The sequence below is a fragment of the Vanellus vanellus genome, assembly GCF_965231255.1.
Source record: "Vanellus vanellus genome assembly, chromosome: 3".
Taxonomy (NCBI): Eukaryota; Metazoa; Chordata; class Aves; order Charadriiformes; family Charadriidae; genus Vanellus; species Vanellus vanellus.
In genome coordinates this window covers 55,371,633-55,515,811 of record NC_138907.1, presented here as the reverse complement: position 1 = coordinate 55,515,811, position 144,179 = coordinate 55,371,633, and the positions used below count along the sequence as shown (strand labels likewise).

At 38.0% G+C, this 144,179-nt stretch overlaps 1 protein-coding gene across 1 annotated transcript; it reads right to left on the bottom strand.

Annotated features, from left to right (window-relative positions):
- Window positions 1-24,654: 24,654 nt before the first annotated feature.
- ADGB (androglobin) lies at window positions 24,655-141,677 on the bottom strand (the record flags this gene model as incomplete). Its single annotated transcript, XM_082481754.1, has 35 exons — window positions 24,655-24,898; window positions 26,546-26,729; window positions 28,104-28,206; window positions 30,264-30,372; window positions 32,880-33,035; window positions 34,933-35,120; window positions 42,240-42,351; window positions 43,524-43,723; window positions 49,452-49,636; window positions 51,107-51,294; window positions 57,108-57,261; window positions 57,455-57,589; window positions 60,227-60,320; window positions 62,587-62,721; window positions 69,449-69,587; window positions 71,514-71,681; window positions 73,148-73,262; window positions 75,408-75,549; window positions 76,563-76,665; window positions 78,831-78,894; window positions 80,805-80,973; window positions 85,797-85,842; window positions 95,066-95,210; window positions 98,005-98,095; window positions 98,877-99,051; window positions 101,545-101,639; window positions 107,598-107,726; window positions 109,282-109,484; window positions 111,009-111,095; window positions 112,359-112,498; window positions 118,529-118,717; window positions 119,929-120,000; window positions 122,282-122,374; window positions 123,956-124,106; window positions 141,487-141,677. The coding sequence occupies 35 exons, from the start codon at window positions 141,675-141,677 to the stop codon at window positions 24,707-24,709; spliced, it is 4,842 nt and encodes a 1,613-aa protein (XP_082337880.1). The 3' UTR covers window positions 24,655-24,706.
- Window positions 141,678-144,179: the final 2,502 nt, after the last annotated feature.

Sequence of the window (144,179 nt, the reverse complement as noted above, 5' to 3'; positions counted from 1 at the left end):
GAGAGGACTGATTCTGAGTTATGCCCCTGTACTGCTAACTGGAGTTGTCAATATTTTAACAGAATATTGCAGCGGAGAGAATACAAAAGACAAGGAAACAGTCAGTATGCTGCAGAGGTGCTATTGTTTTGGCACAAGTTTTTGGTTTATTTTTGGCTGTTCTCTGAATTCAGATTACACAACATAGAAAGAATCAGCAAATTGACATTCTTCTCCTCTAATACCTGTGTGTGATTTTAATCCCCAAACTTCTATTTATAAAACTGAACACACTTTAATCAGTAAGAAGAGACTGCATCTGTAAAGATTAATAAATTGTGAAAAGCTATTTCAGCTACTTTGACTAAGAAACTACTCAAGCTAGGAACTACTCAGCACTTAAAGCTGAATCCAATGTATTTACTGCATGCACAAAATCCATTCAAGACTACAAAAACTAACTGCTTATTCTGGAGATTTAAAAAAAAAAAACATAAAGTGAGTCAGAAATATTTGCAAGCCTCTGTTGGCTCATTGCAACCCACGAGCTTGTGATTTTTTAATTGTTGGTTCTTGTTTCTTCATGGCATCTTCTGTAGCAGAGCTTGGCTGCACTGGAGGCAGCACTCGTGCTTTGCAACACCTCCCCCAAGTACAGGGTACCACGTCCCCACATCCCTGGTGGCTCCATCCATTTGGCATGGTAGCAAACACCCATGGAACCAGTACTGCTCCTTTATAAGTCAGCCCTCCTAATTGGGAACTGTGGGGCAAAGTAGAAGACCGTGGTGGGAAGACGTGGAGGCAATGCCCATAGCTACCAAACTGACCCTGTTCTCTCAGTGCTCTTCCTGCACGGAAAGTCCGCAGCATTGTCCATGCGGGGACATTGTCCAGCTACTTATGTCCGGCAGTGTATGCAGAAGGGCTCACCCTCAGAACGGGGCCGCATCTGAAGTCGTCTGCACTGTGGAGCTTGCTGGCTCCTCGCTGCAGACGACTTCAGATGTGGCCCTGCTCTGAGGCAGCTTGGGCCTCTATTTTTGTCCCTTTTCATTTGCTAGCGAAGTCATGAACACAAGATTGTTTCTTCATATGTCAGCAATACCCAGTGATTATTCCCCTGCTCACTTAAAACTGTTTAGTAGCTGAATCACTTCCCAGCCAGCAATTGTGAGCTCAGCGATGGAGGCATCTGTTCACACAAACTGAGATGTGGGAACAAATTAACTCTAGGTTTGGAAAGGGGCGAGGGAGAAGGGGGAGACTCATTTTAAATACAAATATCTGAAGTCCTAAGGCAGGCAAGACAGTCCAGGCAAATGCCCCACACTGCCCTGAAGTGCTATTTGAAATGGACTTCCAGAATCACACAGAAGCAGTTTTTTGAATTTGCTAATGAAAAAGTCACGAACAGCAGTAAAGCTGCGGGGTTGCACCTTATTATTGTCTGTCGCCAGTGCGGTTCAGATCTTCATTTTGTAGCTTGGCCTAAATAGTTTATCAGATTCTGTCACTATGCATGGCAATATGATTTGGTATTTGTTCTGGTGCAGAAAAGCTTTCACTGGTGTGAGATGATTAAGGACTCATCAGTCTGGAATTGCTGGGTTCTGCTGGCTGAGGTGCCCCTAAGCCTTTGAGCCACTAAACAGAGAGCCCTGTTGTTTTTTTCCATTTCTTCTGCTCTCCTATAAGGCTGTTTGCTGTACTTCCTAAATGCAACAGACTGCCTCCCAGCATCCGAGCTGGCTTCCCACCCCTCCTTCTCTGATGGAAGCCTATTCAAGAGCAGTCCTCACAAGCTTTCCCCAAAGCTCTTATGTGGTCTGATAAAAGCTTCATGGACAAGCACACAATCAGCCACTTAAAAGCATCTTTTCCAGGGGAATACTCTGCATTCCTGATGGCAATTTTCCCGAGGTTAATTAGAATATGTCCAATTTTCATTGTATTTCCACCATCACAGCTTCCCTGCAAGCTGCTATAAAGCAGCACAGACCTTTACAGCTCTTACCTCTCACAGTGACAGCTTTAGGCTTGGCAAAGGATGAGCAGGGAGGGGAAAGGAGGAGGGAAGAGGAGAGAGGAACATGGTCAAGCCTGAGGCAGAAGCAACAGTGAGAGTTTGTAACCTTGCAGAATCCACCCCAGAGCCTTACCCCCGCAGCCTTTCACACAAAATCCTTCCCCTTTAGACTAACGCACGCTCCCTTGTGCACCCTGCAGCCAGTGTTAGATAACAAAAAAGACCAAACTCCCCAAACAAAGAAAAACCCTGAGGTCTGGCATAACTTCAAAATAAAAGAATGGGGCCTCAAAACCAGATTTTGCAACCCGTTTCTTGCAACATGCCTGATCTGGACAGCTTCAGGCTCTTTTTGAAATAATGGCCACATATATGTCTTCAGTGCGTAATCGCCCTCACCAGTGAATGTGTCAGCATTCCTGCAATCTTTTATATCTGTGTGCATTAGCGTCAGGAGCTCTGAGGGATGGATAATGATTTCTTGCCTCCAAATCCACAGGAACAATAAACACAGACATTTTGCATTGCGGTTTGGGCTTAGGTTTGTACACGTGGTACTTTGGGTCCGTGTTTGGTTAGGTTTGCTGGCCCCTGGACACCAAGAGTCAGAGCAAACTGTTGTGCTCTCTGGCACACACACGCTGGGATGCAATTAACGGTTACCACCTTTTTCCTTCGAGGTTAAGAAGCAGAAGCAGCAAATTAAATGTTGCTCCACTGCTGCCGTTTCTAAAACCACAGGAAGACTTGCACACGCAGCTGACTCTGAACCAATTTTCAGAGCAGCTCCTGAAAAAGGGGAAGAGCTGAGGGCTCTGTTTATCCTGATAAGGGCTCAGAAAACAGGAGACTTAAGGAAAGGCACAGGCCATACTGCTGCACTTCATGGGGACGAGAATGGGGCCTGGGGCCGCTTGGATCCAAAGGAACCACCTAATGGTGGTGTTGAGAACCTTCTCACAGAGAAACCTCTGCAGGTGCCTCATTTTCAGCCCATGCTTCACAGCAAGAGGGCACAGCTATAGGATTTGACTTTGGAGCAGCACCCCTGTGAACGACAGGCATTTGGCATGCAGGGGATCTTATCAATTTGGTAGGGGGGACCTTATCGACACTTATAAATCATAGAATCATAGAGTCATGGAATTGCTGAGGTTGGAAGGGACCTTTAAGATCATCAAGTCCAACCCTTAACCTATCCTGACAAAAAACACTTCAAAACCATGTCCCTAAGTACCACATCCACCCTTTTTTTAAATACCTCCAGGGATGGCGAATCCACCACCTCCCTGCACAGCCTATTCCAATGTTTAATAACCCTTTCAGTGAAAAAATGCTTCCTAATATCCAATCTAAACCTGCCCTGACATAGCTTGAACCCATTTCCTCTTGTCCTATCACTTGTCACCAGGGAGAAGAGGTCAGCCCCCACCTCTCTAAAACCTCCTTTCAGGTAGTTGTAGAGGGTGATACGGTCTCCCCTCAGCCTCCTCTTCTCCAGGCTAAACAACCCCAGTTCCCTCAGTCGTTCCTCATAAGATTTGTCCTCCAGACCCCTCACCAGCTTTGTAGCCCTTCTCTGGACACGTCCAACACCTCAATGTCCTTCTTGTAGTGAGGGGCCCAAAACTAAACACAGTACTTGAGGTGGGGCCTCAGCAGCACCGAGTACAGGAGGATGATCACTTCCCTAGTCCTGCTCACCACACTATTCCTGATGCAGGCCAGGATGGTGTTGACCTTCTTGGCCACCTGTGCACGCTGCTGGCTCATATTCAGCCGGCTGTCCACCAACACGCTCAGGTCCTTTTCTGCCAGGCAGAGTTTTGTGAACTAGATGGGCTTGAAAGGACATCCTACAGAAGAGGACTTTGAAAACAGGCAGCTCTGAATTCCCATCAGCTGTTGCATGTCTGCTCAAAGGTCAGACACCAGGGCAAAGTCAAGGGAGAGACACAAAACTCGTAAGAGGCTTTTCTTCACAGTCAAAAATGTAAGGTAGGGATTCATAGAGGATTGGCATTATTATAAGAAAAAAATATTATTTTACTGGCACCTAGATACTTAGGTGTTTATTCATCTTTCACTCTCGATAAAGTTAATTAACAGATCCCAGGATAAATCGTTTAGTTATTTACTGGAGAGCTGGTGATTTATGTGATAATCACCCTCACTGTTCGTACTCATTGGATTAAAGTCTAGAATAAGCTGCGGCCCTGTGTGAATTGATAGCAGCAGGTCCCCACGCTGGGTGGGGTACTCCTCAGCCCAAAATGTCAGCCGCTTTCCAACACGCCAGCAATCACCAGGTGAAAAACAGAAAGAAGTGTTTAGCGAATGAGAAAGTCAACGCCTTGGCAGACCTCACAAATCTTTTTCATCAGGAAAAGAAAAACTACTGTCTCCCCTCGTTATCTTTGGAAAGGTTAGCAGTTAATGAAGGCGAGCGAATTTGTGCTGATAAGCTGAGCTGGAACAGTACAGCACTACTACAGTCAAAAGAGCAAGAAAATCTTTATCAGTTCTCAGGAAGCCTGTTGTTTGTGAGATTGCTTTAAAACAAAATGGTATCAGAAAAGTGAATAGGAGAATTAGGGAGTTAATGCCAAAACAGAATATAAGACAACTTCCTGGTGCTTGCCTGCTCTGCAAAAATGCTGTGGTTTCCTCTGTCCAGACATAGCACAACTGTTTCAGATGCGCCTCAACCAACAACGACAGCAACAACCATAAAAAAAAGGAACACAGAAGAAAGCCGTTCTGAAATGTTCTGACATCTTGAGTGCGCAGTTGGAGTTGCAAGAGATGATCACTGGACATTTCCAGCTGTTGTGGAGGAGCCGTTTAAAGATCATTCCTCATCCAGCATCTTAGCTGTGCAGAGTTGGGCTGCAAAGTTTAATGCTGAAATAACCCATGATGAGGAAAAGTCTCAGATGATAATAAGCTGGCAATTAAATCTGTATTGATGAAATTTATATTGGATCACACATACATTACATATTGGTCTTCAGAGAACAATAGAGATGAAGGGATTTAAGTCAAATTTCTCAATGTATTTTATTTCTGCATTTAACAACATTGTATATTTCAATACATTGAACAAAAATTTAAGTGCATACCAGGAAAAATCGTCAGTTAAGGATTTAGTTTAGTTGTTTCCCGCTCTCTTCCATTAGTCCTTTCAGGGCAACAAAGGCCCTCTGGGAACTGTACAACTGAACAGAGCAGTGACCATGCCAGCAAACTTTGCTAGAACAAGGAGTTCCACCAGTGTGGACCTAGGAAAGCCTAGGTTCCCATAGATCAGTGTCAGATAACCCCTGATTGCTCTGGCCGTAATAATTCTTGCTTTCTGTATCTTCCCAGTATTCCCATCATGGACCACAAATATTTCCCAGGGCCATAGATATTTTCCCACGCCTTCCATGCTTGGAGGTAGTTGTTTGCATCTGCCCATAAGACATTCCTCTCTGCTAACTTGGCATTAGATGTCACTAGCTCTCAAAATTGCCCAAGCAGCTAAGAGGAAACAATACTCTCCTACTCTCGCTAGGTCAAAAACACAAGTTGCATAGTAGCTGCTGCAAGTCCACCTCATCATAGAATCACCACAGAGCGCAAAGCATCTCTTAACTGAGCCTGAGATCACCTTTGATTATTATAAACAAAGAAAATTATGCCAACTAGTCAAGTGTGTTTTATCAAAGCAAATGGTTAAGTAGTTGAATAAAGAATTGGAAATAAAGAACATTTTAAATGTAGATACTTATCCTTCCTTGGTTTTGACACTCAGATTTTTCTCTCTTCCCTCTTGTTTCTCTTAAAATATATTTCCATTGCATTCCTTAGAAACAATTTGTTAGGGGAAACATAAATTGTGAAACATCTCATTTGACTCATTGCTTTTAATTCACTCTGAGTTCTGCACAGAAAATAGACAAGATGAGTTAATATTACAGGCAGACTTTTGTTCTCTGGATTCCCTCTTCTCCTCCTCACTAACTTTAGGGGCCCTGCGCTCAGGTGCACTGCAATATCCTCAGTCCTATCTGCAGCGCTTCCGTCTCCCCAGCTCCACTTCTACCCCTGCTGCAGATTTCTGTCATCTCCTGCACCCAGGACCCCTGCAATCCCTCCGTGCCCTCCCTGTATCCCCCTCCATCCCACTGCCATGCCTAGCCTGATCCCATCCCACCGCCTCACCTGGGTTTGGAAACCAGACTACCACTCCCAGTCGACACTGTATCCTGAAAACACTGTATCCTCAGATGCTGAGCTGTGTCCGGTTTGTCTTCTGCCCCACAGTGTTACTGACAGTGAATAACCAGAGGAGAGGCAGTTTAATTAGCCACACGGAAGGATGGGAAGAGAAGCCGCTCTGAAGCAGAATGTAGGTAAGCTCCTCCATTCACCCAACATCCATCCTTGCGGTATTTGAATGAGATGCAACGACTGGACCTTAAAATATTGTTCGTACATCCAAATCATCACAGCCTGATTCCATTCACCACACAAGTGTTTTATAATTTGAAAACAAGCTCTTTGGTGGCATGACAAATACAAGATGTCAGATTCCGGTGGCACAGATATTCATTTTTCCGTTGCCATTAATACTCCTAATCAATGCCAGTGGAAATGATGCCCGTGCATTAACAACACGTGAACCAGGCAACTGAAAGGATTACTTCTAGCAAGGCACCCGCTCCCTCCTCCCCCAGAGACTGCCTGTTCTCCTGGCAAAGAAGTGGTCCCAGAAATGTCCTTCAAGTGTGCATGGAGGAGCTCTGACTGCGGTGTGATCTGAGGCAGAGTAGAGAGAGTGCTTGGAAGCATGAACTATCCCAGCATTTAACCACGTTGCTCTGGGTTTTTTCATTACAGGGAGGGTTAGGTAAAGATGCAGGAAGCCAGCTAAGTTCTTCACAGGGACATGAGAAGGGAAGGCCCTCATTGCTCTGCCCAGTTGTTGCTCGGAGGGCAACGGGCACTGCAGCATGTGCAAAGCAGTTCTGTGCGGCTTTCCTCTCCTGTTACGGCTGGTTTTCTGTGCTTGTCCTCCAAACTTCCTCCTGTCACCCCTGGTCTGGTTCTTGCTGAGATGAATCACACACTTTTTGCATACTGCACATCCCCAGGCAAAATATCTCATGGAAATGCAACCACAGTTTAGTCACAGTTTGAATTAAATCCACTCAGGCACACACTATAGGGGGGGTTTGTTGATTTGTTTGTTGCATATATACTGGCTGTTAATTTTTATTGCTTGTAAACTTTCTCTCTATAAAATCTGTGTGAAAGCTGGACTGCCATGTTAAAGGAAAGTTACCAGATGGGGAAAATATGTTTGATTAAAGTGGCTGTTTCCATGTTTGCTCAGTGTTGTGACACATCTTCACATTGGGTAAGGTGATTGGCAGAGAAACAACAGCAGCGAGCACTGATGAGTGTATGCGTCATGTATAAATGCCTGGAGCTGAGTAGGACTAGGTTTTTGCAAACTTTACGGAGCTCCTGAGTCTGATTTATTGTAGGTTTTGCTGCAAAAATGAAGACGTTATAAAAAAAATAATTAAAATTAAGTGTCGCAGCTCCTGCTTTAGATTACTGAATGCAAAATGAAGGAAAAGCAGGGAGGCTGTCTCAGGCAGGGTATTAAGGTTATTTTAATACAAATATTCTACAGCAGGCACAATCCTATTTAGTCCTGTATGCATTAGCTTCCTTCTTTCTATTCCAGGAAGAAGGGATTGTTTTCCTGTTAATCCTGGAGGTTTAGGCTGAGTTTCCAGATCTATCACAGATGTTGAGTATGATCACGTCATTTCCTGTTCCTTCAGCACCCCGTCTATAAAAAGCGGATAACACTTCTCCCACCTTAGTCTTGAACCTTGCATGTTTAGAGTGTAGTTTATTCTATATACGTGTGAGAGTGTGTGTGTGTGTAGATATATACTGAGATATAGACAGAAATATACAGGCTTTTGAATTTCCCAAACAAAAAACACAGCGAAATAAGGACAAACAAGGCAGAGTTTTCATAATGCAAAACTGCCATGATTATTTGTAGACCTCACCGTATAATATGAGAGACTTTTGCTTTTCAGGAAGACGGTTATCCTGGCGGCTGGGTGACAGTGCCCTGCTCCCAGGCCCCAAACAGCCAGAGACCAAAAGTGGGCACTGGGGCTGGCACTAGTGCAAGGGATGTTTCTGATGAACACAACTTTCTTTCCATTTCTGTCACCAATGGTTTTGTTCCCCCAATCCTGCTTGAGACCCAAATGGCTACACTGCCTGGTGAAAGGCTTTGCAGTGCATAATTATTTACAGAGAACCAACCAACAACGTGCAAACCGTAGTAATGAATTTTATAGTAAATATTCTCATAAATGGAAGAATGATCAGACTTGCTTTGAGTTGATAATTTATGATCTAGCTGACAGGTGATAGCTTATGATCTTCCCTTAGAGGGCATGAAGTTCTTTCTGACAAAATTTTCTGTCCTTCAGACATTTTTTAACTTGTGGCAGCCAGGCTTTTCCTCTTGGGCTTGTTAGCAAATGATGCCTGCCTACTCCAGGCACATTCCAAAAGGAAAAACAGGGTATGGGATACTTTCTGTGCAAGAATATGAAATGCAATTTAACTTGGCAGCATGATGTCAGGCAAAATAATTTATTTCAAGGGAGGCTTTGCCATCACAGCAGTTGAATATTCAAATGTAGCCACTGGCCAAGAATTCAATCACCCAGGTGCCCCTTTTTGCACTTACCTTTCAGGGCCTGATATGCAGAGGACAGACACCTTTCTCTTGACAATTCTCACTGAGTCACTATGAAAATCTTAGCTAAAGCTTTTATTTTCAGCTCCACCCTAATGAGGCTTCTTCTGTTGGTGGCCAGCTAACAACAAGAAAAAGAAGGGGGGGGGGAGCAATTTTTTTTGATTGTTAAATAATCTTTTGCTGCTGAGCTTTGCAGAAAATTTGGAGTTATGGAAAATGTATATCCAAAATGAAATGTATGTCCAAAGAAGCAAAACACAAGTTATTACAGTGTTTGGTTCTACATGTGGAGATGTGACACAACAACCTTAAAATGAAAAAAAGTTCGTTCTGCACTGTCATACTTCTTCCTTCCCTGGCTTCCATGAAAGGCAGCTTTCTATGCTGACACTTCTGGTCTGTGGCTCTGTGGTAAGCCCAGCGCTGGCACTCTGGACACATGACTTTCCTCCAGGGGTCACTTTGTGGTATTTGGGAGAGCCCAGCTGCTCCGTGGTGCACACCACTGGACAACCCAGGCACCGTGCCTCTGGATGCCATGTAGCTGGAGGTCAGTGCAGGATACACAGATGGACAGTCAGCCTGATTGTGCTCCCATAACTGCTGGGGATGAGTTATTTCACCTTTTTCCCCAAGTTCAGAGCACAATCTGTCCTGTCACCAGGTGCATTTAGGCTACACAGATAAAGATTTTTCAAAACATCCTTGACCTTGCCACAGTGTTTTCCCAATGTTTGCTGAATTTCAGTGAAAAGAGACACATTCTGCTGGGGAATGACTGGGAGAAAGAGAATAATATCACTCTAACACTGGACGACAGTGGATAAAACAGTGAAGCAGACTAAAAAAATTCAAATTAAATTTGAGTTTTACAGCGCCACAGGAATTGATTAAACATACGCCTTCTTTTGATACAGTACTCTTTTTGCTCACGCTGCTGACAAGGGAGGTACCAGGGACCAGACTCCGGTCGGCTGCTGCACGGCGAGCAACACCGCTCACATCGCCAGGAGCTCCTGGGGTTTCAATCAGACCATGTGTGGCACGGCCTCTCCTCACTGGCACTGTCCTCATGGGGAAGGAGTGTTTCAAATCTCAGCCGAAAGGTGTGTGACTGAGCAGCCATGACAAGCAAAGCTTCGCACGTTCGCTCAGAAGAGGGAACTCCTGCACAGTGCCCACGCAGACCCCACAGCGTCTGCAGGCCCTCCCCTGCCTCTTGCCACATCTCACCTGTGGACAAGGGGACCACCCAGCTTCTCAGCCCACCCATGTAGCTTTTCTGCAGCACAGCTGAATACCGATTGCCTCGTGGCAACTCGCTCACTGCAGCCTTGAGCTAAACCCTGCTGAAATCCTGGGGAGACCTGCTGCTGATCCCATGGCTCCCCACCGCTGGGATTGAAACATCCCCATCCTTCTAAAAATACACTCCCTTCTAGCCTGAGAATACCCCATTTGAGGGTTTGTTGTTTTTTTTCTTTTTCCTGATCTCATTTATTTCCCATCACTGTGCCTGTGATTACTCTCCCTCAAACCCTCTCTCTCCCTCTTACCAGCATGCCTTGCCTAATTCCTCCCGAGACGCTATCAGCCGGGATGATGAGCAGCTGAGCTCCCCGTATTACTGCTGACGCAGGCGGGCTGACAAATGAAAGAGCGAGCGCGAGCCCCGCCGGGTCGGCTTTCGCGGGGAACGGGAGAGGGAGGCAGAGGGGCTGGCAAACAGCAAGAGCCGGTGGCTCTTCGTCACCCATCCCTTTGTGGCTCCGGGCACAGAGCGACGCAGGGGAAAGACCCATATGCTCCGCTGCCCTCGGCTTGCCAAGAGCCCCTGACTACCTGGCTGATCTGAGTCCTGCCCAGTGCACCGGCAGGCAGCCAGCTGGCAGCTTTGCAAAGGGATTCGGTGCTTTTTATTAGGCTGGTTTGGGGTTTTTTTTCCCTTTGCATGCACCCCTAGGATAAAGAAACACACCTGGCGTGCCCGCCCGAGGCCTGCTCTACCAGAAAATGCTGCGAAGCAGTGGGAGGTAAAGCTTGATTTGAAGGATGATGAAGCATGCCCTTAGTTTTTCTTCCTAGAAGAGGGATGGGATTCTCAAATTTTCGCAACGTTGTCCCTGTGACCACAGGGCCTTTGGAGTCAGGAGCAAACCATCGAGCAGCCACGGGCACAGTTTGATTCTGCTGGTTCAAAAGCCTCACCACAAACTGGTGTGCCCTGTATTGCTGATACAATAGAGGATGCACTGGTGAACAGAGCAAATCTAGGATTAGCGGTGTTCATCTTTGCGCAGCACACAGAGAGAGTGGCATAGTTCAGGAGGAGGAGGGTGATGACAGGGGAGTGCAGGCTTTCAGGTTCATGCGCTTTTTTCAGTTCCGTACCGGCCGCTGGCAGCAGCAACAGCGGCACTACCGTAGCTCACAGGGTGAGCAACCAGGCAGGAGGCGGCAGGTCAGCCCCTGACAGACGCAGAGCCATGCAGGGGTATCTAGTTAACAGGAAAAGACCCAACATCTAAGAAAGGAAATAGCACAGAGCCAGGAGACGGCCTGGGGACAATTGTAAGAAGGGGTGAAAGGGTGGGAAAGGAGAACTGCTGCTGCGGGAAGGGAATGACAGCATCCTTTGCTCTGTGCTGCTAGAGCATCCTTTGCCAACAGAGCATCCATTGCTCACAACTTCAGGGGCAGAGCTAGTAATGTGCCTTTACTTAAACGCAGGAGCGCTTCTTTGGCACGGAACTGGCGATGAGACCCATGTGGAACAACACGGTCCCAGGGATGGGCAAGACCAGCCACACTTCTTCCCTTGGCAGTTCCAAAGGGCCATCGGGCACTTGTTATATAGCTGTGTAATTCTTCTTCAGAGAAACAGTCGAGTTAAAAGGGGGAGCAGAGGACCGAGTCTTTTCTCCATTGGCATGGCCCACAGACCTTGTTCCAGCAGGAGGGAAAGGTGATAAGATGCTGTGGTCTCTGTTCACACTGCCCATGGTGGGATCAGGGCTACAAGGCCATGTAGCTCTCCTCCCTCCATCCACCAGCCCTTACTCAACTCTCTTGATTTTAACACTTGGGATTTTCCTTAAGCTTCAGTCCTTGGCATCAGCTGAAAGTATGGGAAGTTCACCTCTGTCCTAAAAAAGGTGGCTTTCCAATTCTGCACTTGAAAATGCGCACTGAGTACAATCAAGCGGATCCCAACTGTGGGAGCAATTTTACAACATGATGATCTCCTGGTGACTTGAGAGTGTTCAAAGTCTGCTTGTCCTTAGAGGACCAGCACAACACCTTGAGCTAGGCTTGTTGCATTGCAATTACTGTGATGAACTGCCAGAAAGTCAAATTGGGAAAATTATACCTAACCAGTTAGTATTTCCCCACTCTGTTTTGTTACCAGCTCAGCTACTTTTCCCTGTGTGTTCCTCTGCTAGTGATGCTCCTGGTGAGATGGTGCTTTTTCTTTTGTATTTGAGTGATTAAAAGAGAATTACTATGTTTACGCTCTGCTTCACTAATAAATCTGGATTTGTGTGTGAAAAGTGGCAAAAGAGTTTGGGAGAAAATGTACTCTAAAATGCAAAGATCTTGAATGTCCATGCCCGCAATGGACACCTTACACAACATAACAAGTAAATAAAGCTTTAAACAGCCCTTTATCCTGTAAAATTCTCAATTCCTGGGGAGCGAGGCTGATGCTGGTGGTTGTTGTACCCAGACAGACATTCCCTTTCTGTATCTCATCGCAGGGACAGAAAAACCTCAGGCAGAGAGCCGTTAGTGTCTGCGGCTTGCTTAACTGGGGTTGGTTCCTATTATTTCCCATTAGCCTGGGTAAAATAAATCCCACAAGGACAAAAGCTAAAATAAGCATTACTACATACATTCTGCATTAGGCTGTTAAAGTGCAGCAGAAACAAAAATGTGTCGCCCAACACCCGGTTTGGAAACCAGTGGGCAGATGGTGGCCCTTGGGGTGTGATCGAGTGGGTTTGTTTCACCACTAGATGACACTCGTGTCTCTCAAAAAGGATCCTACCGCCCCCACAGCTGGCTGCAGGTAGCAGAAGTGTTGACATTTGATTAACCTGGCGTCGCCTCTCCAGGTGGGAGCTCCCTGAGCATCTCTCAGACACAGTCACTGCCTGGTTAATGCAAGCGATTGCACGTTAGGAAGCCTTACTTTTTTTTATTTTGCAAAAGTAAGGTGAGAAAAAAGGATGAGTTGACTTGTCAAATTTTGGGTTCCCTCTCAACAGAAGGAAGGTAACGTGCGCATAGCAAGAGGGTTTCTCCTACTGAGTTGTGCGGCATGGCTGTGGGTTAATGATAGAAGGCATTGATTAGGTTGCCAAAAGTATGGTGTGCCCAGAGCCCCGGTCCTGCAAGACCCCAGACTCGCTACGAAACCATGGCCATGCCGTGCCTCCCGTCTAACACCACTTTCAAAAGGCCACAACGCTTATGTGGTATTACTGCTAAGACCCAAATTACTCTCTGCAAAACTAGGACAACTCCTTGCTGTCCAGTGCTTGAAGGAGAGAGAAACCGTTCCTCTATGCAAGTACTCAAAATACCACAGGGCAACACACTGCAACCAGGACTGCAATGGAAAACTTTTTGAGTGATACTCTCCCTTCTGGTTCAATGCTTGATTATAAGTGTCTGATACTGCAAATTTTGGAAAGAGGAGTCAGTAAAAAAAAGCCTGGCAATAAAACACTGATACGGCTTTAGGTTAACATGGCGATCATGCAGCAGAGAACTATAAAGGCCACAGGAAAGTGTAGAACATGGTGTGTAAGGGCGGTTGTAATTATATTTCTGAAAACTCTCCGTGAAGAAATGTCCATATGCTCCTGATTGTGGATATATGTGCTCATTGATGCTCAGGCAAATACGGAAGGGGTGAAGACCCCAATTCTCCCAGAAATAAGACAACAACATTCAAACACAGCCTGAGGTGGCAGCCCTAACCCCGTCCTTTGATCAACTTGAACAGGCTGGTAGGGCCATGCAGAATCCCACAGGACTGTACTTCCACAGATCTGCTGGCAAGAGGAGAGATTTATGTTTTTTACAGCTTAGCAAGTGATTATAGAGATAATGGGGGCAATTTGTCAGCAAGCTAACCTTTACAGAAACTTCGTAATATGAAGATCTTCCTCTTGCATTGTGCATCTTAACATGAGTAATGATAGCCTCACAAATTCTGCTATTTCAGGTTTTCCCTGGCTTATGGTCTTTGTTTCCTCTTTTCTACAAAAATGGAAAGCTGCTTCCCAAACATGTTTCCTCAGTTGCAGTGCCGGCCAGGCAATTAACAACTTCACCTACAATCAATACGCAGAGTTTTCCTGAGTATATAATGCAGTAGGTAAGGAGATGAGGAGAGATTTTTCCCATGTAAGCATTCCACAATAAACCCGAGTATTTGCTTCTCTTGCAGTAAATCTACTTACCTTCTTTTAATCGCGACGATGAAATCAATTAAAGATATTTTACTTGTCTATCCAAAAACTAATGAGGAGAAGATTTACAGGCAAGCAGGGTATTCTTGATAGTGAATTATTGGATAGAGACTCAAGAGACTCGAGCTAGCCCCTAAATCTGCCAGCCTGAAAAGTCTAGTTAAGACTTTTACAGTGCCGGACAAGTCTGAAAATACTCCAGACCTTAGGCCTTACTTTGCTCCCATGGCAGAACAAAGCGAAAGCTGTATGTTTGATTAGAGCTATTACCATACAGAGGGGAAACCAGTCCATATTAGGGAGCCAATTTACAGGAACAGCTTGTTTACTTTTGGACAAACAGTACTGCCTATGAGAGCCCCGTCTTAAGCACAGCTCCTGCTGACTTCAGTGGGAATCTGCTGTGAGTCAAAAGTGGAGGCTCAGTAGTGCTCTACAGAGAAGCATAATCATCATTGTAGTAAGGATTATAATTGGACACGTTCAAAGTCAATCAGACTGCTTCTGTTAATATCAATAGCTCTGGTGGCTAAATTGCCTAGACTAATTCTTTTTTAACACCTCAGCCATAAGACTCATCATTAGACAAATGCCATATCCTAATATATACTGCAGCTTAAACACAATGAGAGCTTCAATCTGTTTTTTAATCTCTGTGATATTCTGTCTTGTTGCCCACATACTGGGAAAAAAAAACACTTTATTGTAGGCAGAAGGCTGCACGGACTGTTCCCCATCAGAAGGTTCTTGCAGTCTTCTTGTCCCTGAGAAGTGATGGGCTCCTGCAGACCTTTGGTGCATGCTAACATTTGAAAAATAAGGAATAAGCAAAACTTAAAACAAATTTAAGTGGTTTGCCGCAGCTCTCAATGCCGCAACTCAAAAATTTGCTGAAAGAAAATAGCATACCAATATGTATCAGGTTCATAAGTGGAAGGAAAAGGTTGACCAGCTGTTCAAAACCCTTAGCAGGCCCTGGTATGATTCAACTTACTTGTACAGTTTGCTACTCAATCTGTGGAAGAGAACTTGGAGGGGAGAGCATAGACCCTCACTAATCCCAATCTCCCATTTTCCTCTTGTACAACATGCAGAGTGTGGATGTGGTGTCCCAGCTGAAGAACCCATCCAGGGTCAAGCAAACTCACATCCAGCGGAGATGGCACTTGTACTGTGTCTTCATTCAAGGCGGGGGCCTGTGGGTCATGCTCCTCATTGGTGCAACCAGGCAACCCTAAAGTTGTCTGGAATATTTTTATGCTTGTTCATTCCCTGGACCTGTTTTAAGAGGCAAGCCTAGTATTCAGGGATGGCAGCCCATGTTTTCAGAGCTAGACTCCACCAGCAGTTAATTCAAACTGCCCTGATTTTCAGTGCCCCAATTTGAAGCAAGTTCCTCACCTCCTCACAAAATCAAGTCATTTTTAGCTAGAGACCTACCTTTTGGTAACCGATTGGGAACATTATGACCTGCCTTTAAAGTGTAATGTGTTACAAAATTAGAGGGACAATTTATGGGACAGCAGATACTTCCCTTTGCAAGTTACTGACTCCCCAGTGCATTATATCCTTATAATGAGTCAATAAAACAAGTCACAGCTGCAGCACAATGAATGCCAAGAGGCACAATGGACAGCAGATATTTTTAATGATTTACTCTATCAGCCTCCTGAACAAGCACTTGTACTTTTTGGAAGTTCACTGTACTACGCTGTGAAAGGTGAGTGACTGTCGGTATTTCGGCTGCACCTCTTGTGCTGCAGTGAGATCGATACCGTGCGCCGGTGTCAACCTTTGCTGGCGGAGAAAGGTCAGCTGAGCGGTTATCTGGCCGCAGGACAAGCACTGAAAACAGAAAGTAGAAAAGTCTTCTGGGACTCAAAGGCTTAAGGCAACTAAAGAGAGACACGGGCAGCGCCTGTGTTCATGGGGGTTTGCAGCAGTGGAGATTCAGCTGCTGGTCAGCTGAGCTGTGGTTGAGATTTGCCGTGGAAGAGTTACACATACGGTCTTTGAATGGACAAAGGGCTTGAAAGCCACACAAAATCTTTCCAGTTCACACGGATCCATCCTCCTTCAAAAGCAGAACAGGGCAAGACGGGGCAGAGCTTTGAAGGGCCTGGCTGAAAGCACTAAGCTTTTGTTGTTTTGCAGACCTGTGCTTTTCAGTTATTATTTTTTACTTTGTTTATTTATAGCGCTGCTCAAAACTGAGTACATATTTTGCTGTGGGGTAAATAAAAGACTAAAAAGCTATCCTTGCCGGCAGTCTCTCAGAAATAAGCCCAGGTCAGAGAGAAATCCGGCATTTCTCTTTCGTAGCTGTGAATTGCTCCGAGACCGGTTTTGGCAGAGCCCGGCCAGGACACAGCTCTGAGCGGGGACTCCCCTGGGCTCCCCCTGCCTGTCCCGTGTCCCCCCCCTCCCCGTCCTCCCCCTCCGTTTGCATCGCGGCGGCTGGACAAGTGTGGAAGCGGCCTGGGGGGGGGGATGAAGGAGGAGGGGGGGCAGCACCGCCCGCGCTGCCGCCGGGCCGGGGCCGGGGCCGGGGCCGGGAGGCGGCGGGTACCGAAACACCTCCCTCTAGTGAGCCGACCGGGCAAGCGCTGCCGGAGCTGCCACGGCTGGATCAGCCGTTTCACGTTATTCCTTTCCTCCTCCGAGCGTGGCCTTCGGGCCGGTTGAGGCTCGGGCCGGGGAAGGGGCTTTGCCCGGTGCCGGCGGAGCCTGAGCGATGTGAGCTCTGCGGGGAGAAGCGGCCCGTAAGGGCGAAGGGTCTTAATAATGAGCACGTTGGGGAGAAGAGACCAGCGCATCTGGCCCGGGATCTTTGGGGAACTTAGGTTCGTGCTGGGATTGAAGGTGGTGGTGGGAAGATAGTTCTTTTTGCAGCCGCTCTGGAAAGAATTGTGTCTTCGGTTCGGCAAAGCAGCACTGGGAGCGCACGCAGGTGTTTGACTGGGTTGTGTTTTTATGAGACTAGGAAACACCTGATAGGGGTAGAAAGTGTTAGACTCCTCAGAATGACTGTAAAGCTGTCATACTTTGTTTTATTAAGTAAAATATTTTAGATTTTTACATGAGGAAACAGCAGCATCAGGACTACACAAAAAATTACAAGCCATTTAGTAAGCTAAATACTCTCTTAATTACCTTATTCAGTGTATATTACCTGTTGGCACTGACACAATTCACATCTCATTTTAGAAATTCCTCCAGGCAACAATCATTATGAATTTTTAAAAGTGGCTGAATGACTCAGCCTCCAGATTTAGTTGGCCAGAGTTCTGCATTGCTGCTATACTATCTGTACTATCTTTGATTAAAAAATCACTGTGGCACAACCTTTCTGTAGGTTTCTACTTTATTTCCACTTGATCTGTATTACTTCCCCATCTAGCCACATTGCTACCAGGGTGACAATATGAAAGCAGCAATGAAACCAGTAGAACCTGTAGAAAAGGATTGAACAAGGAGGCTTTGGGCCCTGTAGTATCTGAAAGTCAAGTACTTAACTGGACCGTCAAGGGTGATGTCTCACAATGTCCTATCCTGTGCATCCCACTGGTGAAGTCCTGGCCTCTCGCAAAACTCCAGCTGAATTCCACTGGGCAGGGACTTTTTATCTCATAAAATGTCTCACACCTGATTTGCAATTGTTCTGCACTGCACGTCGGCACTGTTGTACTAGTGCTGACTGTGTGTTAAATTATATAGATGATATACTCAGCATACGTGTGCTGATAGATATGTGGGAGAAAATAATAGACCTCCAGCTCTTGCTAAGGTCAGTGAGAAGACTAGAAATAGAATGACACCTCATCTTGACTTGCTTTTCTGTGCATCCCATTTGTGGTATGACAGGGGAGTACATTCTTCTCATGTTAGCCAGGTTCCCAGATATTTTTTTTTGTTTTGCGCTGAATAAATCAGAGTCTTTAAGAGAAAGCAGATATGGATATAGATGGACAAACACCCTAAACAGCTTTTGAATATCTCAGTCTACGCATAAGTGATATTTCAGAATATCATTTATCAAAACAGTTTCCATCTGCAACATTGCAGCTGCAATGTGTTAAGCCAGTAATATATATGGGAGAAAAAAGAGAAAACACTCAAACAAGCTGAGCTGCCAATGAAGTCTTTGAAACTGTTAAGTGAATAGTTTAAGTGAAAGCCACTTACACAAGTTTGAGACAAGTGCTTTCGGGAAACCCACCATTTGCGCTGGAACAATAGAAAAGCAAGGGAAGATGCTGTCCATGACAAGGAAGTGCTGTGAAACTCATTCTATCAAGAGTAAGTACAAGGTGAGAGGAAGCAGCTTCTGATTCCTTCTTTAGGTGAATCTTGCATCCCCTCATGCCCCGTTTCTGTGATAGGAGAGAGAAAAGTATAAGCATTGCTTTAGGCACTTGTGACTAATTTCTGGTCTCATCGTTCTCCAGTTCCCAAGAGTCATATTTTTACAGGATCTGTAAAACCCTGTGACATGTAAGATTTCATCCCCTTGTCTACCCAGATGGCTGAGAGCAGAGCAGCTTTAGTCTTCCCTGCATTTCTAGCTCTACAATTCTGTCTCCAGAGCCAACTCAAGGTTTCTCTGTACTGCAAAAATAAAAAAAAAATAATTGTGGCCTTAAAGCTGAAGGGGTGGAGTTGCATTGTGGTCTCTGGCATGGGCAGAGTAAGGAGAAGAAGAAGATGTAGAAAAGATGGATTTTCCACTGGCCCTTTGTGTCCCTTTAGGCACTTTCTGTTTTCTGCACGCCTGAAGTAGTTCTGGTTGCTCCTGGCCATGCCACAGTGGTTTGAGTGCCTCTGTACCATCTGTAGCTGATAGTCTTTTTTTTGCCACCTGTAGAAAGTCCGGCCATGGGATGGAAACTAGACCTAGGACACCCTAGGCCACAAAACAGTGGTCTCTTTTTGCAAGACACTTCATTTATTTGACTTGTTAGCAAGTTAAACCTTACCAACATCCCTGAACATGCAGCTGTTATATCCCTTCTTCTCAAATGTTCCATCTTTGCAACAAGTTGGTTTATACACAGAACCAGGCTCTCTCTTGCTGTGCCCTGTACCTGGTCTTGTGAGCATTGCAGGGTGGTCCCAGCTCAAGCGTAGCTGGGAAAGATGTCTGCGATGCCCTGCTGAGTGGGGCACCCCCCCACCGAGCCCACTTCAGCTTTCAGGCTGAGGGTACAGAAGCCTGGCTAACGCTTTCCACGGACTGTGCTGCACCCACTGGGCTACCGCGTGCAAGGCAAACACCTCTCGTGTGTCCCTGACAGAGTGAGCGTTTTGGTGCTTGCCCTTAGGGAGAAGTCCAGGTGTTGGGCAGAGGAGCCCGGGTGTCAGAGGGGAGTGTGCACCCAGACCTGACCCAAAGTGACACGTCCTGGCTACGCTTGGCTGTGTACATCGTCTCATTCTCAGGTTAGCCTGCCGGTCCCTGAACCACTGTCCCTACCACATTCTTACTCCCACAGAAATCGAAGTTCCCGAGTTCCACCCGACCGCCCCCTATCTCTTTTCTCTTATTTTAGCTAGCAACGTCTTCAACGCGCCTTTCTTTTGTGTTATTGTCTCACTTCATACGACGCGGACCGTTTCCTCTCCTTCCCTGACTTTCTACTTCTTTCCCGACTTTGTCCTCTTTTGAGATGGAGGACAACAGCATCTTGTTTCTCTGCAAATGACAAGAATATTTACATCATTGAAACGTTACCTGGACTGTGAATCTATTAGGGCTGATTCAAGAAATGAATGAGAGGAAAAAAGTGCTCTGCAAGTGAGATTTCTTTCATTCTGCGAACTGCGGTGTGATTATGCAAAGCTGTTCTCTTATGTTTTCTGCCAGACAAAATATGTAGACACTTCTCTTGCCTTTTGGAGGGGAAGTGCTGTGCATGTGCATAAATGCTGTGTCTCTTCCTTGAATTAAAATGAGACCTTACATAGCTGGTAAATTGCACGTTGCCGGGGTGAGCAGACCGGCAGCTCAGAACTGAGCCTGATTTCACAGCACATTGCTTGTCTCAGCAGCGAGGCATCCCGGAACGGGCTTGGTCTGGTTTTCGGTCTGTAACTCATTGTGTAAATGCCAGCCAAATTAAAGCAAAGCAGATGGGACAAGTCATTTGAAGATTAATGAAGCTACTTGCGTTAAAAAGTAACTTTAGATACGTATTTTAATGAAAAAGATCCTCTCTAGTTCAGAATAGCTGGTCAAAAGAAAAGGATCAAGCAGTGAGAACCGCTAAAGCTTAGCAGAACACACCTACAAAGAATTACTAGAAGCGATTAACTCTGTAAAGAGTTAATCCCCATTAAACTGAATTACCAAGTCAGAGACTTAATTTCTTTCTCAGGTACCTGCCTCCCTTTGTGCGTGCTGCCTTTTTTCCTAAAATGCAGAAGTAAAGCAAGCGAGCTCTAAGGAATTCTTTGGGGATTATTCACAATGCAGTCTAACGTGTTGAAAAGTTTCATTCTCCTGTGGCATTTGCAGTTTCCATCAAAACTTTTCAAAACTTCTGCTGAACTGTGACATTTTCCTTTTTTATAACTGGCTATACTGTGTATGAAAGAGAAATGAATACCAGGAACCAGTACAGTAAACAAAGTCTTTTTTACCACTATAAAAACGCAGCTAAACCTTAAAGATGCTCTGAAAGATGTCCCCCTGCTCTAAAAAAATCTCTAAACCTTTAATCAAAATTCCAGCCAATCACAAAGTATAACTGTAAAATATTTCCAGTATTGCCCTGAGCTCTGAGCTCCTCATGTCCCTCAGACTGCCTAGTTAGAACACAGGAGGAAGGCCAGGCTTGTCCCTCACATGCCACCGTGCCGATTCCTGAAACTGCTGCTCCTAATGCAAGTCCTCAGCAATGACCGGATACTGAGACTGTCCTACTGCATTTTAAACACAGAGATTGGAATTAGCTCTGTACTTGGCTCACGAGTTGGAAGCATTTAAGGTGCGGGAGAATCATACAAACACAAAAGGAAAATCTTACCAGAATATTGGAGACCGGCTCTGTAGGAATCACACAATCTTCTGCCAGAGACAGATCGGGATTTTTGAACTGTTGGAGTACCCCATCCTCTTCATTTATGTACAGAGATGGCTCTTGCCATACTCTTCTTCAGGAGTAAGATTTGGCTTTTCAGGGGCGAAGTATGTAACTGTCCAAGTCATAAGACAACTAAACTCCAACAATTAGAGATGTTCTTCATATATAGTCTTCCGCAAACAAAAATTAGAGGCTGTGTAAGTGACAAACTGTGTGAACTTTCTCAGGGATGATTTTCTACAAGGAATGTTAGAAGGCAACTATTTGACTCCTGCTCCCGCTACCACAAACCCAAACCCTCTCTTCTGTGACTTGAAGCCACCAGATACCCAGTAAAGTACACTTTGATGCACCCGTTCCTCTATTGCACCTCCAAAATGACTGTCACCTTAAAAGATCCAGCAATCCCGTCTTGATTCAGAAAAGCTTTCCCTATTTATTCTGTTCTGCAAAGGGCTTGAGCTCAGGCCTTTGCCCAAGTCCTTTTCTGAATAGGAAAGCACATAATTTAAAGCTTGTCCTTGCGCCCCTACTGAACCTGGCCCTGAATGGCCGAGTATAAGCAGGAATGACGGCTATCCAAATTCCAGAGCTTTTATTACCAGAAACCTTAGAAAATATGAATGCTTGATGCAACATGGCATGCTTCTGAAACATACAATCTGTAAATATGGAATTTGAGCAATTTCTTTTCCTGAATACAGGCAGTAAATCCCTTTGATGTAAAGGCTGGTTAAATTTCATAAAATTATGGTTGCTTCAAAGCTGTCTTACTCCTAAAGGGCAAAAGTGCTTTTATGTATGTGCACACACAATTTGACTTTTGGGCAAACTCGGTCTACAAACTGGAGGAAACAATCACATCCATTAAAACACAACGTCTAGTTTTACTTATTTGTTTTTCTTACAGTAAAGTGCTAAACATGATGGCTCCTTAGATTACTGCAAAATGCTGTTTTGAAATACAGTTACATTTTGTTTTAGTTTTTGTACATCTTTCCCCACTGACTTAGCCTGTAATATAGCTCACCATGTAAAAAGTTGTTGTGTTGGTGTAAAACTGCTGCATATGAAATTTCATCAGTCATCTTTTCTGGGTCCAATGTATGTAAATTCTTTGGCACAAACAAGGCCTTTTCTCTCCCAGGCTCCATTACAATGTCAGTGGATATTTTGCTTTTCTGGAGTATGCACAGGGATTTCATAAAACTGCTACTCTGTGTCTCTTAAAACATTACATACTCCAAAGTACATGCAATTAAACAGTGTGACAGTAATTCATTCCCTCATCATATCTGCATTGATGAAATGATAAATGAGCCAATAGAGACATTCACAAACCACACAGCAGATTCTGACGATGCCACATTACTCTTTAAAATGAGGAAATTGTGAAACTTAGAATTGTGTAGAACACCAGAACTAGATTTGATCATGTAGATCTGAGTACACTGTGTCTGAGTTTAAGTCTGTTTATAGCTGATTACACGCAGGGATGGGTTCTGATCATGCAGGTTATTAGCTGAATTTTTGACATTTAGATGTCGATTATGCTGGCTTTTGGAATTGGATTGATTTTTACAACAGAATGTCATTATAGCGCTTGCAGTGACATCAAGAACAGAACTTCAGCTTGATCTTCCTCTACAGAAGCTCATTAGAGATTCACATAAGAAGACAACCAACACGTGCTATTGCCATGGAAACAAGATGGGATATTATGAAGCAGTATAGCCCGTATTCCAAAATAGAGAGGACAAAGTCAGAGCAATTATAGCACAAGACCGACAGGCTTTTTATTTGCAGCCTGCACGGGTCAAAGCAAAACTTAGCTCCTGCTCTTTGAAATAAAAATCACCTGTGCGGTTTTAGGACTCTGGTTTCAATTCCTCCTTTTCAAACATGAAAACTCAAGCCAGTTAGTTTAGTTTATGTTGTATGGGAGGAAGGAGGCCGAACGGAGGCAGAGGCATCACAGCAGGTGTGTAGGTGTGATGATCTACAAAGAACAGACATCACAGAACTGATAGAGGAGTGAGTCAAGTTCAAGCCAGGCAGTGAGGTACTGACAGAGCAGAGGTGAGCAAAACCAGCAGAAGCTGAACATCTGGTACGTCATTAAGATGCAGAAGAAAGGCTGGTTTCAGATGCAATGGCTAGCCAGTGCCAGCGGCCAGAATGCAAAGGATAATATTTCTTGTGATTTGCATTAAATAGGTGAGTCTCATGGTTTCTCATGTTGCCTAGATAATGAAATGATTTTGGACATGTGGACATATTGTATGTGTATATTATGTAGGCAGTCCAACTTCCCAAGCTTCTGCGTGTGACTACATACACAAAAAGTTCTTTTGGCCATTTAAAACAGCTCTGTCTGGTATACGGAGAGTTGTCAGTATCGTAAGGGTTTTGATCGTTGTCTCTGACTACCGAGTGCCAGCTAGTGAGTATGAGTGCATGTATTTTTTTGTGTTTGATGGCAATAGCAAAAAACAAAGGAGTTCTATGCTAATGCTAATAACGCTATATTTTATCCTTCATGTAGAAAGCCTGTGATTGCCATTTTACTCACACACTGGTTCTACCTTAAAGAAATATTTTTAAATTCCAGCCAAAGGTCTAGGTCCCAGCGGGCTGTTGTAATCACTTTGAGCAAAGCCACTGTGGGCAAAACATAGCTTAGGAAAGATAAAGAGAGTTATAGGGTTTTAAGGAGCATTCAACAACCTTTGGAAGGTCATAGCAGGACTTTGCCATTACAGAAAGGCCCTGCGAGATTCAAAAACACATAAGAGAATGAGGAAAGGGGAAAATACTACAGCACACAGAAAGCCTGTGAGCGTCTACTGAACTAGGCTTTGGGAAGCCTTCCAATGCCTGCATATGAAATGTGCGGTATGCCACTATTTAATTATTATAAATTCCACAAATTGTCATCCACTTAAGGAGCTCACGTTTCTGCCAAGTTAAGTGACTTCAAAACTGACAGGTTACATTCACTGTTTCAACGCTGGTTCATTCTCAGCTCTTTCTGTTTTGATTGGAAAAAGAGGATGAAAGACACCTTTATTTTGGGAGAAGAATCTGAATGGAACTTTTGTTGCAAAACTTTATTCCAGTAAAACACACAGACTTTAATAGTAGTGAGTACCTTTATGAGAAGCGAAATACCAAACGCTTTTTGTTAAAAAGAAGAATACTGGATCAATTTCTTTTCACTAGCACCAGGCAAAGAGATAAAATGAGATATAGTTGACAAAAATGATGGAAAATAATAAACATTCTTTCTCATCTTTGCATGTAAACTTTCTTTCCCAAACTGTTAAATACAATTCAGCAGTGCTAGCAATTATTTTTTTTTCCCTAAACCTTTTCCGTGCTTCTTTTGGTGTGCATTTGGGCTTTTCTTCTCTTGCTCCGCTTGCAGGGCTGCTTCATGAGCTGCCAGCTCTTCTTGTTTTCTGCGCTCAGCCTCTAGCAGCTTACTTCTGTATGCTTCCCGAATGCTGTGAACTCTGCCTCGTGCTTCATCTAAGGATGCCTAGCCAAAACCAAACAGCAATACCCCCCAGCACATTAGCTGATTTCATCACAAGCAACCGCATCCTTCCTGGTATGTTTCTCTTTGTGACTCTGTAAGTACAGGGAGGGCATCTCTCCTTTTCTTTTTACAGGTATTTTTATTGATTTGTCACAGTGACACAGCTATATGTCAATCTTTTCACCAGGGAGTAGAAGAGAAAGTTCTTGAAAATCCTTTTAAAATGCTGGCATAATAAGCTAATTGTTTGAAAGCAGGATAGGGCAACAGACTAGTTACCCATTTGGGTCTAGTCCCTCTTCACTTATTGCCTTGCTTTGTTATCTTAAACAAGTCCCTTAAAACCTAGTTTCCAGCAACGCCAAAATGGCTTAGGAGCTCTAGTCTTTTAAGAGACTAAAGGAGCCTAAATCACATTGACCTTCCACAAGACTTAGGGCAAGTGGGACTTGAACACTTCTGAAAACGTTTTCCTTTACATTTCCATCCTGGAAAATGGGTATATCTGGATACCTTTATATAGTTCTCTGCGGTCTACAGGTGAGAAAACTGTAAAAGTGCTGATCAGCACAGTATGAATATTCACAAGTACCTCTTATTTTAAATTACTACTGTGAAACATCTTTTATGGACATACTTTTTGGAAAGAGTCGAGGAACTACTCTTAATAAAAATTTGCACTTCTAATATATGATACGTTGGGCATCCAAAATCATAGCAACATCTGAAAACCTGGACATGCATTCTTATTAGGATCAATCAGTCACTGGTAGAGGACTATGGCTCCTTGCAGACTTGTAGTTAAGCAATATAAAACTGGCTGCCTGGGGACTCGTTAAGGAGATGTTTTCAAGTGATTGCTGTAAATATGTTGGTTTAAAGTAAAATTTTTTTTACTGTCTCTTATCCAGTTTTAGGAGCTCTAAATAGTCACCAGCTGATCGCTCGTACTGTGTAATAAAACATTTTGCTCCTGTTGACAGTCAAGGGTTAAGCCAATTTTGTTAAGATATTTGTACCAATTTCACGTGCAATGCATTGGCTGAGTTAATCCTAACAATGGATCACACAGGAATGCTACCAAATTTATTATTTATAGACATGATTTTTTAAAGATTAATAATTCCATTTTTTTTTTGTTGGCATTATGCATATTCCATGAAAACTCTGTTCTCTAACTTTGCTGTAAGACACATTAGGAGCAACTCACCCTCCTATGTAAATTATCTTGTTCTTTATTAATTGCCAAAAAGCCCTATACAATTCCATAACCCCCCAAAATAGCCAAATCAGAGATGTTTTATCTAATATACACCTGGCCATAGATATCAAATGCTCAGTTTATTCTCACTTTTAACCATCCTCTTATGCTGATTTTCTTAAAATAGTGTTTTTGAAAAGGGCTGTATCAAGAAAGTACTAAGAATATCATATTAAGGATGTTGTGTAGTAATGTTTTTTTTTCCCTAGAAAACTTTAACCTTTTAACCTGTATTTTAACCTTTGCCCAAGCAAAATTTCAAGCTTGTTCACTGTTTCTAGTTATTGATACTGAATACAAAAGTCTTGAGAATAGTTGATCAAGACGTTCATACTAGTGGTGGATATCACCGTAGTAGTTACTGGAAAGTAATCTTGAAAACCTACCTGCAGATTCTCATACATTTCAAGTATATTGTGCTTCAATAAAACTCTGGCATTTTGTTCTTTTTCTCTTTGTTCCAAAGTCAGCTCTCGAAGTTCCCTAAAATGGTTGATTTTTTCCACTTTACGCATCTCTTGCTGTTGAATGACAGACTCATTTCTTAGCACACACTCAGACATTGTTTTTCTGAAGGAAATACAGAAATATTTGTCTCATTTCAAATGCAGTTTTTGGTGGTGTATATTTTGCTTAACACCTATATGTGCACATTTGGCTTATATACTGCAATGTCACCATCGTATGGTTAGATATGGTTAAGGAGTCACTTTTCCTCTGCTTATATATAACCCCAATGAGAAAGTACATTCCTGAGGCCAGGTCCTCTTATACTCGAGTGTCTATTTTAAAATATTTGTAAAATCATGCTCATCTCTGAGCATATGAAAAACTCCTACATGTGACACTTATTTTTAATTTGCAAGAAATATCATCTTTCCAGACATTTTTGATATGATAATTCATCACTGAGACAAATGTATTTTTTTTTTTCCGTTGGCATAATGGCAGCTAAGTGCATAATATATTTTTATAATTTGACTTAAATGACTAGTGTAAAAGTCAAGGAGTTGAAGACAAATGAAATGCTAAGAAGACTCAAGCCTGTGGAAGGTATTTTGCCATATTTTCTACCGTTTTAATGTTATTCACTTTAATACAACACCAGTTCCCCTTCCAATTTAAAATTAAATTTGGGGATTTTTTCAGCATGTTCTAAGGCCTTCTGAAAATCAATGAGCTGCATAAATGCCACATTGAATACAAATGGACTTAAGCATGAACTGGGTTCTAGCTGCGGCACAGCAAACGTGCAGGTGCATGTGTATTAGCTAGATAGGTTCATACCAACACATGCAATAAAGAATATAGCTCTTTTGAATAAAGAACGTAATTAATATAATTAATTCATCTATTAACTATTATTATTATTAACTGAACTGCAATTGTTAATTATATTGTTTGAATCTAGCACCACATCCTGACAAACTTCACAGGTGCTTCTTTCAAGACGACCACTGAAATAAACATATTTGCCTGCACGTGCATTTTCTGCAGGTTTTTATGTCACATTCTCGTTACATGCAGTGCAGTGATTCAGCTCCTTTGACATGTATTATGTTAAGGACATAAATTGTAAAAGGATGTAGGAAAGCACAGATTTGCACATGCCAGGAAAATCAAAGCTGAAAACTGTATCTTGATGCCATCTACACTTCTGCGTTCACTACTGAGTGATTTTGTGTACACAACATAAATGACAGATAGAACACGGGCCAGGATTTTCACAGCAACTTTGACAAGCATGTGACAGAATTGTAGTTTACTTCAACGACATGAGAAGGATGAAGTATAAATTCACATCAATTATACTGCATCCAATTACAGATTGGATACAAGTGCATAAAAATAGATTGCATTTACTGTTTCCTGTATATGAAAATCCTTAGCCAGTCTTCTATTTTGGTGTTTCACTGGGACTTAATAGTTCTTGCTGCAGTTTACCTCATGTAAGGACTAAGGTCTATAGGCTCCCATTTCTTTTGCTGCGTTTGTAAGCTTGAGTCAATAGCTGTTTGTGATGCTTTCTTTCCTGTGCTAAGAGAATCTACAACAGAACAGATTGAAGTGGTTATTCAGTTATGCTAGGAGGCTCCATCTAAACACTTACATAGCTTTTTCCTCTTTCGGCTCAGCAAAATACAATATTAAATGAGAATATCGGTTGGAGAGGATATAATATTTCTGCCTTTTTATTTTCAACACTTGTGATAGAATCGAAGATGCTGCAAAAGCCCCACATATGCTAGAGAGAAATTTATATATATGTATTTTGGCCAAATCCATGGTACTTAAGAAGGTACCGAAGCAAGAACATTCAACTTAAAGTGCCTAAAGAATTTAAGAACAACTTCTAATCAGCAAGGAATCATATTCTTTTATTAAAAAAAAAAAAAATCAATAAAAACTTGATTGTTCAGTCCTGGCTGTAGTTTAAAAAAATGACATTCACTTTTGGGCAGAGCTTTAGTTTGGGAAATGCCAGTCTAAAGAAAAAGGGTCTCATGACAACTTAAAAATGTCATTCTGCAATCTTAGATTATTTTGCCACATGGATAGTAACCATGTTATGCTTTAATGTAGCATTCTCACAATATAATGACACATCTGATATTAAACACGCCACTGGGCTTAACTGCATTGCGATTAGTCCAACCCTTCATTCTTTCAGTTGGTGTGGAAAATGCATGTGAAATTTGATGAGACTTAATGATGACTGCAGTAGTTTGTGTCCATAAAAACTCTCTTATTACTCTACTCATTGTAGTAATCAATTGAAACTCTAAAAAAGCTATTACTGGAATTTTCTCACCTGAAAAAGAAAAGAGGTTTCTGAGCATTAAAAAAAAATTACTGTCTATACGTAGAGAAAGATACCAGCTTTCTCTGTTGGTCTAGAAGGGTGACGTGGACTTTGGAAGTGCCTTAGGCACTGCCCATCAGAAAAGTATTCTCCAGAACATGACAATTCTCATTAAGATACCAAACATTACAGATATGTTCAAGCACATTATTGCGTATTGCTGCACTCTATGGAACTGAACCATAACAATTTAGAGTCGTTGACATATCATCTCTTTACTTCATGAGACATTGTATGAGACTCCAAATGCTTCATTTACGATAAAGCTCTTGGTAGACAACCATTAATTTTGAAGTCCTTATCCAATAGCTTAAAGGAAATAATATTTTTTTGAGTTCCTTTGGAATGCAAGAAGTAACTAATGATGTGTTTGTTTATGGCATAAGGTGAGGACTACTTCTGCTGTAAGTTCTGAAACATTCCCAGGAGGATTACTTACCTGACTGGGAAAATACTAATCTTAACAAGTTATGTACTAGTTGCAGGTTCTAGCTGCGTGTACATGAGCCATGACCGGATATCGTCAGAAGAAGACTGGGTATTATACTTTCTGTTTTGTGATGGCCTGATCTTAGCAGTATTCTCAGAAGGAAAAAAAAAAACAAACAGCCTTGCAGCCTTGCACCCAGTTTGTATTTTCATCAGATTTTGGTAATTGCCAAGGAATACAAATGCGTCGAAGTTGTAATTGCTATGTAAAATTAGACAACACTTACGGAAGCTGCCAGGAAGCTGATGCTACTCAGTATGCACTTTTTGACACCTCACTTCCACACCACTGTCCATGAACTGTTTCCATGAACATTATCATAACGAAAACGTACTTTAGAAGTATTGGTATCTTACTGACATGCTATTTCAGTTGCTAAATTTTTTTTAATGTTTCTACATTAATGACCCAACTTGGAATCAAGGGACTAAGCCTTTTCTACTGAACTTCCAAAAATTTCAGGTTAATTTAAGGTTAGAATTCTAGTACAGGAGGACTGTTTAAAGTTTGCTTAAGGGTAACTTGGTAGCCTCCCAGAGCGCTGAGGCTGTATCTGTGTCTGAAAATAAAGCAATGCAATAGCTAAACCAAAAAGGGGATATAGAGGATAGGGACTAAACATGCCACATGCATGTGGATACCTTTATCGGGGCTGTTCTATCCATTTACTACTAGTATTTAATGCAGAAGTCTTTTCTAAGGAGCTGAACATGATGGACAGATGACATGCTTGGCAGAATTATACCCTTACCTCTTTCTCCTGAACTAGGTGTTACACTGGCAGTCTCAGTCCCAGCTATGGGCTCCTCTGTATCTCTCACAGCATACTTATTAATAAACCGCATGCGTTCCTGAAAAGCCTAGAGATCAAAGTTTTAATCCAGGTAAGAAAACTTCTAATGCATACTTTAAATCCCAAAGAACTTTCAAAACTAGGAAGCTATAAGTGGTCAATAAGACAGTAAATCTTCAGATCCAGTGCACGTGAGATATGATGCTACTTCATATTACTGAGGAGTATATTTCACTGGTTTAATCTATGAAAACATCACCTCTAACAACAGGAATACCATAAGTGAGTCACTGGGCAGAAAAAAATATAAACACAAGAGCACCGCATTTCATGTCAGAGTCATATTCAAGCCATCTCTCCAACAGATTTTTTTTCTTAAATTATAAACTGTCAACATTAAACATCCGATTTTTTCTAGTAACATTTTGGAACCTTTATTTGTTTAGTTTTCATGTGTTGTGCAGAGAAGAAAATTAGCAGTAGTACTTAAACTTCATCTTTAATTTCTATCAAGTGTGTCTTGAGTGTACGAATAAGAACCCTGAAGTAAACCTTTGTGAGATGGTAGTTGAGTGAAATGAAAAGCAAGCAGTACACTTTCAGTGGTTTCACTTCTCTCCACTGAATGCGTCCTGGCTATATTTAGTACGTATCCCAAACAAGAAAACAACGTTGTCAGTAACAATCTTAACACCAGAGTGCAGTATGCAACTCTGCCCGGGGCTGGAATCGGAAGCAACGGGGCTGGAATCGGAAGCAATGCTAGGGCTCCCATTCAATCAGTCCTGAGATATTGAATACTTACACTAAAGATCATCATGCAATGAAATACTGGAAAATCACTGATCTCTGGGTAGTTTAAAATAATATTCCGATTTAAAAAAAAAAAAAAAAACAACAACAAAAAAAGCCCCACACCCCCTAAAACCAAACCTGAAAAGCAAGGTCTGTTCCCTCATAACTGAATGTACGATCATAATACTCAGCTACTGCACCTCCTTAGGGAAATATCTCTTCCTCCTAGGAGCTCCTATAGCCTGGTGATTTAGACTGCTTCCTGAGAAATGGGAGCTATGGGTGCAAACTCTTTCAGACTTTAATAAACCTTTAATGCCAAAACCAGGTATCACCACTTCTGCCTGTCTTTTCAGAAGGTGACTTCGGCTCACTAGACTTTCTCTTCAGGGCACAAATTGCCAGAAAGGATGGAGAAGGCAAAAGTCACGCCTGGAGTCAGGAACCCAGTTCCCAGGGTCATAGGGCATGTGACCCGTGGAACGGGCAGATGTTGGGGCAGGATGATCAGGAAGAAAGGAGAAGGGAAGCTATTTAGTCTGGATATCAGACCCCCAAGTTAGACCTTCTTTTTTTTAGCGTATTACATGTAGTTGCTGCAATGTTCTTAACAATGGCTGTTTTAGAAAAAAAGGTCATGGACCAAAGGGGCTTTTAAAATGGAACCCTTTAGCTGTAATTCAATTGATTTTCTGATCAAAAAAGACAATGGTGATAGAACTAGCATTCTGAAGACACTCTTTACACATCAAAGGGGGTTCATTTCCAGCTAATCTTTAGGACACTGTACTTGCATTTTCAGTCTCAGCACAGCCAATCAAAGCTGCAGAGTACTGCATCTCTCCTTAGATCAGAATTTAATAAAGTAGCGTCAGAAAAATTTTGGAGTTTTGGATACATTGAACAGAACTGACAAAATCTGAAAGTGTACCTATGAAGACCCATGTCTGAGGTTCATTTCTGAAAGGTAATACAAAAAGGGCAAAATGCTTCTGAGCTGGAGTTTCTGGACGAATACCCCTCAAACGTCATCGGTGGTGGTGGTGATAGGGGATGACTGTTAGGTAAGTTTTAAGACTGCATTGTGTTCCTTTATTTTCCTTTTTTTTTTTTTTTTTTTTTTGGTAGTGATGCTTCCAATTCTGAATCAGCAGTTTAACTTTTTGCTTTGCTAGGAAGAACCTGTATTATTTTTCTATCTTAAGCATACGTCATGCCAAAATAGCCCAGCTGCAGCTGACATCTGAATTAGTCTTGCTCCTCCAAAACAGTGAATTCATACAGAGCAGCACGTACAGGCTGATGGGTAACCTGCAACCCAGAATGAAGTTGGGAATCCTGGCTGCAGGGGACAATTTGAGTGATGATATGGCCAGGTGCCAGTTCTTCAAGAGAAATCTTTTTGGCATGTTTGTAGCAGTGTATTTCTCACTTGTATTTTCTCATACTAAACACTGAACTTGTCACAAGTAGCAGCTTTGCAATTGGGTAGAGGCAGTGGGCTTTCTAAGGAGAAACTTTCCCCTGTTTTGTAAAGTCAAATCTAAAGTTTGAGTAATCTACAGAAGTCTACCAGAGATGATCTGGGTTCCTGCCCAGAATTCATGCACATAATCACTTTTGATTCTTTAAGCTGTGTAAAATTTCCAGTCTTCCACAGGGTGGTGAAGAGGACAGCCATATGAAGCCAAGTCTCTGTTCTGGCAACTTCTCTACCATCACAGCAGCTCCTGGAACTTGTGAAGAAACATTACTGCAAAGATTGCAGTCTGATATTACCTTGATAGCTCGTCCTGGCTCTGCAGACTCCCATGCTTGTTTCATGGCTCTGATCTCATCTGCTCGCTGGGTGTCTTTCTTCACCTCCAGGATGTCTGCCTCTCTCTGTTCGCTAACTAGACGTAAAGTCCAGTACGGTTTGTTTGAAGCAGCTTGCTGAAAGTGAAGTATCGTGAACATAATGTATTCATTGGTATACATCTACTACCAATATTTAGAATAATGTTATGTTTCTGTATCCTGGTAATTTCCAGACTGATACACATTACACACTGACAGACTTTGACACGCATCACTACACAGTGGCTGCCAAAGGAAAGGAAAATTACCGTGCAATGTCTAGAGGTATTTTGTCTCTTTGAGGTATTTTGTTTACGTGCTTCCCCCCACTCCCATACAGCATGCTCCACCCTCCAGTTCTTCTCAACTCTGTCTGAACAAGAGTTTTTGTAGGAATTACTGCCTTATCTTCTTTCCTTTCCTTTCCTTTCCTTTCCTTTCCTTTCCTTTCCTTTTCCTTTCCTTTCCTTTCCTTTCCTTTCCTTTCCTTTCCTTTCCTTTCCTTTCCTTTCTTTCCTTTCCTTTCCTTTCCTTTCCTTTCCTTTCCTTTCCTTTCCTTTCCTTTCCTTTCCTTTCCTTTCCTTTCCTTTCCTTTCCTTTCCTTTCCTTTCCTTTCTCCTTTCCTTTCCTTTCCTTTCCTTTCCTTTCCTTTCCTCCACAAGCTGTTTTGCTGGAAGTCTTATTAGATATAACTAGGCTTTTGTATAGAAATACATCTTGCTGTGTCTTATGAGGCATCTGATTCTTCCAATCACTTCCCAAACTCTCTAAACCACCTTAATGCATGGCTTCTCCAGAACTGTAGGGGTGCAAGTAGTGCCTCAAGTGTAGGAGACTCTTCTGCTGTCTGACCCATGAATAAGATACTGTGTGGCGTATATTTCTGGAAACTGTACCATCTGCAGAAGCTTTAAGCCCAGGATTTAGAAGTAGAGATAGGAGTTCAGCTTTAATTTGAGACTAAAGGTGGGTATCTTCTTTACCTACAAGCAGTTCCATCTTGAAACTTGCATCTGTTTTAGGGGCAGACTGCAGAACTCCCAAGAGCTATCATCCCAGCACTCCTAGCATACCCCATCGTTGGAGCTGAAGGCAGAAATCTGACACAGGCTGAAGCTGCATTGCATTTCTGTGGCCCACAATCTCAACTGCAGCCACTCGGACTGCTCTGAAGGAAGGGTCAAGGCACTGTTCCGGAACTCTACAGGCGTGGATGTGAATCATAGGAAAGTTTGCTGTGCAGCAGGTTTAGTCAACAAAACAATTCGGTACAGATTTCTTCATGCAAATCTCTATGGAGATGCCCTCCCCTTGAACTACCTGCCATGAGGCAGCAAAATTCCCAGCAAAAGCGATACTATTAAAGGAGGAGCTGTCAGTTTCTTCTTTGCCTTCCATTAATCTGTTTGCAATCCATAAAGTCAATTATTCCTTTTGAGGCATACAGGCTGGCAGTAGCCTTTTGGTCAACCACAGAACACTCACATTATCCCACCACAGAGAAAGAAGAATTTGCAAGTAGGCAAGTACGTACCAATTTTTCTGCTGTTGTACGTCCGCAAACTAATGACAATTGTCACATACGAGACAGGAACTGACTATAGCGGAAAGACCTATTTCATTTCCCTGGGAACCCATGAAAACCACTACAATGAGGGACTAATGGGACATGTATATGGTGAATTCACGGAATTTAATAAACCCTCAGCAGAGACAGAAACTAGACCAACAAAAGGAACAACCAGTAGCCGTTTTACTCATAAACAAGAAAAAAGAGCACATTACATCTCTAAATGCAGGATGCATATCTGTTACGTTTGTAATTCAGTCTCTCTCAACTGTAAAGCTAAAAAGGTGGCAAAGCAGGGCATAGGGAAACGCAAAGGATACACTAAAAGCGCTAGTAATACTGATCTGCAGACCTGAAAATATCTTTACACTCGGTACAATGACGGCACATTCAACAAACCCAGTTTCTTGGATTTGTTCTCACCTGAGACTCAGGACCAGATGCAAGAGCTACAAGTGATCCTCTTTCTTTATTGGACTTATCTTTTTCTGTCTTCTCAGATGCTTTATCTTTTGATTTTTTAGTTGGTTTAGGAATACTTGCAGACTTTTGTCCTTCAAAAAAATTAAGCATTAGGGGAAAGCTGTGCTCCTCATGCTTTTCCCCATGCACTATTCAGGTGTAGTTATGATGCACGATGAATTACAGGATACCATTGTCATCCATAAATATAGTTCCCCATATAATATCCAGGGTGGAATAACAGCACAGAACAGCCATACAGAAAGACAAAGAAAAGTCAGTTAATTAGTTGACGCTTTCAAGTACAACACTAACATTTATTGTTGGACTAAGAAAGAATGTGGGGACAAAACAACTTTTAAAAACAGACCTACATGGTGGACATATTCTGACAGCCTTATCTGTCCTAAATAGCACCCAGGGCTTAACTGTGAGTTTGCCATGGCCCCTGCACATCAGTCACTGCTTTGTTGCCTTGGGTATGGGTCAGTCCAAAGACTGCAATGTACAGAATCACAGTCTGACTCTTATCTCTTACATGGTCTGATACACTCTCTGTCAGCGTTATGCACCAGGCAGGTGAGAAGCTCGAAGTAGGGAAAGTCAATGTTTTCACTGTTTCCTATCCTTGTATGCCTGCAAGCGTGAAGAGCAGAAGGGAAGATACGCCCCACCAAAAGTGCAAAGAAGTTAAGGGAAAGGAACATATTTGAGATCTGATGCAAATTTAAGAAATTCAAAATTATCATTCTCAGAACTACTGGAGAACATTTTGGAGTAATGATTTTATCAGTACATGTGTATGCTGTATGTTTGAATTAAAGATGCTGAGAATTGGCATATGTAACACTTACTCTGCACTGTCTTAGCTGGTGGGAGCTGTTAACAAGACTTTTTGTATGTCATATTCTTGTTAAAACAAACAAGCAAACAAACAAATAAATAAATAAATCCTGTAATAGCATACAGCCTTAGTAGTATAAGGAACATGTCAATTGAAACAATTTGGAATGGACCCACAACACTATGAGAAAGATTAAAAATCTGAGTCTGAAATCTCCATTTCCCTCCACCTACATACTGCTTGAAACATTAAAACAAAAGCTGAAAACCTAGGTTTAGTCAATACAATAAACCACGGGATTTCTCTTAGAAAAAAAGAGGAAATGACTGACTGTTTTACAATCTGACAATAATAACAAGGTACCTTTCACTTAATGCTATGCTTTTCTAATCTCTTTCCACTAAGGAAAAATCACTGTGCTGCATGATTTGATCTGAAGTTTGCTAAGATACTGCGCTGGCTTTAATGAGCTTTGGATCAGATCTGCAATGTCATGGCCGAGGTTACATGGATATATAAAATTGTAATTATTAAATAGATAGAAACATATTTATAATACACACAACTTACACATATAAATATATATTATATGATATATATGTGTATTACACCATATATTATAGATGTGTTTATGTATAAATTGTATTATTCTTATCTTCTCATGCTACTTAAATAATGTACAATGGCACCAAAGTGCTAAGCTTAAATTGATTGAATGCTACCAAAGCATACATTAAAGCATTAAAGCAAAAATTAAAGCAGTCTCCGCAAATATTGAAGATACTAAAGCAACTCCAGAGGAAATGCAAATATAAAATAAATAGTGATGACATTATTTGAAGTTATAATATTCTTACATAAATGGCTTTCCATTTAATTTCACATTATCATAACATATTAGCACCATAAATCAGGCTGGTGTACATGCATTATTCAGTGATTTATTAATTTTTAAAGATAAATTATTTATTGTTTACACAAACACTCAAGAGACATTCAGTGTCATTAGCTAAATGATATCAAAGACTTTCTGTGTCATGGGATACCACAAGCTTTGTCTGGCTTCTATAAATCACGGAATCACGGACTTTTCAGAGTTGGGAGGGACTTCTAGAGATCATCTAGTCCAACTCCCCTGCCAAAGCAGGATTGCCCAGAGCACATTACTCAGGACTGCATCCAGGCGGGTCTTGAAAATCTCCAGGGAAGGGGACTCCACACCCTCCCTGGGCAGCCTGTTCCAGTGCTCTGTCACCCTCACCGTAAAGAAGTGTTTCCGTGTATTTGAACGGAACTTCCTGTGTTCTAACTTGTGCCCATTGCCCCTCGTCCTGTCACTGGGAACCATTGAAAAGAGCCTGGCTCCAATATTTTACAACTCTGAATTTTAACGTTTTGATGCTCTAGATTTATTGCATAAACTGAGACATTAGTAAATAACGAAAAAGCTTATTAAATGACCGGGCTAAAATGAGGTACCCTGCTTTAACTCCAGATATGAAGGCTTAGGGCTTGATTCAGTTGAGCTGTCTTAGCTAACAGTATGCTGCACTGTTCGGGTTCCCCCAGCCCTCCTCCCTCCCCCCAGCAGAGCTGGTGGTCTCCCTGGTTTTGGGATCATCCTCCAGATATTCCCTGTGGGGGCACTGGCTTCAGTTTGGCACTACAGCATGCAGCCCACTGTGACTCTAAGGGAGATGTGAGTAGTTCCTCTTCCAAGGACAAAGCCAGGCAAATGCTTTTATGGGATGTGATAAGAAAGGCAGGGAGATGATACAGAAAGTAAAAGGCCATCCCAGTTCACAGCTTATGCATCAATCATCACACACTCTCAGAGGCCGTTATTGTATAACACCAATAAAAGCTCGGGCAGTGAGGACAAATAGCTGATAGAAACTTAAAATTAGCTTCTCTACCACATTTCAATTACTTACTCAGAGATTCATTTAGCCTAATGCCAGAAGGGCCCACAGCGATCATCCAGTCTGATTTCCTGTCTATGACAAGCTAAATAACTACACCAAATGATTCCTATCTGAAACTTGTAACTTCAGATTGAGATATAACAATTATCTTTTTTAGGCAAGATAGACAGCTACTCTTGATTTATGAAATTCAAATTACAGAGACTGTATCTTATTCATAGGTAAAATACAGAGGAGTCTTTTGAAGTTTTCTTTGAGAAGAAATCACGCTCCCACTATCTGAAATAGGCTCTGAGCATTTAGTGGGATTACCCAGTAGTCGGAAGAAATGACTATTACTTGCCCCATGAGGGATGTTCAGGTTTGGTTTGGAAATGACCAAGCAGTTCAGATGTTGATTTTCCTGTCTCTGACTGGACCCTCAGAAGGATTCTCAACAGATAGCGACGTCAAAAATCTTTCCAAAGTTGGGCTCATCCAGACACTAGAGTTGCAGTAAAATGTACCAGGATAGAAGCAAACCACCAATATGGTTGCAGTAGTAGGGTGAAGTTAGAGCACGTCTTAAAGGTCTACAGGTCTTTAAACTCCAGCACCATCATGTATCCTCAGTGACCTATTTTTTCTCTGAACACCGGGCAAGTGATTAATCACTACAAACAGGCAAGGTGGGAAAGAGATAAAGACAGGGAGAACTGAACATCCTTTTAAACCTCTCATGAAATCCTGCCCTTGCCATGAGCCAGCAAGTTCTCCTGCCAGAAGAGAAAACCTGTGGGAGAAACTTTCCCAGCTCTGGAGAAAAAAAAAAAAAAAAAGGAGTATTCCAAATGATACTGCCTCTCCTGCCTTTTCAAGCCAACCTCTACTACCTGGGTTGGGCGCCCTATCTCCCCCTGCTCTCCCAGTCGGACAATCAGCCTTCTCTCATCAGCAGCCAATACTCTTGAGTTATCTTAAGGCAATATATAAAATACACGCTGCAGTCAGCATTCAGTGCACACTGATGATTCAACTCTGGGTTGTGAGAGCTGCACAATAAAACTTCTGATCTTACTACAAGAAAAATCAAACCAAAGAACCCCAAAAGGCAATAGCTGAAAATCATATATACAAAACGAATCTTAAAATAATTTTGTTCGCGCAGTCAAGCAACTTAACATGGTATTAGCAGTTACAAGATCGCCTGCTAATTTCTCCCCTTTTACACAAGAATTATGATCCAGACCTTCCTTTTTTTTACTGTTTTTCCATTGAAGCCTTGCCCCATTAACAGTTCCCAATGGAAGGATAAAAGGAAAAATAGAAGAGAGAAAAGAATGAAGACTGTATAAATTATACACTATCTGGCACTTTCTAATTTCTGTGTACTTGGGCTTTCCTAGTTAATGCCTTTTTAATGTTCTGTTTGTGCAATGTGCTCTTTAATAAAACATTTAATGAGATTTTGTATATAATAAATATAACTAAATATTAGTCATGAAATAACTTTTGCTAACACAGTTCTTTTTACAAGTACTGCCAAACTGCAATATTAAGGATTTTGAAGAAAGAAAAGAATAACAAACATCAACAAATACAAAATACAAAATTGTCACAGCATCTGTATGTTGAACTTACTTTCTTCAAAAATGTTCCTAATAAATATTTATAATATCATTGAATATCGATAGTATAATAGTATGGGCCTTTATTTAAAGGTAGACTAGTTTAAAAGACTTTAGTAAATGCTGATACAAAGCTGAAATATGCTTTTGCCATGGTAAATTAGCTTTAATACAAAACTAACTCCAGATGGCACTGTTGCCTTACATGAAAAAGCGACACCTGATACGGTGAAAATTTGCAGCAGGAATTTTCCACCTGCCTCATTGCAGCTTTCTTAAAAATCACAGTGTGAGAGGATGCCTTTTTGGTTACACACCAACATTGCTGTTACAGGAATGGTGTGTTTGACAACTGGTGCTGGCAGCTTTAAATATTAAAGCTCATTTTTCAAATTGCTTAAAGACTTGTTCACGATCAGAGAAAGATTCAAAGATTAAATGTGGGTTTTTTTTCCAAAATACTTACCTACAGTAAGCATTTCAGGTAAATATTGCTGTTAATAGTGGTACATAAAATAAATGCTAAGTATTAAACACAGTAAGTCTTGCTGTTTAAACTTTATGATATATGTTGGTTTTAAACTCTGTTGGTGGCCTGGGCAATCTGTTGGTGTCCTTGTATAAACAAAACCGCCCAGTTAGTATAAACTGTGAAATGGATTTGGGTTACTTTGAAAGGCAGCAAATATGACAGGACACAGAAATCACAACACTTAAAAAGAATCCTAAACAGAGAGTGCTCGTTATCACTGACTGTGGCTTGAGACTGGTTGACTGGAAATGAGCCACAGCATCGGTTAACACGGAGAAGGGAAGCTATGAAGTGGAATACTGCTACCTTGAACTAAACATGAGAATACTCATGACATTGACAAGCTTCAGTAATAACAGCTGAGAGCTACTGAAGAAACTTAGAGATCAAGTGACCCCCTTTGACCTGCAGTTTTGCTGACCACGGTGATAGCTGTATGAAAGGATACGCACCAGTAGCACGACTGGTGTGTTAAGTGCAAGGTGTTACTACGTAGCTGAACTCAGAAGGATAAGGTGATGTAATAGCATGTCTGTTATAAGAAGCAGTCTATTATTAAAGGAAAACCGAGGAGAATAAATGGAGTCATCTAGGAAGAAAAGACAATTTTGTGAAGAACACAACAAGCTAAAAGCAGGTGAAATCACCACTAAAAATGCTGGTTTTGTACAGGCCTGTAAGGCTACGTGACATAGCTCCTCAAATAGTACTAAAACTGACCAGATTTATCTTTGTAAAGTTCTGTAACATTAGCTGCAAAAGGACTCAAAATATCTAAAATGGTGCACTCAAATACAAGAAAAGAAATAATACATGTCAGCAATTACTGCTGATGAATCTAATTTCAGTCCATGGTAATAGAAATTTTTTAAAAAACCCCAATGGCTAGACATTGAAAAAAAATATGTAACCAAAGCAAAAAGTGAGAAATAGCACTAATAAATAAAGATCAAACTTTCATAAGAAAATTTAAGGGTATTAGCAAGTGTATATGTATGAGGAAGGATAATGAAAATAATTTCTCCTTATCTCATATTTTTAATATTAAAATTCTATAACACAATTTTTATGATGCAGGAAACTTGCTGAGTGATAGAATTGGGGTGGAATTTTAGGTTCTGCAGGAATGTAGGGGTGAGAGCACAGGGGAATCAGCTACAGGGACCTCGGAAGTCCCGGTCAGTGGTATGTGTGTGTGTGATGGTCTGCACCAGCAGCTGGAGTAGGGCTGCAGCCTCAGCAGCTCCTATGAGATCCAGGGGCCAGCTACTGGGCAGACTAGGTGTCTAAGCCCAGTTGCTGGAAGGATCCACCTTATATATATGCATACACATACATATATATAGTCTCACTACTGGACTTCCATTCTGTCCCACCGAGCATGATAAGGCCACTAGTGCTGTCTGTGTTTATGTCAGTGCTCTGAGTGCCTGATTTGTGTCGCTGGCAATGTATATATGTATATACATAGTGTGTATGTGTGTTCTGGGTGAGTGTGCCTGCTGGGACTACATCTTCAGCCTTCCTACTGGTTGGACCTGGACGTGGAGTGGCAGCAGCCTCACGTCTCTTGCGCTGTTGGACCCAGCATGATAAATTTTCCTCTAACATATTCAAGATCTAAATGATGCTGTGTCAGCCCCAGCAGTAAAAGGAGAAGCAAAGATGAGACGTTTACCTAATTTCTAAGATACAGACTAGTATTCTAACTGCTTTTAATATGTGGTGTTCTTTTTCTTTTGTCATTTAACAGGAAATGCTAAGAGAATCTGGAAAAAAAAGTTTCTGAAATCTCTCTGTCCCCTTCCTGGCTTGAATGCACAGCCTGTCCTTGGGACCTTTTCTAGTCTTGCTGTCTACCTACATTCTTCTCCCCACAGTACAGAAGTAATACATATCCCCAAACAGGCCTTTTTTCCCCTCCTGTCAGTGTATGTTCTTCAATTATCAGCAGGCGTGTTTCTCTAGTTTCAGTAGAAACTTCTATGTTTGGATGTACTCTGGATGTCAGGGCACTCTGCCTTTATATTACACTTCATCAGACTCTCTGACTGTAGAAGCAGTCGTACTTCTACAATTGTTCCACATCCCTACCTAAAGTTAAGCCCTAACAAGCTCAGGTGAGTTTTGCAGAGTATTCTTTGCTTTCTTTATAATTTGTGAGCTAAAGGTACAGAATCATGCAATCAGACTTCATTTCTATGATTCACAGAACAAAGAGCTTTGTTGCTTAATTATTTCACTCAAACAACGAACAAAAGAAAAAATATCATATGGTCTTGCCTTGTAGTGATACAACATTTTTTTTTAAACCAGTAACACGATGCATTTGATTAAATACATACTTAGATTGAACCAACCTTTGATTTCATTTTTCTCCGTTTCTTTCAGTGCCTGAACAAACAGAGACTGACTCTCTGTAAGTGGCCAACTATTATACAGCACCAATGCTTGTATGATGTACTTGTGAGCCTGTGAAAGAAAATGCAATATGTTAACATACTGAAGCCGTAACAATTATGGTAAGCATTCAAAAGCCTTGTAGGTGATTAAACTGCCAGCTACTGAACTCAGCAAATAAAACACATAATTAATTTACAAGCTTGCACATTACAGTATTCACAAGAAGCTTAAAAAATTAGTGTTAATTCCACAGGTTTTATTTTAATTCCTGTGAAATTAAACAATTACTCATGTGTTTATCAAGTGAAACTAAACTGGGCTATACAATAAGGAGCTACATTCCTTTAAGATTTCCATGTAACTTTCCTATGTATGCCATGTGCTAAAACAAAGGCTTTTGTCTTTGGTTTTAAGATCTACTACAGAACTTTGAGCCCTAACTCAATAATGTCTTAATTTGAGGTAGAGGTGAAAGGCTCCATAGGTTATTTTAAACATTATCTACATTAAACAGGAAATATTTCTCTTTAGAAATTGTTTTCCAAATTCTAAAGCCAGTTCTGAGTCAAAGGAACAACCCTAACATTTATTTCTCAATAATCTTCTTTTTTTTTTTAATATTTTGTTGCAATTGAGCTCAATTGTCAGGAAAAAATCACAGCAGAGAAACACTTGGAGACAGAGAAACAAGAACTGTTTTAGAAATAAAATGTTATTTTTCTAAGACAGACAAATAATACTAGGTGAAGTCAAGAACAACCACATTTTTGACATCCCTCTGAGAAACTCAGCTCAAGTAGCAGCTAGTGTGTGTGTGTTACTAAAGCTTTCGGCTGACTGGCAATGGGGGTTTCTCCATTAAAACTACTAAAGATGGCCTTCTCTTGCATCCTGTTTCAAAGAAAACTCACATTGTAGCATTTCTTACAGTTTTTGGCTCTTAGCTGAAAGTTATACTATACTTAAATTCGACTTGGCAAACGAAGAACAATTAAAGATTGTACATATCACCTTGATTTGAAAACAAAAATGACCTCTTGTTATTTGCTTATTCATATATATACATTATCCTTTCTCCATAGTCTCATTCAGAAACTACCAACAATCTTAATTTTGTATTCCTTGTTCTTGCCCCAGGATATCTGATGTGCCAAAAGAATTATCGATACCCCTTCATTGTTTGGTTTTGTTTTGTTTGTTTGTTTGATTTTTTTCCAAATCCCAGTGATTTGGAATCTTACTTGTTGTGGACTTCCATCATTGTTTTGAAAGTTTTCCAAGAGGATAGATTCATCTTCTAATACAGGTGGACCTTCCCGTACAAGTCCTGGCTTGAAAGAAGTTTTGGTGTCCTTTGAAGATGAAACTTGACCTTTTTTTTTGGATCCTCCAGTTTCTGATTCCTTCTTTGTACTACTTTGAATAATCTGTGTTTTGCTTGCTGCGCGATGATGAAAAATGTCAGTGTTAACTTCAAGAAATTCCACGAATTATTGGCATGAGATAAACAGATGCATCCAGAAAACTCTAATAAGAATTACCATAGTCAATTTCCTCATGCTGTATTATGCTCACAAGGTTCCAATTAAAATTATGCTTACTCCAAATACTATCCTGATTTCATTCTGTGTGCAAATCACAAATCTTTTCAAAGTAAATAATGAGAAATTTGAAAGACTGTATATATAATTATTGTTACTGTTTATAAAGCATATAATTCTTCCCCCCAAACCCCACACTTCTTTCCTGCGCTAACCACTACAGCACCAGGCTATATAGGACATAATACAGATTGCGCTGTACTCCGTATGATAGGGAAGGAGAGGAGAGGTGCATTGGCCACAGCTCTGGCAACTCTTACGCTTAGAGAAATCTCTTGTGTCAACCTGACACAAAGATCATAGCTGACTGAATTTTAGAAAAAAACAATCTGTAAAAAAAAAAAAAAAAACAATTTGTAAAGTTATATCATTGTCTCCTAAGGAAGGAATTAATATGGAAAAACTGTGAAACCAGGAATGTGCGAAAGAAGGGCTGTAACAGAAGTATTAATCCAGAAAATGGAAACTTGTGTTCATTTCTAATGCCATTGAAATCTATGATACTATCGTGCTTGAATGTCTACAGAGACAGGAAAAGGGAACATCTCATAGAAAACTGAATAAGGGCAATAATAACACCTCTACGGAAGCAGCTTCACCTGTGTTACACTAATGATAGTTGGACCATTAACCGAGAAAGAGATATCTTTTTGACTTCACTGAGGACAGAAGGCTTTACTCTCCCCAAGGTTTACTGTAGAAGCAAAGGATGATACTGTATCATTGCAACACTTCAACAGAAAAACGTAGAGAGTTTCATGTGCGTTGACAAAACATCTAGGCAAGTTCACAGGAGTTGACAGGACTATTAGACCAGATTCAGCAAAATTTACCGGTGGTGTGTCAGTGTATAAATGCCAAATAAAAGTTTAAGTGTGCCGCTAGAAACTCAAAGGGAGCCAGGAAATATTGTTTCTTATGGAAGTCAAATGCCGCGGATTACTTGCTATTGCATCTTTCCTCTGCATAAGGCAGTGCTTCCTTTTTCCTAAGAAAATCAGTAGCAGTCAGGAAATGAAAGCAAGACCTTGCAGAGATGCTTTCTTCAAGATGTCTCAAACTCCTAATCACAAGATATGAGTTGCTCTTCCGCATGACATTCACAATCTTTAGCACCTGAGCTTTTCCCCTTGCTGTCCCCAAGGTAAGGAAGCCTGTGAGAGAAACCTGAAGGAAGACAATATTTGGTTTCTTCTAACCCGTTTTTTAGATTGATGCAATTCCGTAGGTGTTGTTTTGTAAAAGATGCCTAAGCAAGCCTGTATCTGTGGAAGAGTTTCTCACTTAAATAGAGCCTGCTGAGCTTTCCAGGTATCGGTTAGCTTCCCATGCTGTGATGGTGAGAGGAGACATCACTCACAGTGGTTAGATTATCAAGTCTTTCATCAGAGGGAATCTAAATCATGAGGCTCTCACTCAACAGAAGTGCATTTGGATGAAGAAGACACATTATCCAGAGACCAGAATCTTGCATGTTCTTTTACATCTTTGTGAAAACCTGCTGCAAAGAAAGAATTTGGATTCCAAACAGAAGAATAACTCTACATACAGACATTTTCCAATTGACTAACTTGCCTTTAGGGTACCATTTGCAATATTTCTGTGAAAGTTCGCAGTCAGGAAGGATATTCAATGCCTGCCTGACCACTGTTATCAAGGGACAGTGCAAATAATTTACACAAAGGTATTTTTGAGTCAGTGACACCAAATAAATGTACTCCCTTTTGTAGTCAACAGAGAGGTGAGCTCCTCTCCAGGTCTGGTGTCTCAGCTTTAGGAGCTGTGCACTACACTCTGAAGGAACCTATCTCTGTCTATCAAGGGTTTCATGGGAGGTTGTATTCCTTAGGCTATAATGAGCTTTCATGAATGCCTCACTATCCTCCTCTTCTCTCTCTCCTAAACCTGAGGAGCTCAAGTATGGAAAAATTCTATAATAATTTTCCCAGAGGATGATCCTGCCATGAAGATAACTCAGCTCAGAGTGGTGGAAACCCCCGTAAGACTCATTCTGCTTTCCTTGCTGGAAAGATGACTTGGAAAAGTTCCCAAAAATGCAGTCACGTCCAAAATAATAGTTCTAGCAATTGTCACCAGGTGGTGCTGTGACCCCAGATTACCTACTACATACATACTGTCTTGTTTTCCAAAGAAAACTGACTAGGGTCTGACTGGAAGGAACTCCTACTTACCTTGATTTCAGATTCAAACAAATATCCGAACGAGATTTTGATACTTTGAGACTGGCTTGTATCAGGCTGCTACTATGAAAAATAAAGGAATTGCGAGCATTCACTTGCCCATCTGTGCTTACAGAACTGCTGTGCTTGTATCAACAAAACAAGTTGTGCTTGCAACGTGTCAATATGTAACTCCGTTATTGGCAAGAGAATGTTCAAGGTCCAAGTCATCTGCTGCATCTCAATGAGGTAAATCAATTGTTTGAATGTAGTTTTTGAGCTATAAGACATTTCTAAAACTGCTGTGACTGGAGAGGAATTAACAGGTTGTGGGTGGGAAAGGAGTATAATGTTTTATCGGTGATGCTGGCACAATAATGTCACTTAAGAGTACAGGCAACACAGTGATCAATTCTATGAGAGGCAGAATGTGTGTGATACTGAATAGGTCTCAAATGTGAGGATTGTGTCTTGCTTAACTAACAAGTTTGGTGCTGATGATATAGCAGTGGTTTCTGTTATTCCTCTTGTGTGAAAACAAGCTTTTTTAGAGAACAACTAGATACTGACAGTATGAATCTTGTTGTATTCAGTGTCAATTGTACAAATCCCCACCTGAACTTGGCATCAGTACTTATGGAGGTTCCTATGTAGTACAGGCCAATTTGAGGGCAGATTCCGACTAGATATGAGGAAGAAATTTTTACACTGAGGGTGGCGAAACACTGGAACAGGATGCCCAGAGAGGTTGTAGATGCACCATCCCTGGAAACATCCAAGGTCAGGTTGGATGGGGCTCTGAGCAACCTGATCTAGTTGAAGATGTCCCTGCTCATTGCAGGGGGGTGGGACTAGATGATCTTTAAAAGTTCCTTCCAACCCAAACTATTCCACGATTCTATAATTTCCTAACACTTTTGACAGTAGCAAAGAAACATGCTTTTACAATGCCATAAATTGCACCTACAGATGATCAGCAGGTTGGGTAATATGATACTGCTATATTGGTTATACTGACTACATTTCATAATCTTTTCTTTTAATTTGGATGCTCTGAAGGATTTGAAACACACAAAATGTCGTCTTTGTGATATACAAGGTGCATACATATAGGAAAAGAACTTCAACTTTAAGGCCACTTGGTCTAGTATTGTAAAAATAATAGTAATAGTAAAACCCCAACAAACAGCGACAGCTTCACAGTCATTCCTTCCAAATGACAGATCTCTATACACTCTCTATTACATATAAGAAGCGTAGCAGAAACAGGTAGATGGTACCTCATTTTTGTTAAAAATTACTTGAGCACTACAGGGACAATTGTTGAAAATATGCCTAAGAATTATGTACCTCATTCAGCTGTATTTATTGTTTCTGAACAGTAAAATTAAAAAGCACTTCAAAATCAAACGTCAATCAACTGGCCAAGAGTACTTTCAGATTACAAAATTTTCATTCCAGTTTTGTCTTAGCTTCTTTAGTTGCCCAGCCCCAATTTTATCAAACAATAAAGATGCCAGTAGCAAACAGCTAATATTGTCTGATGTACTCTGGAGTACTGAGTTTGGCATAACTCCTGAAAGCCTGGAAGTGACGCATGAAAGAGGACGTCTGGATAACCTAACTCTGCCCTCTACAGTGTGCAGGAAGTTATCGCACTACATCAAGGGGGAAAGATGGCAGAGCATCACCATGATCTCAGGCTGAAGGCTCTCTCTATTAAGTCCGGTTGTAAATGAATACCTATTTAGTTGGACAGCACATCCAAAGAAACTGGATTATTTGTGTATCATTAAGAAAAAAACCCAACCATACCGTAAGCCTTAACTACCAACTGATAGCACAGATCGCACGAGGCTGAGTGGTCCTAGCAGAGGCTGGAAGACACCTCTGGAGATCATTTAGTTCAACCCCATTGCAAAAAGCAGGGTCAGCTTGGGCAGGTTGCTCACGGCCACGTCTAGTTGGGTTTTAATTATCTCCAAGGATGAAAACCCCTAAACCTCTCTGGGCAACCTCTTCCAATGTTTGACACCCTGAGAGCAAAAATGAAACAAACCAAAACCCAGAAACAAAACGCCTCCTCCAAATCACCCTTTCTAATGCTTAAATTCTATTTTCTGTATTTCAGTTTTTGCCCATCGCCTCTTCTCTTGTTACTGGGCACCACTGAAAAGGGTTTGTCTTCATTTTCTTTACCTCCCTGCCCCTTCCCGTAGTATTTATATGCTTGAGCATACAGTAGATTCAGCGTAGTAGTTTGCCGGGCTACAGAGAGTCAGATTTAACTGATGCCAGCTGGACTTTTGTTAGCTGCAACCACTAGTTTCAAAGTACTTTCAGAAAATATATGAATTTTAGCATACTTATGAAAGGTGACCTTTGAACACGTACACCGGTTCTCACCTTTAACAAGAGCTGAGCTGACAAGACTGCAATGTAATGAATGGCAATATTTTATTTTTTTTTAAAGGAAGATTAATTTTGAGTGAGTAAATTTCTCAGATTCAACTGCTCAGCCAAAAAATGAGTGAGGTGTTTGCTGAGACTTTCAAATAAATTTGTCTCAAAAGAAATTTTGTTTAAATTCACGTATTCCCTTAAGGGATGTTTTTTCTCTGTATTTCAGTTACTGTCATAAAGAATTGACAATAGCATAATGGGCATTTATGAGCTTTGCAAGTCTGGGGCAAGTAGCGCTTCCCTCAGTGTCTTCTATTTCCATTAATATCATTCTGAAGCTGTAGGAGAGGCAGAGTCAAAAATGGAGTTTTTCTTAAGGATAAATACCGTGTCATTTATTCAAGGGTCTTTTGCCTTGTACTTTGGAGCTCATATGATTGATAAGAAGCCACTAAAACATGCGTTTTTGCTAAAAGGAGCGATGCTTAATATGATGCCTTTAAACCATAAGGCTCAGTGTAATCTGTAAATTATCTACCATGTCCCATGTTCTGGGCATCAGTTTCCTAACAGCCAAAATTTTTTGAACTTTAATATCAAACAAATAGAGACAAGATCTTGAAAATAAAACATATTTCAATTCTCAAGGACAAGACAAGCATTTATATAAAATTTTCAGAACTGAGAAGCTACTTTAGGTATCCACAAAAATCTTTACTCAGTTAGAAAACAAGACCAAAAGGCAGAGGAAGAAAATAAGGCTGGACATCTTATTTCAATCAATCCTTTTGGTACCTTTCCTCATTGCTGAGGACCAAAAAGTCCTGTTCATTGCTTAAAAATGTAGCTGATTTCGCTCAATCACAAAGCAATTATGGATTCATGGAAAAAGTGGGAAAAATAGTATTTTCTGTGATTATCTAAAGTTACGGTAAGAATGTAACTCTCAGTGAATAAAATCATCAAATATAGATACAATACTTACACTGGGAACTCAAAAGTGTTTCATTACTCAAGAAATGAAAAGCAGGGATGACTGCATGACCCTTTCCAGTGACACTCACAATTTCTTCCTCATTATCTAGGACTTGTAGTTTAATGAACACATCTGATTTAGAGGTTTGTGCCTGCACTGTAGCAATATGTGACGCTGTGACTTTTACTGAATACCTAAAGAGGAAGAAAAAAATTATAGCAATATAACCAACTATGCCAGATCATTCTTTTTTAGGAAAGTACCTAAATGCTGTGCTGACTTGGAAGCGAACACTTAAAATTGAGTTTGTAGTCAATGGTCTTCCTGCAAACTAATGGGCTAAGATTCCTGTAGTGAAATTTAGTGCAGTGAATCTATGATCAAAGTAACTGCTTCAGCAAAAAAAGCTGTAGTCTTACCATTTCTTTTTTTTCACTGCCTTATCAAATGTCCAGATGTACATTTTCTCTCCTGCTATACTAGTATTTGTTGAAAAACGTGGATAGCCAGCTGAGGGAACTGTTTCAATTAAAAAGTAACCAAGCAAAATTAAAAAAAGAAAGATTTGCTTTCAAAAGCATTATCTCATCTGATAGCAGCTGCTACTCTGGAACTTAAAAGACTGTGGAATTAAAAGACTGTAGAATTAGAGTCTTAGGATGAAATTTAAATAATATTTTTTGTGCAACTCATAACATTATATGTTATTTGCTTTTTGTCCATAAATTAATTGTTTTTAAAAGACTGGCAACATCAGAGAGGGAAAAAAAAAAAAAAAAAACACCACAACAAACTCATCAAGAGAGAGTTTACAGAATTTGAGTGCATTTTGTATATTTCCATTACATGCTTTCTTCAGTTATATTGAATGTGATTTCTCTTGATACAAATTGCCAGGAATCAAGGCAAAATTTTCTGGAATTAACCTTTAAAATATATACATGTAATCAGCTCTAAGCACTGGGCCTCTTTTAGTGCAGTGTGTAGTCCTTTGTGTAAAATCTTAAGCATAGTGATTTAGGCAGGGTCAGTTCTGAACTCAAACTTTACTAGAATAAACTGATTTTAATAAACTTTAATCAATTAAAAAGGATTAATAAAAATTAAATAATCACTTTTTTATTAAATATGTTCTCCTAAAAGAATCAGCATGCTAAAATGAAATGAATATAATTGTTTCTGCCAACTCTGCAAGATGGAAATTGGTCTGATTTAACAGAAAAGGAAGTGTTGTATTTCTGGAGTTTATTTAAAGCTTTATCTGAATAGCTGAAAAAACTATCAAACTTTATGTCTCCCCCCCACCTGCAAAATCCCAATTTTAATACATATTTAATCCCAAAAAGTATTATGGAATTTCAGTAATTGACATAGGAATAAGATTTCAAGACCAAGCCTACAGAAATGCAAAATACTGTTATTATAATTTTAAAGTCATAGTCTGTGTACTTCACACCTGTTCTTCATTAAGCAGTGGTGATATTTCAGAAAATAACACTTTCATAAATGGAATGTTAAATTTGGTATTGCACATTGATGGTCCATAAAATTCAGATATTTGCTTTAATACCTTCCCCTTCTAAGAAAGAGGAAATAACATACTTTTCTGCCAGGGGTGGTCCATATGAAAGCCAGAATTTAATAATTCTTCTCTCAATATTTACCTGAACATTACGTGCTTGTCATTGGGTATGTAATACTCTTTAATTTCTTTAGTAGAATACACATTATTTACAGCCTCACGAGAGAGAAATGGGAGTGGACTATGAGAACCAATGAGCCGGAGCCTCCATCTTCCACCTGCCAGAGGTAGGTCACCAGTACATGCTTCAGCCATAAATGTATATCCTTTCTGAAAGAAGAAAACAAGTAATTTTCACTTGGAAATTACACTACTCAAAATGAACTCTATAACTACATGCAACACACTTTTTGTCCATGTTAGACACGTAATGAGATGTCCTTCATAAGCAAGAAGGACTATATAGTCCTATTACTATAGAACTACATAGTTCAATTATAGTCTAACTTATGAAGCATCTCATATTACAGGAATTTATATTTGGCAAAAATTTACATAGTAAGTCAAATCCAATCTCATCTAACGTCAAAGTTGACCTTATTTTTAAGGGCAGATACAAACTCCTGAAGTCATCTTCTAATCAAATTATTTTATGATTCTAAGTTGTTTAATAAAGTCTAATATAACAAATATATATTAATGATTTCTTACTCTTATTTAAGCATATGCAGTACTCTAGTCTGAAAAGTCTTCTTATAACAGGACTAAAGTTTAGTAAAACATATTTATTCAGTGTATTTCCTTGCTTTGTACATCATACTACCATGCAAATAGCTCCCTGATAAAACACATCTACACATCTCCAGGTTCCATAATATTACCATTCTTTTTCCTGTAACATCATTAGCAATAGTATCAATCAAAGTCTTTTGATTTGGTACAAAATATTTTTTCCCTCTTGATATCTCACCAAAACTATATGTGCTGCTGGTGGTGATAGTAGTAGTATTAGATGACATAATAAAGAGAGAGTTAAAGACTGCATAAGCCAAGAACTTTCACTCCAAGCTCTGAGACAATCACATCAAACCTCTACTCTTGCTGGGAAACATCTGGCCTCTATGCCAGATGTAAGAAAGATGTGTATATTAAAGAGTTGATGTATTTGAAAACTGCACAACAATTTTGAGATTATAGGTACTTTTAACTCCAAAGGTGACCACAGCTGAAGATAAGGAAACTAATATTTTGGCAATTCGTGCACAAGACATTTAGCAAAAGCTAGCAGTCCTCATACATATGAAAGCAAAATTAGATACAGATAAAATGTAAACATGAAAATAACTGCATTCACCGACAAACCAGAGATTTAAAAATGTCCCTTCATGCTGAAAGCACTGAGAAACTATGGGTGAATGCAATTTGCTGCACGGAAATTTAGAGATCAGATTCATTATGTCTTCAAACCTGAGGTTAAATTCATATTGTCCCTAATTCTAATAACGTCATTGCAAGTATAGCATTAAAAGTCAGGGTATTAATCTTATTTTTATGAAGATGTTGATTTACAGAAAAATATTTCTAGTATTAGAAAAATCAATTAAAAAATAATTAAAAATGCAACACAATTAATAAGCCTGATGCAGATTTATCTGCTCTTTATGAATCCTGAGAAGAGTAATATGGGAAACCAGACTATAATTTACAAGGTTTCAAAAATTTAATTTTGCTTTTGAAAAAAGAAGGCAATATGAATGTGATTACTTCAAAGGCAGGGGGAGGAAAAAAGGATATAATGAGTGCAGTGGCTAATTGCAACGTAACAGGGGAACTCAGGATTAAGTACTTTCTTCAGATTCTCTGAACTAGCCCTACCAACTTGCTATTTCAAACATTAAAATTTCACGTTCTACCCAAGAAATAGTCCAGATGAAAATTCTTTGAATGCTTTTCTCTCTTCACAGTCTTCTGCTAAATTTCATTTAAAAGAAATTAGTATTTACCAGTAAAAAAACTTTGTTAAAAAATTCCTGTAATAAATAGGGTTGTGATTTTAAGACTATCCAATAATGCAGGGTTGTGACTTCAGGACTACTGAATATTTAGAATGAAAGTAAAAGAAATGATTCATGATTCCAATTTGTGCAATGGTAACTGTAAGGCACTTTACACTCTTTAATCACGACAAAGTAATAGCAACCATTCAAAGCTATGATTCAGGAGAACTCACTTATTTAAATATCTATTTAAGCATATAGTTAAAGTCCTCCCTGTTCTTAACAAGTACACTTAGAAAGTGAGAGGATTTTAGTCAGATATTCAAGCTTTCTGACACCATGGTACGCACGAGAAAAACATTCCGTTGTATACCTGTTTATAAAGATAAGATTATACAATCTTAATGTTCACTATAAATATGCAGAAAATGTACTTAAGCTCTGGTATCTGGTAGGAACACACAGTAATCATCAGTCAGTAAAATAAATAGATCTGGAAAACCCCATCAGATTTATGTCTCTCTTAAAAACCTTTGAGAGGTTTCATTACCTACTTAGATATCTTGTTACAATTAACAATCTCTAGAATCAGAAAGGGTTGTTTTCTAATATACCACCTAAGCTAACTTTTTGGTAAAGTAAGATGATTTCCTTATGTCCTTCTATGACTAGTCAAGAAAATAACTGATCGGTGCCCTTGCTCATATAGGCTTCTATTTTCTAGACTAAATATGTTTTTAATGATGATTTCTTAATCTCTTATCTTTGTTGGTCAGCTGAAGCTTGTGGAATGCTTATCTCTATCCTTTTCTACAGTGTGTTCAAAAAACTCATGAATAATAGATTAGAATTAAAAAAAAACAAACCAAACCAAAACCAAACCAATTGTATCCAGCAGTACCATGGAAGAAGAAAATTTAATGCAAAAAAAATCTAAACAATGCAAATCAAGTAGCTAGTTTCTATCTAGATTGTAATGTCTGCAGAGACATTATTACGTTATTGCTTGTGTGCAGATTTTGTCCTTATTGTCAATCATTCCAAAATGAACTACAATATATGCCAGGAGTGTCTCTGAAGCAGAATAACAGTCTGTTGATAGGATTTCTTTTTAGCTCTGTTGTAAATTGCCGGTAGTTTTGAAGCAGAACAGCTAACTAGTAGGTTTATTAAAAAAAAAAAAAAAAGACAGGGCTTTTTCTGTATTAATATTGACATTTAGGAATTCAGGCATACTGTATAATTTCTTGCTTGATGTATTACATCATTGACTACTTTTTACAAAATACTGTTAAAAAGAAAGGTAATAGATTAAAATGATACCACTGTATTCTGTGTTGCATAATAATTGCATAATGTCTTGTCAAAACATCAGTAGAGCTTCCAATAGCTTTTACACGTCCACTGAAACATTAACGAGACAGTTACAAATAGGAAGAAAACAAGCTCAATTGTACAGTATAAGGTTATATTTTTACTGAGAAACTCAGTAGCAGTGATTAAGAAATGTGATAAGAAGTAGAAAAATACAGCAATGCTACACAATTCTGTTTTAATACTTTTAAACCAAAATTACTCTTTAGTAACATTAACCACGTTTAATATTTTAAAATGTAAGTCATGAGTTTAGAAAATAATAATAAATAAGTCTGCTTTAAGTGAGGACTTCTTCAATAAGGAAGGACAGGAATAAAATAAAAGGGGCCATTTTTATTAGTTAATAACAGAATCACTGAGACTATTGTGCTGTACCCATGAAAAAAAAAGTTACCATAGAACGTACCAGGTGGGTTATCACCTAGCAAAACAAGCATTTTCAATATTAAAACCACTGCACTGCACGGAGTGTTGGTAAGATCTTATCTGGAATACTGTGTAAAATTTTGGACATCTTTATTCAAGAAAGATATGTTAAACGGGAGGAGGTCTGAGAAAGAATTAGTAAAATCAAGGAAATGGAAAACCTGCCTTAAAGGCAGAACTAGACAGCTGTATCCTGGTAAGCAGGACAAATGCTGAGAAGAGATCTGAAATAAATCTGAAGTTGTGACTGTTCTTTCCACAACCCATCACCTTACTGAAAAGCAGTTAAGTAGTATTCACCACTGAGATTTCTTTTTGCATCCTGCCACTTGCCGCTGTTGGATTCCAAACTGAATTTTGTTGTCTGGTGGAATCCACAGCCGATTTCTGAGGATCCCAAATTAGTTTTGAGCGCTTGAAGAGCTTATCTGCAACCCTTCTTTTTGAAGCATATTCCTCCAGCAGTAGCAGTCCTTATCTGTCACATTCAGCTAATTTTCACTATAAACACTAGATAAGGCAAGTTCATTCTAGTGCAAAAATAAAGTCTCATGAAATTGGAAGTTACAGAAGAAAGACAAGAAAACTACTCCTACAGTGTTAGACTGTCACGGACATCAATTCCTCGTTAATGACAGATGAGACTGAGAAGGCTAAACTGTGAACCTAAGAGATCAACTGTGAACACATGGCTAGGATAGTTAATATTAAGGGTAATATTAAAGAGGTAAGAGGCATAGGAAAAGAAGTAGTAAATTATTATATAGATAATTTAAAGTTTTGGATTAGTTAGGTCTGATGAGCTTCTGAACTGTTTGAAGGATAATTCAGTAACAAGTTAAAACAATCACAAAACTTTTAAATTATGTTTGATAACTGATGGAGGGCACGCGAGGTACTGGAAAACTACAGAACTGCAATGTTCTATTTTTTTTTTTAGATGGACAAAGTTATCTAGGAAATTATCAGTCAGCATAACTCCAGTGGCTGAAAACATAATGAAATACCTAATAAAATAAACTCCTTGCAACTCTCCCTACATAGCAAAGAGACTACAAACCAAACTCCTATCAAACCAATCAAGCTTCCTTGTATAGGAAAGCACACTATGGGAATGAAAGATACCCCACACTGTCTCTCTGACCATTCTTCTAAACCTAAGGAAATGCTGTCATAATGAAGAAGCTAGGGTCCTGGCTGCTGGACAATCACATCCAGAAAGCACATATTCATGGCTCTTTTTGGAAGAGTAGGATGCAATCAGTGAGATTTCAAAGACCTAACCTGAACCTGATTCCATTCAATATTTTTATTAGTAATGTGGATGGTGGAACGGAGAACATATATGTTTAATTAGCTGATCCCACAAAGAAGGATTGTAACTTTAGAGGAAGAGAAAAAAAAAATTCAAAATTATTTTAAGCTAGGGAAATGGTCTGAAAACATAGCATTACAATTGGTAGTGAAATACACTCTATTTAGTCAAGACTAATACACTACAGGATTCAGTTCTTCAGGATAGCACCGAGGGTTACAGAAGTACGAGTCAACAATGCTGTTGCAAAATAGGGCAAACATCACAGTTGGCTGTATAAGCAGAAGTAAAGCCCAGAAGACAGGTAAACTAATTGGTCCTTACTCATCATTTGTATGGCCACAAGTTAATCCTTGGTGCAAAATTTACTGCGCTCAGTGTTGTGCGTGATAAACAAGAAAAACCCTACAGCAGTTGGAAAGAGTCCAGAGGAGAGAGTAATCAAGAGACTGAGCAAACTGTCTTCCTTAGCCTAAAGGTGAAAAGGCAGGAGGAGGGGAAGCCGTGATAATTGTTTAATAATATAGGGTTTTTTTATAAGCAATTTACAGTAATGCTTCTGAGGTAACATATAGGCTTTGAGGGGGAGCATATCTAAAGCTGTATCTGGCATCAATGCTGCAATTAGCACCTGAAAACACATGTTAATTTAACTATTGTAAGCCCGACTTATAAAAGGCTATTTAAACGTCATTCTTAGTCTGGCCTCTGACTCTTGAAGGTCGTTCTGTCAGATAGATAGCACCAACAGCAACCATATTGCCATTGATCAGCCCAGCACAGGGAAGCTGGATAATATTCCTCCATTTAAAGATAGTAAAAAAATATCAAAGAAAATTAAGGCTAGGCCTTCACTGTTAAAGGTTTAGCACAGAAGTAGATTAGTGACAGTCTCTGTTCAAACTTGCTAATAAATAAGGGGGCACTTCTAAGCAGAACATTATGACATAGCTGAAAATGTCCACAGAATATAGGCAATTGTTATTATTTTTAAAATTATACTTTTCATAACCACTCTTTGGATTTACCTTATTCTTCACATAAACACGAGGTGTCACTTTGAAAAAGACATGTGGCATTTCCTCCAGTGTGTCATTATCAACGACGTGAAGTCTACAGGAAGGGATAGTGGTATACACCTTTGGCACTATAAGCATGTCTTCTGGAACAAGAAATATTTCTCTAGGAAAAAAAAAAGTTCCAATTATATTAAAATTATTTTCACAAATAAAATTATTTGTGTAATATGAAGTTAAAGTATACATTAGAATTTAAGGAAAGCAGACATATGTAAAATTATGTTTTTAAAGCAGGGTAATGAAAAACCGCAGTGTATCGATACTACTTCCCCATAAGAGGGCTGTACGAAACTCACCTAAAAACCACAAACCACACATTTGGTGGCTGATCAGCATATGTCACAGCATAGTCAGCGAAAGACATCTTGCACCATTCATCTTCATAGCAAGGAAACTTTTCAATTGACTTACAGTTTCTTTTAAACATTTCTCTAGAAAGCAAAAAACAAGGTAAATATTTAAATCTAATCACGAGGGCACGTATATCTTGACTTTATGCTTATCATGAAGAACACTGCTTCATGCACGAGTGTAAAACAATGATATAAAATGTCTTACTCGTGTTCCTCTAGTAGCTGTTCACTCTCAAAAAATAATCAATCATGTAGGGGTCAGCTCTTTTAGAGCTAATGGCCGGTAACGACCAATACTCACATACAAATATTTGTATTAGTCTATCCATGAGAACAACCGCTTCTAATAGCCCAAAATGTTACGGCTTCTACAAAACCTTACTCTTTTTTTTTTTTTTTTTAAATAAATAACAGTTAGCATAACTTCCATTTCTTTATATTAAGCTGTCATCTTAAAGCTGTGGCATCATTAGGAGATTAAAAAGCCTTTTAAAACTTTTTGGAACAAGAAAGGAATAAAAGCAAAACCACATAAATTTAAAATGGAATTAAAGACATACCTCTCACACAGGAAGGAACCCAAGACTGTAAATTCAAAAGTTATTTGTAAGGCAAACAAGCTCTCAAGTGTTATGAAGTTCTACAAGATTAGAGCTAACCTCACTAGCACCTAATTGACACCATGAATTTTTATTTATTATATGCAGCATCAAAAATTAATGTTCCTCTGGACATAGCAATGTGAAGACCAGCATACAAAATTCACTGTTATGTGAAAAGGTAATCTGGTAAAGGCCAGAAGAAAGATAATAGGTCTCATTCCATCTTTTGTCTCCTTCCAGTGGTTTTCTCTGGAGACTACGAGTGAGAATATGCGTGCATAGAGTGAAGGGTATCTTTCTCCCCACCACTCCCTCTGTTTTGCATTATTCTTTAACTATCTGCTTTCTGCAGTAAGTAAACAATATATCTTTTTTGCTATCTTTTAATTACTCTAATTCAAAGTTTGGTTTATATGGCTTACATAAAGGGGGTAGCATAAGGGAACCTCACAACGTGCTTTTTTGGTGATACCTGTCTTTTCTGTGTTAAATATGATCGTGTTCAAGTTGTTCAATGGCAAAAGTTTTATCCATAAAATCTGGACAATGCTACGCTAATGTTCTGTTATTCCTAGATAGTAACTGGAATTACAAAAACAATCTCCAAATTCATGGTTTTAGCAATGATAACAGTTGATCTTAACAATCGTGAGTCACAGAGTGGATGCAAATATTGCCAAAAGTAATTTAAAGCAGAACAGTTTGAGATCTTAGTCCACGAAGCTTTGCAAAGGTTCCTTCGACCACTGATAGACAGCACCCAAACAGATAGAAAAAGCCCCTCAGAAACCTCAAGTTTTTAATTCATTGACAATTATAGTAGGGACAAACATAGATAAGATTACATGGGATGTATAATGGGATACAGTGGCAACCCTAGCACAAACTGAGAGGTTTTAGGGCATTTTAAACTGGTGCTTGTGTTGAAAAATGCTACTGCTTCTGGCCTCCTGTTAGTCTGGGGTTAGAGAATGGGAAAACTTCTACCCTCACGCAGAACTTTCAAAATTCCTGCATGTTACTTTATTGGTCAAGGTGCTGGTTTGTTATAAAAAATGCAAGTCTGTCAGCTGTTAAAAAAAATTAAACAAAATCACGTTAGTATGATTTCAACATTCAAATGTATCCCCTGGGACACTGTCTAAGAATCAGTCCCATAAGTTTTAAAAGTCTGAATGTAGACTGAAAATTGCATCTGATCTTTGCTGATTTAGAGACACTGCAAATCTAAACCCGAGGTCTAACATTTGGTACAAGGCCGTGGTTGCAAAGTCCTGACCCCACCGACATATGAATCTTTTACAAGATTAGAAACACTAAAAAGTGAAATAAAATTATACCCCACATGAGCGTTCCTCGAACTGCTGGTTATAAGGAGTGAGGATTTATACGCACAGCCAGTAATTATTGCCAGTTCTCACTCCTCACCCCTGGCAGAACGGATCCACTGCTAGATCAGTTATGTGGACACTTACAGAGAGATTTTTGAAGGACTTGATGAAACTACATGATCCCCAAAGAGCGTCATGCTTACAAATGACTTAAAGAACACTATTGAAATTAGAATAGCTATCTTTGCAAAAGCTGTAATTAAATACCAGGGAAAGCATCTACCTAGAAATACATCTACTTTCCTTCAAGCAAGTACTACAAACAAATCCTTTGATGATATAAACTGTGGTACAATTAAATAATATAGCTATCTCCTTCCTAATGTCAACCAGGATTCCTTAACAGATAGCATGAATCAACACGCTGCTTTAAATCAACTGGTTAGTTGTTTAACTGAGGAATCAATATCAGATTTATACTTGCGAACAGCCTACAAGATATTAAAAAATAAATACAGGAGACAGGTAATATTCTAGCTCAAGCTGTAGGAAAAAACCTGTAACACATTCCTAAAAATTAGATTAGATATAGTTTTACTTGTGTAGGGTATGTAGAATAAAGCATAGCATATCTTCACTAAAAACAAGTCATCCCTGCCCAAGACAGTTTTGTAGTTTTAAAACTAGTAATGCTCTTAGCATATTTATTTTATGAACCAGCAATTTATAGCAATTCTATGGTATTGGCTGCAATAAAATAGTTTAGTTTACTACATTATTACCTTAACAGCATTACTGCACACTGTTCAAAATTTAACTCAATCGCACTCCACAATTTTTGCAAGGTTTCTTTGACATTAGTGTTTTCTTTAGTACCTGGAAATAATAAAGTAAGTTAGAAAACATAACATCTAACTTTTGCATTGTTCCAAATATACACCTGTCAATTACTTCTGAAAAAAGCCACTTGCACATGTAAATTGTCTTATGAATCATTAGGCTTTATTTGGAATTTTACAGAAGTCTCGCTGAGCTGAAAACTAATTTCTCCTTTGACAGAGGAAATTCCCTTCATCATCACCTTTGTACTTTTCAGCACTCACGCAACTGCAAAAATGATGTGATCAATATTTTCTCTGATTTACAGTTTTTTCACAGTAACATGTTGCAGTGATACAAGGTGATCTCTGTCCTTGGAGAATACGCTGTTTAGTCCCCAGCAGCTTTTATTTGCAGATACTATGAAGGGGTAGGTATGTACCTACGCAATCTGTGCAGTTAAAAAGAAAAGAATCCAGCAGTTCTAGTGGGTTACCCTACCCATGTTCGATACCTCTCGGATGACATGACGTGTTGCCATATCAAGGTGTCTACATCTATCCACAGAATACAGATGAAGACGAGGCAACTAGTTTAGACCTGTTGTCTTACTTTTCAAAACTAAAGTTTAGGTGAAATCCTTCTTTATTGCATAAGCAATTAGTGACAGAAATTGAGGGGGAAAACTGAAAAAAAGAGAGGGGGGAGTAATAACACTTTACTGTAATGACAAGCAAGAGAGAAAAAATTACAGCTAATGGGGGAAAGGAGAAGAAGAAGAGTGAGACTGGGAAAAAAAAACAAAAAACAAAAAAAACACAGTACTGTAAAGAAAATACCAGAATTAAAAATAACAGAGTATTGATAAATCACAATAAGTTAAGAAACCCATTATAGACAATGGAAGAAAAGTGTTGGGATAGTCCTGTAGTGGTCAAATGACAAAAATGTAAAGTCTAAGCTTCAAAAGAACAGCTTCTGGGCTTTGGGATTTGTAGGAATTAATAATACCCATGAAAGTTTACAGAAATTCCTAATTTACATGGCACTTCATAAACAAAAATAGAAGGGCACGAGAGTACTTAGTAGGAAAGCTTAAGCAAGATGGGGCTACAGGTGAGAGAGGCAGCACCAGATTTACTGATGAGGAGATGAAGGTACAAAAGATAGCTTGAAGATACCATCTGGTGCAGGTAAATATATAGGTGAAAGAACCTCAGCAATTCAAGCAGGAGCTTCCAGCAGAATGGAGGTGACTTACTAAAGAGGGAATGTATATCTCACAATGGAGCAGTTTTCTTTGTCACGATCCTCAGGCACTCATATACTGTGAGGTTAGAAGGAATCATTGTGATCTAACTTCCTGTGTAACAGTCCTGTTAACTTATTAATTGCTATTTCATCAAATATCATTGACCACTAATCTCTTTTGAATTTGATTAGTATCTGTTTGATTTTGAAGTTTTCAGCAGTATAACACAAATCTTCATTTATTCCAATAAATACCTTATCCTTTTAAAAATAAATGCCACTTTTTCTAGTTTTAATGTGTCTGGATTCAACTCAAAATCTTTGAATCGGAGACTAAAGACGTTCTTGTTAACCCTTTACATCTCAGACTAAAGACCCTGCTGCGATCAAATTCCTTTTCTGATATGGGTACTTACAGATTATAGTGAAGCAATTCTTAATCTTCCCTTTCTTAAATTACAAACTAACAGCCTGCAAGTGCAAGGCCCTCCTTTAATCTTGATCTTTACAACTCTACCCAGAATTTCTCAGTTGTTACCTATATTTCTTCTTGGACTGTGGACACTGCACTTGGAAACAATATTCCAGCTGAGATAATAGAATTGCTGAATAAGAAGTGTAACACAAGTCTTTAACTGCTAAGAGAGAGTCCTCTATATAAATAAGATAGAGGGATGGTATTAGCACAGCATCTTTTGAGCACAGTATGAGCCTTTAATGCTGTGTTCTGCTGATTATCCATTATGATACTTATATGGACTTCCCTTACCTTTTGAGAAAAAAAAAAACAACCCAAAGCACTTAGCCCAGCTCTGAGCTAAATATACATTAATGTAAATTATGGTTTAATACCTGTGAAAATCAAGGGGTGTGTGTCTTTCCTCTACTTTTTAGTACCGTATGTGCTAATTGAGTGGTTAGGTTGAGCGTTATTCTTGGAGATTCAACTATCACGTTCTATTGCATTTCAGTTCATTTTAATTAATATCAATTAGTAATAAAATCTTTACAGTAAATATTTGAATAAGGTGAAGTACGAAACATTTTTAAAAGGCATTTTTAAAGGACACACCCGGTTTTCTGCTGTTCAGTACTTTCCTAACATAGGTCCCTCTCCAGATGGCTTGAAGTTTGAGAGCTGCTGCTTCTTCTTCAGAAGTGGGAGATCGGTTCTGCCAGCTACTAAGGGAATTCTTCTCGCAATTCTCTGAAAGAAGGGAAGGAGAATGAGCAACATCAATAATGCTGGAAGTTCTGTAGCTGCTTGCAATGCAGTGGAAAACAAAACAAAACTAAACAGAAAAGGATGAGAGCTATATTCCAGAAACAGAGTAGTTTCTGCATAAAACTTCCTTTTATGACAAAAACATCAGTCTTAAAATTAGACAAAATATACAGTGTAATTACACAAAGTCAGAATGTAACTACTATGCTAATTCCAAATATCAAATCATTGAATTCTTATTTCTCTTTATGGACAGCTATTGCAGTGCAGTTTTTAAAATCAAGTCTCCTAGTGTAATTTCAAAATATCCTTCCAAACATGAACAAACAGGACTTGATACATTAAAGCCTGACTCTGAATACAGCTTAAAAGAGCTTCACAAGATTTTAAGTGCTTCTGTCTCTCAATCTGATCATTTTATTAAGTAATAATATAAGCACCAATGTTATTCAAAACATTGTATTCAATCTTTGCCAAGAAGCCATGCAATAAGGCTAAGATCTATGATAAAGTGAGAGTTCATATATCTGACTGTGACTTTCTGTTACAAAGGAGTTTTGGTGGAGGAGAGAGGTTAGTAATGAGCTCTTCGAAGGCATCCTTGCCTAGAATTAGAATCGTGAGAGCCATCAGCACCAGGGTTTAGGGCAAGGGTGTGGGGAGCAGCACTACAAGAAGGCAGTGCCAGGGGCCCAGTTCTGATCTGTGCAGATAAAGAACCAGGGCAGTGAGACAGCGTGAGAGGAACAGTGGAAACAGCACTCCAGAAGGAAGTACCGAGAAACAAAAAGGAGGAGAAAAGAGAGAAATCTGCTTGAAAAATGCAGACAAAATTGCAGACAAACCAACTAGCTTAAGAAGAGATATTGCTGGAGATCACATGTTTCAATCTAATCTCTTTTATCAAACGTTAAGTGTGGCTGTTTCCAGCCATCATTTCTCTTTATTGTCTCATTTCCAAATCCCAGAAAGCCTCTTTAATACTTAGTGACTCTGAAAGGTTACACAAGCCCACTTCAACAGACGACAGGTTAGAACTCAACAATATGAATGGCACAACCACTTTTATAAAACAGAAGTATATAATCACAGAATAATATAGGCTGGAGGGGATCACTGCAGGTCATCTGGTCCAAATCCCACATCTAAACTAGGTTCAACTTAGAGCAGATTGCTCATGGTCTTGAGCAAATGTCCAGTCCATTTTTAGTATCCCCAGGGACACAGACTCCACAACCTCACTGGGTAATTTTTTACTAGCCTCATGGTGAAAAATGTTTTCCTAATATCTAACTGGAATTTAACATGTTCTAAGATGTGTCCTGTCACTGGGCATCTCTGAGAATGGTCTAGCTCTTTTCTTCTCCCATTTATTCATCAAAGTAACCCATATTTAAAAATTAATTTTTCCCACCTAGAAGCTTGTCTATTTTATAATTAAATAATCCAGTGGCAAAATGCCTTTTGACCCCACTAATAATTGTTTTCAAGGAAAGGAAAGAGTTCTATTTTTAGCAGGTGTTTTAGCTCAGAATAACAGCCTCTGCTGCAGAGCTTACATTCCCCATATAAGGCAAAATAATGTATTACAAAGTAAATAAATGTTGTATACTTTTTATATGAACACACAGTTACACAGAGTGACCTAACAAGTAAGGAGACCCTAAAACTGAACCTGAATTAATAATACATAAAAATGTGACTACAGCCAATGTTACTCCTGGTTCATCTAAGCATCTCTTCTTCCCGTTGCTTCTAAATCAATAATCAAGTAATGGACAACTTCCCCAAGAAAGTTCCCAACTGGTGCAAGACGGTGCCACCTGCACTTGGTTTCAGACAGGTAAGCAAGCAGTTTAGTAGTGTCAGGTTGTATATCACTGCCAATAGGGTCTCCTCTTAAGTCATATGAGAACCTTGTTAACAGGTGCAAAAAAATGAATACTGTTCAAAGAGATCACATGGTGGCACGGTGAGTCAGATTAGCTTGCTGAATGAACATTTTTTTAATGTTTTTTTCCCCCTGACTTAGCTTCCTGTGAAATCAGCAAGCTGATGTGATTTCCCAGCATCTGTGTAACTGCTTATGGTGGGAGTACATGTTCTGGGATGGGAAGGACATGACTTTAGTAGTAGCATGCAGCGAAGCTGCACTTTAAGGTCTAAAAAGATCAGAACGTGATCTGCATTTAATCAATGGCTTATATTATATTTCAGTATTTGTATTATCAGCAGTAACATTAGTAATAACCAGAGAACTGTGAATTGCCTATAAGCAGGCTCCAGAAGTGGCTAAAATTGACTTAGGTATCATAAGTCTTTTTTTTTTTTTTATTACTGAATTATGTTTGCCAGCTTGGCAGGCTAAATCAGCCCAGCACAAGGTTTGCTGAGTGCTGGAGCAGCAGGAAGGTGTGGGGATAGGACGGCAACAGCCTGCACTTGTACTGGTTTAAGCTGCTGTGGAACTTCAGCTGCAGCTTCACTTGGGAGGCACAGTAAGTATTTATAGCTGTGGTCAGCAATGGCAGCTGAGTCTTGCTCTTCTACTGTAGAGGAATTTATTCAAAGACAGAGGAGCTGAAAGGGCTTGCATTTTCCAAAAGGTGAAAATCATAGTGCCATAAGCACTTGTAACAGCACTTATGTTTTCGTATACTGCTATTGATTACAGAACCGTTCACCTGTACCAGTTCAGATCTAGCCAAATAGATGTTTCTCATCTGCATGGCCTTTACCTGAGACCAAGCTGACGAGTTCAAATTCCAGCTCATCCGTCACTGAACCAAGACCTCATTATCCCCATTACTCCCTCAGAACAGGACTGTGAAATGTGGATAGGGGAATACACACGGAGCATTGGCTTGGTGTTACCCTATGAACTAACTGAAAAGTTTATCCACTGGGGATGTCAAGTGGACTCTATAACTAGAAATAAATACCTCTGTCACTAGAAATAATACATTTCATTTGTGAAGCTAAAGAATCTATAGATATATAGTCGATTAAATGTTAAATTATACAAATATAGTAAGTCAGATGCAGTGTCACACACAGAAATGAATTCTGTTCATATAAACTATCAAAAGTTACCCCAGAACAGGTTGAAAACTGGTAATGCTGAATGTTTTGTGAAATTATATATTCCTAAAGATTCAATTTCTTTTTGTTCTAACTTTTTAAATACAATGTCATAAGAAGAAAAATATTTTTATTTATAACATACAAGTCAAAATAATGAAGACAAAATTAAATATTCTGATCTTCAAAGGTTTTTTTGACTTAATGCTTCTTAGCATTTTGTCTTATAAACAGAGAAGTATCTTACTGTGAAACGCTTTAAATCAACCAAGTTTAACTAGTGGATGCTTCAAATTTGACATTAAGATTGAAAACTGATCCGTCAAAAATTTCTGACATGCTTTACTTGTTAATTAGAAGAGACCCTGCTAATAATAAAATCAAAGTTCTCAAAGCAGCTTAGCAAGACTTTGTTCACCATAAAAGCAACTGCTTTTTTCTCATAACAGTGTGGATGCATCTACTGTAGACAATTAACATAACACTTTTTTTGAAAAAGGTCCATTTTGCATGTACTGGAGAGACACTTTACATATTCAATCAAATAATGGCAAACTTTCCCTCACCCCTTACTGGAACTCAAGTTCAAACCGAAACAAAGTGCAAGAAGACACAAATGTCTAGAATCATCTCTCTAGTCACAGAGCAAAACTGTACGATCACTGCTCTTAACCTATATTTCTGGAGGAAAGAGAAGCTTGTTCTGGAAGAGAACAGGGCAGAAACAGGACTTCTCAAATACAGTTTACACAAATAAGATTATAGCTAGCAGCTTGACTTTTAGATAAGATTAAATTTCACACCAGAGGGTTTTACAAAAAGCAGTAGTTCCAACTTCAAAGTTGGAATTTATCCATGAGAAAGAAATGTACCTTTCGCATTGTGCCTAAATGACCGTCAAGTGTCTGAGTCTCTAGGCTTTGAAATCAGTGCCACAGACCTCCGGTGAATTCATGCACTGAGTGGGCTCACTATTGGGACCAATGAAACCAGGACAAGGTAAACAGAGGGCATGTGCAACACAGAGCAGGCAAGCAGTATTGAGCTGTCAAGACCGTCTCACCTCTTCTCCTCTAACATCATTCCTTTCCCAGGAAGCATCACATATCTCTATAAATTCAGCATCTCATGACAGCCCAAAGTTCTGCAGGGTCCCTTTATCTACTCAGAAGACCATAGAAGAGTCATGCCAAGGAAGAGCATTCTGCTTCAGAAACTTCCATCTCCTTGTCATATATTCATATGGCATGGTCTTCCACTTGTTTCTTGTGGCTCCTGTGCTAATCGCTCCATGGGGACGGATGGTATTTGGCAGACAAATAAATGTCACTAGATCATTTTCAGGATGGCTTCTCAGAAACCTTAACAGGCGTGCCTATTAACTGTGGTATATCATAATATCCTTGCCCTCAGTGAATCTTGAGATTAATTCAGCCGACAGTGCAAAATATATATGCGAATATAAAATGCAGGTGGCACTTCAAAAAAAAGCTCAAATTTGACCTGATCTACTCTCAGACACAAACAACAGAAATATTTAATTTATCTGTTATGGTAGTTTACACTGGTGATGGTTAGGTTGCAAAGGGTTATAACTCAAGTCTTGACAAGACCTGAGCAACTAGCCTGACAATGCAACAGTGCTAACATGGGCCAGGCAAATCAGGTCATGCCAGTCTTCTAGACTTTCCTACAATGCATTTCTCACCTGTTTTTTTCCTGCTATCTACCTATTTTTTCTTGAAACTTCACTTGATTTATGCTTTTCTGAATGCAGCTCTCTCAATTTCTTTAGAGTTCTGGAATTATTCCAATGCAACCTTTATTAGGCAGGGCAAAACATATATCCAAGGTCAATAAAGCCAAAGGGAAACAATTCACTTCCCAGTCCAATAGGAATCTTTTGTAATTTAAGTCTGGAAAAGCAACTCAATTAAAAAGATATATTGGACACTGGAGGAAATCAAACTGAAGCAGAACTTTTCTCCTCCATACATTTACTTCACTTTTTCGATTCACTCCCCAAATCCTAAAAAATATTCTGCCACATTGGATCTCATAGTTCAGTAATAGATATGAAGTTTTTGCTACAACCTGTCAACTGTGCTAATTATTCAAGTCTAATTAAAAAATATCTTCTTTTCTATTGCTGACAAGTATTTATTTTTTTGGGGGGGGAATACAGAAATTAGTAGCACAGTCATCTTGAAAAATGTGACAAGTATTGTTGACTTCAAATGGTATTACAAACGTCAATATGCTGACCCTTATAACTTACACTTTTGCCATAGGATATAATTCTGTGAAAGATACAATGAGTTATTATTAAGTTGTGCTGGCTGATCCTTTCTCTGATGTCTCACAGAAGAATAACCTTCAGAAGAGAGGAGATTTGGAGGAAAGTCCCCATCAAAAAGTGAGACAAGTATATGTGCTTTCTTAATTAAAGAGAGTATTACATCATTTTGTCAGTAAAGATATCAGCATAAATTTTAATTAAGTTTTTTAATATGGATTTTCCAAAATAAACTGACTAATGAAAGGAAGTTAATATCATTTTGTTGACCAAGGAGAATGACTTTATACTGTAAGTTCATAATAGCAGAAGGAAAAGCTAAGTCACCCTGAATGGTGACTTTCACTTGGTGATGGTGATCAAACGGCGATGACGTATCTTCCTGCCAATTTTTCAGATAAATTCTTTTTCTGTCATAAGATGAAACCATGTAAATAAAGCATCCATGAATAAATTAAATATTAACATTAATGGATTTAAAAGTTAAATAGAGTGCAAAATAAGTCCCTTAAAATGGAACAGAGACATATATTTGGTTGCCAGGCAAACTTAATTCTAACTGCTTATGCCTCCAGCCTTCGTGCAAAATGAGGTAAAGAACCTGCGGGAAGAGAATTATTCCTGCTTGTAATAAATCCATTTGCTTTCCAATGGCTCCTCCCACAGTACCTTCGGGTGTGCAGTATACACTAATCACAGGCTGGAGAAGAGGTGGATGGTCCTGTAGCTAGTTCCCCACTACATGCGTGTGACTAGCCAGCTAACTAGCCAGCCAACATGACAATATGCCAAATAATAGGCTTGAAAAACAAGCAAGCAAGCAAACAAACAAAAACCAGAATACCCACCCCACCAAACAGACAAACAAAACCCCTCAACCCATCACCAGGAAACAGCTGGTTGAAAGTTGAACTTTCAATGAAGGTAATAAATTGAGTCTTCCTTCACTCTCAATTCATGAACAATATACATTTAAGGTCTTTTCAGCTGGTAATTTGAACAAGAGCCATCATTTGCAGTACATGGGGTAAAAAAAGCATCTGTAAATGCTTGTTAATGCTTGTCAATATTGACAAATGCAAGTCAAGGAAGACAAAGGACAATTTTATAAATTAATAGAACACAAACAGACTTTCTGGAAAAAAGAAAAGAATCATTTCTATTCTGAGCCAAGTCTCAGACGTGCTGTCAACACTAGAAGGCTTAGGCATCTTGTAAGAAATGAACCATGCTTACTTAGGGAAGAAACCACAAGATTAGTGAAGAGCTGGCGTCCTTGAAAATAAGAATGGGCAGATATATTTGAAGTGATTAGCAATACCAGTACGGTACCTGAAGACACAGTGTCATCCTCAGAAATCTCAGTGTCTTTAAAATCCAAAGTGAAGGACCTGAAGGCAAATTTACAGCTGTAAGAAGCCTTCTTGCCTAATACATATTTGATCAAATACCAAAACGCACTATTGAAAACCTAAAAACAGAAAGAGGACAAGTATTCAGAGTGATTAATTTTTAAAAGCTGATTTATATTGCTTCTCATTATTGTTTCAAAAAATGTTTAGCTCTTTTCTTTTTTCATGTAAAAAAAGTCTTTAACTTCCTCTAACAAATACAGTATCTGAAAATTAGTTCCAACTGTAGGACTACAGTGCTTCAAGCCAACAATCAAGAGAAAACCCGCTTCATGCCTGGCTTATTAAATATAGGACTAAGTCTACAGCATAAGGTTTATCACCCAAAACCATCTTAGTTTATGAAGTGAGTTGATGGTCTTATACCAGAGGACAGAAGACCACATTATAATCACCATTATGACAATTGGCATTCTAATCAGAGGTTTCAACCAAATGGGCATGCATGAATTAGGCAGTGGCACAACAAGGAAAAGTAGGACTACATTGATGGGACAGGGGAAGATCTGGTGTCCTACTTATATGACTAACTGATGGCTTTGCTTTTATTCTTGACATATTGACGGTCTTTAAAGAATAGAAATCCAGTCTCTTTTTCTTTCTTCCCATAGATGGAAATTTTAGAGTGTGTTTTTCAGAGCTTATTTCATAATTTGAATTGAAGAACATAATAAGTTATTAGTAAGTTATGTATTTTAATATTAATAAACACTTCCTTTATTTTGAAATATTTGACTGGTGAAGAAATAATCTACTACATTCTTATGTTAAGAATAATTTTTCACTGTTCATATTAAACATAGATAATTTCCATATTTTCATTCTTGAATCACTGTCAGCTAGGTGCCTCTCATTTATCTCATTTCTGGGTTTTTTTATCCCTTACAACTATACATTGGTCTTCTTAGAGAGGAAAAGATCTGTATGTTCATGCCTACCGAATCTTTCTGAAGGTCATAAGTTCTACACATATTTCATACAAGTATATATATTTAAAGTTTGTATTTTCCATTCCAGAGAGGTCAAACTGATTTTTTCTGTTGGACTTGGCATGAAAATTACCTCTGCCATGAGTGGTTCTTTCTTAATTCCGTTGTTTTGCTGAATTTGAGCCTACTGTCAAGCCCATGTATAAAAGCACTGGCTTAGGTGTTCTACCTTTTAATATTGGTGATTATACAAATATTAAACTATTCTTCTATTCAGTCTTCTAAAATATACGGTTTAAGCTGCATGAGTTTTCTAGTACTTTGATGAATGTAAGTGAATCTGAAATATACAAAGTACTGACTGTAGAAAAATCGAGTTCAGAATCAGTATTACCAACATTTGCATATACATAAAAATTAGCATATCTTTTACATAACTTTTTTTGCAATCTTTTTATAATATTGATAAACTACAGTGTAGAGATCTATAGAAAAGCGTAATGTTTTCATCATGTATCTGAAGGCCCTTTAATTTATGACACACACAAAGAAAAGTTGAGTGAGAATGTTGCAGTTTCAAAAAACAAAGAAAAAAGACTCAAATACTGTGAGTGAAAAAAACTCTAACTGTCTCCAGTAATATAACCTGTAATAGTGTTTTCCTGTGACATCAACATTAGGTACAGAAAGAAACCAGTCTGACTTTTCTGCATTTCAGGCGGTGTCTTTTAAATCCAAAATTACATCATAAAATAAAAAAAAGCTGATACTTTCTGCCTCAAAGTATGCTAAACTAAACTGATAAAATTAGAGACTTAAATTTAGAATGTGCTACTCTTCACATTTTTTTTTTCATACTAAAAGAAGATGACTATTGTACACAGTTGCAAGTTACGTCATTTGGGCTTACACTTAATAATGAATGCAACATTTCGAGCACTCAGGATGTCCTTTTAAAAAGCACAGTCATTGGTTTGAAGAGGGTAATTACAATGTTAAGCTGTTATCCATCTTCTGTAGCCTTTAGATACGTGGTTATTAAAATTGTTTGTTCACCTTGAAGTGTTCTTTAGCCATTCCAGTACCATGGAGGCCAGGAGGACAGTGAGTTAGTTCCAACTCCTTCAAGGCTTTAGAAAGTTCAGGTTTACTGCTGAAATTATTTATCACGTTTCCAACAGCTTTCAGGATAGCTGTAGCCTGTCCTATAAACCGGTAGCTCTCCTGGAGAGAGAGAATAAAAACAACCATTGGTAGAATGATTAAGACTTTCTTTTGTTTTCTTTCTAGGTTGTGACAGCATACAAGTGTCTTTTCTCTGATGAAGTACAAAACTTTTCTTAGCCTCAAGCATCTGTTATTGATTTTATAAACTGTCAAATCAATTAGGTCTCTGGTATTCAAAAGCATACAAAATTTTCACTGATTTTAGTTATTGAAATAAAAATGTTACAACACTGTAACAGGCACCAAAACATATATCTGTTAAAGATTTTATTTTTCCTGGATCATTAGTCCTAGGACATTTAATAAAAAATAAGATGCATATGGAGACTTTCTACTGCAGTAAGACTCTTGTTAGCTGAAACGCTCAGCATCTCTTCTATTATAAAAGGACAGATGAGTATTTGTATCCTGCTGAAAACCACATCCAAATACACGTTGCCTAAAGCATCATTAATCTTCATTAGGATTTGTGTGCAAGAATGTGGACACTTTCCTGCAAATGATACTCTGCAGAGAAATTGCTGTCTTCAAAAAGAAGTGCAAAGACCCCAGGATATAATTCTGCTTTATTTTCTTGATGCAGCTAAAGAAAATAGCTTTTCATCCACCACCTGAAGACAAGGGGATAGTACAGCCACAAGATATTTCTAATGGCCTAACTTCTATATTTAAACTGCTTTGCTACAATAAATGTAATAAATTTGCACAAGCTGCTTTAATGTCCTATTATTAGGACCCTGAATCTACACTGCTATGTCAATTTGCTGTTACACTCACCTTTCAAAATATTTTTGCACAACTGTGCTCTAGAAGCTATACTCCCTTCCCTCAGTGCCCATGACAAATATTTAGGCCTACTGTTGGCCAAAGAAATCTTGAAAATACGGTTGACAGTGATATCTGTCTGGAAAAGCTGTAGTAATTACTCCGCTGGGCCTGTTATCTCAGCTATGAAAAGTTGTTTGAATCGATTGTTCATTTTAGATATAACAGCTGCTCTGGGACCCAGTGAGTAATACTTGATCTAATGGGACAAAACAAACTTTACTGATGTGAGTTTATTTTACTAGGTGGGTATTTTTTAATATTAATTAATATCAGTACATGTATTTTATCACTTTTATCCCATGCCTCACAAAGAGAGCTTATACGCTATCTCTGACACATGTATTCCAAGAAGAGATTTTTAACATTCCATTTTATGCTGCTGTTCTATGTAAACCACAACACTAACCCAATGCTTACTTACATATTTATTTAATACAACTGTTGCAATAAGCATCTCAGTGCCTGCTGTGCTGTAAAACGCATTTCATTTATGCACTCATCCATTTCATATTGAAATTAATATTATACCATTAAATATAACTCTAAATGAAGATCCAACAGTATTTCACTTTAAAACCAAGTAATAGTCAGAAACAATGTTATCACAATGCTTAACTAGTTCTGGTTATGCATACCTTTTCAAGACCTGGCATCACAGTATCCTCTTCTCCAAAGACACATGGCACCATGCTACACAGATGAATATGGTGCCCTATGGGAGAACTTACTGTGAAGAGCAATATGTGTCGCCTACATTCCAGAAAAAAAAAAATTTAAAAGCGCTTTTTGGATTAAATCACAACAATTCTTAAGCTTTTTCCTTTCATACATTTGGTAAAAATGAAAGTCTTCCCTAGATGTCCTGGATCTTCAAATCCTGCGTTTCTAAATGCTTGCTTCTCAAGAACCTCGAAATATAGGCAGTAGGTGAAATCAGAGAAGTTACTATTATTTTACTTTTACTGTAATTATTTAGGCTTTATTTTTATTTTCTTTAGCAAAATAGGCAGTTTCACTATTTCAGATGGGTACAACACCAAAGTTTTAATCAGGTTTATAGTTAGCTACACTTAAGAACATATTTGCTCTAGAAAGCTTAGAGAAGAAGTCAAAAGTTCAGGTCATACATTACTTTTAGATCATAATTTCCATGTTTGCATTGACAAAACCAGGAAAAAACAATGCATAATCGTGTCAAGCTACAGAGTGGCCATTTTATGGAGCACCTGTGGGCCAAACCACTCAACCATAACCTCCTAAGGTGGCAAACAACAGAAATCCAGTATGTCTTACTGGGATACACTCAGATCATTCTTGTTTGCCTGATCGTATCCTATAACAGATCCCGAACATAAAAGAAACCATTCCTAATTACAGTTCTACAACACAGGGGACTCATGATCTTCTCTCCAGTCAACAATGTCCTGCAGTCCCACTGCAATACTTGAAGAGCTTGCTAATACCACATGGTGAAACTTCATGTTCTTATATCATTGTCAGAATGGCATTTAGCTGGAGAAGTTCATCCAGGCCACAGCTTTGAAGTGTGAACCACAGACCCAGCAGTGAGAGTAAGAAAAGAGAGTTATCCCCACACACACACACTCACACTTTTTTAATTGCATCTTCTTGCGAGTGAAATTTGAAATACCCCCTGGCCACCAACAGACAGAAGAAAGCAAGCACCTTCCTGGCTTAGCAAGTCCTTTCTCATTTGGAATGAAATGGGGAAGCAGTCAATAAGCCCATTTGTCTCCCACACCTGCTATAAATTAAATCTTCCTGAAAGCCTGCTGGCACTGCCTGGAGTAGAGAGAATCAAGGGTGAGAAGCTTATCAGTTTGAGCTGCCCGTATCTCTGGTAGCTTTGAAATTTGCAGGTGCGAAAAGATATATGGTTCTGGCTTCCCTATGGGACAGAGATGTGCAACTTTTGGAAACTACACTAAGAAAATACATGTGGTGGCAGAACTAACCTATAAACATAATCATAACTTTTCCATTTTTAGTCTGAATCAAAACAAAGAGAGAGCACTATTAAAGATCTTTGATTTGATATCAATGCACCAGTATTCTGCTATTTTCTTTCTATGCCTATTTATTTGATACCTTACTTGATTTTTTAAAAAGTACATTTCGTCTCATCTCTCTGAGATTAAACTGGTGATTCTCTATTTTTTGAAAAGTAGAGGGCCTCAATGAATTAGTGAGAAACTTTATGCTTATAGCAAGATATGAAGACATCATCTTCCTTGTTTCACTGGAAGCATTTTCAGAAACTAACAAATATCAAAGGCTATTCCCTTTCATCTATTTCTTTATTTAAACAATCAGTCAATGCTCTGCTCTGAATATCCACAGATACATGCAAAGAGAAATAAATCATATTAAGCACTGTGAATGTGAAGTAAGTTATGCAAGCTTTCGTGGATAACCTCAGAATTTCTCCTGTCATGTTTCATAAATCCTTTTTCAAGAAAAGTTATGAAACCTCCTATGGTATCATCATGCTTTTACAGTTCCACTAAAAATCCTAATTCTTTAATTTTTGTTGGTATTCCAGGAAGCGTCTCAAATTCATTCTAGTTAGAAACACTTTTAAGTAGGAATTTCTATTTTAGTTTATTGTTTAGCAAGTCATTGGTCATTGTGATTTTTCTTGCTAAATGCTCTTAATTAAATAAGAGTAAAGAATTCAAAATCTTTATAAAGGTTTTGGTCATTATTTTAAATTCATAGCAATATTGCAGTCTTACCAAATCCTAGCTATCAACCAGTTTGATAGTCCAAAATTTTACGTTTTAGGAAATAAACTCTGAGTTACTGTGTAAAGTAAAAGATTGTCTTAGTCCTAAAGACTAAAGTGTTAGGACAGAAATGAAGCCTCATACATACCCAACAGGAAGATTTAACAGAGTAGCTTTGGTTGCAGATGTATGCATCTTTAACAGAAGTTCTCCAGGACTCACACATTTCCAAGAGAAATGTTCAACCATCAGCACACCCTTTGAAATACTAGAACATTCTCGTTTAGTACCTAGATTAAGAAAAAAAAAAACAAACCAAAACCCCACAACACACAATTGCAGGGGGGAATAACAATAAATTTAAGACAAATACACTTACGCAGAATCTGCAGCTCCTTCATAGTCATTAAGTCTTCATTTAGGCTTTGATAACTCAGAGAAAAGAGCCAGTGATTTAAAATGCATAAGTTGTACAGAATATGGCTTATTTGTACTATTTACTAGAAAATAATGGTTAAAAGAATGCGTTGGGAGGATGTGTACATCAGACATCTTCCAAGTCACCTAATTCTGCTCTAGAACACCATAAAAATTCATTCTGTCCACATGCAAAGGAAGCAAACAGCCATACAAAGCTTAGATTTATAATTATTTTAACGGGATGGTCAGTTTGGGTTTTTTAAGCTTTCTTTTGGTTCTATCTACTCTAGATGCACTAAAATTATCTCCTTAGCCAATATTTAAATGTCTGATTAACTTAAGACGACTGTCATAACATACATTAGCTTTTCTGAATACCATTCTATGACTTTCATAAAATACAAGTGATTTTTATTTCAATCATCCAAGCTGTTGGATCTTGAAATAACCCAGCTGTAAATATAATTAAGAGCTTACTCTGTACCAGTTTAAAAATCACGTGAAAAATAAACTTTGGTGATATTGCTGATTTTACTGCATTTTGATGAGCTAAGGCATAAAGTAGCTTGCAAAAATTGAATTTGTAGAAAAAGAAACCCTAACAAACACAAGGAAATCCATACCAGAAATATACTGATGAAAAGCTTGCATCAAATCATAATAAACAGTAAAGGGAGGGATCCTTTAAAAAAAAAATTAATTATCAATATGAAATAACAAGAAAGTATGGCTTGAATATTAGTGTGTTTCCCAGAATCAATCTGACTATTTAATGCTAAAGTCTCGAACTGTGTCAAAATACACCACAGACAAACACAACAGCACAGACATTCAAGAATGGAAAAACATAACATTAACACACACTTTTCTATGTTGGCCTTACCTCCAGTATCATCCCAGCGTACTAAAGCAGAAAAGCTAACCAGGATTTCAATGGGCATCAGACTGTCCACAAGTAAGTAATAGAAGACTCGGTCATCAGTAGACTGCGTGGATAAATAGACATTTGTTCATCTTTCATTTTCATTGAATGCTGTCACCTGGACTTATACATAGTATGACTAAGATTTCGGATATTGTGACTCTAGATATGGTGCGGGAAGTAAATAATTAACTGTCACTGCTTCTTCCAAATTTCAGACATGTCATTTAAGCCCACAGCCTCAGGCTGCATGTATAAACCATAATGTTCACTTAAGAGATAAAAGGAAACACAAAAGCTTCTTAAATGAGAAAGCATCTACCTCTATATGATATTCTTCATAAGTACCTTGATTTAGTAATTCTACTTGCCAAAGAGCATTCAATGGAAGACCAAAATTTTTGGTTTGTGCTGCAACTTTCTGATTCTAATTAATTACAGTAAGCTTGAAAGAATAAGCACTCTTAATTTGTAACACATGACTGACTCTGCCTCATTATGCTTATTTCTACAAAAATATATGGAGGCAGCATTTTTCACTCTCAATTTTAATACATAATTACTATTCCAATATTAGAAACTATAGAATCATAGAATACCAGGTTGGAAGGGACCTCAAGGATCATCTGGTCCAACCATTCTTGGCAAAAGCACAGTCTAGACAAGACGGCCCAGCACCCTGCCCAGCTGAATCTTAAAGGTGTCCAATGCTGGGGAATCCACCACTTCCCTGGCATCATTCCAATGGCTGACTGTTCGCATTGTGAAAATTTTTCCTCTTGTGTCCAATCAGAATCTCCCCAGTAGTAATTTGCACCCATTACCCCTTGTCTTTTCCATGTGACACCTTGTATAAAGGGAGTCTCCATCTTCGAAATACTGGAACATGGTGATAAGGTCTCCCCTAAGCCTTCTTTTCTCAAGGCTGAACAAACCCAATTCTCTCAGCCTTTCCTCATATGGCAGGATTTCATCATCTTTGCCGCCCTTCTCTGGACCCTCTCCAGCCTGTCCACATCTTTTTTGTACAGCAGGGACGAAAACCGAACACAGTGTTCCAGGTGTGGCCTAGAATGATTCTACTGTTCCTAGAAATTCTTCAAAATCTGAAGATGAATGAGCTGCTTTGCTTCCAAACTGCTTTAATACGCCTTCCTACATTCTCCAGAGTCATATGAATACATTTTTTGTATTTGATCCTGAAATACCACTACTATTATCTGTATAGCGTAATATAAAAGTGTTCTTTTATAAGTCTCATACAGAATTTACCTAATAGTACCTAATAGTGTAAACACCTCATCTGTATCAATGTGAAAACCCAGAACAGTTTTACAGCAAAGGGTTAGGTTTTGGCACAACAGCACTCAGGTTTACATAGTCTCGATGCCAATTATGGCTCGTGAAAGTATATCGTGCCATGACTGGGAAGCTTTCTCGTGATGTGATTACAAATAGAGAGAGGTGTGAAATTGCAGGTATACTACAATTATGAAGCATAACCTATGTAGTTAACCTTCTCAGTACAGGATTTTACATAAAGTTCACGCCTGGAGTTTACATTTCAGCACTCTACAATTACACTTCAGTTACAGTAAAAAACTAGAGCTCGAACAGGATATTCAAGCGTGTTGAATAACCTTCTGATAATATGAGCTAATGGCAGGTTTAAAGAAACACTGTAATTTCAGTGTAACTAAGGGGTATTTCTGATCCCTGCAACAGAACCTTGCAAGTTGCTAAGGGACTTAGCACGTAAAGAGAAAACAGAGGGCTATGCTATACAGACTCCTAATGTGGGTTTTAGGTGACAGGTTAAGGTGAAGGAGAATTGAAGGGCAGATTCTGCAGCCGAATCATCATTAAATTTAATTTAGTCTCTAAATTGTTATAAGACAGATTTAAATCAATATAAAGAGAGACGGAGATCTGGTTCACTGTAATATTTACTCTCATTACCAACTTTCATGATTTACATACTCAATATTTTTATTATTTTGCGATAGCGTTCCATAACATCTTTTTCTTGTCTTGAACACAGTGAAATACTGCTGGATATTTCCTAGCAAACATTATCTTTATATTGACTATCTTAATGCATTGTTATCTTTTCAGTACTAGCAGTTCTATGTGATCTACCAATTTATTTAGGATATATGTGTTATCTAGTTAAGTAAGACTTTGAGCAAGATAAAAAAAAGCACATAAAAAGTCAATACAGTCATATACCTTAAAATCTGTCTTCTGATAGTTATAGGCATACGTGTGTGGCTTGTGGAAAACATATAGGTTCCTAGGAAGAAAATAAAATAAAAATACATGTAGGAAAATAATCTTAGTAAAAGTGCTATATTTCAGGTAAATGCGTATTTCATAGCATAAGATACTAATTTTACTTTCATAAATCAGACTCTCAGCTATTTCTCAAAAACGGTTTGACATTTTTAGTTTCATAAAAGGTGAATAAAATTCATCTCCAGAGAAAGCAGATGACATTATTTTCTGTCTTTGCTGCACTTCTACGGTTTTCCATTGGAGATCAGGCCACTAATTTGTCCAGTCTGAATCTATAAATGGTGATAAGCTAATATTACTCTAAAACTTCCATGCCTACCTGAAAACCATTGTAATAAAGTTATCTATAAAGTATCACTGTAAGGAAGAACTATTTTGTATAGTTTATTAATGTGCTTTTTCAGTTCTGTGGTGTTTGCACACCTTCAGAAAGCTACTTAGTCCCTGACAATTTTTTCTGACATTGACTTAACCAAGGGCAACACAAATGACTTCAGCTTTAATTGAGGATGGAATCAGACGTGAAGTCCAATGTTTTACGTAAAAGAAATGTTTTGATTACTCAGAAAATTCACAGGGATCCCCATCCATTGCAGACATATCAATTCCTGTAATGAGTAAAATTTTCCTCATTTCTCAAAGTTGATATGAACTCTGAACATTCATCTTTTTTTCACCGTATCTGAGATATATGCATGTCAGACAAGGAAATGCTTTCAACAGAACTGACTGGTAAAACGAAAATCTTAGGTGCCTCATTTCTTCTGAGTGATAACTTCTTCAAAGGTCAATCAAGATGCTTTGCTAACAGCTACTTTATCAGTTTACTGTGAAAATAAGTAAACTTTCACCTGTTTAGGTACAGGAATAAGAAACTGACAAATGCTGTATACATTAATTAATAGTACAGTGGTCTACAAAAGGTCAACAGGACTTCGACGTTTGGCTAACAAGTTAAAAAATTCATATTTTACATTCTCTCCATAGGACACTGAGCAAGACTTTGAAAAGAAAGGAAATTACTTTGCTTGTGATGCTTTTATCTGAAGGCGCTACATTCTTGGACCTGGGGCTCCCTAAAATTAGTCAGGCAAACCCTAACAAGGTCTAAAGTGATCTAGGAACTTTTATTCCTAAAGTTCCTGTAGTGCTGCTGGTAAAAAAAGTTATGCATTCTCCCTCAAAGAGGAAGCAGAGTTTAATATCTGCTCAAGAAAACACTCCTTTATGAAAACAAAAGCTTCACAAATAGATCTCGGTTACAAATTCAAATGGAAAAAAAATGGGTGAATTTTCTCTGATAGAATTACTCCCCTCAGCAATGTCAGATCCTCTAAAGGATCTATATTGCACCAGGTTTCACAAATCTGAACAACAGAAGCTAAAGATATTATGCTACAATTACACTAGCTTTTTTGTGTTTGCAGAGGTATAAATGCCTTGGAATTATATTGAAAAGGGAGCGAAAGAAAGTACCTAGATGAATAAGCTGAGCTATGCTGATGGCAACAGAAGATTTCAACACCATTTTTTTGCCTTAAAATCGTGTTGTTGAGATGCAGACTGCATTTGTTCAGTGGCTGATGGGTCAGGTATGTGAGCACTCTAATGGCTGCATGGTCCATGACCTACCATTTTCCACCCACATTTTAGTGTGACATATGCTTTGTGAAGCCCGTGGTTGTGTCCTCTGCTGTACCCTGGAGGACATACCCAGGACACTGTGTGGGGCTGCACCTACAGACTCACTGCCAAGAGGGACAGTAAGTCTGATCTGAAGAGTAGCCTTGGGACTACCCCGAAAGGCAGGATCTGTTGAGAAGATACAGTTATATAGTCACGTTTCGTGCTTTACCATTGTTATACAGTATATTTTATGAAATAAACCCCAAAACCTCTGTTCCTTACTGGAAACAAACACAGAAGTCTTCAAAGCTAATCCAGGTTTCCCTGGAAACAGAAGTCCTTTCTGACTTGACTTCTTCCTTTGATTTATCCCCTGTCTGGCTGTTCATACCAGTATCAGCCGTTCCTGACATTCGTTTTGCATCAAAACTGATATTCTCATGTAATTCTTCTGCAGAGATAAGACGACACACAGAATCAATACAGTGACAATATGCACATTAAAGTAGTATCACTGTTATATTGACAAATTACCTGAAAATTACCAGGATATTTTCCATACGTCTCAGAGTTTTAAAATAAAAACTAACCCGCTAACCTAAAACGCTCAAAAGGTGACCGAAACGACTCTGCATAGATATTTCTTTACATCTGCAACTGCTTCAGTATTCTGCTTCAATATACTATCACTTATTGATCTGTGCACTGGAACCTTTCATATGAGAATGTCAGGTGAACATACATATGAATTCTGCAAAGCTAAAGTCATCCATATAAAGAAAAATGCAACCCCTTGTCCAAAGCTCCTATTCAGTGAAGAGCTGATGGGGCAGTCTACTCAAATTTTATTAAAGCAATAAAAAATACACAGAATTGTGAAGGACACAAAGACCTATCCTTGCCTCTGGTACTTAGATAGTACCCCCTGTGATGCTACTCATACAGATCAGGCTAACTACTTGTAAACAGAAATAGATTTGAATGACATTACATGAATCTTCTTGTAGGAAAATCAGAACTACTGTTAGATTCATACCGAAATATGGACACAGAAATGTCATGTAGACACCTTTTGCAATCATTTAATAACTTTCTAAGTTGTGTTGTAATGTCACTTTCTATGCCTTTACTCTGGGATTCATGTGAATAGTTATTGAAGATGTCTAATCTGGCCCAAATACCTCAGAAAAGCTGAGAACAGAACAGCTCAAACATGAACAGCTATTAATTCAGAATGTTTGCTGAGGAAAATGAGGTAATAACCAAACAGGTAAGGTATAACAAATGAGAAAGCTAATTAGAAAAATACATAATTTATACATAAACGTGTTTTGTAATACTTCATGATCAGCAAGATACATAGTGATGTGCTGGATGACAAATGAGTTTATAAGATGTAGGTGGCTCTAAATTAGTTTGCATTTTTTTTTTCAAGAATTGAAAGAAATGTAATGTGAGGAAATGCACCGAAGATCGTTTTCTCTTCCTTACACTATGGAAAAACTACCTGAAAGCTGTAAATCTAGGCTTTTTCTTAGATTTAAGTAAACATGGGGTTTAGGCCTCCAGTGAAATAACCACAGTGCTTGGCTTACAAATGTGAGTATCACAGAGAGGATGATGAAGGGGTCACCAGAGCAGAACTACGCCCAATATCATCTTCCAGTGGCTCAATGTTGCTCTTCTTTGTTCATTCTGAACATGAGTACTACAGTACTATCAATAGACTTTTTGCAGGATCAATAGGGTCAGTAGATCTCTGCAGCCTTCAAATAGAAGATATGTTCCACCCTATTTAAAAGTCAATACATAAACCTTCCTGTTGATGATGTATGCAGAGAGGGCTCAGAGGGAAGATAGCTTTTCCAGTGCGGCTACAGGAAAGCAAAAACCGTGTGAACAAAATGGCCCGTCTCCCCACTTCTCTTTGAAGAAGTAATGAGAATCTTGTGAGGATGTCATCAAAAAGCATATTTTATCCTTTTTGATCTATGCAGTCCAAAGACAGTGCTGTTCAGAGCTTCCTGATACAACTACAAGAAAAAAGTAAATCAAACTGCTATCGTTTACCTTGTATGCAAGAAGTGCCATTTTCAGCTATAAGAAACTGCAAACGCTGGGTGATATAATGAAGACATAATTGATGGAATAAAACGATAAATACGTTTGGAGCAAATCTTAAGAGATGTTCAGTATTAAATAGTATTTTAAAACTGACATATGGAAGATAATTGCAGCAAATAATTGTCCGTAATTATCATATAATTAATTCCTTGAACAAATGCAAATACTAATCAAATACACAGGGACATAATACGAGTTAAACACTGCAGAGAGCTTCAGAAAAGGGAACAGCATATTTGAATTCAAGAATGTTACACTACTTAGAACTCAAGCAACAAAGATTAATGCTACAATCAAGCCCAAGAGAAAAAAAGTAACTTGATGAATAAGGGAAAACATTCAAGTGCAAAAGTAATAACAAAACACACCTTGTGAAAAAAAATAGGAGACAAATAAAAGCAAATCAATAACTAACAGCACAGCAGCATACAAAGTAGAATAATTAATCCAAAAAAGGGTAAAAAGAAAGAGTAGCAAATGAACAGATTAGCAGAGTTTATCACAAAAATCCCTATTTATATGGTAAGAAAATACTGTACTGTACATGAAACCTCCAAAATTATTAAAGATTAAAAATTATTCCTAAAGTGAGAAGAGACATTTTAAGACAGATTAGCATCAAACGATGTCATTGCTTTTGGTAAATGCTCATCATTTTTCAGGCACTGGCTCTTTACTGAGGTGCTTATAAATGGAAATCAAGCCCCTAATCAAGCTGACTACTGTTTTGGGTGCTAACACTTATTATGGCTCTTTTTAATCCTAAACTAGCTTTTTAGCAAAGCACAATAATAAGCAAATTAAAATGTTTGCTAGCCAAGTAAATGAAGAAGCACAAGAAAATACTACCTTGTAAAGAAAATGTTCAAAATGGTTCAAAATGGAAATGTGTCCCCTCTCTCAGTTTTCAGTAAGAAGGGATAGACAGGCTGGCTTGTTGGAATAGAGGTACAAACACAGAAATTTCCTGTTTACAGCAGAAATTGCAAGAACTTAGTACACTGAATATGAAGATTGTAGATTTCCATAACAGACCACAGAGATAACGTCACAGGAAATCTCCAATCCGGAAAATCAGAAAATGGTACTTAAGATATCTTTAAATGTGGTTTTCTACCATTAGTTTGAAGATTAGCAAATGTTTTAAAGAAAATATTAAAAGTGATCTAAGCAACCACAGATTATTTAGTCCAATGCCAATTTCAAATGCAAACCACATTTCAAATGCAGGCAAATGGTTAGATAAATTTAAAGGTGAAATAACTTTATTCAGGTAGAACATCTCAGACTATTTTAGGGTTTCGAGCTTTTGGTTTAGTTTTTCATTGGCGGGTGGGGGGGGGGGGGTTGGAGGAGAGGATTTTTTGATGAAAAAAATCAAATAAAGGAAAAGAAGTATCATTCATGCTCTGCCTTAAACCGAACTGCATTTTTATTATGAAAAAAGTGCCATATAATACTAAAGGTAACCAACCTATCCATTTTAGGTCCACTTTAACAGAATGTCGCATTCTAGTTACTTTTATGAAAATATAAACATAGTTCACATGACCAAAGAATTTTTCCACCTTACTGTGCACTCCTTCAATATATCCTGTATACACTGTACATTAACGACACGCTTAATTCCAGCATGCTAATTTGAAATTTCGCTTTCTGGTTTTGTCATTTTCAGCCTGTATTTTAGTTTCATTATGTCTCTGGACAAATACTGGAACAGCAAGATTTCTGTGAGATAACAGATATAATGTTATGGGAATAATGTGATACTACAAACAACTTCCATCAGATACAGTATCTGCACCAAAAGCAAATGGAATTCATAGAAAAGCACTTCATCTAGAGAATATAACTGCTTTATTGTAAAACCAACACAGAATAAATGTAAATTTTCATTTTACAACAAAGCACAACTAAGTGTAATTATACGTTTTAGGGCAATAATTTTGTTCTGGCAGATTTGCAAAGCTATGATTTCCCACTCTGAGGACATTCTAGAGACAGACAGGGATGCATTATACTTTTACCAAAAAAACCCCATTGCATTGGGTGAACCTCAGTAGCACAAAACTTCAATGAACTTTAACAGCCTAAGTAGTTCCATATGAATATTTTAGACTACTTTTTAAAAAAAAAAACAAACAAACAAACCTAAAAAGACTGAGATTTCTAAACCAAAAGGTTGAAATACTGAAAAGCAATTATTTATCCAGGAAAGAATTTGCTTATATGCGTGAGTTGACTTGTAAAATATCATTGTTCTTAATAGGAATGTGAGAGGATATTTATTGTATTTCTAAATTATTGGAAGAGGGGATCATAGATATTTCACAGACAACAAACGTCAAAATAAAAACACGTTTTAAAAAATGGCATTCTATGCCTTTTCCCCCCATGAAAATCAATCTTCAGAAATGCTTAAAAAGCAAAGGTGCATTGCATAGGCTTCTACATGGACTAAAGAGCTGAAAAACAAACCCAATATGAGTGTCACATGTATGAATCATGGTCCAAATAAAGCATGAATGCTATTCACATGTTTCCCATGTTCTGCTGCTCTGAGATTAACTTCCAGAACTCTGGTAAAAGGAAAGGTGTTCTCTAGAAGTCACGTTTTGAAAAGGTTCATTGTGCACCAAGCAAATCCAGTCATTTCTTTTAAAAAGAAGGTTCTTACTAACTTCTCCAGACCAAACCCTTGAAACATTCACTTAAATAAAGAAGCACTAATTCTGAAAAAATGACTCAGTTTGAATACTCTTCAAATACTAATCTCAAACACATTAAAAAGTAACATTTATTAAAATGGAATTAAACCGCCCTTTTCTCTTGCCTTTTATTTCAGAAAAATAATAATTCACAGCGATTAGAAAAAGAGCTCTGTGTACAAAATCCAGTATAGTCTACTGGAAAGTAACTTATGAGAGGTGTTATTTTTTCAAAATATTCTGGTAAATTATGTTTTTTTTAATACCAATCTGAAGATTCTACTCTATGTAATTAAACATGTTATACATGTTCTTTGAAATCTTTTCCTGTAAAACCAACACCCATAAATAAGACTGTTGATGTGTGTACATGAGGATTAACATTGAGGCCAAACAATATGGGAATGACAGAAGTCTGAATATAAACTTCAAACACACTTACCTTTACTGGGTCTCTCTGCATTTTGCTGCCAAAAGAGGGTGGTCTCCTATATGGTGAAAAAGAAAAAAGCAACCAAAACCAACAATGGTGATTATAATATTGCATTATTTTGTTAAAGATAATACTTGGTTTTGGGTAAGTCCTTCCTGAGATGGAGAAACAAACTAGTAAGTTATCACTGTAGTATATTTTTTTTTCTAAAAAGAACAATAGAAACAATAAAATTCACTATAATACCTACATATACATCACCAACAGACAGACTGATGTTTTTCTAGAGAAGTACATGCGATCTTAGTCTGGGATAAAAACTGTTCCATATGCCTACTCCTCTGCTATTAAAAAAATGTTCTTTGATATTACTGTTCTTTGACAATATAGTAAGTTCTATTTTAAGAACTAATTAGTCCTATTCTAGAACCAATTCTGTTCTTTTCTACACTGTTTCCATTCTTTGAAAGTATACGGAGGGCTCCTTTTCCAACAAGCATTTCTTGCCGTTCAAGTGTACACAGGTGTCATTGGCAACAACATACCTGATTGCTACAGCATCTTTTGTTTTCTATCAGCTGCATAAGTAGCCTGCTCTTTTTTTAATGTTTTTGGCAAATGACTTTATCCTGGTCAATCCCATTTCCAAGCTAGAGCTGCTGAACTGATATGAATGCAATATCCACTCACATTTAAAGTTGAAAGCAAGTTAGCCAGCCTTTCAGAAATTCTACTCGTTAAATTTGCAAAGGGTCCTTTTTCTTTGAGAGATTAAAATCTTTGATATCTTTCTTTCTGACTGCCCTCTTACCTGCAATATGACACACTCTGCACAAGACTCACTCGCACCTTTTTTTTTTTTAAGAGAGGGAGAGTGGGAGAAAGAGATTCCACAGTTTCCAGTGTATTTCCTATTTGAATATGGTACTACTAATGGGTTAATCGGACTAGATTTGCCTTTGCAAAATTAAATATTAAAGCCTAAAAAGGCTACTGCAAACAAATTTGCAAGCTTCTTTTCATCCCAGGTCTCCCTTTAACAAGATTTGTCATCCTTCCCCTGACCCAAACTCACCATACATACCCACCTTTACACGTGTTGAAGGCGCTAATGCTGAAATTGACAGCATTGAGCTGGTCAACAGCTGCACACGAGCACTGATTTTCTGTTCTGCATTTCAAGAAGGAGTCATGGGAGTCATACTGACTTGGACCTGCTTTTATGCTTTCTCTATACAATCTAGAAACATCTTTTGAGGGGCAGACTGACAGAATTTCGAGAGTCTGACTAAGTTAGACACAGTTACACAGCAGTATCTAAAGCTTGCACAAGGTCATTGTGCTATAACTCCAGGTCTGCCGCAACCCTCCTGTTGCAGACTACCTTGCATACATGATATGAAGGGACCTGTGAATGCTTCCTTAGAAGAAAGCCTTATAGCTTTCTACTTTAATTCCTAGCTGCAGCAAAAGTCTTCCTGCAGCAGTTTACAGTGCCTCCACAAGCCCAGAATAGGCTCAGAAATCTCACCTCTGTCAAAATTTTACGTGCTCTTCTTTGAACTAACTAAAGGAAAAAGTTGAGAGAAGAAACTACAGATTTAAGAGTCTCTGTCCCAAAATAGGAAGTACCAAATAATTATATACTTATAATTTAGCTGCAGTATCCTTTATTGAGAGAATTTGAAAGTCCCATTTTTGCACAGCATAAATCCTAAATTCTATTCCAAATCCGTCGTGGGTTTTTTAGAGAATGTTCATGAGTCAAAGCTGGAGACAGATCTAATATAAACAGCAATTAAGAGAAAAATACAGACATTGTTGAAATTGTTAACAGTTGGTTGAACAATTCGGTAGTTGAAATATGTTACATCTTACATGTGCCTTTTTAGATTAATTTCTTGCTTTTCTAGAGCAAATGAGCTAAAAAGGACACAACAGAATTTTGCAATTGCCCGTGTACTTCAGCTCCTGTTTCCTGTATGTTTTCTGTACATAATACCACTGTGCAAAACAAAAGGCGAGCTTTGAGCACTTGTCACATGACATTGACAGTCACACCTCAACATTTGGGTCTGAAAAATCTCTAGTAATACATGGACTATCTCTCCTTTTTAAACTGTGACTTCAGCAGTACGTACGCATAAAGCTGTCATATTTCTGCATGGGAGATTTGCAAGATTCCAATATTGCCAAATTTCTTGTAGGAGTCACAAGATTTACCAAACAGGGGCACGTCAGCGGTACAATTTCTCAAGTTTCTTCTCAGAAATCCTGGGCAAATCCGTAGTATAAAAAGTATTCGATCTACTGTACAAGCCTTGGAGACTGTAATGTTTGCACCACGGGCCCAGCACATTCTGCCAGACTTACTGTTTGCGGACAGTACACATGATCCACGATTTTAGTAGGGACATGTGGCAGCTTACTATAGAGCTACTTTGTTGGTGTTAACAGCTGGCAGCAGGAAGGCCTGGAGAGATATAGAAAATCCTCCACAACTGCTTCAACTGAATTCCCAGTAAAGGAGAACGTACCCTGGAAAGTCTGGATGCTTAGTAATGTTACTTAAGGCAGTTTGAGCTGTGAAAGCAATCTAACCACAGCTGTGCAGAGTCTCCTGTAGGCTCATTTACTCAGTTTTTGGAGCGCAAACATAACAAAGTCAAAAGCCACCTGCTTCTCTAATGGTATGGGATGTGTCCGCCTACCCAAACCTCACTGATACTGAGACGACAGAGAGTGTCAAGGAAGTTCTCATCCTGTTACGCTATTGCCTCAGCTACAGCAACCAAGACATTGGCACAGAAAGAGAAACTAAAGGCATTTTTCCTCCTTAATGAACACACATTGTCTGAAAGGTCAGCTCTGCTGCCACAGTATCTGATAATGAAAGAAATAAAAAAAAGACTTGGATCCAGCTGTGAAACATGAAAGGATGCACGCAGCTAGATTTTCAGAGAGAATTCAGTTACTTACTGTTCTTACTGCAATCAATGGGAAATCTGAATGCCAAACGTGAGGAAAATTCGCTGGTTAAGTTAAAAATCTAATTTATCATCTATTATGTTTTATAACCATTGTAAAAACAATGGTAATTCATAAATGTATAGCTAACCTGTTACTTTCAAGGATTCATATGTATTGTTCAGCCTCCTAACATTAACCATGTCATTATTTTATTCAAATCCACCAAATAACATGTTTTAAAATCTATCTGATGTTTTTATAAAACCAGTATGCTTTTCTGTTGTAGAAATGATGCATAGCAAAACTTTTCACACCAGTTTTTCTGTAAAAAAAAAAAACAGTCATCTTTAAAAAAATAAGCTCTCTGGGTAGAATTGCAGGTGAAGGAATAAAGCTTCAAATACATCATTTTTAAAATTAAAAATACATTTTAAATCTATCTTCAAAATGAAAAAGACGACCAAAATATTTCTTAATATACAACCCTGTAGTGAATTTCTAGGTTTGATGTTGACCCAAGAGCTATATCATCAAAGGGGTTTGCACCTATAGTCACTTGGATGCATTCTTTTTTGTGCCTGCTCCTGAGTCACTATTTTCACTAAATGGATTATCAGTTCTAGTTTTAGCTGTGATGTGGGGAAAGGCAACAGAGGTGGCTTCTGAAAAAAAGGCAGTGGTACAAAAGAACAAACAGCTGCAAAGCTGTGCACGACCTGAGGTATAGGAATGGCTTAAAAATTCTGGATTACCAACTTGGCTTCTGTTTTAGTCAGTCTCTAATGTTGGAACTGTACCAATCTGTGTAAGCGAGTAGATATTTACGGGGCCATCAGAAAGATTTTCTCTATACCACAAATGTCTTAATTGAGAGCTCAAGTCCCTCTTCTAATTCATGTGACTCATATCTCATGTGTACTTTTACCCTGAAAAAATAAGCAGGGAATTCTCATTTTGTGCAGATTGAAGTAATTTTCAAAACTATAAAATTTGTAAAGAAAATAGAGTTTTGTATTTTCCACCTAGCCCTCCTGTTGACTCAATACCAATTCACCGGGGTTACGAAATATGTCACAGGAAGGATTAGAATGAGGAGAAGAAAAAGGTTGTTATAACACAACAGTCTGGAATGTTTATGGGGAACACGAAAAATGCACACAGCAGAGCATGCAAACTAAAGAGACTGACATCGGCTCTAAAGCAGAAGGTAACACTGAGCTTGCATATATAAAGGATGGCACTGAAGTAAGAAAAATGAGGCAAACATAAACATTAAAGAAGAAATGTATTGTGTTTATGTCACTGGGAGAAAGAGGTAATTTTGACCCTTCTGCTCTAGAAAGTAGCATTGCCAGGAAGCCTGACACCGAAGAAGACACAAATTAAAATCAGAGTGTTCTGCTTAAGATTTCTGAATATAGCAATCAGGTCAGTCTATTAAAATATCTAGTAGCCATTGATGGTAAAAGTTTTTGGATTAGATTTTTCTTGCTTTGTTACTGTTCAAAATTTCCTCACACAGAAGGCAAAAATCTTTCTTCTCAATGGAATTAGAGATAACTTGTATCAAAGAATTCATCACCATGAAGAATATTCAAGTAGGCTTTTGAATGGCAGAGCTACAAGGAAACACTATTCCAGGATAATCTTTTTTCTCAAAAGAGTTTGCCAAAAATTACTGTTACAGAAAACTGCAAGATGCTGTGCAATTTACATATGACGGCCTTTTTGCTTTTTTCCTGACCACAAAAGTTGATAAAGAATAAAAATGAAAGGAAAAATCAAATCTGAAAACCTTCTAGTTCAGGTAGCCATTATTCCACAAATAATTTTCCAACCAAATGGAACAAGCCAAAAATCTACTTTCTCATGTATTTCAATGAGTCTTACACATATAAATTACTTATTTAGCTTCCCATTGAAAAAGAATAAAAGCGAGCCTCTTCGATAAAGAACTGGGCCCTATTTTATGAAGTTTTTAAACAAAAAAAAAAATCTCAAAAAGTGTTTTCTTAATAACAGTATGATCCAAGATCAATGTAACTACCAAAAGTAGATATTTTCAAAGACTTTTTTTTCTTGATGCAAATCCACGAAGCTTTCAGAACTGTAAAATCAGAGGGAATGGGTAATTCAGGGGAAAAAAGTTTGAAAAAATCAATAATAAAGCATTTCTATTTTCTGGCATGAGTACTTTGGGGACACGAGGGATAATGCTGTGTCTTTTAATTTGATATTCTTCAAATAAAGTACATTCAGCTCCTAAAATTTTGTCTTTCATTTATCACTAGCCTCTGTTTCTGTGACAACAGACCTTAGGAACAGCGAATCAGATATTCAGTGATGTAACTTCATACAGTTTACATTGGAGTGAATTGAAATATGCCAATTTAAACTTGCTGAGGATCTGGCACAGCAGCTGACTGAATTTCAGTCAGCTTAAAGCATAAAACTGCTGCATGCCAAAGATTTACTCAATCTATATCAAAGGTTTTAAAGCAGACATCTCCTGAATAGCAATTGCACAGTTTAAAATGGAGACAAAGTTATTCACACTCAGTGTACTACAATAAAAAATCCTACAAATTAGCCATAACCTAGGGAGTTGGGGATATACAAGTTTCTCTTTCAGGGTTTCCTTTTTTAATCACTAATTGATTAAAAAAAAAAAAAAAAAAGTATAGCTGTGTATTATTATTAAGTTTTAAAACTTTGGAAAGAAAGCTATCCCATAATGAATCTACCAGAGGTATCCATATAATTTTGTTGATTAAAAGATTCAATACATGACATAAAGGTTGTTTTGCAAGTTAAAAACATTGTTTTATTTTGCAGAGAGTACAAATGCAGTCCTAGTTACATACTGCAGCTTTTAATAGGCGTAGCATTCTTCAGCTGTGTTTTAAATTGAGGCAAAAGTAAGGTTCAAGTATAAGTTAATTAGCTGCTCGTGACTTCTTATATTTCAGGTTGCCCTCAGACCAAGTCATACTCACGTCTTCTTCCAACCATTCCCGTTTTATCAGTATCTCTCTCTCTTGTATTTTCTCACTTGCCCTTGCCTCTCCTTGACTGCATGTCCTGCTGTGACAGACCATCTTTCTACAATCACATGGTTCTTAAATTATTGGACTAGGGAGAAATCGTTTCAAACTACTTTAATGCTTCCAGCACATAAACGTCTATTAATTTGTAATTAACTAAATCTATATTTGTACATCTAGAGAGACCGAAGTCTTGCAACCAATAATTATTATAAATTGCAAGATGCTAATTACAGCTCCTCTTTACCCTGCTGCTTTTGTAATGATTTTCCTAAGTTGCAATTATTAAAAAGACTTTAAAAAGGTCATGAAGTACTAACTAAACTATTGTTTATAAAATGTACACAAAATACAGAATAGCTACATATATATTTTGTTGCAAAGAATTGTCCTTCACCACAGAAGTACCTAAATTTTAAACTAATAAATACCCAATAACTATATCCACACATGTATATTTTCTGTACACACAATAGATATAGAACAGTTTAAAACAAATGAGTTTCAGATCTGAACACAAAAATGGCATTACAGTACACTCCAAAGAGGAAGTATATAAATATGCCCTCCAAAAATTACATAGAAAATTATTTCCCTTTTATACCAAAATTACCAAACTGGATTATGTTTTCTTTATTCATTAAGATACCTAATAGTAACCTTAACAGTATGGCTTTGGTTTCAAACACATTTTGTAACCCTACAGGCAGTCACTGTTTATCAACCAACTGTCTCAAATGTTATCCTCAAGTATACTGATCAGCTTGTCCCAGAAAAGAACAGTAGAAATTTTAAAAAAATTGGGTCATCTTTACAACAGGATTGTGCGGATAAGGACTTTATTGCTGTTTTTCCTTTATGCAGCACTATGCATGAATACATTTTATAGGTTCTTTTAAACTATTTTCTATATTGTAATCATATTGAATGTAACCGACACGGAAGAAGTACTCATTCTTTACTCAAATAAATGTAGGGGGGAGAACTGTAGTAAACATTTACAACTTGAGACTACATTTTCCCCAAAGTATAATTGGTTAATCGAGTTGGATCCAGATTTTGAGTATAGCTTCACTGAAAGCATTTGTATATTGTCTAGACTGCTTTTTACCTCAATTTTCTTGATGTCAAATAAAGAAATGTTATCAGATGCTCTTATGAGCAGTGTTTACTGCAATAAATATGAAATTGAAGAGCTATTGGCACTGCCAAGTTGGGTTCTTTTGTAGGTGTTGAGCAAATAAAATAACTTCATTGGAACTCTGTTTGACTATTTAAGCTTCTAATTTTCTACATTGTGAATTATTTCCCTATACAAAATACTTTGTGTGAAATAGTGCAGTGTCCAGAAACTCTTTGAAAGTATACTTTTTTCTCTGTTCAACATATGAGTTAAATATTACAAGGAGCATTTTTTAAAAGCAGACTTTGGTAGCATATGTAAATAACAAGGTACATACCAATTAAAAGAACCCAAAAAACAGCAAGAAGGAAAAAACCCAACAGTAGTTAGAACTGCCTAAAGTCATCCTAGTAACAATGTTTCACTGAAGTTGGGTAAGATTCATCTTATTTATTTTGGATAACTACCGTGGAGACTCACAGATAAGCTTAGGAAGTGTGGGTTAGGTGAGTGGATGAGGGGACAGAGTGTACCCTCGACAAGTTTGCTGATGATACAAAACCGGGAGGAGTGGCTGACACACCAGAAGGCTGTGCTGCCATTCAACGAGACCTGGACAGGCTGGAGAGTTGGGCAGAGAGGAACCTAATGAAGTTTTACAAGGGCAAGCGTAGGCTCCTGCACCTAGGGAGGAATAACCCCACACACAGGTTACGGGCTGACTTGCTGGAAAGCAGCTCTGCTGAGAGGGACCTGGGAGTCCTGGTGGACAAGTTGACCATGAGCCACCAATGTGCCCTTGTGACCAAGAAGGCCAATGGTATCCTGGTGTGCATTACAAACAGCATGGCCAGCATGTCAAGGGAAGTCATCCTCCCCCTCTAGTCTGCCCTGGTGAGGCCACATCTGGAGTACTGTGTCCAGTTCTGGGGCCCCCAGTTCAAGAACAGGGAACTCCTGAAGAAAGTTCAGTGGAGGGCTACAAAGATGATCAAGGGAACAGAGCATCTTTCTTATGAGGAAAGGCTGAGAGACCTGGGTGTGTTCAGTCTGGAGAAGACTGAGAGGGGGTCTTATCAATGCTTATCAATATTTAAAGAGTAAGTGTCAAGAGGATGGGGCCAGACTCTTCAGTGGTGCCCAGCGACAGGACAAGGGGCAACAGGCACAAGCTGGAACATAAGAAATTCCATCTCAGCATGAGGAAAAGCTTATTTACTTTGAGGGTGGCAGAGCACTGGAACAGGCTGCCCAGAGAGGTGGTGGAGTCTCCTTCTCTGGAGATATTCAAAACCCACCTGGATGCATTCCTGTCCAACCTGCCTTAGGTGAACCTGCTTCGGCAGAGGGGTTGGACTAAATGATCTCCAAAGGTCCCTTCCAACCCCTATCATTCTGTGATTCTGTGAGACTTCTACCTAGTAACTAGCATTTCCTTGGCTAGCTTGGGCAAACTGTGGCCAGTGTGCTGCATTTAGTGAACCTGTTTGGATGAACGTCACTCTCTCACGGTGTCGCTCGGGAAGCTTGAGCATCTAATTCATGGCTGAGGATTCCCTTAGAAGGCAAAGCTTCTGAAATTTAAGAGCAGGCAAACTCAGCATTGAAGCCTAAACTCTTTTTCTAGATCTAGCCTGAAGTCTTTCAGTTAAAATGGCATCCTCATTTGGTTCTTAAGGGATCTGTTTATAAAGTTTACATTTTTCAAGTAGTCATGCACCTAGATACATCCTTCACCGTAGATGAAATACACACAAATCATAACATTAATCCCTGAAGTAAATATTTATTTATAAAGACCCCTGACCATCTTCTTAAGACTCTCCCATCAAATTGATTATAAAGAGCAAACCCAAAATATTTTATAGTGTTAGCAATAGGACTTTTAGAATCTGAGGAATAAATCATAAAAAAATAAGGTTAAAACGAAAAGCATTAGGAAAGATTTTCCACTCAGTACACACCAAAATAGCTATAAAGTGAAAAGAGCAGGGAAGTTACTTAAATGCCAGCAGAAAAAAAAGCTTACTGAAAAGCCTTTAAAAGCCTATGTTTAAGTATGAAGTATTTTCTATTTTGTCTTTCACTACCCTTTGGAATATAAAACTAAGTCAAGTTAAAAAAGTTAGGAAAATTATTACCTGAGAATAATCTTCTGCATTTGAGTGTCTTCCACTTTGATTCATATCCACATTACTGTCATTTACATTTTCGTCACTTTCAGTAACAGAAGGGAGACGGGATAGGGAATGAAATCCTTTTTTGATGGTAGACTGTGGAAAGTGGCTAAATAATAGGAGAAAATTCAAACATTTTAATACATATATTTACTTTCAAATTACCACCTTCATAACTACTATTCTTAACAGAATTTTGTCAAAATAATTTGTGCCCCCTTTATTTTGGCAGCTTAACAGTGCAGCACAAAATATATATATACATATGTTCCTTATCATTACTGGCATGGCACTACACACATATCTATGCTTGAAAGACCTGAACTGTTGCCCTCTTAACTAACGCTCAAAAAACCAAAGCCCAAGTCACTTGAGGAAAACTAGATGATAAGTGAGAAGTTAATAAATTTCTACGGTCCCTAGACAAGAAAAAAATTTATAATGTGCACTACTGAAAGAGAGGTAGGGCAAAAAAAAAAGTGTTTTGTGTCAGAACAGTTTTTTGTCTTTTCCCTCAAAATGGGTCTCCATAGCTACCAGACAGCTAAAACACACGATAACCAAGGAAACCTGTGCAAGGCCTATTCTGGATAGAGTGAAAGAAAGCTCCATCGCTGACTTGAGTGGAGGCAAAAGAAACGATGGACATATAAATAACTTGTTGCTTGTTAAGAGAACTAGGAGAACAAGATCAAAATTATGTTGCACACATGCCAATTAGAAATAAATATCTAATTGTGTTGTTGCAGCGATAAAACACAGAGAAAAATGTAAGCATGTGTTATCTAACCCCCCTTCTTAAGGACTGAAATAATGAAATATCAAAATCTTTAGCAGTAACACAGTCACAATTATCTTCCCTTTGAGTCTTTCAAAAGATTTTATTAGACCAAAAGCAAGAGATTAAAAACTGTTTCAGTCCCGATAGTGTATCTAAGTCCCTTATCTTATTTAGGCAGCTATATTACTTTAATGAAATGCTAATACTTGCTATATATTTTTGGTGACTACCTGTTAATTAAATCACAAGAAATTAAATGAGCTGATTGTCATGGAAACTTAGCACATTAAATAAACTGTCCTTGACAAAACGGGGTAAGTTGACCATGAAGCAATCTACTAAATAAAAAAAAAAAAACAATATAAAATATGTTAACATGCAAATACTGCAAAATCTTCATTATTATTCTCTCATTCTTTAAATAACCTATTAATAGATATTGCTTAGAGTATCTTTATATATTTTTTCTCCTACTATTTGAAAACACACAGTAAGTAATTTAATGTATTTTTAGCCAGTAAAATGCAACTGTATCAGCAAAACAATGACATTCCCGGAATATTCCAGGATATTCCAAGGTCATTTCTTCCATGGACAAATAGTGCTGTTCCAAAAAAAAAAAAAAACACCTAACTAGTTTATTATCAACCCATGCAATCACGATGATCAAAATGCAGAACCTTTCAAGTATGTAACTTACGCCGTTTACTTAGAGATGTATGTAAAAAAAGGTGTACACGCCTTAAAAAAAAATAAACACACCTCTAAATTTACAAACTGTTGTTGCAGTCAGGCTGGAGAAAAGAAATATCCTCCAAAATAACATAAACCTTTTGGTGCTCACTTTGTTATGTGATACATTCACTTCTTCCTCTGTCAGGTGTTCAGTCAGAATAAAGGAGAGGAGATTAATAATTCTAGCAGTTGTCTACCAAAAGTTCACATTATAAACTGAAGCCTGACAGTAATGTAGTATGCAGGTGGGTCACAGTAAAAAACACACAAGGACTTAATACGTTTAATGGTAATCCTTCTTTTCTCATCAGTGAGCAAGTATTATGCTGAACGCTGAACCTTGACTAGAAGTGGTGTATACATCAATTTCTGAAACTTCTTTAAGACATCCTGTTTAAATACCCTGGTTTTCAGGGGTTTATAGGACTTCCAAACAGTCTTTAACGCAAGGCATTTATATAAAGTCACGTTGTGAGCATAAGCTGCTTCACCTGCACTCTCAGGCTTCTCATCACAACTATAATGAACAGAGAACAGCCTGTTTTATTCATAAACATAACCGTTAATTGTTCTCTGCCAAATATTCAACACCCATGAAAGTACTGACTGGCCAGTCAATGACTTCCTTGTCATGTGCAAGAATTGAACAAGACCCATAGTTTGAGGAAATAATTGAAAGATATCAAAGAATATTCCTATTTCTGTTGAATACTCTACATCTTTGTACCCAGAGTAGAGAAACAGGCAAAATGGTTTTGCCTGACAGATTTCCCTGCCCTTCCATGTCAGATGCCCTGAGAAGCGTGCATCCAAACAGGGGACTGTCCACACAGGGTGTGACAAGTAGGGACCCACCGCTCGGGTGTGTGCATGCCCACCTCCTGGTGGGCTTTCTTACCAGCATGTAGATTAGCAGATTGTAGGGAGTAGCATATAAAATTTACAGCATCCCAACTTTCATCTCCAACAGGAGGCGTGTGCAAGTAGAAGAACCTGCACTCCCAGAAGAGAAAGTGTGCTTGTAACCAAAAATGCCAGGAGGATGCATAAAATTGCATGTGTATTTCTCTGTGTGATTAGAAATTTTTGGGATTAGTTACAGAAAGGTGTTCAGAAGTTTGTAGGTGTTTATTAACATTTTGCAAACATCTGGTATAGCGGTTTATCTGTTGTATTGCTGATACTGATCCTAAATGTACAATTCACTGATTGACAATTAATTGTGTGACATCAATAGAACAAGAGAGCGGTCTGACCCTGATGTGCTTTAAACTACATGAATTGAGCAGTGTTGCCCTGTGACACAAGTAAACATATGACATTGTGGTTTCACAGTGAAACGGACCAACAGTAAGATGTTAAGGCTGAAACTACATTGAATACTTACATGTCTGTGGGTATTGGGATAAGATTCAATTTGTAATTAAAAAACAGACTAGCAAGCTCAATATATTCTTCAGGTTCCTTTACCACAGGCTCTGGAAAAAAGCAGCAACTTGTTAAATATATATTCATAAGAAATATTTAATACTATAATTTTGGCAAACAATTTCCATAGTGGATTCATGACCACTAAATAATTCTATTCTCCAAGTATCATCACGTATGCTTGAATGGAAGAGAACAACCAGGGGTGGCTTTAGTGACGTATCGTGAAAAAATTAACACACTGATGCTCAGCCTGCAAGGTATTAAAAGTGTTCTTAACATATATGCAAGATTATCCAAGGTAGCTCAGAACAACTATGGCAGCACATTCTGCCTTTGCTAATTTCCTCTGTTTCTGATCCCCATATATTTTGCTAGCTTGCCTGTAACAGTTTCATATTCAAGCTATCTCATATCCTGCATTTAACTCCATTATGCAGTATAGACAAACCCTAGAACAAGTTTACCCCTAAAGCTGAGTTGCTGTAGCAGGACTAGTCACATAATTTAAAGGTTTAAAAGGTGTTCAGAAGCTTTCATGGCTTTGCATTGGAAAGCTTCTGCGTTGCTTTGATAACTCTCCTTCTTCATTTTCTCCAGTAGAGTGCCTTTTCGGAGATGAATCAAAACACTTCTCAAAGTTTTTAAGAAATAAGAGGGCTAAGGTGAAGTAATACAAAATTGGAAAAAAAAAAAAAAAGAGAAAGAGTAATAGAGTAATACCTAGGGAAGTTCTATGGAAATTAAGCTACCAGACAATAAGTAGGGCTCTGAAAATGTTTATAATAATTAAAATGTAATTACAACTTTTGGAGGTTTGAGTAGACAAACCTTGAGGTTCAGATGTCACAACAGTTTCCTTTTTCTGACGGAAAAGCTTCCAACAAGGAACTGGTGGTGGTTGTGGTGGTGCTACCAGAGGACAAGACCTAGTTCTAGTAATCAGGACAGGATGGCTGTATATGTGGGAAAGACCATATTGCCTCAGCTTCTCTGAAGAATCAGCCTATGAAACAGAAAGATATTCTCACTGGGGTCAGCTCTCATTTCTCATTGTATCTCTCTCTCAAAAAAGAACAGTATGCACACAAAAGCATCTAACAGCTTGGACAAGAAATGAAGCAAAAATCATTCTCCTGACAAGGCTATCAAAAAACATTCTAATTAGGATTTGATATTCAGCAGAAAAAGTATAATTGAACAGTTAAAAGTGTTTACGTAGATTTTACTCTTCATAATAGATTCATCACTTCTTTCAACTTATTGATATAACCATATTCTTTTAGGCGCTGCAGAAAACATACATGTGAAGCAGAATGAAGAAAACAATAAGAACATTTTGTTTTAAATAAACATTTAAAAATATTTTTTTTCTGAGGAAAAACTCCTTACTTCATGCTGAATTTATAAAGCGACAGAATTCTAAACGCAGCTTGTGAAAGCTAGACAATTTGTGAAATCTCCATAATGTAATATCTTTTTGAAGCATCATTAAAGTTAAGATTTTTATCTCCTGGCTAACTTAGAAAACACACTAAAGGCACTACAATTGACCCATATACCAAAGCTCTTCGCAACAGACTTCAGAGCAATTTTAGAAATGGACATTGAGTGGTGCTCTTCCCATTAAAATAGTAATAGTCCAGTACTTAACATTTCTCACTACTGAAAGTTCTATTATAAGATTTGTACATCCTTTTTATTTTAAAAATACATCTTCTTTTGCTTGCTAAATAAATCACCCATAACTTATTTCTTGAACATGTTCATCAGCAAGTCTCTGATTGCTCCTGTCCATTGTCAAATGTTCCTGAGGTTCTATAATTACAAGCTGTAGAGAAGAATGTAGTTGGAGTTATTTAAAGGGAGACAATCAAATTAAACACATTAAGGTACACAAGGAATATATCAGCCCCATTTGATCTCTGAATTTATAAAGAGGTATTACAGGAGTGGTGACCAGGTACACACAGACTCAACTTAAAAATGCAAGTTAAAACCCAGAGATTATAAAGGAATTTGAAGACAAGCAGCTAGGTCCCATAAAGGGGAACTTGTCAGCTGCTGAGTAGGAAACACACCTGAATGACTCAGCTATTGATTTTTTTTCATTTTATTTGAGCAAACTTAAGACAATTAAATTCAAGCCACATCAATCCAAGGACATACACAATAGAAAGTACAGCAAAAAAAGATACTGCAAAAATTCTGGAGGGAAATTCTGCCACAACTGCAGCCAATGACAAAATTTCCTCCAAATTTAGGGAGCAACTCTTATACCAAACAATGAATCCACTCTTCCAAACTTTATTTATATTGATGTAGTACATCTCAGCCCCCAAAGCTTAGCTTGAAAAAGGGCTTCTTTAACTGAAGCCCACAAGAAGTTCACTACAGTTCTGTATTTAATTTCTGTCAACTTCCATTCTTCTATCAGTCTTTACTAAAATACATTTTTTAGACATATAGATTCATCTGCCTCATCCTATTTGGCCTGCCATGCCTCTTTTTCAGCAATCCCTATACCCTAACAACTGAAGCCAAGTTTGAGACTCAAGGCCCTATGTAGTAGGAAAGATATAACCCTATGTCACCATTTCCAGTTTCCTTTTTGATGACTAGCATTGCTTGTTATTAGCAAAGAGACAGGACTGTCTGAGACCTAAAATTAATATAAATAAAAATAAAATCACCGAGAACAAGCTAGTCTTCAAAACGGCATGAAATGCACAGAACAATTTTTAAAAAGAAAATAGTGCAAAAATTAAGAGCAGTAAAGCTTAACACCTGAAAACCATTTCTGGAAATTTTTTTATTTTATGAAGCCTATCAGTTTTATGAGAAGGCAGCTTAAATTTTAATGTTCTAATTATCATAAATATCATTTAAAAGCACAAAAATTAAATCTAATTAATAATCAACTCAAGAAAGCCTGCTCTGGCATTATAAATAGCTTTCTGTAGAGTGTGAGTGACTAAGTGGAAATTTAAGCATTGTTTTTACCCCAGCTGCATGAAGTGCTACACTGTCTCCAGCTGCTTTCAGCAGTTACAATACCAATGATAGAAATGGATATAAACATGCTATTTCTTATAGAACAACATATCGGAAAATGTATATCAGAGAAGTCACTAATTCTAGTCTGAAAAAATTTGAAATTCATGTTTTTTCAAGTAGACCTCAGAATAATTAGTCTTTCCATTCAGAAGTATCTCATGATGATGCGTTTTCTAGTCCAAATTTAGCCTCTCCCAGGAGACTTCAACTCCTGGGATCCAAAGGAAAGTGGAGTAAAACTGAAAAAATGAGCAGGGCTGTGGCAGGAAAACGCATGATCAGAATACAGAAGCGCGGAAGTATACATCTAACTGGTAGCGATTACCTGGTAACTGTTTCACTATAATTTTATTATTTCTGTTACAATGTAGTTGCTACAAAATAGAACACCCTGATAATAAAATATGTCATGCTTTCCTGTCCTGACAGCATAGAATCTTACCATCTGCCCTAATGAAAAAATATCCTCTTCAAACAAATGTAGCGGTATACAGCCAGCGTACACGGCCATTTCTGGCTGGGTTGGCACAGAAGACTCTACAGAGAAAATATTAACATGCTTTAGAACAGCGTAAACAGTAAATAAATGTTGTTCTAAGTCACCCTAAATTATTCGGCTTTCTCTGCCTTATTTTTGTTACTCTTTTCTTTGAGTGTTATGTCAGTCAAAACAAGAGCTCACTGGAAAGTACTTGGAAGAGAAGCCACGGATGGAAAAGCCACATTGTTTTTTAATCCTTGCCTATTTAGGCCATCAACAACTTTTGCATATTTTACTTCTTTTACACAAATGTATAACAGAAACTGCAACTTACAAATGCAACAGGGCAGAAGTAGCTCTCACCATTGTTCTTTTGTTTTTCTTCAAATTTTAAAAATACTAAATACTAGCATGAAGAACATGATACACATCGTCTGGGTAGACAAAGGGAAAACATAGTGATTGGCCAGTACCAGCCAAAGGCTTCTCACTGGTGAAAGCAAAATTTGACCTTGCCAACAAAAGGATCAAAACCCTGGCTCTGGCCACTCCTGCCAATGGATATGAAGATTGAGATAAGTAGTTTGAGAAACAGAGTGCTCGTAAACCAGGGTTACTGCTCTTACTCCTTCTGTCAAGGAGATCGAAAAATGGAGATAACGATGGCTGCTTCAGAAAGTATGAGGGGTGACCCCATAGTTCTTATCCTACATGCCTTATGGAAGCTTGTTTTCATGTAATTCTGCCACAGGCAAGGCATACAAGCAGGGGCACCTTCACTTTGTTACCCCTAGAAATCTGTTGCACTAGGCAACCAGGCAATCATCTCATACTTGTATCTGTGAAAGAAGCCCTTGTTAATTTCCGAATGATGAAGAAAAACCAAGGCTGTCTGGCTGACAGGCAGTTCACTCATGCTGTAGGCAAATTAAAAGTCTAAAAAATATAATAAATAAATAAAATATAGGTTTGTGGTTTGACCTAAAAGTCAACTCAAAAAGAAGGACATCTCTTTCTATTTTTCCTTTGTCATTTAAGAAAGCACGTGAAGACAGGATTTCTATACGTGGTTGTGACACCTGTTTTTCTTCACAATGTTTTCCCTTTGTTCCCTTCAGCTCCACCTCAAATATAGGATAATTGCATCCTAGTTTTACCTATGTTTAGTGAGCATTCAACTGGAAGTTGCTCTAAGAATAGGTATTTTCTTTGAAACTGAATTAAAAAGTGCTGTCTGCATACAAAGAAAAAGGGGAAAGGAAAAGCAAAGATAGATGTTCCAGCAAGTGGCTGGAAAATACAATTTCTCAGGTAGAGAATTTAGAAGGTATTCAAGGCTTTTTTCTTAAAGCAGTAACATATCTCTGCATCTTAAATATTTTTCCAGAAATTCAACTTCACAATTAAATATCAGCTGATGGTAAGTTACAGCTACTTTCCAGTGGATACTTAATATTTCTCACTGCATGGTTGTGATTCCCGTGTTAACCACAGCTCTTGCGTTAGCTGTGTGTTTCAACTTATTCAAAAGCCAGGCTATAATCTAGGTTTGATCTCAGTTGCTACTGACACATCTGATCTGTTACAAATACAGCAGTAGTAGCTATGATGTACTACACATTACAGAACAGTACATGCCACAAGGCACACCGATCTCCTTCTTTGTGAGAAGTATTTCTTGTATAAAAGTATTTAATCAAATAGCAGGTGGAATGTAAAGCTGTCATACTCAGTCCAGATGGGCTGTGAAATAAAACGGCCGCAGGGCAGACAATAAACAGTAATGAACAATTTATTAGAGCATGCAAATAATTAACCAGGCACACCATATTCACTTTAATAATACGATTACAATACCAGAAAGATTTTGTTTGTTATGCCAGTACCTTTTAACGATCATACATTATTTGATTCTTTTTCACCGTACAAATGATGAGCAGGATATACGCAGATTATTTGCCACCAAGTATGCTGTTGATGAGAGTGAATTCAGCATCCGGGGAAACTAGTTAAAACCAATAGCCTTGATAAAACTGTATTATTAGACGAAAAATATTATGACATACAGTACAACAAAACCGTTAGATTCAGTAAAGCCAATTATTTATATCCATCACTGTGGATTTAAGAATTCTGTGGTGCTTTGTTAAAGATTTCTGAATCCTTGTAGCTGCTTATTTTTCACATTTGCAGCTTTGCAAATTAATTTACAGAGAGTGAGTACTACACAACCTGAACAAATATTTCAGTCCCTGGGAGAAGGGAAAGTATCATTTGAATTGATCCATGTGATATACATATCCAGCCACTTAAAAAAGAAAGGCCAGGAATGAAAATTGTTGGTTTTAATAGTTCTTAACTGTTTTTATTTTTAAAGAAATCATAGGTTTTAAAGACTTGCAAAGAATTTTCTCACTGTATCTTAATGTTTCTCTTCAATATTTATTTGCCAAGCAAGAGGTGATGCTGAGTTTTAACTTTCCAAAACACTTCAGTTGGCTTTCAATAGCATTCTTATCAGGTGTGCAGATCATATGTTAACCTCTGCTGTTGTGTTAGGCATGGATTAACTTTGCCTATTGGAGGGTGTTTTTTCAGTGTTCAGAAAAATGACCCAGGTGCTTTTCCAAATTGACATAGATATTGCAGAATGATAATATGCATTTGAAAAAAACACAGATCAAAATGTTAGGCTCTGGTCCCTACTTATAAGAGAAAACTCTTCTGAATAGGCAAAAGGAAAATGAAAAGAACTTTACAGTTATGTTTTATGTATCTCATTGTCTCTGATGGTTAACACTACAGATCCACGTGTATAACTTCGGAAATGTTTAAACATAACAATAATAATCTCCCAACACTTCTGTGTCATAGAAAATATTATTATCTCTAATTACAAAACTGGTATCAAGGCACAATGAGACTTAGCAAAAATAAATGGCTGGTTTGTAGAACAAACTCCCAAATTCCTGGCTAGTGCCCTCTCAAATGGAACAGTATTCCCTTTCCAGCAGTTCAGAAATTATTAGGAAAATCATTCGTCTAGAAACATAAATGGAAAAAGTGGCGCGGTGGCTCTTTATAGGAACGAGGAAGCTCATACCATATCATCATAAAAACTCTTTATGGAATGAATGGAGTCCCTAGGTATGAAAGGAGAAATAATTACTAGAAGAAAAGGCTGATGAGTGGAAAAGTGCAGATTGTTTGCTAAAATGAGCCAGGAGGAACATATGAATCATCTACAAAAGCTTCCCGAGGACCGGCTGGCTGATAAGCCATAGGACTAAAGAGCTGTTTGCTCTCAGGACTGATCAGGCAAAGGGTTCGTTATTCTGCTGGATCCACACAATAGGATGAATAGAGAAACAGGTTCAATGCTTCAAGGATCCCGCAACTCATTGAATTTGGGGGGTGCAGCAGGCATTGATCTGAATGCACAAGTGATTCAGAACTATATTTATACATTTGTATTGGGTCTGGCTGGGATGGAGCTAGCTTTCTTCGGAGCAGCCCGAATGGTGCTCTCTTTTAGATACGTGACCAAAGTTGTGTTGATAACACACAAAGGTATCAGATATTGCTGAGCATGAAATCCTTCTGTTTCTCCCTGTGCTGCCCCAGCGAATATGCTGGGGGTGGGCAAGAGGTTCAGTACTTTTGATTCTCTGCCCCATCCCACTGGTGGGGAGTGAGTGTATGACTGGGTGGAGGCTTTGTTGCCAGACAGCATCAATCCACCACAATGTTATAACCCACACAAAATCAAAAGCCTGTAAGAGAAGTTTCCAAATACTTAGAAATAACTGGTATGTCGATATGTATGAAACTAAACCAGGTAATGAATATATAACACAATGAATACACAACACAAGAAACAGAAAAGGTTTTGCCATTTTGGAAGTAAAATATAAATGATATCAAGAGTAGTTAAATACCTCTTTAGAAATAATTCATATTTGCCACAGAAAGAAGAACGATTCCCTTAATGTCCTCACACTCAATAGGTGAAATAAGTGAAAACTTGCAGTAGGGAAATAAGCACTTTTATGGTGCTGGAAATTAAATACTTTTCAAGCCACTTACATAAAAAGAACCCCAAAACTGAAAAAAAAAACAAAAACACCCCAAACAAAACAAAAAAAAACAGACGAAAAAGCTGTTGCATTAAGTGAAGTCACTGTTACAAAATTCCCAAGAACAATTCAGAAACTTTTTACATCTACTGCTTCTGGAGTGTGACTTTGAACCTAGACCCAGTTTCAGATGTTACTTTATGTACAACAATGGTTCTACCGTCCTGGGCCACTCTCTCACAGACCTTCTGTCTCACAAAGCCTGCAAGCTTTCTCTTGTAGCTACAATCTCACAACAAAAATCTATTTTAATTCAGTATTATTTCAAATTGCAGTTACCCTTTTTTTTTCCCTCTCCGTCTAATAATCTTAAATTTGCTCCATACCTTACAGTCTCTGACTTTCCAATCTCCACATTTACTTCTGTTCATATTTTTATCAAGTTTATTAGTGAGATATCTACCTCTTACTCTTTCTCAGAACTCTTTTCTGGTTCAGACTTAGGAAAAAGGTTCTCTGATCGTTGTATTTACGCCCTGAACTAATAATCTTTCTAAATAACCTCTTCACAGGCCATTAACCAACTTTCAGAAAACAGTGCTTTAAATGGCAGAAAAAAGATCAAAATGTCATGTAGTTCTTCAAATGGGAGCACTCCCTGATGATTTTTAATGCTCTTTCACTCATTACGCACAATTTCTAGAATTCATCACTTTGATCCTTCTGCTTCACCTTTGCTTTCTTTTCCCCACAACGTGCTTGAGTATTAATCCCGTTCCTTATATTCATATGAAATGTCTCATTTTCTATTCCACAACTACTACCACTAAAGCAAACATTTGAAAATTTACTGCTGTTTAACTCTTTTAGTACTATATAAGGTAGAAATTTAAATTAATATATTTGCTAATGACCAATAGCAATATGGGTTTGATACAAATTAAATTAAAATTATTTAAACCACCAATTTTAATCAGGATTTAAATCAAGAAGCAGGAATCTGATTTACGTAGTGAGTTTCATTCTTGTTATATGTTTTTACTTTGTAGTTATTTACCCAAAGAAAGGTGCTCTGCTTATTCTTACCTATTGATTTGCAACTAGATAATATTCCAGTTGATAAATATGTTCCCTTCTGTTTGTCATATGGAAATGCTACATGTACGCAAATATAAGCAATGACAAAAGCAAATCAGCTTAATGTACATTTTTGAAGATTTTCTATACCTTATGCTAGTGAGCACGACATTTCATATTGATTGATTAGTTGATTAGTATTTAGTTGTGGTTTGTTTAAACTGTATTTAAAAAAAATAAAATTTAAAGGCACAAAGCAAGAATTTATTTTTATGCTATCGTTAATGTATCAATACAAAAAATAAATTCATCAAAATATATTTCCAGGATAAAAGAAACAAATTTATTAAACAATTAAATTATGGAGGGAACTCTAATGAATATTTCTGCCCTCCCTCCCGCCCTTCAAATAAGAAGCATTCCTGTTTTTTCCAATGACAATTTAATGAATAAAGTAGATATTGAACAAATACATTATTAGAGAGGAAGGGGGTTTTGATGGTTTGGTTTTAGATTTTTTGTGTGTTTTTTGTTTTCTAATACAGAAAGACAGTTACCACTAGAACAAATCTTGGTCCTACATGACTGGCCAGTAACTTCCAAATATTCTGCATAGATTTACTTTACCTTTTGACATCAAATAAAATTTACTGCACTACTATTCTTAATATAAGTTATAGGGATTTAATAGGCTAGAATGACTTCAGTCTGTAATGCAGCCTGTAAAGAACGGCAATTTTAAAAAAAAAATTAGTATATTTAACGTCCCCACAAATAAGTTCAAAACCAAATAAAAGCAAAGCCCTTTGCTTTACATATATGTCCTGTTTGTATTTTTAGTTTCAAAAGAATAGGACTTACTTTCAGTTAAGGCCTGAAGAGAATGCTGGGCTTCTGCCAACATCTGTGAAGACTGACGTGCTAACTTGTTTTTTTCTTTTTCTCCTTCTCTGTTTTTCTTCTTTCCAATTTCTCTCTGCTCTGCTTTTTCTATTAAGTAAAATAAAGATTAAATATTTTTCTTTTTCAGACACAAACTTTCAGTCATAGAGTCTCATACTGTGTAAATGCTTTAATGACATTTTAGATAAATTTAAAAAAAGGCAACCACAAACTATATGAACTCAGAAGAGTTGAGATACAATAAAGAGCCAATATAATTCAGTTTAAAAAAAATAAAAAAGAAAAAATAATTCTTAAGATATAAATGCAGATTTACTGAGGAGGGGCCAGGAAGACTTCAGTCCCACCTTCCAGTTAATGCACAATGCTCATGTACTACTATAATGTTTGGAAATCCTGAATGCCTGGCACTGTGTCCAATATTTTCTTCATGTCCTTGCTGCTGTGCATCAGTAATTTCCCAAAAATTCTAACATAGGTGAGGTATAGGTTCCCAATGGACGTGGAAGAAGAAAGTCTCACACAGTCATAACCCTCTTTCAAGTCTTAGAACTTAGACTATAGAAAAATATATTTCCAATGAAAAAAAAAAAAAATCCCAAACATTAATAGAGCATCTGAACAGACCTTGTGTAGTCTCACAGTTGGAGATTAAAGAGCTGTATCGTAACATAACGCTTCCCTGATTCTTAGCTGTTTCAGCTACTAACAGAATTTCTAACTCCTAGGCAGGGTTAAATTTACAAAGTTTTCTGGGAATAAATTACAGAACCCTGTTGGACAAATGACAGTGCTGTTCTGAGTGGCTGCATCCCTGTACGTGTTCATTCCAAACTCTGAAATATCTACTACACTGCTGGGTGGGTCATAAAATGACAGCAAGAATTCCTAAGAAGAGAGAATATCCCCTGAGCCAGGTCTTTTCTAATATTTTTACAACACTTTTGACATTAGGACTTAGCATTTCGGATTCAAAGTGGGGAAGGCAGGGATTATTTTGTTTAAATCTAGGTAGAAATGGAAATTTTAGTATATGATTTGCACTTTCCAAAGACATTAGAAGTGTTGTGAAATTGCATTCATGCCTCCAAGTTAAAAACAGCAGCTAAGAAAACTGTCTCAAATATAAACATTGAAGAATATATTAGAACAAATAAGTTTCTAAACCTAAGTTTTTTTCATTTGAATGTAAATAGGATTAGCAGTTGAAGAAAATTAATACCTATACCTAGTAGCATAAACAGAAAAGTTGCTATAAATAAAAATGCAGGTAGTCATTAGAATGTACTTGTCAGAACCCCCTGTAGGTAATCACGCTTTGGGGAAACTGTAACCTCTCTGATTGTTATCCCTCTGCAAGGAACCACTCTTTAGAGAAATGGCTGTGACACAGACCTGAACAAATCTCTGCCATAAAATGAAGCTGTTTTCATAAAACAAGAGACTAATAGATCTTCTAATGAGATCTATAGTTAAACCAAAACTTTTTTAAATTTACACCACTGCAACATGTTCAGTGAAACAACAACAAACCCACAGACTTGCATGTGGCATAATAAAGACATACAAATTCAAACCCGGTGGTTATGTTAACTTTATTTATGCTTGGCCTACAAAGATACTATTACCTAAAATTACAGACCTTTGCCAATTTTATCAGCTTTCTCTGCTTTCTCAAGTTTATCTGACTGCTTGTTCACAGATAAAACTTCATTTTTTAACTCTGTCTCTTTAGGTTTTGTATCTGACTGATGAATACCAAGTTCTGGAGTTTTCTTATTTGGCAACTTGAATTCTGGCACAATCTCTTTCAAAAAGCCCCAAACTTTGTCCAAGTATCCAGGCCTTTGAGAAAGAAACACACATATATGTCAATGATATATAATCATATAGAAAAGAAAGGGCAATTTTCATTTAGACAACACTAAACTACAACTGGTCCAACTTTTAGAAAAGTTACTAGGTTATTTTAGTAAATAAAATACACTTGCCTGATTTTGTGTATCAGCCAATTTGTTAAGAAACAGAATAGGGACAGACCCATAAAGAAAGAGATGGTGGTTAGAGAAGCACGTAAATAAAGCATCCTGTCTAAAGCTGTTTAGGAGACAAAAGTCGCAGCAGGGAAATTTGCAGACCATTTTGCAAGTACACTGTATAACAACTTGATTCTGGCTGCGTACATTAAAAGCCTTCTCAAAGTTACTTCCAAATTAGGTTTTCCTAACTGTTTCAGCAAAGGTAGTTCCATGCCTCTTCCACTGATTCCACTAGCTACAACAGCTTTTTGACATGATATGACAGTTGCAGACATACTGGTTCTTCACAGAAACTCAGTGATTCCAGAAATAATCTAAAATAGCTCATCTTATACTACTATTGCAAGAACTCTGTGGTATTCACATTTTCTTATTCCAGAATATACCATATTTGCATTAAGTGCCATAGTCATGAATACTGTTTTTTTGCTGTTGCAATCGTAAAACTAACTACAGAAAGAAACAAAATTTAGGTTACTTAAATTTCTAAGTCCATGGGCTAGACACATGCTACTGCAAGACACGAATATATCAAAAACCTAAATTGCAAGCATAGCTTGGGATTTAAAAACTGCTGAAATAAGGGCTAAAATAGCCTTTAACTGAACTTATTTACTACTGAAATACTGTTACAAATTAACAATTACATCTGAATAAATTATATATAAACCAAAACTATTTGTTATGTGTGTATTCATTAAAATGTATACATCAAAAGGCAAAAACGTGTCATTTAAAAAAAAAATTAAATATTTAGTGCCTGTATCCTGGCCATTCTTTCAGTAAAAAGATTGTCAAGCTGGAAAATTAGAATCCCTGTTCTCTAAAACCACAAAATGGACTTAGAACACACAGAAAACAAGAAAAAAATGTTGGAAATCAAGGTATATCTACTGTTCCAATTTAAAAGGTGAAAACACCATACTTGATTACTTCCAAATTCATGATGTATACTCTCTATAGTACATTCAGATATAAAGTTACTATTATTATTGGCAGACATTTTGTATCCATATAATAGATGAAACATAGATTTCTCTAACCCTGTTTTCACCAGTGTTTAATATTACTTAAAAATAAATTAATTTTATAAAGAACAGGCATCAACTTAACATGATAAATGGTTTTACAAGCACCTGTATGACCTAAAAGAAAAACACAATAAAACTGCATTCCTTGAAGGTGCGTTTCTCAACTGCCAGAAGTAAAAATCATACACTTCTCAAAATTGATGCTGAAAGACTTTTAGGGCTCAGCTTTATTTTTCATAATGCCAATAGAATTAAATATTAAACTACTAATACGTAAATTATTTAATAGAAGAACTTACTGAAGAGGAATAACTTCCGGTATCCATCCGGTCAGTGTATGTAAAACTGTAAATTCCTCCAACTCTCTTTTTCCAGTTTCATGTATACTGTAAGACAAAAGCAGACATTATACAGAATTACAATATATTCAACTCACAGTAAACTCTGCAGTCTACGTTGCTTTCTGTAGGAACAAGACCATACACAAGCAGAATGGCTTGCTGAAAAACAAGTCGTGATTTGCAGTTTTAGGAGTTTTCCAACCCACTGCTGACTGCTAGCATACAAAGTCAAATTTGGTTTTATGCCTTTGCATCGGGCCTATTATTTTAGTGTCCCCTCCAGTACAACCGCATGGTTTCGACAGTGTTAACAAGCATACTATGTATACTTGCACACAGTAAAGCCCCTGATTGCAGGGTTGGAGATGCGTGTTTGAAATCCCTCATGCTAGCAGGGGGATATGAATCTAGAACAAAAGTTGGCTGCATTTCCAGTGGACCACACTCCACTCCTTCAAACCGATAAAGTCTCCTACTTTCTGGAGAGATCTACTGTCTGTAGATCCTGAGAAGACCAAGGCTAAAGATGCCAGCGCTGGGCCATGACTAAGTCTCGTGCTCTGGAGAAACACAGTATTTCATACATGTTCCTGCAAAAAGAGTTTCCTAATGGGCAGCTCCAGGCAAGTCCCCGGCCTGTGTGGAAGTACTTTAGATGACTCTTCCAACAAACATAACCTGATATGACCAGAACAGGGAAGCCTGACTACCCAGATCAGTGTTTTGAATTATTTTGTGAAGGTCAGTCATTCAAACGCTTGGTGTTCATTGCTCATCTCATAGGAATCTATGGCCGTAATTGTCAATGATTTGCACCATGGGCTACCTTCTACCTTCCAGGTCAGTTTTAGGGAAGCGGATCGACATACAGCCCACAACAGCAGAACTATAGCAAAAGCATCAAAAGCAGCTTACAATACTCTATTTTCAATACTGGTTAAGTCAATACTAGTTAAGGCTGACAAACTTCATTAAATCTTCTTGGACATTTCCATTTGGCAGAAAACTGCATGTGAAGTTTTTAGGAATAACCGCAAACAGATAAATCAAATAGGGAGAGCACTCCAGTTTCTTTGCTAAGTTTTTTGTGCATAAGTATACAGACACACATGTAAAAAGGAAACACTGCACCCCCTGGAGCTCCAGGGGACCTTGCTTTACTGATTTGCTGTGTCACCTTTCAGAAAAGTGTATATTTGTCATTACAAATTTTTTAGCAAAATACATTTCCCATGTATACCAAAACAACTTTTTGCAAATTCCATGTGACTTCACAAAACAAACTGGAAGTGAGCTGACCAAACATACCTAGTATTTGCCAGCTTAATGATAGCTTTGGACAGCAACATTGGCCAAAGTTCAATTTGACAGGTTGTGGCTGGTAGTAATAAATTATCCTCTTCATTGAAAGGCATAGTGTCATCCACAGTGATCTTTCTCCAGCATCCCTATGATAGGGGAGTTGGGGAAGAAAGAGAGAAAACACGGTGTTTGTGGGCTGGAAACAGAACACATATGTAAGAGAACTTTTAATGCTCTCCCAAGAACCCAGTTCTAAAGTAATCTGATTTACATTACAGATGGCTTTAAAAGAAGTTCTCATGTAATTTCTGAGAAGCATGGAAACAGTCTTCATTGCATTTTATTACTGCTCTGACTTATTTATTTCAGAGATTGATCTAATTGCAGCTATTTCCAAATATATTTCCTCTCGTATATGTAGTCCATACACACGCATCCGTTGTTGTTTCTTCAGCTGCCATGACAGATGTCTGAGAAACAGTAATACATAAAAAAAGGCTTAACTAAGATACAGGTTTTGCAAATGCCTCTTTAAGGTCTTAGTCTGGAAAATATTTGTGATGTAAGTAATCCTCCTTGCTTCCCAAGAACTACCTGGGGATGACGGTTGCAGTGGTTAGTGTGCTGGAAAGCATTAAGATTTTACCTTATAAAACACTACAGGAAACAACACAAAATTACCAATTGTAACAAATATCGATATTTAATGGATAAGAAACAAATAAGAAAAGACAATGATGTCTCCAATACCAGATATTTCATTACTAAATTGAGCTAGTATCCCACAAAATAATCTTCCCTATCGTTCTCCAAAAAAGTCTCTATCCTAGTGATTAAGACATAATGAGAGGCAAAGGAATTAGTGGGGCAATAGCAAGTACTTTGAATGACCAAATCACTAAAATGTTCACCATACTTTATCAGAGAGGGCAAAATTGCTGCTCTATTCTTGTAACTAAACTGTGGCTTCAATCTGAAAGGCCCATCCATTAACTCTACATGAGTTCTATAGGTTTCAGAAGAAAACAAATTTAGGCCATATGGCAAAGATACTCAAAAAGCATAAAACAGGTGAATATTTTTTTAGATAGAAACTATGATACTCAAAAAACATAAAATAGGTGAATAGTTTTCTTGGATAAAAACTGTTTGCTGACAGCCCAAACTAACTTTTTAAGATTTCCCAAGTTTGAAAAGGACCTAGTAAGGGAAATGATCTCATCTTTCAGTAACAGCTGAAGTTTAATAGACCGAGCAGTAAAAATTGAAAAGTAAAGGAAAAGATTGAGGACGTATTTGGTTTTCTATGGCTCGGGACATTTTTTAATTCAGAGTATTCTGTGCGTGTAATTCTTAAAAGACAATAGTATTTTTTGCAAATGTAGCACCATTAAAAAAAAATTTTCTCCTCTTTACCAATTGCTTGCCATTTATACTTAATAAATAATAGAATCCATATTGCAATTATTTTGCATCAGTGATAAGCTTTTCATAGCATTTTACTATTAACTCTAAAATCAATTATGCTGGTTTAAGGAGATAAGAGACCAAGAGAAAGAAAAAAAAAATATGTGGGGCAGAAGGTTTATGGATAGAAAAAGAAATGTATAGATGAGAAAAAGTGGAAATAAAGAAACTAATTCAATAAACCTCAAGAATGCAAAGTGAAAGCAGGATGTGGGGTGGAACTGAAAGAATATTGTGCCAATTATATGAAAAATTACTATCAACAGGTTTGATCTGGTTGACAACAATCCCCTCAGGACTCAATCCAGAATTTTACTGAAACTAGTTCATTATTCTTCCACTGTGCTTTCTTTCCCTTTTCATTTATTTTTCTACTTTCTCCTGTGAAATCTGTTTCTCCTCTATCTCTATTGATATTTGTCTTTTCTCATTTGCACATTTTCTTTCATTTTCCACCATTTGACCCTCTTTTTTCTCCCTGTTTTTCTTTCTGTGAAATCCAGCTGTACAACCAGAGGAAAAGAAATTAAATAAACCCAAAGGCCCAAAACACAACAAAACCAAAACAAAAGCGACAAAGAAACTAAACCACCCTGATAACTCTTTTATCTGCTTTAAAATGCAGTCTTTTATCACATGAATACACAACCTCTGCAGCATTAAATTCACACACAGAATAACGTCCTCTGCTGAGGAACCTGGGCAACATCATTTCTGCCTTCTCAAACTCATGCAACTTGTATTCCCTATATGAGTATAAGTTATTCCATATGTGGAGGCAGTAGTAAGGGATGAGGAAAGCAGAGGCGTGTAAATCAGCTAAGTGCTCCTCCTTACAGGAAAGTTAAGAGATTCTTCCGATTTTAACTGCTTTCCCATTTCTTCCTCAGTGCTGGCTAGCTAACGTGTATCAATAGCAAGCTGCATGAAACTTCCTTCTAAGAAATCAGATTTGATCTGTATTGTATTAGAACTGTAAGTTTTTTCTTGATACAAATACACGGTGTAGGATTATTTAAAAATAAAATGAATATACTCAGGGTTAAATTCCCTCTCAAGAGACATGCATCAAACTGCAATGTGCACAAGTGCAGCCATTTGAAAGCTCTCCCCAGCTTTGTTTGCATTTATTTTCATTCCAAAAGATGGACAGATTTATAAATGATTTAACAGGGTGATGGAGAAGCAAAATAAATCCCTCCTCACTTTTATTCACAGGAACTTTTTATACTATAACCACTAAAGAAATGGTTTCCAGTGCAGAAATAGAACATGAGCAATTTTCAAAGGGTCACAGAAGTGTTTGAGTAATTATTTTGTATTTGTAACTGTAGAGATTTCTGAAAGAACTCTGCGCTGAGGTGTTTCTAAGTGACATGCTGCACGCAACTGCAAGGCTCTCTCCGCACCTCCAACAGGAAGCTTGGCCAGCTTATCCATCTGAGGCACTGACCTGCTGCTGTCCCTCTCCAGGAGCATCCCCTGCTGCAGATGTGATGCAAGTTCCTTCAGTCTGAGGTTTTAAAAACATTGTGAGATGGAAAGTTTGTGCCCTCTCCTTTTGCAGAGCAACACTAATTATCTCAAGTAATGGTAAACTGGAGACTTGCCACAAGGACCATTAGGAAAAAAATATCTCTTCACCAAATTATATATATATACTCTTCCTCTGCTTTGGTATATTTTTTGTCTCCTATTGTTATGTATTTAAGTGTTGTCCTTGAGTATTCTTACCTGGACTATTACAGTCCATCTTCCAAATCCTTCCATTAACCACATCAGTGCTTCTCACAAACACAGTCCTCACAAAACCTTTTTCTCCCCAAATTTAAGAGTTTCATTCTTACACTTTTTGTTGCTCTGTCTTTTGACTGTCTCCTATTGGCTGAGAACATCTTCCCCAGAGACCTCTATTTTTTATTTTAGCTTTTTACAATGGGTCAAAACCAAAAAAACCCTCCAGGTTGTTCTTTCCTGATTCTCCTCTTGTCCTCTTGCATTTCCTTCGGCCTTTGGTTGTTCCACTTTACTGTATGAGGGTTTTTTCCATGCATACATATTAATAACATTCTCCCAGATAGCAAAATGAGCAAATTGTTTTTTTCAATTACTTCATCACATTTTAAGGACATGAAGTAATGTTGAATATACCATTTCCCTCAAACATTTTTTTAATATTTAGTTGCCTTTTCTTCTAATTAATTATACCATATTTTGGATTGAATTTATCTAAAGTCAAATTCTAGCTTTTTGTATTTCATTACAAAGTTCTCCACCAGGATTATCTTCTTTTCCATTTGTAACTAAACTATACACAGTGCCTTTGCAACCTCTATTAAGCTGGAAGAGACACAAGTTAAACACATGACAGTGTAAAGTCTAAATGATACTGAAACTTTGGAAAAGAATCCAGGTGTCACCCTTTGGTGTTTGGTCCCATGACATACGTTTTTTCAGAGCAGTCAAAGCTGTAGTCATGGAACTTGCCTTGCAGAAACTGGGAGTTTTAGTCCTTAACAGCTGCGAAAGAACGAACTTACAGTTCTTCCACTTCTTAATAAGTGCTCTAACCATCACATTTTATGCAATAGGAGAGGTGGCAGCCATCTGATAAAAGATAGGAGCTCTCTATCTTTTCATGCACTCCCACAGAATAATCTGATTCTTGGTATCTGCACAGACAGATGTACCTAATACAAAGCCCTAAGTCAGCTGCTTAACCTCCAGGAAAACTCTCAGAAACCCTGAACTTTTGTTTCACTAATTCTGATAGCTCTTCGCTTAACATGTGAGACAACTTAATCACCCTTGGAAAAAACCCACACCTATCCCCATTGACAAATAACAGACCAGTTCATTACCTAAATTCATCTAAATTCTGCTGCTGTAGACAGTTGGTGTGGTGATGCCTAAAGCAGGTATCTCAAAAGCAGGCACTCTGAATATGTCCAAAGCTTACTCGGATCTACTGATATCAAAATATTTAATTTGAGCATCTGAAGCCTCTAAACCTGCTCTGTTAGAGATAGTTATGTTTGTTTGATTTACAATGTGCCAAGGAAAAGATATATCTCTGTCAGCCTTCCAATGCACAGAATAAATATCCATTGAATAACTGCTTGTAGGTGTTTTATTTCTTAACATTGCTGTTTGTTTTTATTATCACTTGTGATAGCTTGTTTTTAAATATCATATATCAATATTATTAATAAACAAATTTATTTAGTACCTTTGGTCTGCTTAATCAGCTGTCTGCATTGTCTTAGCTGTTCACTTCTATTCATGAGCATTGATTTTTGCTTTTTTTAAAAAAAAAAAAAGCTTTTACACATTCTTTAGTTTTGTTTCCTTTTTTATGTATAACTTTTTTTGATTCCATGAATTCTATCTTTTCAGAAGTCCAATGGGATGCCTTTGAATTTTCATTAACACTTCCAACTTTATGTTTCTAACTGACTGTGTCAAAAATATTTTCAAGTTTTGGCAACTGGAAGTTTAATAGCGTCAATTGTACGTCTTAAGTGTTTTGTGATATGTTCCGTTCGCAAAAGACAAATGTAACCAGAACAAGCCCAACAAGACAGACAACTTCTAATTTTTAGGTCAGTGATTATTTCTTTGTCTATTCATATGAGGTTCAATATTAAATTAAGTGTTCCCTGTTGACGGTAAAATGCATTAAGAAGTTATTGTCTGTTATCATTAGGAACTCCGCAGGATGCTTTCATTTTACAAGTACATCTTCAGTAACTGGTCCCCACACTGGAAGGCTTTAATCACCTTTAAATACAATTGGATATGAATAGCTCTGTAAATTCAGCTGAGTTACTTAAACAATAAAAATCATTCTTAATCCTAATGAACCAGAGTTGCAGGACACTCATCTAACTCTACTATTCGCACCAAACCTCCATATTCTATCATTCACTACACAAGACAGAAATATTTTGCCTATTCTCTCAAAACAATTAATGGACAAACACACAAAAAAATCAGCTGCTGAAGTTAAGATTGAAACAAAAATGGAATATAAGTTACTGAGTGAGAATTTAAATCATACGTAAAATCCATAAAAGGATACGTGATTTAGAAATCAAACCCTGTAAAAATAGGATGTCTAATATCATACACAGCTTAAAAAACCTAAAAATGGTGAAAATTAATTACTTCTTAAAACAACATTATTTTAACCACTTACATATGATACAGAATGAACCTCTGTCAAATGTATTGAAATTGTGCTTTGGGCTAAGGGATGACATTGAAAACCGCTGTCTGACACAAAAAAAAAAAGTCACAAGTATCAGAAAAGGAAAGTTATTTCAATAGATAGCTTGAATATAAGCAACATTAGCAACTACCATGACTGGATACTCTTTCTAAAATGTAATAAACAAATGAACTCAAATGTAGTACCTTGTTGCAATTCCCAGAGGAAAAAAATCTCCTAAAAATCAGCAAAATTCTATATAATCTACAAAAAAATAATATTGCCTTCTCAAGTAATAGCTCTGTTTTATCAACTTCTAAGTTGTACAAAAATTACATGAACTGTAAAAGGCATTTCTACTAACATGCATCAACAATTTGTCAACATTTCTACTCCTACAAACAGATATATTTTCAATAATAATAAATACTTACCCTAACCATTAAAATTTGCCATGCGAGCTGCACAGATTTATATATTGTTGGTGGGAAGTACTCACCATCCAATAAAGTTTCACTACATATTTTCCATAGCTATTGTACAGTGGCATGTGTCCCCTAGTAGCTTTACATAAGGCATAAATGTGTTCCCACGGTTTCCAAAATAGTGTGGATGTTCCATCACTTAAGGCCTTTTCATTATATACCCTCCAAACTGCATAAATTTCACTTATAATCCATCTCATCAGCTGAAAACAGAGAAAAATAGAAAAAAAGAAAATCTACTTACATCTTTTAGAAAAATGAAATCAAGTTATATCAAAGAATATATATAAAGATATGATCAAAGAATAACAAAGACCCTGTTTTATATGGAGAGGTAACATAAAGAATAGCTATGGTTTCTAGCAAAAATTAATTTCGGTGGTACAACTTTTCTTAAAATCATCATAATATCTATTTACAAGAACACAAAACTTCATGAAACTAAGTAAAGGCACAATATAACGCATGCTGTTCATCATTTACCAAAGAAAAATGAGGACATACGATTTCAAAATAAACTATGTTACAGGACTTGCGAACTGTCACTTGTTTAATGGCTATTACTAGATATAGGTGCTAAAAATTGGTATTGGCTTTAAGACTTGTTATATGTACCCAGTAAAAAACTGTTCTAAATCATTAAAATTATTTAATAATTTTTAAAATTTAAAATAGAAGCTTTAACTAATCATGCTTTCGTGCATATGTTTTTCTAACGTGCAGATTTCTGATGTATGCTATAGTTTCACAAGTATTACCAGACTGCTACAATGATTTATATAAACAAGAATGAGAATAAGCTTTTACTACAGGAAACTTGCCCTAAAATTAATTAGTGGTTCTGTGGACAGCAAAATTTACATCATCTGTTTCCTGGTGGCTTCTCCCTATGCAGTTTCTCTGGTGCTGAATTTCAATTTTGCATTGAAGCATTGAATGAAACAGAAATCATGAAAAATATTACATTCAGTAAGGCATGCAGATTCCTTGGTTCTACCTGCTTTATATTTTCCCCTGATCTTTAGCAATTCAGTAAACATTTATTCAACTCTGGAGAAAAGGAAAAGACTGGCTCGGTGACAGACATTTGCACATACATGCAGGCACACTAAGAACATGACTTCAGGAAAGTTTGAATGAAAAATATAAATCCTTTTTAATATAGCTTTTATTTGCTCTTATCTTTAGAGAACATTATCCAGTAATAATTTTTCTAGTTCATACACTGTGTATTTTTTCTTTAAAAAAAATCATGTTTGGAAGATCTCTTACCATCATAGATATAATTTTTCAAATTCTAAAAAAGGTAAACACTAATTATACAAGTCTAGATGACTTCTTGCCATTTTATTCCCACTATTCTTTTTTCACATAAAAAAAAATTATAAAGGGATATTAATGTATTTCTACCTACCTCACTACAAAATATATGCTCATTCGCTGAAAAAAGGTCAAATGAAGCTTCATTTTTGACAACCACAGGAATCTAGAAGAAAGTAAATTAGTTAAGTCCATAGCTAAATTATCTCGAAAAAATTAAATGAACACTAATGTTTAACAGCAGTGACATACAAATGTTAGAGATTTTGCAAACACTCGTTAGGCATTTGTAAACTAAAGGTCGCCAGTTTGGAAATCTTGTAGCTGATTTCGTATTTCTTAATAAAAACTTCTTAAAATGTAGATATTCAAAATCTTTAAAAAAAATCATTATTTTTACAAGGAGATTTAAAGAGAACCAAATGGAATAATTACATAAATAAATTGAGATTCCCTCAATTTATTCATAATATTTGCAGTTCTGCATTTAAATCACGACCATAACGCTGTCTCATACTTTGACATTTCCTTGCCCTCCCCCCCAAGATTCAAAGGGATTTGTTTCCTCATGGTCAGTTAGACAGTGGTATTGTCAGTAGAAGACTGACTTTATCAAATCATTGACTATTACGTAGTTTTAATGGCTATTGTTTATATAGTCCTTTTTCTTTTTGTAAGCAGTTTAGAAATAACATACTGGGATTGTAGTTTATTGAACTAAATATATCTGTGCCTCTCCTCACTTATTGGTGATCATTGTTTGATTCTTTGCTTACCATACTAAATAGGCTTTTTTACACTTCAAATTAGATTGTTGTTTAGATTAGGTAGCAACATATCTTCTTAATAGCCTTTCATCACTTGACATTTACATTAATTTTTAACCACTTATAACATTTCTAGTAATCATAGCTTCTTGATTCAAAATACACCGGACCAATACAAGCATCAAAGTTTTAAACAGGTCTTAAAGAAAACAAACACTTTCTTCATAGTGTTCTAAAGATAGATCTTAAAAGCTATTTTTAACACAGATACACGTTTCCATGGCTTTCTGGGCTGCCAGCTCTCTTGCCCTCATCTTTCAGATACTTCTGCTTGGTTTATGCATTTTGGCAGTGTTTCCCATCCAATCTTTTGGTCTTGTCAATTACTCCCCTGCCCTCCCGCTCTCCTTCCTCCATTAAAAATTAAACTTGGACCTGTTTAGTGTCTAGTTAATAAAAAATGGAACTGACAAGCTGACAAAAGGAAAACTGACAAGCCTGAAAAAGTTGGAAGGGTGGTCAAAGTGTTTTAAAACTTCAGCATTTCATCTGAAGCAAAAATGCTTTAAAGCTTTGATTAGCAACAGCACTGGAGAACACTAACCTTTGAAATGGTAGACTCCTTATTTTCTTTGCAATTATTTTTAAAAAATAAACTAAATAAGAGCTTTGCATAGTTTTAAAATGGTATGGTTACCTTCCAGACAAGTACTGTCAAAGATGTGGGTACGTTCTATATGCAGACTGGAGAAATACAATAGTTGAAGTGAGAAAAAGTACTACATTTCTGGTAAAGCTAACTCATGGTTTCAAGATATTTACTTCAGATACCTGTTCAAGGGAAGCCTTAGTTGGAACGAAAAGAACTTGCTTTGCCTAATTTAAAATTGTCTAATTTTAAAGTGAGAAAACAAGAACACAAAGAAAAACAGGAAGGCATCTCTCTGTCAAGGTATCTTCCAAATGAATGTGGAGTCAAAAAACAGAGCAGACTTGGGAGGATACGCTACCATGTTTTGCACCAGGAGGTGCTGGTCCATGGTGATCCCGGTAAGAAAGGCACTCAGACTCTTAAAATGCTATTATTGGAACTAACTAGAAAGAAAGGGATTAGTATAGATAACCTTACATCCTTTTAGACACTGGAAACCCCAAGTTGTGCAGCATCAAACAGGCTTCTGATCCATGTGCAGCATTCTGTGCGGAACCCATTCATAGAAAGGGTTACCCCATTTTGCTATTATTGAGTTATGATAGGACTTGAGCTATTACAGGATTTTCTTACAAGAAAACAACCCTTTTCATCATTTCTACCGTAAAAGAGAATGGAAGTTCACACACAAAATTCCTGCCACACTCCGATAAAGGCAAGAAGATGCAGGTGGTGTAACCACTGGTAACAAGCAGGCGCTGCCTTACAATGCACTGGCTGAGTTTATCTTGCAGCCAGGGATCACACCCTGCACCACACAGGCTTGGAGGACAAGCTGTGTGTGCAGCACAGGTTAGATGCTCTTTGCATCACTGACTCCTTGGTGCACAACAGTCTCCCGGCCAGGATGGCTATGCATGGTCAAATGGGTTTTATCTGTTGAACCAATCTCCTCTACTAATTTTCCTCTACTTGTTACATAGCTAGGCAAGTAGCATTTTTTCATTATGACCTTGCTTGTTTCTTACCTTACTTGTTAAAAACTCATGTGGACGTTTCCATGAATGTACTTTTAAGGACGCTGGCAATTCTATTTTCCCTTCAGGATCCTCAAAGACTTGCTACATAAAATATGCATGAACAAAAATGGAACATTTTTTATTAATTACAGTATTGTATCTTCCACAAGTTTTAAAATAATTTATTGTTCACACGATAATTCAATTAAAGGGAAAAATAGCATAAAAAGGAACCAATAGTATCTATAACTCTGAACTAAAAGAGTGCAAAGCCCAAACTGAAGATTCAGCACAAAAGCCACTTATACGGTTCAGAGGTTATGTGTCCTGCACTGTCTAAATAGGTCTACGTGAAATGTTTCCTTTCTTTTCCACCAATCAGAAAAGCTTCCCAAAAAACTGTTTAAGCTTTTAATTTAGGCACTCTTCTATTAAATTGTTTCTAAGTACTTTTTCTAATTCACTTATTTCTAAAGCTTTTTAAATTGAAGATTGAAAGTAAATATCTAAAGCGATATTTAGACACAAACAAAGCAGGTTCCACGCACTTAAAACTGCTATAGAAACCAAAGAGAGCTATAATTACAAAGCAATTGGAGATTCTCAGAGAGAGAGAGAGAGTGAGTCTCATATAATTTTCAAACTTCCATTTCCAAAGTGATACTTATTCTCCATGTGAACATAAGGCGTCAGGATATATGATATCTGTTTACTTAATAGCCCAATGTAGGATGAGGAGATACCTCTGATACTGCTCATGCTGATTGAGAAACTAATCGGTTACACGGTAACCCATTTCTTCTATTTGTGCCTGGAATTTTAAGTAGCTTTTAGGCATATTATACATTTCTGTGTGTTTCACAGGCCTTGATGTACACTACTTATCTTCTACAGACTAACCAAGAGAAAGAGCTTCTGTGAAGGAAAAACTATTATGCTTTGGGTACCTACTGATTAAAGGAAGGCTAAAGAAAATACGTTACAAAAGCACAAAAAACCAAACCCAAACCAGCAACTCCAAAATAGTATTTTTCCCGCATTGTTTTCTCAGTTGTTTCATTGTGTAAGTTCTTTCAACATACCAATCTGCAACAAACTATTTAAAGTACTTGAAGGAAGCACAGTAATTTGGAGGGGGGGGGGGGGGGGGGGAGAGGAAAGAACCTTTAAGGAATATTTACTCTTCTGAAAGCTTGAAGGAAGTGTTGTAGGCTGGACCATACAGAACTGTATTAACAAAGCTTATATTCTGCTTTCAGAGACATCCAATCCTGACAACGTGGTATGACAGGGAAGTTTAGCAATTAAGCACTAGATAAAGGTGAGAACAACATACGCTACGCAAAGAAGCACTACAAAAAATGGAGAGAAACACCTTTCTTTAGCTTACAAGTGCTGCCGTGGTTCCCACATCCCCAGTTTTAATTATGTTATGAAACAGATTTTGGGGGTGCTTTTTTTTTAACCATTAACATGCACACATTAATGCACACACATAAGTTAAAAGTTTGTTTAAGAAGCAACAAATAAACAATACGCAATACTTTTAGTGTATTATATTAGTTAAGTAGGGAACTATTTAAATTATCTACATTTATTGAAAAGAAATGATTGAAATTAGTATATTTATCAATAACAAATTATTTTGAAATTGTGACAAATACTCCACTAAACACAACTTACTGAGATGGGACTTTTTCCAGTTTTTTCTTTCTCTTTTCCAGCTTTTCCAGTATCCCATTTTTCGGCATTGATATCTGCTTCATTCCATTCTGGCCAGATAGGAAATCTCCACTTCTCGTTGGAAGCACCTACGTGGGAAGACATAGTTGCCCTGGGAAACAGAGGTGGGAATAAAAATGAACAGTATATTAGGCAACGGTAGCAGGAAGATTTTTAAAAAAAAGAATATTTTATGAGACAAATGTACTGTAATAAAAATTTTAGTGTTAGTAACTACAATAACTCTTTGTCACTAAAATAAGCAGGCCTATAGAAGTGCTAGATGGCATTAATATGTATAAACCAACAAAATATTTAAATGCATTTATATGAGGATTCGTACTGAAGTAAATGGGATAGCTGAAGCACAAAAGCAGAATCTGAGGGCACAGTTTCCTGCCCCTTCCTCTTCCCCTGCTTCAGGCCACATGGTTCTCCTTCCTCTTCTGCACCAGGCCTAGCATTCCTGACCCAATTCAACTCACTCACAAAGACATGGGTAAAAATGATGGTTTCTCACTGTCTAGACAATAACTACATTCACCCACACTCCCAGTAACTCTTATTGGAAGACAGCTGTGAAAATTCAATACCATCTGTGCCTTCTGCCGTGCAAATAAAAAAATATAGCTTCTACCACTCTAACTGGAAGGAAGATATATTCTCTGGAGTGTTACCTTGCTTTGCTTTTCCATCTTTGTCATCTCAGTCACCTGTAAATGGCCTCCAGCCTCCCTCTATTACGTTTGATCTTTCATTAATGGTATCATTTTTTTCTCCAGCACTTTCTTAACGACTCAAATGATGCTTCATTCTATATTCAATAATACGTAACAAGCAATTGAAGACCCTGAAGTGTTTATCAGTCTCTTTGGATTGCTAGGAATGCCTGTATCAGTTCCAGTTGTTGCAAAGAATCTGCTGTATCTGCATTAACTGCATGTATGAAGAACAATGAAAAACAGAATGCTAGCTGTACCAACAGCTTCAACACTTGTGATATTTTGAAACTTTGTCCCTGTCAGCATTGATTTAAATACAGCTCCTGGCAGCTTATTACATATACTTATAAGCAAAAAAAAAAAAAAAAAAAAAAAAAAAAGACAAGTTAAAATTCTTACTTTTTCTAGTTTTTTCTTATTTCAGATGAAATACAAATGACGTATGTAGCAATTTTAAATAATCAAGGACTACTTCTGATTTTTGCATCTTTTTTTCTCCCCCCCTAAGTCTGCATTTGATCTTTTACATATTTATAAAGAAGCATGGAAGTTTTACTCAATAATAATGACAATAATGATAATAATAATGATAATAATAATAATAATAATAATAAAAAAGATCTTCCGATGCCATTCCCAAAGATAATGAAATAATAACTGCAATAATTGCTATAAGATTTCTGACTGCTTTGGGACAATAATGGAATAATAAAAAAGCGTATTTTTAAAAAACAGCAATGAGATATGGAAAGCTTTGCCTAACTTACTTTCACACTAAGACAGAAAACTACCTTCCAATACACTTTGACATAATAGAATACACTCAACGCTAACAATGTGGAAGACATGGAAACAGTGCTATCTATGGCTGAGATGTCTAAACTAAGTTGGGGAACCCAATGCTCCTGCTTCTTAAAAAGGATGACTCAATAAGATTGGAAAAATCATAAAGAACTGCAATGTAATTGGAATCCAAATATAAACGAAGTGAAAAAAAAAGACAGCTGGATTTATTAAATACTGTATTTAAGTAAGGCTATTAAGAAATTCCTTTATTACAAGAATTGAGTAACATAACTAATTGACAATTTTTGAAACAAACTAACAGACATGAGGACAACGCAAAGTATTACTGGTATTTTATGTTCAACCTGGACAGCTTCACTGTGCTACAGTACTTCAAACACCAACTTATGGGCAGACTTCTTTTTAATCCTGTGCTAACCCCTACAGGAGAAAACAGAAGAATAAATTGCCAAATGAGGGAAAAACTATGAAGTTGGCACTAATTCACCTCTGACCCTCTAAGCAGCTTCTCCAAGAATACCGATATAATTGATATAGTGCCAACAGGGAAAATAGGGAATGGCAGGATAGACAAACACAACAGGAAAAAAAAAATGCGGACAAATTGCAACCTAAGTTTTTCAGAGACCTCAGAACTAATAGAGAGAAAGGAGACAAGCCTACAAAGTACTGGAAGCGTGCTCTCTCAAGTTAAACATAGTCTTTTAATCTGCAGACATACACACCTTAGCTGCTCACCCACTCTGTAAGCAAGATCTTGTCAACAAGGTCAATGGGGTCTAGGGAGCAAATATTTTCTTCTTAAAGTAGATAAATCTACCTGTACACTACCTATGACCATTCCTCATAGAGGGAACACAGCAACAGTGAAGAGAGTCTTCTCAAGAGAATTACAGAAGTATTGGTATTTAGTTTCAGAACAGCACAGCTACTCCACCTTCCTTTCCCAGTACCCATGTCATTCTGGATCACCAGACAATAATAATTTTGTGACACGTGAAAATAACTGATGCACTATGCAGGTTTTTTAGAATTCAGACACCATTCTTTCCATTTCATTCTTTCCTCCAGATAAAGATTAAATACTCTCTTTCCTAACCCTCCCATGCAAAAGTTAGATGTACCTTTAATCTTATCATTTTGATGCTGTCGCTTTTCTTAACAATAAAATAAAACAACCCCCCCCCAAATGGAAGGAAAATTAATTAGTTTTTCACTTTTGCTTAGCTGAGCAGATCTGAGGATGAAAATGAGACATCTTTTCACAGAAATTTTGATTGGGAGTATTTGAAACAGATAAAGTTGTTTAATAGTTCCATAACAATGCCAGCACTGCTTCCACAATGACTTTGGGGCTTTATGCAGAAATCTGGTTGGAGTCTTGACACTTAAAAGTGCTTCAGTTTTTTCTGTCTCCATGTCTGTACTTTGGAAGTTTGGAAAAAAAAAGTCCCTAGGGATTTCACCACATAGATGACTTCTTCAGGGATTCTGGTTAGTTATTTGCATAAGGATGTACAATTTTTTTTTTTTACTCTTTCTGCGTTCCTTATGTCACAGGATGCAAAGATGGTATTTTTTTGCAGCTAAATCCTTTTTCTGTTTTCATTAAGGTTTCATTAATTTATTTCTATTAAACCTACTTAAGTTTCAAAGCTTAAGATCTGCTTTATATTATTATCCTAAGAAATCAATACAGTTTTTCATGGACTTAGGACACAGTATTGCGATCTCTGCCTGAGGACTGAGATGCAAAATTGAAAGCTATGTTCTGATTGATTTAATGAATTGCTACTCAGCAGCTCAGCTACAGTTACTGTCTATGCATCTGTTCTAAATTCAACTGTGGAGTAAAATATGTGCTTGCTTGAAGCACATTTTGGAGCATCAAAAGACTGAGCACTGGTATCTGTAACAGCAACTGTTTAAACAAACCAGCCATTTTATTTGCAGTATGATACATTTAGGTGGTGCAGTACAATTAGGTACTTATATGCTAGCCTTTCTGTAGACGCAATGATTGTGAGTTTGGTCTTCATTTGATTCACTCTATTAAGAATTTATCCCCACAGCAGGGCATTTGTTGCTAAGTAACTGCCAACCGGCCATCAGTTCATCCCATCTTAGCGCTCCCTCTAGGTGTTTTAAATGGTCACCAACATTACCCATAGCATGTTTTAAAGATTAAAAAAGAAGCTGTGAATTTGATCATAACAACACCCCAACAGAAGACAAAATCTACTTGATGCTCATCATTTTCACCTTGTTCCTTGGAGAGTGTGGTCAATCTTCTATCTTTCATTTAATGCTACCTATTCTTCCCATGAAATGTCTGCAACCATTACACTGTAAAGCTTAGTTTCATTCAAATCCCAGCAGACACACTATTAACAGAAATGATTCAGTAACAGGATATGATATTTAGGTAACTAGTATCCAGCAGGTCAGTGAATGAGGCTCAGAGCTGAAAGTTTTATCCTTCTTTCCTCCTTCACCTCCTCTAGATGCTCGGAACTCCTCTACATGTACAGAAGTAAGAGCAATCTGAAGGAAGAGAGGGGAGTGAGGAATCTCACATCTCATATTCCCCATTGGATACCAATGTTGGGTCCAGGGAGATGAGAATTGTGGCCTCTTTCTACTTATCAGGAAGCAGTAAAGAAAAATGTGTGCCTTCCCTTGGATTATTTGAGCAGTCAGAAGAAATGATTTCTGGCCCCAGTAAAGGCTTTTATATTAGGAAAAAGAGGGCAGACAACAAACAGATGGCTCAACTTCTCCTCCAAACGTGCCCTGTTGAGAAGCTACTTAACTTTTTCCATAATATCTTCAGAACTCAAAGACAAAGGGCTCCTTTGAAGACCTTATTAATGGCAGAAAGTTCTTTTAAACTCTAATCCCTGAAATGTTTTTTTAAAAGTAGCAGCTGAATATCTTAGAAACCCACAGCAGAAACCATGGCAACACTCAAATTCACAAGAATCTGAAAAGGATATAAGAATGTTTGACCAAGTATCAGTAACTCCGTGGCAAAATGATTTGCTCTTTTTCTTCATAACTGGTGCCATTTTTCAGAAGAGGAATGAGCAGACAACCTAATAAGCAGCTAAGGCAATACAGTCTTCTCTTTATCATTAGTATAGTCTGCAGCAATTACAACCTAAAACCAAAATATGTATGTATTGTTTACAGTAACTTACCATTATTCTTATTTCAAACACTGGAGCCAAAACTTAAAGGACTCTCTGCAGAAGAATAATACATTAGTCTAAATGCTCAGAGCTTTCATGTTTGGGGAGAGACTTAAGCCATGGATGCAGTTCAGGTACTATGAGCAGAACAAATAATTGTAAAGCATCTAAGTTGCAGTGACAGTTGCTTGCAAAGCCTGTGACAACAGGTTTTATTGTCATTTCACTTTTGTGTACTGGGGTAGGATTTCTTCCTCAAAAAGTACAGAGTGCTTTCAGTGTAGAAGCAAGATCAAACCGTGGGAAATTAAAGTGATGATAGAAAGAAAAGATGAAAACCAACTGATTGTTCTTTGTAGGGATACTATTTTTAAAGGAGTGTAATATTCTCATTTCTAAACATAGCTGACATCTTTGTAGGTGTCAGACAGACTAATAGACTTCAGTAAGTTGCCAAGCATGAGTCTATTTAAAATGTGCACACATTGGCTAAGAGGGAATGGTCACCTAGCCTCACATTTAGCCTTACCAGCTGGAATAGAAGTCCATGTGTTTTCTTATTTTTATTTGCCTGCATATTAATGGAAGGAGAGACACTCCTTCTTGATTTGCTTTCCGGATTATAAAAGGCGGGGAAAAAGCTACATGCCAAATCCCTTGACCAAATCACACACAGTGGTGTTTCCCGGACATTATTTCCCAGAAAAATTGATGAGAAGTAGTGGCCTACAATCATTGTGGTTTTTAAAACTTTTTGAGTTTGTTCTCCTTATTCTCAGCCTAATTCCTTTTGTTGATTTATAAATATATAGTCTGAATTTTGGTATTTATCATTTTAAATTCCAGCTAAATTTCAGTATCTTTCTTTAAAAGTTTGGCTCAGTTCTCATCAATATAACTCAGACTTTTGCTATTTTGATTCATTCATACCAACTATACCTTTTTCCTATACAAAAATTTGAACTGACAACACACTAAGAAATTGAATAAAAAACGCAGAATAGAGTACTAGATTGGTGCCATGTGTTAGAGAAAAAAAATGAAGATGCATTCAAAAAACTGATTACAAAGACTGATAAGGCAACTGAATATTTCATATAGATCACAATAGATTTGTTTCACCTTGTGCAACTAAGTCTTACGAAAGCTAAAACAAAGATACATTTTTTCATGTATTTTTGGAAGAATTCATGTGAAATTCAACCTTCATGCTCATAGCAAGCTCATGCATAGCATTAGAATTTTGGACTCTTTTAACCTTCTATTTGTGCATTCAGGAAGAAGAATATTTTTTATTGCACAAACTATCATTAGTAAATGCCTCAAAGACAGAAAAAAAATAAGGTGAAGTTACAGACTTCAGAAATAATAGCATGGACACCGCTGCCATTGAAAGCAGCAGAAGTCAAGACTGTAGTCTATGAAAGCAATGCCAGAAAAGCTGAGCTCGCCATTTTCAGTGGCAAGAGCCAGCCGTAGTAAAAGTTCTCTGCTCCTGATTCTATGGAGCCAAAGGTCTGCTGGCAAAAAGCTTTCAATATGGATTGGAAAAAAAATACTATTTCACATATTTGAAAAACACTCTTGATATTGGAAGGTATCAGATGGCCTGGAAGTCATTCATTTGTCAGCCTTTCATGTTCTATCACACTGGAATTCACTTAGACTTTTAAAAGACATCCTTCAAAAAAAATTTTTTTTTTAAAATTTGCATTCCTAACAGTAGAACACTGAAGATTAATCGCAAGAGATGCCTGCCAAAGCAGAAACCTTATAATATCTAGCACTTAAATGAGCACTTTTAATCTATAGAAACAAAAATAATTTACAGAGGAGGGCTTTATATCCAGTTTTACAGGTGGAATTATAATATACCAATACCTAGCTACAGTCATGGCAAGGGCCTGGAAAGCGGAGTGCCTTTTCTGGTGATTTTCAGGTTCCAATCTCAGCCAAGAGAAGTGATGTCTGACTGATTCTTCCAAGGTTGTTGACTCTGGGTTGTGCTCCAGGTGGGATTGTTATCAGCTGTCTCCAATCCTTTATGGTTATCTGGTTTCAAAGGGTGGAGGTCACAGGCCAAGTGAACAGAGTACAGATTACCAGAGGCACCAAAGGGTCCCAGCTGCATCTTGCAGTCTTTCAACAAGTCACAGATTCGAGTGCAAGTAACATCTACATACAATTTGCAGACCAAATATCTGTTCAATCAATGCACCGTCCTTCCAAATAGCAGCAAATGACTACAGGTTATATAGTTCTCAGTTAATGATAACGCATCAAGATCAGGAGCTGTCTCTGATTATGATAGATCAATTAATATCTCTGCTTAATTACAGGCAAGGAAAGCAGACGAAAAACACTAACACATCAGAAGCAGGGTGCCCAATATAAGAAATCAGTACAATGCCACTCAGTATAATCAATTTTATGTCCTTTTCATGCAATACTATGTTTGGTTCAGTTGCCCTAACAACATAAAAATAACTTTGGAAATTCAGTGACAGGCAACAGTTTAGAGCACGGAGGAATAGCAAAGGGTAAATGTACAAAATACTGAGTAGTACAGGTAAGAGTCCAAACCACAACAGAGTGTATTGTCTACCTGTTCTCATGACACAAGAAAAAAAAATGCATCTAACAAAACACAGTAAATTTAAAACTGATAATAGGAAACACCTGACCACTCAGCACATAATTAGCCAGCAGAACTCTTTTACATCAGATGCGACTCAGGTGAGAATAACATTCTACAGCTTCTGGAACAGCCTATTCTAAGTAGCACATACCTCTGTCAAACTCAAGACAAAAAAAAAAAAAAAAAAAAAAAAGAAGAAAAAAAGAAAAGGAATGTGCCACTTCAGGGATCTTAGTTCCACTCCACTGAGCTCTCTGTGAGAAACCACTAACACTACAGTCACAGAGCATTGGAAGATTGCAGCACCTCTTTCTACACAGGAGTTTGGCACTCAAGTATCTTCTTAGAACGTCTTGTGCTTTGCTCATTTCTTCCTTGCCAGCTTCTGCAAAATCCTTCTGTGCTTTCTGTATGGCACCTGGGTAATTAACTAAGAACTAAAAATCTCTGCATAGCAAAGCACCTCAGTACTTCTGTGGATTTAGGTCAACTCATTTACAAATCACTTAGCATGCGCTGATAAGAAAACCAGGAATCCCATTTGTTCAGTCGTGGTTACAGAAGGAGATAAAGACCGTTCTGCTTAAGTAGATGAATAATCCATGGCAAACAGAGCCTCTAACATGATATTTTAAGAATGCTTTCTAGTTTCAAAGCACTATTATTATTATTTTTTCTTTTGACAGCACTTTTTCTGCTATATAGCCCTGCTGAAAGCTGCTTTTCTCCACTACACCATTCATTGTTACAGAGGTCTGGACTTGTACTGCAGTCTGATTGCACAGTCTCCAACCGATGGCTCATGGAGAGTGTTTGCCTGCAAGATCCCCTGACATTGCTTTGAGTTACAGAGAAAGAAAAACCTAAAACTATGATCAGTAGGGAGCACAGTGTTTAGTGTGATATTGCCACTGGTATATTACTTAATGTTTTCATGCCCATGAGTCCATGAAGTTCAAAATCTACAGATCAGGGTAGGCTGAGCTCTCAGGGGTTCATTGTTTTAATTACAATTAACTAGGAAAACTTAATTTGAATACATAATTTCCTAATTAAAATGTAATCTAATTAATCAAAAATTCAACTTACTGGTTGGCTTATATGTTATTTTAATATGTTTATCATATGTCCTTGGGAATGAACGCATTGTCTCTCCACAAAGCATGAAACAAAAAAAAGTTAAAGGCAGAAGACAGGAAAAAAAGTATTATCAAATTGACTAGATAGATTAAAGTTTTACTGTGTTTACACACTCAAACATTTCAGTGAATGGAGCACAGTGTGCTGAAAGCAAGATTTTCCTCTTTATGGACAGAAAATGCTAACACAAAAAATTCTAGGGGTGCTTGATTTTATTTCTGAGGCTAACAAAAATACTGGCCTTGTTCCATACAAAACAAATAGACAATAAAAGACCATAAATGAAGAGCAGCTATTTTATGCTCAGGAAGGACAATGCAAACTCTCCAGGAATGTCTCTAGTTTTTGTTAGATTACAATTTAGGTATTAGAACAATAGTAGAGTAAAAGAGTTTTCAGATGCACATTGATTCAATAAATAACTTCTGAAGAACAATCATGAACCAAAGAATTTAATCCAAATTGAACCTAAGATCATAAGACATTTATCCATTAGTACTCCTATGTCTGCGGGAAGTATGCACGTGTGTGATGGTGCTCAGTGTTTCAGATGGTTACATTTTAATCTACATAGACACTTCTCCCTTCAATTCTACAGCTGGACATCCTGGAATCCTGGGCCATTACAGATTTATGCTACTGCTGAATTATTCGAGAGAACAGGAAATGCCTTGTCATATTGATAATGCAAACAGCCAATAAACCCTTCCGAAAGGCTCTGGACAACCATTTAAAGCAAATGAATTCTGTTCATCTTCAGAGTGATTGCAACTAACAGCCTGCTAAATGAGACTATGATCTCAAAATGCCTGTTCCTCGGGATTATCAGGACCGTAGCTGCAAATTGGAAATTATCAACTGCTGCAGCTCAAGATACACCACAGCTCGCTCACGGACTCTTGCGAAGCCTTAACTGGCTTTGGTTATGGGTATGGTTAGGAGGGATATGAACTGACAGAAGAGCCTCATGAGTTATCCAAAATCAGCTTTGTAGGAAGGGTACAATATCTTGTAATACATTACCAGTTACAATTGTAAAGAAGGTTATGGATGTAGTGAAGGTTTAAAACTCTTCAGATTATAGATATTCTCTCCCCTGTGAAGTCCACTAACTAGCTGTACTGGTTTTGGCTAGGACTGAGTTAAATTTCTTCACAGTAGCTTGTATGGGGCTATGTTTTGGATTTGTGATGAAAACAGTGCTGATAACACAGGGATGTTTCAGTTATCGCTGAGCAGTGCTTACACAGCATCAAGGCCTTTTCCGTTTCTCACACTGCCTCACCAACGAGCAGGCTGGCGTGCACAAGAAGGGACCAGAGGGGACGCAGCTGGGACAGCTGACCCCCACCGACCAAAGAGACATTCCTTACCATATGACATCAGGCTCAGCAATAAAAGCTGGGGGAAGAAGTAAGAGGGGGACATTTGGAGTTATGGTGTTTGTCCTGAGTAATGTGCTCTAGGCAATCCTGCTCTGGCAGGGGAGTTGGACTAGATGATCTCTAGAGGTCCCTTCCAACTCTGATGATTCTGTGATTCTGTGATTCCCATTTAACCATTACATGTGATGGAGCCCTGCTCTCCTGGAGGTGGCTGAACACCTGCCTGCCGATGGGAAGCAGTGAATGAATTCCTTGTTTTGCTTTGCTTGTGTGTGCAGCTTTTGCTTTACCTATTAAGCTGTCTTTATCTCAACCCTTGAGTTTTTGCACTTTTACCCATATTCTCTCCCTGATCCTGCTGTGGGGAAGTAAGCAAGCAGCTGTGTGGGGCTGAGCTGCCTAAGGGGCCAAACCATGACATGAGCATGCTTTGAACTCAAGCACTACGTTTCTCATAACCATAACCTCGAAACTAACTGTATTTATAAAAACAGCTCAGTTTCCAATAAATGGTGCATGATTAACCATAAAACGGAGATGCCTAATCAAAAAATTGCAAAAATCAGGACTAGTAACCTCAATACCTTTTGTTCAGAATTTTAACTCTGTTTCAAGCCTCTAGCAGAACTTAGTCAGAACCACCAAGCCATACTCAACTCTGGCTGAAGCTCATGCAAGGTCTAAAACATGCATAAGCATCCACATACAAACCTAACTAGCTTTTACAATTATGTAGCAAACCCTTCTCTCAATAACACATATGCTGCAAGACAAAGATATAACACTGAGCTACCCTCTTGGACCGCAAACATAAGAATGTGAGTACTGAGTCAGAGCAAGGGTGAACTGTAGCCCAACAACTTGTCTCAAACGATACTTGCAACTGAAAGCCTATGAAGAGCATAAAGGCATATATAGTATATTTCTCTAATACTTTGATAGTCACCAACCACTTTTAGCTCAAGCACTTCCTGAGCTAGATGTGGCTGCTATGTATTTATACACTTTAGTGCATTTCTTTTCCGCAGACTCGTTCCGCGACCCCATGTAAATTTTTATTGCCCATTAAAACTTCCATTAACCAACACTAGCACTCCAGCACAACATTAAAGCATCTTCAAGTTCAACCGACATGCTGTTATCCACAAGACATGAGTTCTTGCCTTTCCCAAACTTCAGTCAATCTAGCAAGCCCCATCCAAAATGTCAAAAAATTATTCTCTTCACTGTATATTCTCTAAACCACTGCTAGCCTAAACCCTAAGAATACTTACCTGAGGAATACATGCTGGCAGTGGATAAAACCTTAATCACAAGTCTTGGCTGAATCCTTTGCTTAGGCATGTGGGAATTCAAATACAAATTAGCAATGCCACTATTTTTTCCGTTCTTACTGTCCTAGCCTTTAATCTTAATAACAAACATTAGGTAATCCTAGGCTTTGGTGCAGCAACCCACTGTACAACAGTAGGGCAGCAACCTGCTACTCACTGCAATCAGGCACACAGCTAAACTTAAAACATTTCTTCCAGCCAGTCCGGACTTCAGCCTGTCTCTGCAGGTCCTTAAGGATCCATCAGCAGTAAATATTGCTCTTAGTTACTGCTCTCCCTAAAAAGATCTCCAGCATCACTCTGACCTTCCCCTATACATTGGTGACCTCTGCCTGTACTGCAATTATCTCTAAATCACTTGCCTCTCTTGGAATTGACGATTAACTCCTCGGGTTTGTTCCTAATAACCCAAACCCTAATTCAGATAGATGCTGATGACTCAAGTTTAATTTAAAAGATTGGGCTTGATGGCATAGAGCTTCATCAAATTCATTTAAAAAGCATTTTAATTCATTATCCATTATTACTAGCCAGAATCTCTCTCAGTGCCGACAAAGACATCAATTGCTATTCACTCTAGCTGTTGAAACCTGGGAAAGATCAGATTCTCAGTAGCCTCTAATGCTGCAATTAAGAAAAGCTATAAGGACAGCAGTTCTTTCGAGCTCTTCAGCCTGTCATCTCTACCAACTGCCTAGCTCCTGAAGGGAATTGCTACCTAATTAGAAAGCAGTAATGAAGACAGACCCAATGGAGCATCCTGCAGAGACCCACGCGAGGTCTGGCTTAGCGAGTCCAAGGGAACTTTCCTGCCTTCTCCATATGCTTCTGAGGTCCCACTCCAGCATCCAGCAATATATCCACAAATAATCCCCTTTTATTTTCCACAGTGCAGATGTACTGTCCTGACTATTGTAAGCATTTAAAGGGAAAAGAGAAGCCTGATCTTACTAGAAAAGTCATTTTAAGGTGATCAAAATATATTCCCCAGATGTTTCTACACATTACCCTCAGAGGGCTTCCGCATTAATGCTATCCACAAGAGCTGAAATTATAACACTGTAATTTTTTTGTACTAAGTATTGACAGGTCTCAGATTTTTTTTTACAAATTATTTCTAAAATCTATTAGCCCTTTTTCTTTTTTATACTACTGATATTACTGCTCAGTATTTCAAACATTAGAGACATCTAAAACCAAGCAGCATTTACAGAGACCACATTAGACAAAAGGTACAATGTTTTTTTTATGTTTTTATCCCTGCAATTGCAAGCAGTATCCAAAAATATAACAGAGATGCTCAGGGAACACCTACCTTGCAATGACCACAGAATACTAAACTGACGGGACAATGTGTTCTCAGGCAGCCTGCAAACATCCATTCCTCTTTCTGATACGGGCATAGTAACACCACTTAAGTTCTCATAGACTTACAGAACATTTGTACACTAGAAGGTTTCTCTGTCTTGCAAGCACATTCAACAAGCTGAGTAACAGAATGAATGCAAATAAACGTCAAGGAGATAACTAACAAGTACTTGTCCTATCTCCAATGAACCCAGTTCCAATCTTACACTGCGTGTGTAAGATTTATTTGTAATCTCCACAACCCACTAAAAAAAGACTGGGCACACAGCTTTTGATAAAACATTTATGATCATTACTAACATTTGCCTGTTATTAGGAGAAAATCATTATCTGAGGAAACAGAGCAATTTCTCCAACACAGGGATTGCCAATTAAATGAGGACTAAGTCATAGGGTTACACAGTACAGTTTTATCAAAGTGTTCAGCAATTTTTCTCAACAATTATATATATTAAGAGCAGCAGTCTTAATCATTTCGTACCAGAGTAGACTCTTGCAAAGTCAACTCAGTACTCTGCTGATTTTTCTTGAAAGCCATGATACAAATCTAGCCTTACATCAGAAAATTGAACATTCTCTGCATTTGGGGCTAGAATTGTACTTTCTAGTAAATGAATGAGATTTGCATCTTCTTCTCATAGACCTGCAAACACAGAATATCTTTTCTGTAATATAGATATTCCTTATTATGCAGAATCTTTCCATTTCCAAATAAATAACATGTCGATCTGTCTGCTGTCAATTGCATCCCTATCATTCTGACATCACAAATCCTATGACAAAGGAGAAAGCGCTCTAGAAGCAATTTTGCATAAATCACCATCGGTAGTTCTAAGTTTTGACCATAAGCCTGATCCAAATAAAAAGCTCCCTGTAGACTTTAGCAGACTGTAGTTCAAAACTTGAAACTGCTTAGAAATTCTGTGGCTGATAGCACCAGTCTCTAAAGTGGGGGATGCGTGCAAGGAAGCAAATAGTAGCACTTCAGCAGTGTGTGTATAAAATTTATAAATAAATAAATACACATATATTGGGGGGTAGGCTCAAAATTTTTTTACTGATAGGGCTGCACAATCAAAAAAGTTTGGAGACCACTGGCATATAGCATGACCAAGGAAAAGAAATATGTTTCAATATTTCAGTCCTTTCAGAGGGACTAAGAATGCTAAAATAGCTTTTTGATATTTGGTTTAGGGTATAAATTCCAATCAACCTGGGAAACAAAGGCAAGCAAGAAGAAAGCCTATTCAAGGTGTCAAAAAAGTTCTCAAGGGTGAATTTTTAGCCTCACTATGTTCAGTTTCCAACTATAAACAATTTTCACCGATTTCAGCAAACCCACATTTTCACCCAGATCTTTAACTAGAGAGTACTAAAATGTGTGTGGTTTTTCATCAGGATGAAGATCTTACTGAGACTAAACACTGTAGTAGAAAACAGCCTTTAATCAACTCCAAAAGCACTTACAGCTTACAGAGCAAAATATGACTGAAAGTGTAGCAAGTACTGAATTCAAATTTTCAAATATTTTGTAGCACCGTTCTCTACTGTTTCATGAGAAAATGAGGCTACTTTTTCTGTAAAATGTCTGTTTCAAGGCAAAAATTTATTTACTCAAAAGTTTAGAATAAGCTGTCACTACTTTCCTTGATTTAAATTAATTATCTGCAGCTCAACGAATGCTAAAGTAAAATCTTTCCTGACAGCTTAAACAAGAAGGTTTATCAAGTCGTTCACTGAACTTGGCAAGACACACATTGTCCTAAACCAACATTTTTTCATCCATCTATCCATATGCCTTAGCAATATTTTGGAATGATAAAAAGTGAGCAGGGATAGGTTAGTCAGGAAATTAGTATCAGAGTTGCTGTAACTTTAGATTTTTTGTGTCACAGACTTCCTCTTTTCCCTGTTTACATTACCAGCATATCTGATAATATATATTAATACAAATATTAATTGATAAAAACACAAACAGAGGTAGTTTTATATACTAAAAGCTGTTCCATCAAATAAGTTGGTTTTTTTTGTTTTTAAGAGGTCGCTTCATCTCTTCGTATGCCTGAATATCATTCAGGTGATTAAGATGTAATATGGAAATGTATACAGCACATACACTGAAACATCTAGACACTTACTGCTAAGACTTACTCCCATTTGCAAGGTCACTCAGTATAACAACGGCAGAGCAGATGAAACCAGAAGACATGCTATGGTTTAAACCGAAGCTATAGGCTTAACGAAAAAATTAATACAAGATAGATATTCTGTGTTATGAAGGTTCTGCATTATAATCAGGTTATTGTCACCGTTTCTTTCACAGTCTAGTAACATAAACCACTAAGCCACCATTAGGACATCTCCAAGCTACTACACTTTATGTAAAACAGCCTTAGTGCAGTGAGTAAATACTCCTGTGGTCTGATTTGTAGCTAACAATGAATTAACACTGGCATATGCTAGACTTTAGTTCCATTGCAATTAGCTGATAATTGCAGAGTGAGAGATAAATCGTGTCTCCTGTCCTTTAGGTCCAATGTGAGATTTCTTCTATAACGCGAGCATATCTCCTAGACTGCATCTCAGAGGTGTTTCAGTAAACCTTAATACCATTCAGATAGGTTGTTACTAAATATTGTCTAGTCTCAACTTGGCACTGGGAAAATAATTTTCTAGTCTGATTTATCCATCGTGGTGTCATTTAATAAAGCCTAAAGTAACAATGTACTAAAGAAAAAGACATACTGTTCTAGTATAATCTGATACAAATAACTCATTTTATAAGAATTACTCTTTTACAAATTATTATGTATGATATAGGACAGAATTAATGATTTTACTATACAAAAAGTACATATATTAAGACCCTCAAAAAAAAAAAGATGTATCTTATTTTGATAGAACGGCTACAAAATTCTCAAACTGTAAGAATGCCTATTAGGGGACAAAACCTGAAATACTGGACAAAATCTTTTGGATGACAGCCCATTTAGTTTCACATACACTGGGAAGTAAGAAAATGCTTCTTCTCTAACAGTGCTAAAAAATAAAAGCGTCCCTGACATCTTAGATATCATCAGAAAAGAAAATTATAAGCTGCTTAAAGCAGTAAATATGAGGGGCTGCAGGGCTCTGGCCAAAATAAAACCCAAAAAGTTACTAAGCAAAGTGGCACATCGAGGAGAAAGGAGGAATTAGAAATACTGGCTGTCTGCAACAACAAAAAAGGTATCAAAATGGTAACCAAGGTGTGAAATATGAAACAGAAGTATGAAATATGAAATAAGAAAATACTTTGTAGCAAAGGCTGGGTAACTAGATATGAAATAAGAACAAAGGGGCATTTGAAGATTGATTTCAACACAGAGGTAAGTGTTACAACTGAAACCTTTATTTAAGGCAGGAAAAAGAAGAAAAGGGCATGATTGCATATGTCAGATACCTTTTTCATCTGAATCCTGCCAGTGCCAGTGTGCAGGCTTACAAACTTTAGGATGAGAAAGCTACGCAAAACATAGAAATAGAACTCTCAGGTCGAAATAGTAACAGTGAAAGAAAGTAAATGTTTTTTATTTATTTGTTTGTCTTTGCAGGAAGAAATATACATTTTCACAGAAATATACAAATTCACACTAAATACCTAGCAAACAGTGAATCATTTTAAAATATCTTGAGAGAACCTACTTACACAGAAATATGTAAGAAATGAATAGGAAGAATGGGGTTTTTTTTATACTTAATTTTCTCAGATTCATTATAACATAAAGCAAACATTCGAGGCATTGGGAATCGTGTTTCCCTTCTGTAAATTAAACCGATGAGCAATGAGAGTCATTAACCATTCTGCCCTGAAAACTTTGGCTAGTTTGTTCCTCTACCTGATGAAAATGGAGGGTGTGTATTCACAGAACCACAGCACGGCAGGGGTTGGAATGGACCTTTGGAGATTATCTAGTCCAACCCCCCTGCCAAAGCAGGTTCACCTGGAGCAGGTTGGACAGGACTATATCCAGGTGGGTTTTGCGTATCTCCAGAAAAGGACACTCCGCAACCTCTCTGGGGCAGCCTGTTCCCGCACTCAGCCACCCTCAAAGTAAAGCAGTTTTTCCTCACGTTCCAAAATTATTGTCCCGATTCACAGCTTCGAGGTTCTTTCAAACCCAAACAACCGTTTCAGTGAACGCTTCTGCCTGCTCCTGACCATGAGCTGAACGCTTTGTACCCCGAGCTGTAGCCGACACGCTGCCTGTTGCGTACCAAAACAGCCACGTCGCAAAGCCACCCACCCGCGTACCACCATCTTCTCATTCCTACTGCTCCCCTCGAGGTCCGAGGCACACTGTCTGCCAGACCAGGTACGGTACGAGGTACACACGGCATCATTTTGGCAGGATGGCGCTACTGGACGGGTGCATGAGAAGTACCGTAGGAGGGAAGAAAAGTGCAACTTCCCCACCGAGCTGAGCCTCCAGTTTAAAGAAAGAAAATAAACCAAACAACAACCAACCCCCGCCTTTTGCCTATTGAAACCACTTTTAATTAAGTATCCACCTGAGTAAGTAAACTTCCTTAGCACGAGTTATTTGCCCGCCCAGGGCTGCAGGCAAGCGCCTCCTCCGCACCCACCTCCGGCCTCTGCCCGTGCCGACCAGGCCGCCGCACAGCAGGGCGGACAGCCGCCCGCACCGGCCACCGGACTTAACGGCCTTAACGGCGTTAACGGCCGCCCGGCCGGGAAGCCCCGGGGGAAGTCTCCAGAGGGCCGCGGAGGCGGCTCGGCGCCCCCGTCCCCGGGAGCGGCCGCAGCAGCTCCCGCCGGGCACCCCGGTGTGTTGTCCCCCGGCCCGCCGGCCGGCGGGGGCAACCCTTCCCCCGCGCCCTCCCTCCTTCCCTCCCGGCGCTCTTACTCTTTGGCGGAGGCGCCCAGCAGCACGGAGCTGGTGCGGCTGCCGAGTTCCTTCTTCTTGCTGCCTTTGGCGGCCATGGCCGCGGGTCCCGCCGCGTCCGCCGCGTTGCCGGGCGACCCGGCCCGCCGCAAGTAGCGGGTCCAGCGCCGCCCCGCGGCCCAGGAGGCCTGAGGCCAACCCGCCCCCGGCATCGTCCCCGTCCCCCGCGGGAAGAAGGGCCGACAGGAGACGCCGCGGCGGGTGCCACCGGCCGCGCAGGAGGGGTCCGCCGCCGCCGCCGCCTCAGGGCAGCGGGTGAGGGGGGAGCGCCCCGCGGCCGTCCCCGCGCCGGGCAGGGGATAAGCAGGGGACGAGCAGGGGGACACACTCCTCGCCGCCGTTCTTCGTGTTCGGGGGAACCAAAAAATCTGGTATGAAGCGCCTGTGCGGAAAAAGCCCCGGCTTTGAAGGTGATGAAATACTGCTTTCCGAGCGCGTGCAGGCGCTGCAAGGGTCTCTCTGAACACCGTAATTTAAAAAGTGCATTTTAGTTAGAAATACTCTGATTGCACGACCAAGTTTCTGTTGAACAAGTAAAGAGCAAGAGTAAAAAGTACCAATTTGAAATGGTAGCATTTTTTTTCCCCCTTTTTTATACCACTACATATAAACCACGTAAGAAGGAAGCAAAAAAAAAGAATGAGTCCTGGAGCCTGGAGAGATTTTAAAGCTGGAATGTGCAAGGATTTATTTTCTTTTTTCATTTCAAAATGATGCAGCTAATTAATTCCTGATACGAAGCCTATGATTACCAAAGTGAATGGAGTTCCACCAAGGTAACATAAACCTAACGTTCATCAGCTGCTTTTGAACTCAGCAGATAGTTGACTTCAACTCAACTAGACAGACTTTTTCAGATACATTCCACAGATTGCATTACTGTCAACAACTCCTATTGCTAACTCTTAACCTATTTGCTATTTCCCAATCTGCAGTGCATAATGAAAAATCCATGATAAAACAGAACATACTTGTTCAAGCTAAGTCTTTTTGAAATATAAAAATCAATGCGAATTTATTTGTCAAGTAGCAGAGGGCATGAGTAGATCAAAAGATACAAGGAAAAATATGCAGATGTTGCTACATCTAGAGGCTTATTTTAGACAAACGTCAGATCTTGATTTACATCAAGATGACAGAAGGCCAGACACATACTTTTAAATTTCAAAGTGGAAAATTCTTCCACATCTTTGCATTTCCTCCAGCATTATGTCCAACAACATCCATTTTAAATGAGGTACCTTGGGATATGTCTCACTTGAGAACCAAGTAAACATTTGAGGTTTATTTGTTTGGGTTTTTTGTTGTTTTTTTTTTTTTTTTTTTTTTTTTCAAACTGAGCAGATGGTCTCTCTTCAGACATTTATGCTATCAAATATTGATCAGGGTATGCAGACAAATAATAGCAGACACAGAGCGGAGCTCAAACACCTGGCTACCACCTCAGTACCAGTGCACAGCTGTTAACCTCTACACCATTCTGGATGCCGATGCATACTTGCAGACTGAGGCTGGAGCTTACAGGACTGACTTTGTGATGAAGAACGTGGATAAAACCACCTCAGATAGACTGAAATCAGCTCAGGTTATTCGTCTGAATCCCTTTTCCTTTCCTATACTCACTGGGCAGAGAAGTTACTATGGAAAGGTATCTATGAAACATAAGGGCAAGAGGCATCGGTGGAAGTTTTCTTAGCAGGAAAACTTCCTTCTTGATCCCATCACAGATGACCAGTGAGGTTTACAGCATCCCAGCTGTCGTGGTTTGGCCTCAGCCAGCAACAAAGAACCACGCAGCTGCTCGCTCGACTCCCACAGCCGTGGGAAAACTCGGCAGAAAAGAGCAAAACTCGTGGGTTGAAATAGTGTAATTCAACAAAACAGACAAAGGGAAGAAGAAAGAAAAACAATAACACCGATAAAGGAACACAACGCGATTACCGCAGCGCAGCGACCCGAGCCCCATCAGCCCACCCCCAAGTGGCGACTGCCTCCCTCTCCCCGGCTAGCTCCTCTTATAGCCGGGCATAGGTCACGTGGGATGGAATACTTGCCTCCCCTGCCGGCTCCTTGAGGAATTTAACCCCATCCTTGCCGGAACCAGGACACCAGCAAATATAATTCTTGTAATAAACTTATGTGAAAAACAACACAAAAGTAACTGAAATTTGAGTGCATCTGTCTGTAAACATTTTTGGGTGGTGAAGGAGGAAGGACAGAAATCAGAACAGAACGTATGTAAGCTACAGAGCCCTTCATTCTTTGCTCTGTTAAATGACAGCTGCTGCATATGAAATTCAAAATGCATCTTTTACCATAAAATTCTACAATACGTTTGTTTGCAAAGAGTGATAGTATTAAAACCACGTATTTAGATGCTTTGTGAAGAAAAGAAATCTCAAGTTTCACATCTTTTTATTTATCCAAGAATTTAATTTAGAATTCCATAACCTAATAGCAATGACAAGGGCAGCTTGTTTGGACAGAGAAGTTAATCTGAATTTTAAAAAAGCTAGTTTTCTAACTGGCAAAAAATCTGTAAGGTCAAATCTGCTGTTTCACTGGCCTAGTGTCTCAAGCCATGAAGTACATCTGACAGACGTTCCCTGAAGGGAAAAGTTGTTAGGGCAGAGGCAGCCTTACAGCTGGAAAAT